This window comes from Orcinus orca, chromosome 13 (genome assembly GCF_937001465.1).
Source record: "Orcinus orca chromosome 13, mOrcOrc1.1, whole genome shotgun sequence".
Lineage (NCBI taxonomy): Eukaryota > Metazoa > Chordata > Mammalia > Artiodactyla > Delphinidae > Orcinus > Orcinus orca.
In genome coordinates, this window is record NC_064571.1 from 67919972 (window position 1) to 68043145 (window position 123174).

General features: G+C 45.2%; 2 protein-coding genes and 1 long non-coding RNA gene across 7 annotated transcripts; all 3 read right to left on the reverse strand.

Moving 5' to 3' along the window:
• Positions 1-8457: 8457 nt before the first annotated feature.
• On the reverse strand, positions 8458-77413 carry LBH (LBH regulator of WNT signaling pathway). Of its 4 annotated transcripts, none has more exons than XM_049696349.1 (4): positions 77276-77413; positions 64980-65118; positions 31650-31752; positions 8458-10232 (listed from the first exon to the last, which is right to left on the reverse strand). In XM_049696349.1, the coding sequence occupies exons 2-4, from the start codon at positions 65039-65041 to the stop codon at positions 10044-10046; spliced, it is 354 nt and encodes a 117-aa protein (XP_049552306.1). In that variant the 5' UTR covers positions 65042-65118; positions 77276-77413; the 3' UTR covers positions 8458-10043. The 4 variants fall into 4 exon arrangements, with proteins under 4 accessions (XP_049552306.1, XP_049552307.1, XP_049552308.1 ...); XM_049696350.1 differs by lacking the exon at positions 77276-77413 and adding an exon at positions 74042-74124; XM_049696351.1 differs by lacking the exon at positions 77276-77413 and adding an exon at positions 69618-69633.
• Positions 77414-77917: 504 nt separating this feature from the next.
• LOC125960894 (uncharacterized) lies at positions 77918-95911 on the reverse strand. The gene is made up of 4 exons (XR_007471027.1): positions 93576-95911; positions 92159-92304; positions 84804-85033; positions 77918-82623 (listed from the first exon to the last, which is right to left on the reverse strand). It is a non-coding gene; the product is annotated as an uncharacterized LOC125960894 (long non-coding RNA).
• A 984-nt stretch (positions 95912-96895) lies between these two features.
• Positions 96896-112293, reverse strand: YPEL5 (yippee like 5). 2 transcript variants are annotated; one of them, XM_004268178.3, is made up of 3 exons: positions 112139-112293; positions 100247-100411; positions 96896-98804 (listed from the first exon to the last, which is right to left on the reverse strand). In XM_004268178.3, exons 2-3 carry the CDS (start codon positions 100385-100387, stop codon positions 98580-98582), a joined length of 366 nt encoding a protein of 121 aa, XP_004268226.1. In that variant the 5' UTR covers positions 100388-100411; positions 112139-112293; the 3' UTR covers positions 96896-98579. The 2 variants fall into 2 exon arrangements, with proteins under 2 accessions (XP_004268226.1, XP_033281108.1); XM_033425217.2 differs by lacking the exon at positions 112139-112293 and adding an exon at positions 110635-110768.
• Positions 112294-123174: the final 10881 nt, after the last annotated feature.

Here is a 123174-nt window from a genome sequence, read left to right on the forward strand (position 1 = left end):
AGGTGGCTGAATTAGTCCTAGGTACAAAGGGTGGGGTTTGGCTTCCAAGTAGGTGACCAACCATACTGGTTTGCCCAGGACTCCTGGTTTTAGCCCTGAAAGTCCTGCATTCTGGGAAACATCACAGGCCAACGCAGCGGAGACAGTTCATCACCCTGTTCCCAGGCCTTGGGCTGAGGCTGGCAGGGAAATGGAGCGGGTCCAGGGAGAAGCTGCCCCACCCAGGGCCCCCGGGACGGTTAGGTAGATGGGCTCTCTCCTCTTCAGCCCGCGGTGGCTGGGACTCCGCAGAGTCTGAAATGCGGCAGCGGCCACCTACTTCGTGGCCGTCCTAGATGTGGCTTCTGTCCAGTCTCTGCCTTCACGGCACCCATCAGGCTAGTTTGCAATTGCTTATTTGCTTATGGGTATTGCTCTTGGCTTTGCGCCCCTGGGGGTTATGGGTGAGGCTTCCTTGCCCTTGCATGCTGTACTCTAGCTCTGCTCAGGGCCCCAGCACCAGGCCCTCAGGGGCTTCCTCGTCTTCTGGGGCCATAGATCCTTTTGGAAAAAGTTTTAATCCTCTTCTCAGAGTAATGCTTTCAATGCATAAAATAAAATGCAAAGTGTTGCAAAGAAAATCAACTATGCTGAGATACAGCTAAGCACTTGTGACAAAGTCATAAGTGTCCTTTATTAATGCTCTAACAAAATGAAGCAGCAGGTGTGATATTCTGAGGTAGCCATGACTACAGATGGTAATTCATGATACCTGCAACAAGTGTGCCGTGAAAATGAAAATACCTGTGATAGCTATGGGTGACAATCACAGGTGCTGCTGACACTACAGCGGTTTGTTGCCTACATCCCCAATAGCAGGACATGCTAAATTTCACTTAGTAGTTAAGGAAAATATAGATGTACTTTCTGTCCCAATCCAAATTCACATGAACCCCTGAATTCTACCCATGTGCCCAGGATAAAAAAGTGCTGCATAAGTGAATGAAAGATCAGAAGTGTGTATTGTAAACTGTAGAGTGCAGTGCCATGTAATATTGTTGTCCTTGGGGGACGCGGGTGCTTCTGGGATGGGCAGGGGAGGATGAGAAGCAGGCTAAAACCAGATTATTAGCCAGCAAACTGCGAGGCCAGAAGCAAACAGGGCCGCCTAGTCTGTGTGTTTCAGAGCTGGCGGCTGATCCTCAGCAGGCTTTGCTCCAGTAAAGTAACACTGGGCCAGACCTCACCCCCTCCCTCCATTCCCCAGCGTGTAGGGAGACTGACCGCTTGCAGAGCTCAAGCACTGAGGGGAACAGGGAACCTCTCTCTTCAGCCTGGAGAGAGGACTTTGGGGGCACAGTGGGAGGTGCTTCGGGGTCAGGCCATGCCCATAGCCAAGACAGAGAGCTGCAGGGAAGGCCTCTGTCCTCACTCCATGCGTATCCCCCCCAACCCCCATCGAGACAGGTTTCAGGTAAGCCCTCCTGGGCTGGGGCCCTCTTTTAAGAAGAAAGTCCACCTGGGAGAGGTGGTGCATTCAGATCTCAAGATCTCAGCATGAACGATTTTGTATATCACCCTGTGTAAGAGTGCAGGGGAGCAGAGACCCCGGGGGCAAGGGGCCCCATTCCTGGCACCAGCCCAAATGACCTCCAGCTGAAAAACTGCCCTCTAATTAGCAATCAGGAAATCAAGGCCTAGCACGGCGCCAAGTAGCATGACCCCAGCTGTAGAGTGGTGAGAATCCAGCCCTCTAGACCGCACGCCCCTGCCCCGCACGGCAGAGCTGCAGAGCACATGGGTTATTTTTATCTAACGGCGCTATTGTTGGTTGCCTGGTAGCTGCTGTGGTGGGTCTAGCAGCACTGAACTTACAGCCAGGATTTCCTGTGCAGCTTCCTCCTCCTCCCTCATGCAAGGGTCCCTCCCTCTAGCGCTCAGGAGGCAATCTGAGGGCTGCCTGGAGCTTAACCCTGGCCTCGGAGGAGGAGGCCAAGGGCATCGTGGCCTTCTTCTCTGGCTGGTCCCCTCAACACAGGCCACCCCGACCCCACCCTTGGGTGCCTCAGCCCCATTTCCTCTGCAGAGAAGGGTATAAAGGTACTTTTTCTAGTTGCCTCTCTCCCACCCTACAACTCTATAAGGTAAAAGCACTCACTGCTTTCTAGAAAGCCAGGTTCACTCAGTGACTCTCAAACTGCTTTGACAGCGGCACAATTTCTCATGACCCAGTACACACATCCATACATAGGTAGGCATGAAACCAAGTTTTCAGGGAATAACAATCTTCCCATGTCTGCTGCACTCTGATATGTTTTTTCCTGTTCTATTCTAGTCTTTTCTGTCATCTTTCTTTTAAAAAATTCTGGTTGCAAACCACAAATACATCGATTTCACAACCCAATAATGATTCATGATTCAGTTGGAAAAATACTGTGCCAGGTACATCTTTTGGAGCGATTTCTCTTTTCTGAATGAAGGGCACTTGAGTTTATAGAGGGCCTCTGAACTAGGCACGGTCCTGGTTTTGGAGTTACATGCATTTTACAGAAAAGGAAGCTGAGACTCAGGCTGAGTAGCTTGTCCACGAAATCAGCCAGAGTGGGAGCATTTATGCCATGGAAATTGGCAAAAGTTTTAAATCAGGTTTTTTGGGTTTTTTTCCCTTGAGCGCCAGCTTTTACACATTTACCAGCACATCATTGATTCTAACCCTGCTTTCGGTATATTTTAAAGCCCTCTGACCTCAGCTTCCTCATCTGTAAAATAACATTAAAAATGCCGTCTTCATGGGAAAAAAATATATTGAGTACATTCTGGTAAGTATGAGGGACAATGGAAGGAAACAAAAATGCAAATAATCCCATCACTTGCCACCATAATGGGATTTGAAAGATGAGGTCCCCAAACTCCACCGTCTTGTATAATTTCCATCATTGCTAATTGTAGTTTGTACAGAAAAAAAACCTCTCTCTATAAAAACCCACACTTTGTAAAACTGTTGTGAGAGTTAGAAGAAATTACGGTAAACCTATAGCCCAGTGCTCTATAAATAGTAGCCAATATTAGAAAAGGGTGAATTCATACTTTTCTGATTGGAAATGGCAACAGAAGTAGTGCAAATTGAATTACATTTCAAAGCAGGACCTTCTATGCAGGTAAATGGGGAGAAGGGAGTGTTCTAGTGAATATTCTGATACATAGGCTATAAGGACAAACATATCACACATCAATCACTAATTTTCAAAATTCTAGAATAAGCTCTTTACAGCCTCAAACTTACCCAGTCCCAGTGCAGCGGTGCCCCCTCCATCTGACAGATACCTCTGCCTGGTGACACCCAGAGAAGACTCAGCCTTAGGACAGCCATGGGCTCTAATTCTGGACAGTGGCCTCGGCCTGCTTGAAACCCCCTCCTGTCCATTGCCACCCTGCTCTCTGAGGCCACACAGGAAAAGTCTATATCATCATCACCATCATCATACGGTAACAGCGGCTGTATTAGTTTCCTATTGTGGCTCTAACAAATTACCACAAAGGTAGTGACTTAAAACAACAGAAATTTATTATCTTACCGTTCTAGAAGTCAGAAATGCGAAATGGGTGTCACTGGGCTACAGTCAATGTGTCGGCAGGGCTGTGTCCCTTCTGGAGGCTTCGGGGAGAACTGTTTCCTGGCCTTTTCCAACTTCTAGAGGTACCTGCATTCCTTGGCTGGTGACCCCTTCCGCCATCTTCAAATCTCTGACTCTGGCACTCACTCTTCTGCCTCCCCCTTGTAAAGACGCTTGTGATTAGATTGGGCTTACCTGGATAATCCAGGCTCTCCCAAGACAAGGGCAGCTGATTAGCAACCTTAACTCCACCTGCAACTTTAACTCCCACTTGCCATGTAACATAACAGAGTAATAGGCTCCGGAGGTTAGCCTGTGGACAACTTTGGGAGTTGGGGGTATTATTCTGCCTACTGCAATGATTAACATTTTGAGCACTCACTGTGTGCCTGCTACAGTTCTAAGCATGTTACTTGTAATAGTGCATTTAAACCTCACCACAACTCTGTGAGGTAGGTACCCGTTTTACAGAGGAGGAAAGTGAGGCCCAGAGAAGAAAAGTAACTCACCTAAGGTCACACAGCTAGTAAGAGGCAGGCCTGAGCTACAGATCCAGGGCCCTGAGCTCAGAGCCCATTCTCTTAGCCATAACCACACTTCAGTAATTGGAAGACAGATGTACAAACTGAATTCTACCTAATTTAATTCTCCTTTGATGATCCAGAAGCCCCTTCAGGCAGTGACATTGCCTCAGGTCCATCAATACTGACTGCCATTTGCCACCCGGTCAGACAACTTTGGGTGGGCTGACCAGTGGATTTCCGGGGGCTGGGATGCCTGACGAGCCTGCTTCCTTCCCCAGTGGGCTTCTCAGAGTGGGCAATAGTGATTCTAAACTCCGCTCTGTGATATCTGGCCTCAGCTACTTCTCTTTTCCTCTACTCTAGCCCTGCTGGCTTCGCAGACATTCCTCAAAAAAGTCAAGTCAATGTCTACCACAGGGCCTTTGCATCTGCGGTCACCCACACCTCTACACAAAACTCAAGCATCATTTCAAACAGGTTTCTGCCCAAGGATCTCCTCTTTAAAAAGGAGCCAGACATCAGGCCTAGCTTGATGGGAGATGTCTCCCCCTTCCCTCTCCAATATTTCGGTGGACAGAAGGCATTAAAGTTCCCTTCTTCTCCCTGTTTTCCCCTCCTTCATGTTGAGAAATAAAAGGGGCAGACTAAGGGAGGTGCATTTGTGAGTAGGGAGCTGTCTTCACCTTGAAGCTCTCCTTGACTCTGGTGTGCACACAGGACTCAGAGCAAAAAACAGGGGAGAGAAGGAAGGGGCCGGTTCCTTAGATGTTTAAGGGGAAGAGAGGTAAAACCCTGACTTGTGGAGTGCCTACTGAGTGTTCAATCCTCACATCCCTGTGCAAGAGATACTAGAAAAGAAACCTGAAGATCCTGGACATTAAGAAACTGGTCCCAGATAACATATGGAGGGGCTGATCAGGACTTGAATACAAGTCGTCCTGAATAACACAGCAAAGGTCACCAGTTGCCACCAATGTTCCTCCTTTAGGGACAGAGGAGGTGACCTGGGGTGGAGTGGGGACAGCATTGAAGCGACTGACCAACCATGAAGATGAATTTTTTCCTAAATGAATAAATATTCTATTTAGAAAGTCACATGGAGACAATGGGAGACAGAAGTAAAGACTCATGTTTCCATCCCCAGGGGATATTTGCATGTGGATGTACAATTGTTCTAACACCAATTGTTGAAAAGACTGTCCCTTCTCCACTGAGTTGCCTTGGCACCTTTGTCAAAAATCAATCATCCATTTACGTTTGGGGCCATTTCTGGATTCTGTTCCGTGGATCTCTTTGTCTATTTGATGCCAGTGCTAAATGTTTTGATTACTGTAACTTTGTAATAAAGTTTGAAATTGAGATTTGGGTTCTCTAACTTTGTTCTTTGTTAAAGTTGTTTTGGCTATTCTAGGTCCTTTGCATTTTCACAGGAATTTTAGAATCAGATTGCCAATTTCTGAAAAAACAAACTTGCTGGGATTTTGATTGTGTTGAATCTATAGCTCAATTTGGAGAGAACTGACATCTTAACAACATGGTGTCTTCAGAGCCATGAAAAAGGTATACCCCTCTGATTACGTAGGTCTTATCTCATATCTCTCAGTAGTGTTTTGTAGTTTTTATTGAATAGGTTTTGTACATCTTTTGTCAGATTTATCCCTAAATAGTTTGTTTTGATGCTAATATAAGTGGAATTTTAAATTTCAATTTCCAATTATTCATTGCTAGTATACAGAAATATAGTCGGTTTTTGTATATTGATCTTAGATCCTGCAACCATGCTGAATTCACATGTCAGCTCTAGTAGATTTTTGGGGTAGGTTTCATAGGATTTTTCTACATAAATGATATCATCTGTGAATAAAGCCAGTTTTCTGTGGGGCTATGTTCAAGGAGGCTGTGTTGTAATAAACTCTATCCTCAGGCTGTTTGGGGGACACAGAGGGCAATTCAAGATGAGGATTATCTTCAGGGCAGCAGATCCATAGATCTAATGGTCTGACAGGCTAATGTTAAAATGGATTGATCTTCCACTAATATCAATTGAGCTCAGCACAGATCACTTGATTACTTATACTGCCCATGGTTAAGAGCCCAGATGTGGGCTGAGTGAAGGCAAAAATAGCCAGCCTCAGGTTCAACAAATGTCCAAAAACCCTTTCCACAAAGCACCACCTTCTCTCACTCTGACCTCCATGAAGCCCCCTTCCTGGTCTCTTAGCCTTCCATCTTGCCCGCTCCAATCCCATCTCCATAAAGCCAGATTGTGTAAAAATGTAAATGATACTGTCCTAGGCCCTGCACTTAGAATAAAACCCAAACTCCTCACCCAGGCCTAAGCATCCCTCCTTGCACTGTTTCCTCCTCCCCTTTCCCTCCAGTCAAGCTCATCCCAAGCCTTTTCTGCCGGAAGTACTCTCTCCATGCACCTCATCCGCTTCCTCTCCTACCCCTTGTCACTTCTTCAGATGCCTCTCCTGACCCTTCCAACAGACACTTACTCTTAGAGCACCTGTTTTTCCTTTAATTTTACACTAAAGCAGTGCAGTAAGAGCTGCGACCACTGCTATTTTGTTCACCCAAACTCTTTAACAATGCCTGATAAGTCCTAGGCACTCAGTCAATGGTTTGAATGATTCCTGGATTTCTCTCGAGCTATATACACACCCATTCATTCACTCCCCGTCTTTGTGAACAACTTTACAATATATTTTGGATGTTTCTCTTCCCTTAGAAGGGCGGTTTAAAACCATGGCTGTGAGACTTCCCTAGTGGCACAGTGGTTAAAAATCCACCTGCCAATGCAGGGGACACGGGTTCGAGCCCTGGTCCAGGAAGATTCCACATGCCGTGGAGCAACTAAGTCCGTGTGCCACAAACTACTGAGCCTGCGCTCTAGAGCCCACAAGCCACAACTACTGAGCCCACATGCCACAACTACCGAAGCCCGCGTGCCTAGAGCCCATGCTCTGCAACAAGAGAAATGACCGCAATGGGAAGCCTGTGCGCTGCAACGAAGAGTAGTCCCCGCTCACCACAACTAGAGAAAGCCCACGTGCAGCAATGAAGACCCAATGCAGCTAAAAATAAATAAATAAAATTTTAAAAAAAACCAACCACCACCATGGTTGTGTGTTAAAATCTAGGTGATTCTAAAAAATGCTAATGCCTGGACCTCACCCCAGACCAACTGAAATGCAAGTCTGTGGGGGTAGGATCCAGGTTATTTGTATTTTTTTAAAGCTCTCTTGGTGACTCTGATGCACATCCAGAGTTAGAACCTCTAGCATAGAAGAAAAAAGCTGCTTTCATTCAACCAGCTGATAAAAACCATGGATGGGCTCACCCCAGAAGGGCCAGAAGGTGAGATATGTAAGGACCCTCACATGGGGCTCCACTGAACTCAGCCTCCTGCAAGAGTATCTCCTGTGCTTTGTCTGTTCCAATGGAGCAGCAAGAAAGAAAGAAACCAGACAAGAGTGGAAAGCATTTTCAAACTTTATTTACAACTGTCACAGTGACAAAAAGTAGTTTGGAAAAAAAAATGCTAGTTTCTCCCTGAGCCTCAAAAAAGAACAGATAGAAGTTATAGGAGGTTCATCTTACAACAGGCATTTTTACTGAAATACTAGGGGGTTTTTTGTTTTGCTTTGTTTTGTTTCAATAGCATCAGTTAGAAATACACACAAGTTACTTAAAAAAAAAAAAGAGGAGGCCAGACAGGAGCTCAGCCACTTGTCCAAGAGCAGCTGGGTCGCCCCAAGAGGCTCGCCGCTGAGGGTCCTGACTTAAGCTGTCAGCCCCTGGCCTGCTCAGACTGCACATGACCGTACAAAGGGGTCTAGTGACCGGCAAAAATAATAAGCCACCCCCATAAACATACATATACACAAAGTAGATTTGTTATGCAGTTTACAAGCACGTTCCCATCAGACGGCAAGACCAGGACAGATGATACAGGGGAGCAGATGAGAGGGGGACACAGAAACATGGGATTTTCCAAGGCAAGACCCCATCCACACAGGGAGGCACGGGATGAGAACTGCAGCTGCGGGGGTGTGAGGGTAACTGGAAAGGCTCCCTGCAGCCAGAAGGAGAGGGAGAGCGAGAGTGAGAAGCCCCCTCGCAGGGCAGGCTGCAGGCCTCTCCCACTTGCTCGAGGAGCTGGAGGAAGTTATTGCCATCAGTGTGTGCAACACAAGCAGACAACACAGAGGTTGGGGGCAGAGGGGTGAGGGGGTGAGCGTTGGCTTCCCAGGACCAAGTCCTGCTGATGTGACAACAGCACACGCTGGTCCTCCTGCACCAGCGTTCTCCAGAGCCACACTAACCTTGAGGTATTAAGTACAACTCTACACGCATGTCCCAGCTGGGATCAAGCTGGACTGACTGGAGCCCCGAGGGGACACGGTGGGTGCCTCCGTTGGCCGAGTACAGCCCCAGGGAGGGTCTTGAGCACACCTCTTGGCTGCACTGTCCTGCTCTGAGATAGAGACGGTCTGAAGGGCTTGTCCTGCAATCTATGCAGCTCCAGATGGTTCCTAACTATGACGAGAAGCTCTAAGTCCAAGCTAGCCTTCTCTTGCAACTTGCCCTTGCAGGGGTCAGGTGGGAGGTGAGGAGGGATGATGCTCCCTCGTCCTGTCCCCTGCATCCAGACACACCGCGGAAGAAGCCCAAGACCTCATGACACCCTTTAGTTTCAAATTCAATCCCCAGGCTGCTGCGTGAGAGCCTGTCACTGCCATCCAATAACTCCCAGGCTCTGCCAGCTCTCAGGACCTGCGTTAAAGCTCACTTCCCCCACAAGAAACAGAAAAAGCATCCTCCATTCGCCATTCAGCTCCCACCGGAAAAAGAGGCCAAGATCCCACGCGGGAATGGGTGCTGTGGCTGGCCAGGCTGGCTGGAATCTGCGGCAGGGCTGGCAGCCACCTGGCCTGACCGCTGTGCCAGGGCTGGGAGGGTGGAGATGAGGAGAAGGAAGGGCCAGCCTGGGGGAGCCCACCACTCTGTGCCTCTGCCCAAAGGGAGAGCAAGTGTGTGGGGGGGCAGGTGGGGATGGACCTTGGTGTCCAAGCATCTACATCGGCCCTCCAACAAGGGTGGGAAGGGCTCTCGCTACTTCCAGAAGGGCTGGGAGGCAAAAAGGATAAATCAGGGGAGCGCTCAACATTGCAGCCTCTTTAAAAACCTCCAGATTACGGGGGCACACGCACCTGCTAGGGCCTGAGGGGAGGATCTGGAGAAGGAAACGGGAGGCGTTCCTGGCATCGGCATCACCTCCAGCTGGCTTTGCAGGTAGCCAGCCTCCACTGCTCTCCTCTGCCTGCCTCCCCATTACAGACCAACACACCTGAAACAAAAACAAAGGCTGGCAGTGGGCAAAACTAGAGAGAGATGAAGACTTTGTTGTCTGATGTCCCAGCAGCCAGAGCGAATGCTTGCTGGGTAGGTACTTCCTGGCTGCACTTCTCTGCTCAATGTTTTCTTTAAAATGTGTATTTTCTCTTTCATCTCCTGTTTGTTTTCTTGCCCCAGACGTTCCTTGCTAGCTTTGCACATCCCCCCATCCCAGCCCGCCCCCAGAGCCCACTGGAATCCCACGGCTGCCCCCAGCCTGCTTGAGTTCAGATAAAGATCTCCAAGACGCCCGCCTCCCCGCACCCCCCAACCCCTGCTCTAAGCAGCTTCCTTTCTCAAAGGTCCGGCGTGTTGTCGCAGAGGGCTACACTGCCCGACATCTCAAAAAAGGAAAAGAAAAGAAAAGAAAACCAACTCAGTGATTTGCAGGTGCAAAACGGAAGCCATCGTCTGACTTTTTCAGAACTATTGTGGCTCATGCTCTCCTTCCATGGTAGCGGGAAAGAACACAGTTCAGGTACAGATGCTGTCTGGTGTGACCCTGTGGGAGCCGGCGTGGACCCTACTGTTCCTTGTCTTCGTTCGGTGTCTCTTCACAGTTGTCCTGTTCATCCTCCTGGACCAAGAACTCCTCGGGGGGCCACCGGAGCTCCCCGCTCTCTACCTCCCCCTCTGTGGGCTCCACCACGATGGAGGGCAGACGGTCCTTCAGTTTGCAGCAGCGGTCGAAGTCTGACGGGTCAGGGAAGATCTGAAATAAAAGCGGAGAACCCCATCAGGTACACGTGCAGGACCGAGCCCCCGCTATACACCAGAGATCGTGCTACGCCCTTGGGATACTGGGGAGCAGCAGGTGGGATACTGCAGAGCATCAGGCAGGAGCCAGGGAACAAACTCTGGGGCAACAAAGGAAACCCAGACTAATCCTGAAGCTGAAAGTTTTCATGGCAGTGCCACCAAATTTGTGTTTGTACTTTTTGGTCTTGTTTTCAGATAAAAGAACTCAAAATCATGTCCACAGTGAGTCACATCTCCATTTGCAGCAAGCATTTTACTCTAGAAGTACAATGCATACAACAGGTACTATAACATTAAATTCCTCCCAGGATAATTATTGGCACCTACCAGGTACTTTACATATATAATTTGGACCCAACACGGTCAGGCAGAAACATAGGTGCTGCTCACGCCACCTGAAAGAATCCCAGGAGATTCCTGGAGAAGGAGGTTGCCCAAACCATTCAGCCTGGAAACGAGCAGTGGTAGAATGGGATCAAACCCAGGTCTGCCTGACTCCCAAGTCCGTGGCCAATATCACGTGCCTCTCAAGGAGACGGGTTCTGATCTCGCTGTAGCTGTAAAGTCAAAGTCAAATCAGGGTTGAAGGCATGGCCCCAGACACAGGCACATGGGAACATAATCCCAGGCTCTTTTTTCACCTGTAAACAACACCTGGCTCCTTGACGGCTCTACACCTGAAAGAGTCTACTTCTCTTTCCACAGTCCTGTCAACGAGGTTCCTTTTTCTGATGCTTACTGTGTGTCCTGACCAGAGCTGGGAGAAACCCCAAACCAGGCTATAAAATCCAGGCTCTGCGGATTCCCTTTGCACACACTGCCCTGTGACTACAGCTGACCCAATTCTTTGCCCAGCAGCTTAAGTACTTAATCCAATGGGCTGCTGGTCTCCTGCCACACACAGCTCTCGGGGACATGCCAGAGAGCCGGAGAGAGGAGACTGTCTGGGACGCTTGGGCTCACAGAATCACACGGCACCTGCAAGGCCATCTCTTCCAACCTCTCCATTTGATAGATAAGGAAACTGAGGCCCAGAGGGGTCACGTGCTCAGGGTCACACAGCTTGTTAATGGCAAAAGAAAGGAAAGCAGACCCTGGAGGGGGTGGAGACACACATTTGAAGAGATCCCGGGGGTTCCCTGTGCCTGGCTCTGTTCCTTGGAGGTAGCAGAAGTGCTCTCCTAGAAACTCAGGCTTTCCCAACTTCTGGGGTGTTATGAGGGTACCCAATCTTATTGCACCTAGCCCCACGCAGTGCTGTCCCCATCAAGTCCCTGACCATGTCAGGGGCCACGTGGGGCTTCCGGGAATCAGGGGCCTCAACACAACCTCCCCAATCCCTGCAGACGAGTGATTATTAACCATTTATCCAATAAAGCCCTATTGCTGGGGGATTAAGTCTTAAGCCAGCTGCACAACCAGGCATCATTAAAGACTTAACGGGCTTATAAACAGGATCGTAATAGCGGCCAGGAGGAAAACAAGGCAGGGAGGGGCCAGGCTAGTGGGGTGAAGGGAGGCGCGGGAAAGATGACGCCCCCCTGCGGGCTTTCTCTTCCTGATGCAGCCAGCCCTGCAGGTCTGCCCCTGGACTGGGCTCTGCGCACAGACCCACATGCTGAGCAGGGAGAAGGTCAAGTGGCTTACTTGGGCCCCTCCTCACTTCTCCTCTGGGGAGCCGGAGCCTCCTGCTGTGGGTGAGGACACAGGTGCCCTTCCGAGCACAAGCCTTGGGCATGAGTGAGGGGAACCCCCACGAGTGGAAAGTATGCTACAGTTTACAAAGCTTTTTCAGATACCTCCGGTAGGCCTCACCTCCCCCCCTCCCCCGCTGCCCAGGAGCAGAGAGACCTGGGGCTCTGAGGGTCACAAGGAAGAGCCAGGATTCAAACCTAGATCTCCTGTCTTCAACACCTGTGCCTCTTGAACAATGAATGGATGCCACTGGGTCAACATGCCCACTTCACAGAAAACTGACCAGGGAGGGTGGGCAAGACGCTAGGCTTTTTTTTTTTTTTTTAAGATTGATTAAGATTAAGTTGGGGGTAGGAGTTTATTAATTAATTTAGGATTGATTAAGATTGATTAAGTTGGGGGTAGGAGTTTATTAATTAATTAATTTATTTTTGCCTGTGTTGTGTCTTCATTTCTGTGCGAGGGCTTTCTCTAGTTGTGGCAAGCGGGGGCCACTCTTCATTGCGGTGCGCGGGCCTCTCACTGTCGTGGCCTCTCGTTGCGGAGCACAGGTTCCAGACGCGCAGGCTCAGTACTTGTGGCTCATGGGCCCAGTTGCTCCGCGGTATGTGGGATCCTCCCAGACCAGGGCTCGAACCTGTGTCCCCTGCATTGGCAGGCGGATTCTCAACCACTGCGCCACCAGGGAAGCCCAAGACCCTAGGCTTTAATGGCCCATTTGGCAGTTCAGGCCCCAGGATGACCATCTGGGCAGCTAGGTCCAGAAGATGAGCTGCCCCGTCCAAACAGTTGTTCTAAATCTTCAAGGACAGAGCTGCGAAATATCAAGAGGGGATGGACACCTGGCCCAAGACAGCCCTGGGCCCCTGCCTCTACCCTCTGACCTAAAGCCCAGGGCTGGGCTTGCGCTGTGACCCCCTGGCTGAGAGAGGTGGCGCCCGGCTCCTAGCTAGGATCGCACCCGCTGAGGAAGAGCCAGAGAGACAGGCAGCGGCAAGGCCAGCAGAAGGAGGAGGACAATGACAAGGGCGGAGAGCATATGATTTTGTTCTAAGCCGGGAATGCATCTTTAACTAAAAGTAGGGGGAAAAGTGTTAAAATAAGGAGGCTGCTGATGATGGAAGATATGCCAGGCACGTTTGCTGAGCAGAATCTCAATCTTCACAATAATCCTCTGAAGTATGCAGTGGTGTGATCACTTTTTATAGATGAGGAAACTGAAGCACAGAGAGGGCAAGTGACTTACTCAAGGCCACAGAGCTAGGAAGCGGCTGAACGGGGACCCAAACTCAGACCCACAGGACTTCGAATGAGGCGCTCATTTGACAACACTTGGGTCAAGCCACATCAACCTTGACATCACTTGTACAACCCTAACCAAGACCTCTCAAACGCCCGGGCCTCAGTTTCTCTTTTTAAGAAGTGAAGAGTGAAGTGGCCTTCTGGTCTCACTAGGTGGGTGCAAAGCCTGGGCAAATACAGAGATGATAAAATGCTTTGAAGACATATGCTAAACTCAAATCGGAATGTCCTCTTTGGAGCAGTTTCAACAGGACTGCGAGAGCAGTCTCCAACAGCAGTTTCAAACTCCAAGCAAGAGGCAGAAATACTAACACAGTAATTAAAATAACTCTAAACAATGCCTTTCATACCAGGAGCCACACAATTAAGTCTTTTAAGTCCTTGGGGGAAGTCTGAGCATTGAACTTCTGATACTGCTTACTTGCCAGAGAACTTTGCTCCCTGAATTGCTCAAAGCAGGCGCCATGGAAAAAAAAACTTTTTTTCTTTTACAAAGCCTGTTAATTACATTTTTAAAAATCACTATAATAATCTAACCCTCCCATCAGAGATTATATTGTATTATCAGATAATACCAATTTATGCCTCTGAAAATTGTAGCTCTCTCCAAAGACAAACAAAACGCACCCAGAACCAACCAGCTTCTCATTTCCTCACATCCAGACAGAAAGCCTTGCAGAGCAAAGCTGAGTATTTTGCCAGTACAATCTTATCTCTGACAGCTGCCTAAGAGGCTGACCCCAAGGAGGTCAAGATTTTTCCACTAAGTCATGCTTTTTAATCATCTAGGCAGCAGAAAAATGAGAGGTTGCGACGGCAGTTTGACGGGGTGGGGAAGGCAGTGGAAAAAAGGACTCAAGTCAGACTTGCCAAGCACATGACAGGTAGAGTTGGGGCAGCAGGCCAGCCCAGCATGCTGTTTGCCTGCAGGAACTGGCCAGGAATAAAGCACTGCCCCTGTTCCAAAAAGAAACTGCTTCTGGTTAAACCTCTTACCCCAAAGCGTCCCTTCTCCTTGGACTGGAGAAGGGGAAAAAAATCCTTTTCGTTTCTCTCTGAAGCAAAAGGCTCCTCTCTAAGGTGTCCAGAAAGGAAGACGGGGAGGCTCTGAGAAGCATTTCCCACCCTCACCCTCCAGGGCAGAACAGATCACAAAGCATCCATCCCAGCTGTGATTCTCTCAGCCTTGCCCCTTCCTCTGTCCACCAACACCGGACTCCACATCCAGCTGTTACACTCGGCAGCCAGGGCTGATGGCTTGGATGAAACTAATAGACACCAAGTTCCCTCCTTTGCAAATGACATCTTGGAGATCACATGCACCAAGAACATCCCGGGCCCTGCATGTCCCACTGTGGGGAACAGCAGGCATTCAAACTTGGTAATGGTCGGGCTTCCCTGGTGGCGCAGTGGTTGAGAGTCTGCCTGCCGATGCAGGGGACACAGGTTCGTGCCCCGGTCCGGGAAGATCCCACATGCCGCAGAGCGGCTAGGCCCATGAGCCATGGCCGCTGAGCCTGCACGTCCGGAGCCTGTGCTCCGCAACGAAGAGAGGCCACAGCTGTGAGAGGCCCGCATACCGCAAAAAACAAACAAACAAACAAACAAACAAACTTGGTAATGGTCGGGCTTCCCTGGTGGCGCAGTGGTTGAGAGTCTGCCTGCCGATGCAGGGGACACGGGTTCGTGCCCCGGTCTGGGAAGATCCCACATGCTGTGGAGCGGCTGGGCCCGTGAGCCATGGCCGCTGAGCCTGCGCGTCCGGAGCCTGTGCTCCGCAACGGGAGAGGCCACAACAGTGACAGGCCCGTGTACTACAAAAACAACAACAAACAAAAAACTTGGTAATGGTCAATTTTATAGCGGACACTTCTTCAAAGGCATCCTTTGCCAGGTGGCCTCCAATCCCAACAGGATCTGACATTTTGGGAACTCAAATGAGTTCACTCAAAAGGTCAAAGGAGGGGCTTCCCTGGTGGCACAGTTGTTTTAAGAATCCGCCTGCCAATGCAGGGGACACAGGTTCGAGCCCTGGTCCGGGAATATCTCACAAGCTGTGGAGCAACTAAGCCCGTGTGCCACAACTACTGAGCCTGTGCTCTAGAGCTCGCGAGCCACAAATACTGAGCCCATGTGCCACAACTACTGAAGTCCGCGTGCCTAGAGCCTGTGTTCCGCAACAAGAGAAGCCACCGCAATGAGAAGCCCACGTACTGCAACAAAGAGTAGCCCCTGCTCGCCGCAACTAAAGAAAGGCCACACGCAGCAAGGAAGACCCAACGCAGCCAACACTAAATAAATAAAATAAATTAAAAAAAAAAAGGTCAAAGGAGCTTTAGGACCTTCTAGGAAGAAATGGTCTGTGAGATGTAGTTTGGATGCCAATATACTGGAATTTCTGCCTGTAGATCAGAGCTGTCCAACAGAACTTTCCGCAATAATGGAAATATTTTCTATCTGCGCTGTCCAACGGCAAACACCAGGCACATGTGTCTCTTAAGCACTTGAGGCTAAAATGTTTAATTCCCTTTCATTTTTATTAATATAAATTTATATGAAATATGTAAAGTTAATATAAATTGAAATAGCTACACAAATAAATAGATAAATATGAGGACAGTGAAAGCGGGACCGTCCAGGAAAGCTCAGGATGCTTGGCTAATAGACCGACATGGGAGGCCTGAGAGCAGAGAAGTCTGGGGTTGAAGGTGAGCCCCTGGAGATGCGGAATTAGTCAGCAGGCTTTTGTTGAAAGTATAAAAGTCACCGGTCAGTCGGCTCCCATTTCACCTACGGAGGGGAACTGAAAGGTAATACCAGGGCTCCAAAGGCCCGAAATTTGGGGGCCTAGCTATCGACTGTCTGCCTCTAAGCCAGGTGACCTAAACCTGGCTGCCTCTGGGGTGGGAGAGGAGAGAGATGCCTGGCACCTAGGATGGAAAATGAGCGACTCTGGTTGGAGCAGCCCTCCCCTGTGTGCGTGCATCCCTCAGCTGTCACCCCTGACAAACAACCCGAGCTGGCCACAAAGAAGGTGGAGGGCTCGGCAAAGAGCTGAGAGATGCTAATAGGGAAAGCGGACACCAGCAGGTAGAGGAGATGAAAGGTGGTTAACTAGATACAAAGGGCTAATTACCAGCTCTGCAAGCTGAGACCCAGGGAGCTCGGCCATCCTGCTCCTCTTTGCTGGGGTGGAACAGAGGAAGGAGGCGTGCTGGGGTGGGGGGGAGAGGGCCGGTGGGACAGAGGGCCTGCGATGAATAACCAGGTGGCTCTCCAAGGCCCCAAGAGGGATCTGCCTCGGCATCCAAAACCACACAGTGTGTCTCTCCCCTCTCTGGTTCCAGAGGAGGGGGTAGAAATGAACCTCAAACCTGTGATGGAAAATCTCCACTCCCACAGGTAGACCAGGAGTCTGAAAGATCTGGCTTTTCCCTTGTCCCCATGCTTTGTTATCTCTATGACTGGGGTCAAGTCGTTTTAACTTCTCTGAGCCTCAGCTGCCTCGTGAGTAAGATGAGGAAGGAATTTCCACTCTACAGTATTGTTGAAAGGATTACACGATGCTTCAGCTTGAGTGCCAGCACGGAAGCCAACAGGCTCAAAGATGTGGAGGCCCATCGCCCCCCTTTCCTCATTTATAAATTGGGATTACTACTAATTCCCATCTTATAGGCTTTGGAGAGAATTAAATACAGGTATGTCTGTATGTTCTATAAACTTTAAATTCCTAATGATGGTTCTTATTAGGTAAAGCTGGGGTGCCCAGGGAGCATTTACAGTAAGGCACTGGAACGTCTGTAGCTGTGGCTTGGGACAGGAGGAAATTAGCAGCACTCCTGGGCTTGTGCTCACAAAGTCTAGGCCAGGTTCTCTGGACTTCTCCTACAGTACCTCTCTTTTCCCAGGGCATTGGTTAGGCCAACTGGAATGGAAGCCACTGCCTTGTCCAGATCTTGGCCTTTCAGTGGAAGCCCCTGCAGCGTAAGTCTCCCCATTACGCACCCTCCCCTCCTTCCCCCAGCCTACTCTAGGGGCCTGCCGCCTGGGTTTCTTATTTTTCCTGGAGAATAACAATGGATTGGCCTTGTGTGTTTATTCGTTCCTAGGAAGGGCTGGTTTCTAACAATGGGCAGATCTCTACCAGCATCCTGCTCTGACAAAGGCTGAGTGAATGAGGGGCAGCTAATTCAAAAGAAAAGTACACCCTGCTTTTTGTCCCCTAACAATACGTGAAGGCAAGAAATATGTTCTTTGAAATCCTCGCCTCCTGCTATTTTATCATCATCATCATTATTTGCATTTTATTGACTTTTCAGAGTGAAACGTGGCTGGCAAGAACAGAAAGAATTATAGCAAAGGGGCACAGTGGCTACTGCCTGGATTCAGAGGATGGGGAAGAACATTCTAACACCTCCACTCAGATGCTAATGACCTCATTCTCCATCCTTGAGACTCACATCACGCAAATCTCCCCTGGACTGGGGTTATAGACTATCCACCTCACCCTCTCCTACACTTCTCTGGTGTCTCTAATCCTACAGGAGACTTGAGCAGAGATTTGGGGCTTTATTAACAACTGTTGGATCTCCTTCCTTTGGATTAAAGATGCTTAAGCCTCCAGCCTTGAAACTTAAAAGAAAAGGAAATCCTCTGGATAAACACCATCTTTCATAAACATCTCTCCAACACACACCCATCCTGCAAGTCAGGAGTTCCAAATTCCAATTAATTAGCACGAATTGCTGCAGATAATTCGGGCCCAGCGAGCTGATGGGGCTTTTGTAATGTTACAGAACATCTCTCAAAATTCTCCAAGGTGGTAAGAAAACACTGCAGCTTTCTGGCATAGGATGATTTCAAATACCCCCATCCAAATATCCCCCCTGACTATCTCATTATTGCCCTTTGAAAAGAAGACATGCTTCCCAGTCATCTCTGGGCCTTGGGGGATGGCCTCTCTCTCTCTCTCTCTCTCTCTCTCTCTCTCTCTCTCTCTCTCTCTCCTGCTGGTGCCACCCAGGTGTCCCACAGCCACACACCCTCTCTCAGAAAGCCCAGACTGACAGGGCTGCCATTTCCAACCATTCCCTCATTCTTTGTTTTGGAGACAAAAATCTTGACTATTTAGCCTGGTCCCATAGCCTCCCATTCTCTTCTTGTCTGGGGTTCCCCTATTACCTGGCTTCCAAAACCATCGCTGGATGGAAACCACTCTCAAGTCTCTGAGGACTTGCTTACAGCCCAGGCCCAGGGCCCTGCTTGGCCTTCAGTCACCACGACCTCTGCAGCACACTACCAGGCCAGTCTGCTTCAAGGCTGCTTCTCTACTGATTCTCATGACTCTGCTCAGGTTCACCTGACCTGTCTAACCTCACCTTCCCTGTGCCCTCCCTGGACTTGGTGTCAGCCTAGGCTTTTCTCTGGACTCAGGCAGCTTCCTGGCTTCCACTGTCCATCTTAGGCTGAGGATTCCCCAATCCACGGCTTCACTGCCCTTTCCACCGTCTGTGAAAGTCTCCACTTGGATGACATCCATCACCCCCAACTCACCTTTTCCCAAAGTGAGGTCATCAGCTAGTTTATATCTTTCTTTAAGTTAAAAACTTTTCTTCCCCTCTCCAACAGGAAGCCTTGCTTAATAGTAGGTCCAGTAAAAGAGGCCTGGAGATTATAGTTGATCGCAACTGCAGTATTGATGTGAAAACATTGAAGCAAACAGGGCTATGTTCCTAGAGGTCCGCTAATCTCATGGAGACCATCTACACCACCTGCACTAACAGGGAGGTGATGCCCAGCTGGCGTCTGATCAGACACATTCTGTTCAGTCTAGAGCGGTGGTTCTCAAAGCTTAATTCCTGAGCTCCTTTCAGGGACAGAGTGTCCATGGAGTTAAAATATTTTCTTAGTAATACTAAGATGTTATTTGCCGTTTTTCCTGTGCTGATACTTGCACTAATGGTATAAAAAGCAACGGTGGGTGAAATTGCTGGCACCTGAGCAAGAATTAATGCTGGCGGCAGCTGCAAACTGTGCTGGTGGTCATTGTATTCGTCACCACCTCCCACTTGCAATTAAAAAAAAACAAAAAACAACAAACAACTTCGGGCTTCCCTGGTGGCGCAGTGGTTGAGAGTCTGCCTGCCGATATAGGGGACGCGGGTTCGTGCCCCGGTCCGGGAGGATCCCACATGCCGCGGAGTGGCTGGGCCCGTGAGCCATGGCCAATGAGCCTGCGCGTCCGGAGCCTGTGCTCCGCAACGGGAGAGGCCACAACAGTGAGAGGCCCGCGTACAGCAAAAAAAAAAAAAAACAAAAAAAAACTTCATGTCCTTGATGAAGCAGTAAAGATTAATTTTTATTAAATATTGACTGTTAAGTACATGTTGTTTAATATACTCTGTGATGAAATGCAAAGTCGGCATACAACACTTCTGGTGCACATCAGAGCACAATGGTTGTCTCGCAGAAAAGCATTTATGGGATTGAGTGGTGAGCCGCTTTTTCCATGGGACGCCATTTTTAGTTGAAAGAATGACAGACCAACAACCATGGTTATTCAGACTTGGGTATTTGGCAGACCTGAGCCTAATATTTCAAAGAACATGAGCCTGATATTTCAAAAAAATGACTGATGGTATTTGTTACCAATGATAAAAACTGAGGTCTCAAGCAAAAATTAGAATTTTGTAAAACTTGTATCAGCCACCATAATCTTGACAGTTTCCTATCACTTGAAGAATTTCTGATGAGACCACATATTAACTAATGTGATTTTTTTTGATATTATGTAACAAAATGTGTTAACTTTGGAAGATCTGCATAACTCAGCAAACCTATATTTTCCAAATGATCAGTACAGCACGTTATGAAAACAAGCATGCGTAAAAGATTCGTTCAAAGTGCAAGATAGGCTAATGAATTTTAATGTAAGAGTACAGAAAGTTCATTGATAAGGTTTCAGATTCCACATTACCACTAACCTTTAAGAAACTACCACTTACTGAGTTTTGCCAAAATATCAAAGAAAAATATATGAAAAGGCTACTAAAATATTTCTCCCTTTTCTAAGTACATATCTGCATAGGCCAGATTTTCTTCATGTACTTCAACCAACACCGATCACAACAGATTGGAAGCAGAAGCAGATGTGAGACTCTAGCTGTCTTCTATTAAGCCAGATATCAAACAGATTTGCAAAAATGTGAAACCTTTCTTTGTGCTGAACTTTTTTTTTGTTTTGGAAAATATATTTATTTTTATTAAAAATCATTACTTATATTAACATGTAATGGTTTTATTGTCATTTTAAAGGAATTAATAAATAATAAAAATTTTAAACTTTTAATATCAAAAGATATAACCCACATAAACAAATATCTCTGGGGGTCCTAAATAATTTTTTAAAAAGTAAAAGGGACTGAGATTTAAAAATTTGAGAGCCAATGGCCTGGAGAAAAAAATACCTTCACAAAGATGACTCCATAAGTCAAGGTTGAAGGATAATATGTTTTAAAACTGGAAAAGATTTGAGGGGAACATAAGAGGTGCCTTCAAATACTTAAAAGGCTGACATGAAGTCTAAGAGAGAGCAGATTTTTTTTAACTCCAGGGGGCCTATCTAAGATCAGAATGGAGGATTTCACCGCATTATACAACTTCTAACAAAAATGATAGAATCAACTCTCTCCATTACAGATGGGGAAGGCAAGGTCCAAAGAGATGCTGGGAGTGGCCTGAAATGACATAGACAGTAGCAAAGCCAAGATTAGAAACCAGTTATCCAGATTCATACTTCATAATCCCGCTGCGCTGAAAGGTTCTGAGCTCCGTATCACTGGCAATGTCCAAAGAACACGTAAGTGACCCAGTGCCACGCTACTGTAGAGTGCATTCTCACATCTGATAGAGACTGGCCCAGTCTCTAAGGTACCCTCCCACTCTGAGATGCTACGGTATCTCAGTTTTGATCCCAAGGAAAATATCTATATCCACGATCTCCAAACTTGGAGATTGAAAGAATCTTGAAAGAATTTTGAAAGAATTGAAAGAATTTTGAAAAACTGTCTCCTTTCACACCTTTTAAAACCGACACCTAAAACTTCTGCTATATTATAAATATTACCATTTTAAAATAAACTTTTATGCCACTCTTTTAAATAAGTACTCAATGGCTTATAAACACCATAGCAATTTGATATCTACCATCACCTATTTTAAAAACTCATAAACAAGCTCGTAAGTCAAATCTTATTCCTTTCTCTACTTGAAAATGTATTTCCATTCTACTGCTCCATAGAATTTTATATTAATGTATTTTCATGTTTGAAAGTTTTTAGTCATTAGCTTTTTTCATACTTCTCTGCAATAAAAAGATGTATTTGTAAATTGGCTTTTAATGTTTTTATGTCCCATGACCCTAAGCCTTGTTAGTTAAAAAAATAAAATTCTGGATTGGCTTATTGCAGCTATTAGTATATAAGTAATCAATAAACATACCACAAATAATTATTAAACGCAAAGGTAATTTTTCACTGGTTTTTTTATAGATAGGTGGGATTTATGAAGCTTCTTAGACAGTAACATTTTTATATGGTCCATTTGTTCGATTCTCCTAAGGTTTCTATACGCTGGGAAGGCACCTTAAAAGATTCACGTAGGTGAGAAGCAGGTCCTCTTACAAAGGGGGTGGAGGGCAATCTTGATAGGAAAGGTAGGAAAAGAAAACTGGTGAAGCCTGTCTTCAGGAAACGCAATTTTAGAAAAGGAACAGAAGGAAGCTAAAGATGTGGAAATTGATTTCTCCAAAATGCTCTCTGCTGTCGTATCCCTTGAAAGTTTCTGTGAACCTCAGGGGCAGCTGAGGTTTTAACACTTTGGTTTTAACACTTCGTTAAAACATGAAGGGGTGTATACATAGAACCTGATTAAGAAGTAATCTGGCATTAAAACCTCCAATATTAGGGTGCCAAGGAAAACAGCCAAGAACGTTTCTGATATGGCTTTAACTGCTATATCCAAGGGGGCAAATGACCAAAGAAATACAGAAATCATAATTTAGTATTAGCTTATCTTTAAGAATGCTTCCGTCCAAGAGGACAGATTCAACTCTTGAAGAAAAAAATTCCTTCATGGTAACAACGGTGACGCCAGTCCCAGGAAGTCAGGCACCACCATGGTTATGCTTTCCCGTCCACATACACACTATGGCTCAATTATATTTTTTCTTTCCTCACTTGTTTAAACATTTAAAAAATAAAATAAAATTCTATCACTACATAAATGGAAAAGTAGTATTACTTGTCATAGGTAATAACCATAAAATACACTAACATTTTCAAAGTTTGTCTGTGTAACACCTAAATTAACTTTGTAAACCGCCAGGCATATTGGACTCTACTGGAACATTGGCCTAGGCTGTTTACCTGTCGCAAAGAACCTGGAGCCTTGCGGTGCTATTGGGTGGAAGGCCCTTGAACACTGGCCCAAGACTTCCATTATGTTCAGATCTACTTCTAAGAGCCCAGTTCATCCTTGATTCCAGGGAAGCAATATTTCTAAACCATGACCATTCCATAAGCCAGACCTGGAACCCCAGGAAAACCAAGATGGTTCAGGGGACTAAACGTGCGTCTGTTCAACCTTCGTGGGTATCCAAGCCAAGGCAACTACCCTGGTCTTCCTCAAGGTCACACGGTGCTCCAATGTCATTAACAGAATAAAGGAGATAAGTAGGGGAATGGCCAACTCATATACATTTGTAATTCACAGAGCATGTCAACATACCCACTATGGGACAAGAATGTCCCTGGCTAATTTGCAATGCTGGCTAAATGGTGCCTAAACATCATTAACTGTTATCATCTCTGCTCAAAATAAGCAGTTAACAAACTAGGGGAAGATGTACAACATCTCCCAAACACTTTAAAGTAACCAAACACCTTTCTGACTCTCTCCACAAAGCTCCTCCATCATCCCATTGGTATAGATTTTACAACCCTGAGATTCTATTTGTAGAGCTTTCAATGCTGGGAGCTTATACTATGATAAACTCTTTTATTTGTCTTCTGTTATTAAGGTAATATATAATCAAGAGGCTTAATGATGTTTAATCTCTTTGATTCAGCAATTCTACTTCCAGGAATTTATTCTGAGGAAACAAATCAGACCTGCGCAGAGATTTGTGTAAAATGATATTCAAAGCAGTGTTCTCTGTAAGAACAAAATATGCCACAACCTAAATATTCAGCAATAAGTGGTACATAACAAAATGAAATGCCATTTTACAAAGAAAACCAAGTGACAGGAACATAGTCACAATATTATACGAAGTGAAAAAAGATTCACTCTGGCACATACAGTTTTACCTCAATTTTATTTTTTTAATAAAAATGCATATAAAATACTGGAAGTAAACATACCAAAATATTTCAGTGATAGGAATATGGGCATTTAAAATTTCGTTTGTACTTCTCTATATTTTCCTAAATTTCTAAAAGGAATTAATATCACCTTTATAATTATAACACACACACACGCGCACACACACACACACACTCTCTTACACCTTTTGACTCAGAAATTCTATTCCTAAGACTCTAAGGAAATAGTATAAACTATGGACAAAGATTTATATATAAAATTATATATATATTATCACATTATTTATAAGAGAAAAATATATACAATTTAAAAATAATTCAACAATTGGAGAATGGTGAAAAAATCATGTTGTAACTTTATAACTTTGTGCAGTTATTAAAATGCTGGCTTTGAAGCATTTTTAAGATAAATTTTGGGCTTCCCTGGTGGTGCAGTGGTTAAGAATCCATCTGCCAATGCAAGGGACACGGGTTCGAGCCCTGGTCCAGGAAGATCCCACATGCCGTGGAGCAACTAAGCCTGTGCGCCACAACTACTGAGACTGCGCTCTACAGCTCATGAGCCAGAACTACTGAGCCCGTGAGCCACAACTACGGAAGCCCGCGTGCCTAGAGCCCGTGCTCCGCAACAAGAGAAGCCACCGCAATGAGAAGCCTACACACCACAATGAAGAGTAGCCCCCGCTCGCCGCACCTAGAGAAAAGCCCGTGCACAGCAACAAAGACCCAACTCAGCCAAAAATAAAAATAAATAGAATAAATTAATTTATTAAAAAAAAGATAAGTTGTGATGATGTGATGCTGATGACTTACATACCATTAAGTAAAAAAGCAGAACGCAACCCTGTGTGATCTTGGCCATATAAAAACAACTTCTGTGGAAAAGATGCTAAAATGTTAACAGTTGTGATTTATGCATGGTGAGATTATGGTGACTGGAAAAAAAAGTTTAAAGAAGAAAATAAAAATTCCATAATGGGCCTATGCTACTTTAAAAATTTGAAAAGTAAGCATAAGAATAATAAAATACATAGTTTGCCAGTGAAAATATGAAATTACTCAAAAAAGGGGAAGGAAAAGAAAATTTTCCTGTAATTACAGCACTCTGATCTAAAACAACTGCTATTGACATTCTGCTGTCTGCCCTTTTGGTTGTGTGTGTGTGTGCGCATGTGTGTGTGAGTTCATGTAAGTGCATGCGAGTGTGTGTGTGTGTGTGTGTGTGTGTGTGTGTGTGAGCCTCTGTAGGCATCTCAGGCTCTGTCCCATGGGGATCAGCAGCTGAGCCTGGGGCTGCCCACACACCTTGGGCTAATGCTCACCTGCAGATAAATTAGAACTGACACATAGGGCTGTGTCTGGAGAAAATGGTTAGGAATTTGGGAAAACCAAGGATGCTCTCAAATCCAGGGTGGACATGTGTTTCAAGCTCTACAAAGTAAAGACAGGAGATGAATTCAAGGTATACTAATTAATTCTGCCTGGCAACCACCTTCAGGTTCAAGTTAGGAGAAAGTCAGACCTAGAGACCAACGCCCCCCGGACTGAGGTTTGTGCCTTCCCTCTTTGCTCAGGGCAGTTCTCCTTTGGATGAGAGATCTGGAACCTTCCTTCCCATTGGCTCCAGTACAATTACTGGCTGAGTTGCAAGTAGCCGATGTCGCTTCAGCTAAATGCTTGGGTGCCTCTTCTATACAGTTTACCTAAAAGGGGCTTCTGACAGTGTAAGGCAATTAATTCTAGCAGTGAGGGGACTGAGGGAGCTCCCAAACTTCCCTTGAGGTCAAAACAGGCTGGAGAAACTTTTGGAAAATATTAATTTTTTTCTAAGATAGGTCTGTGCAATGAGGGGCCCTCCCCCAGTCAAGGAATGGGGAGCAGACACAGGAGCCGATTGACTGATCAAGAATCCTCCTGAGCTGGGCTCCGGGACAAGGGAAGGGCAGGTGGCGAGGCGAGAGACAGCCGAGGGGGGCGCAGGGTCTATGAGACTGAAAAGGAACGAAGCCCCGGCAACTCTGGGCCCCGTGTGAATGAGGGCCTGTCTTCATCCTCCGAGGAGTATTTCAGGACTCGGGCCTGACAGATCATTTCAGGACATTCACTAGACACCCAGGAATAGCTCTTGGCTCCAGTCATAAGATGCGCCACCCAAACTCATCCATTTCCCTAATGGTACAATCCTCCTCTCTATCCGACCCGGGAGACTGGGTCACCATAGAGAAAATGCTGATTCTATAAAAACCCATGCCGTGGGATAGCCAAGGTGGAGGCATAATTCTCAGTTCAGGAAAGGGAGAGAGGAAGTGTCCAATCAATCATACACCATCCATTAAGCAACTACTCGCAGGACACTGTGCCCGGCATTGTGGGAACAAAGCCGTCTAAGACACAGACCCTGGGCCTGGAGAGGGTCCACACCACCGCCTGAGAGGCCTCAGGCCTAACACAGGCCCTTTGAGAGACGGCCAGGTTGTATGGCTCCAGTGTGTGTCACGTTGGCTAGGGAAGCGAAGAAAGCTTGTTCTCTCCCTGGCAGTGCTACAGACTCACTGCTGTGACCACAGTGTGTGTGTGTTGGGGAGGAACCCCATGGGAATAATTCCAGCCCTCTGCAGACCCTCACCCAGGGGCATTGCAAAACACTGAACACCATGTTTGTGTCAAGGCCTTGGGCACTGAAGGAAGGTGCTGGATCCCTCATACAAAGGAGACGTGACCTGAAACTGACGTGACCTGGGCACTGACTCAAAACAAGGCCACGCGGGGCTTCCCTGGTGGCGCAGTCGTTGAGAATCCGCCTGCCGATGCAGGGGACACAGGTTCGTGCCCCAGTCCGGGAAGATCCCACATGCCACGGAGCGGCTGGGCCCGTGAGCCATGGCCGCTGAGCCTGCGCGTCCAGAGCCTGTGCTCCGCAACGGGAGAGGCCACAACAGGGAGAGGCCCAAGTACCGCAAAAAAAAAAAAAAAAAAAAAAAGAGGCAGCACGTTCAGACACAGGCTCAACGCCACCCAAAGACATGAACTCCTTGTGCCTCTGAACCTTGTGGCCCTAACTGCCTGTTTGCCTCATGTTCTTATGAATTGTACCAAGCAGGGAGCAGGGTGGACGGGGTAGGGAGAGGAAAAAGAAAACTCACTGGGATTCCAGGAGCATGTCGTGTCTATGGGGGGACATCTCCTGCCAAGTGCTTTGGAATTTTAGCTTTATGTTTCTTCAGGGACAACTGAGGCTTTTTTAAGTCTGATGTGAAAGATGTTTTCCTGGTGACCATGGGACTTCTGTGCGCCTGCCCAGCTGGGCCTCCAAAACTCTTGAGAACATGTGGGGTACCACAGCTGGGAGTATCCAACGAGACAAGGGCACCAGGAGGAGGAGACAAAGGGAGGTGATGACTTATGCCTGGAGTGGCCTTGTGAGCGGGGGCTTGAGGGAGGCGAACAGAGACAGGTGCAGGAACCCCAGCCCATCATTGATTTCAACACCTGCATTTACATGGGTGGGAGCAAGGAGAGCCAGCCTTGGGGGTCTCATAAAGAAAGGCTCAGCAGAGAGGTGAGTGAAGAGAAAGTGTTTCCGAAGTGCTACCTGACTTTAGAGGTTCAACTGAGACTATTCTTTGAGAGAGGAGTTGCTGCTTCTGATAAAGAGCGAGGAGGGAGAGATAAAGGAGTCGTCTATTGTTGGGCCTTGGAGATGGAAGAAGCAGAGAGCTTCTATCTGGGGAGGAGCTATTCTCAGCCAACACAGTGCATTAGACCCGTCCTAATGCAGAGCTAAAAGCGAGGCTCAGACTGCAAGAAGCTAACGGCAGGGCTGTGGCAGGAGAAGGTCACCCACCACTGTCCCTTCTCCCTATCCTATAAAACGCCAGGATATCCCTCCCTCCTGTCGGGAAATGCAGGGGAAGCTCTTAAGGAAGGCCCAGAACACGGGGCACTGTGGTACATGTAGAATTAGCGCCTCTGGCTTACAGTGCATCCTCCCTGGCTCCCCTCATCTGACTGGTGGGTGGCCGTTAAATGGTAGGAGTATGAGATCAAGAACAGCAAGAGGAATACAAAAGGTGACCAGGGAGGGACGTGTATGCTGATCAGAGAGGAATTTAAAGGGCCTTGGGATGGATAAAAGTTATCAGATCTTGGTCCAGTTGCTTTAGATGGGACAGTCTTAAGTGAAAACTGGGGAGCCATATCTCTGTCTAGAACTTAGCAAGGGGGATAGAACTGCAAAAGCCTCAGCAAACTGTGCTGGGGGAAGCTAGGCAGCACAGCCCTTGGTGGTGGCAGCATCAGTGTCCACAGGCAAATGCCCAGGTCCCTTCTCCAGGCCAACTCAGGCCCAGCACGGAAGGAGACGCAGTCAGAGAGGCATTCTGAATTGCCACATTCTTAGAGTCCCTAGAGCTGGGATGGGGGAGCCTGCAAGGCAGCCACTGACCTGCTCCCCTGAATTAGGGAAAGGAAGAAGGCATTAGGCGCAGACGTTCCCATCCCAGGGGCCAGAGAACAGGAGGCTGACAGATGCAGTGTGGGAAGCGAGCTGCAGCCAGCAGGGGCAGAAATGTCCACATGGAGACCCTCCCACTCAGCCCTGTGAGCTGGCCGCCACTCCCATCCCGCCCAACATGTCCTCTACTTTCTAGTAACCATTCACTCACCCACCCCACGGGGTGTCATAATTCATGCCAAGTGAGAGAGCTGACGTGCATTGCACATACTGAATTGACTCTCCAAATAAATGTTAAAGACAAAACAAGGCACCGGCTCTGTGGATTTTTATACATGCTAACTCCCTAAGCACAAGAGACGGGCTTACCCGAAATCTTTCAGGGGATAAAAAGACATCTATCTGACCCTGAGGAGGCCCTTTAAAAATTCTAAGGCAGAAGTGAAGGTGGGCAGCTTCAGAACCAAGAGACTCAATTTAACTGAAAGCACCACCATCCATTTAGCACCTGCTCTGTGAAAGCCCAGGGCCAGCAGGCACCTTGGGTTGGGGAGGGCTGCAGGAGGGGTGATTGATGGCTGATGGGCACAAAGAGGGAATAAGTCATCCCCTGCCCTCGGACACATGGGCAGGGAGAAGGTCAGGCAGGACCACGGCAGCATCATTTAAGCACAAATGCCACAGGTGCTGGAGAAGAAGGAGATCACATCTGGGGCAGAGAAATCAGGAAAGCTTCCTTCTGGGTAGGTCTGGAAGGTGGGGGAACAACTGACAAATTCCAGTGTGCCTATTTATTTTATGACCTTGTTTCAAGGTCAAACCACAAGTCTGAGATTCTATTTCAACTGCCAAGTTGGGATTGATGTCTCCTTCCCACTTTTAGTTCCTTGGAAAAGCAGGTCGCAGTAAAAGCCATGTACTATTATTACCCTCAGGAGGAATGCCAAGAACAGAGTTCAAAGATCTCCTGCCCCCAGAGCCAAGCCTAGCCTGAGCATGTACAATGGACAGGCTCCAGCCAAGTGCAGCCCCAGCCAATCCCCAGAGCTCTGGTGGGAATGTGTTTAATTGGATGGCACTGGCTTTGAGTGGGCCCAGAAAATACCGGTCTCATGACAATTGGCAGACCAGTTCGCTGCACAGCCCTGCGCCTGGCTGAAACAGGGGCAAGCCAAGGGGTATCTGAAGGTGCAACAAAATTAGAGGTGGAAGTGTCCTCTCAAAGTCTCTTTCAAGGCCCAGCCCCAGTCTGACCTCCTTCTCCCAAGCCTTTAGATTGCCACACATCCCTGGACTGACCGTAGCTTTCATATTGCTCCACCAGATGGCCTGTGTTCCAGTTATGTACATGCTAGTTTCCCACGTGAGCCCTGGACCCTTCCTACAATGCCCAGCATAGCATGTTACGTACAGCAAGTGTCCAATAAATACCGCTTGCTTGACGATAACCACCTCTCTCCCCTTTCTCTTCACGAGGCAACCAGAAGACCTTTCTGAAATCTTGTGACAGAGTGCTTTGAAGTTCTAGGTAAGATATTTTGGAACTGTGCAGTAGTCCCCACTCAGGTAGCAGGGCAGATTTCCTGAGAGGCTGTGAAAACTGGGCCCTAAGTCTAGCACCACAAAGGAAGATTTGAGGGCCCTTTTCTTAGGCAGCATTGAGTTATCTTAGGAACCCAGAGGTGATTTTATTTTCCTCCTGCCGTGGCAGCCCCAATTCAGCTGTCCTCACCCAGCACTGCAGCCCCTTCTAGGGTCATGACCTGTTCTTACCCTCAGATCCAGCGGAATGGGCTGAAGGTCAAGAAAACTGCCCTGTAGGACCTGGTCCTTTATCCTGGAACACGTTCAAAAGGAGAATATCAAAAAGCACACACAGACATACTGATGACTGTGTTTGGAAAGGTTTTGTGATGGAAATCTAAAACCCAGAACTGAAAAAACAAAAAAAACAAAAAACACCTCACCTGTAACCACAAAGAGATTCAGTCTGATTCAGTGGCTTGGAAACTGGTATCCAAAAACACCCCAGCTGGTAGGTCAGGAAACTTCTACCCTCCCACAGGCTGTGGGGCTTTCAATTGTCTCTCTCAGACCCACTCTGAGGGTGGAAGGTACAAAACCAACCAGGAAAGGGTATTTTCCCCCTCCCTCTGAATCCCCTCAGCCTACCTGAATACTTATTTCCAGCCAGCAAAAGGGGCTTGGCCATTTTGACACACAACAAAGGGGCCTTCTCTAACCTCCCAAGTGTGTCTGAGGTGACTCTTGCTGTCACCTGCCAAATTACCTTACCCAACCTTAGCTTTCATCTCAGCTCTCTTTGATCACCCTCCCTCCATCACACCCACCCAGCTTTCTATTTTCTCTTCCTTCACAAAACAAATGCCCCTGGAATGGTTCTAAGGCAGAACAAGTCTAGATTCTAGCCAAGAGCCAACCTCAAGGCACAGACACATGATACATCAGAAGAGCAAGGTTTTGGAGTTCGAGACTCAAGTCATCCACTCAGTCTGAGCCTGTTTCCTCATCTGTGAAACAGAACAAAAATTCCCATCTCAGTGCCCACGGTCAAGAGTGAATGAGTAACATTTGTAAAGTGCATGGCCCATAGCCACATTCAGTTAATATCTGCTGAATGAGCCCATCACACTTCATTCATCTTCCCCGGCCAGCCATCCTACACAATTTCCCTAGCTCCGAGATCTTCCCTTAAGAACAGACTCTTTCCTCCCCTGAAGGTAATAACGTAGGCACTCTTCTTGGAAATCTGAAAACAGTTCACTGCTTCGGCGCTATCTGGAGGTCTCTGCAGCGGGCTGTGGGCAGTGGAAAGTGAACGGCAGGCCAGAATCTGAATGGGCTGAGAATCTGAAGGTGTTACTTAGACCACTTTTTTGGTCCTTATATACTCTGGATCCACCACACAGCATAATCTCTATGCTGGATCCTGGCAATAACATCCCTGAGACAGCTACCCTTCTGGGAAAGGTCTCTTCAACTCTAAGTAGTTTGAACATTAACCCTGTTGGAATCAGTTGGTCAACCATCAACCAGAGGAAGAAAGCAGCATTTGACACAGCAATGCCTCCACCAGACTACCCTTCCCCATAAGCTGCCCCTCACAGCAATGTTGCTACTGCCCAAGACTTGGGTGGGAAGGGAAGTTCTGATCTGAACTGACTGCACATTATCACTTCCCCCTTTGCCACCACGAAGGGGAGAGTCCACAGCAGCCAGGATGACTAATTAATAACATCAGCTCATGCTTCCTGAACGCTTACTGCCTCCCAGGTACTGTGAATGCCTTATCCATGTCATCTCATCATGTTGAATCTTCACCACAATTCTGTGAAGTAAGGACTCTTGTTGCCCCATTTTACAGATTAAGAAACCGAGGCTTACTGGCATTAGGGGACTTTCTCAAGGGCGCATAGCTCTTACAAACAGCACGGGGATACAGAACCAAGTCTGCCTCCAGCCCCAACAAAAGACACTAGGCTCTAAGGAACCAGAAGGAAGCCAGTACTGAACTTACCTGATAGGAAAGGCCATCCTTTCGGGGGCTGAGGCCTATTTCCTCCATGGATGGGGTGTTCATCATCACCTCAGTCATCTCGGCTGATCTCAGATAGTCAGGGCTGCCAAGAAACCCAGAGCAAAAGTCAACAAACACACGCACTTTCACATGCCTACTCTCAGTGCCTTCTGCTGTTAAATTAGAGGACTGCCTGGAAGCAGGATGAGAGGTGTCCAAAACAGAACTCGCTGAAAAACGAGCTCATGCCCCGAGGAAGCACCTTACAAGCCTAGAGCATCAGGGCTCTCAACCTCCACCAACAAAGCTCCTTGTCTGAAAACCGCTCTGGCAAACCTCCTCTTCCCTCCTCTCCTGTACTAGTCCCTACTGGCACAGAGCGACTCTGGATTTTCTTTTAAGTGACAGAACTAGAAAAAAAAAAAAACAGTAAGTAGCTGAGGCCGTCTATCTATATTAAAACCAATTCAACCCGTCTCTAGGGGAACTGAATATTATCATTACATAATGATAACAGGTCAACCTCAGAGAAACCAAGTTCGATAATGCTGCCTTCCTAAATTTCTCTCTGTGTCTCTGGTGTTCCTTTTTGCAAAATGTCCCACTTAAAGCCCCAAAGGGTCAGCTTTCTGAAAGCTTCACATCTGCCATCCAACCTCCTTCTCTAGCCCCAGCCACAGCAGCTGCAAGCTCACAGCTTGAAAAACATCCCCTGGATTAAAAGCCTTAAGGATGCCCGGACTCTGACTGCAAAGGAAATTTCCAGAGGGGCCAAGCTGGCCCACCAATGGCTGACATGTGAAAGTGCTTTGTACTCTGTAAGCAGGATACAAATGTTCCATTATCCTCACACAAGCCATGGGCACGTACAGGGTCCCGAATGTGTAATGCCAAATAGCACATACCAAAGTCAGTGTACTCCCTACCCAACAGGCAATATTTTCACCATCATGCCTTTACACATGGTTAAAAAAAAAAAAAAATGTAGGGTAGGGCTTAGAAAGACTGTATCTAAGGAAACAGGGGTACCAAACTCTTCTTCATTTTACAGCTACTACATAGAGTAGAAATGGCACAGGAGTTGGAAACAGAAGCAATAGGTTCTGGTCCAAGCTATGCCACTCAAGTGCTGTGTGATCTTGAACAGGTCGTATAACCTCTCTGAGCTGCAGATGTGCTGTTAGTCTGTTACCATGATGCTAATAATGCATATCTCACAGCTATGGTAAAGGACTAATCTCTGGGGGGGAAAGCATTGCAAACTATGAAATGCCAATCAACTGTAAAATAATACCAAACCTTAATCTCTCAGGGGACAATAACCCTGATGAGTCTGAACACCATTTTGGCAAGTTTTGAGTGGCCAGGGGCACACAGCCTCCACTGCCTTCCAAGTCTCACCCGTATGGTACCTGGAGGTGGGAGGGAAGGAGAGCTCAGAGGAGAGAGGTACGCAAGCCTCCGGGGTGAGGAAATTTTTACTTTGTTTTGAGAGTTCAGTCTCCTCTCTAAACAGAGACGGGCTGGATTGGGGGAGGGGAGACTAAAAGAAGATGCTAGGCTTCCGGGCAAGTTTAGGGTCAGGAGCTAGGACTCCAAAGTCAGTTTCCCCCTGGGTTACGGAGAGGCTACTGCCCACCCCCAACGTAACGGGCCAGAAGAGCGCCCACCGGGCTCTCGCCAGGCTCTTAGCCAGGTGTCCGGGCGTTCGCTCCTCGCTCCCGGCTGTGGCGCGGGGCCGAAAAGTTGAAGCAAGAAGCATGAACTTTCCGGTATCTGAGCTGAGCAGGACTGCGCGGACATGGAGCCTGCGGGGCCGGGCTCTCCACGCCCGCACCTGGAAGCGAGCTCCAGGCCGCCAGCGCTCGCCCCCCGACAGCTCTTCCTCTTCCCCAGAGCAGGAAGGAAGCAGCAGACGGTGCGCAAGTCCCAGCGGCCGTGGGCCTCGCTCTTCAACGAGGCGGGCGCCCGGGGCGCATCCCTCCCAGCCCCGATACCCGGTCGGGTGCAACCTCCGCCTCCCCCCACCCGGCCCGGGCTCCTTCCCGGCGGGCCCGGTGAGGGCGGCTCCTCCCCAACCCGGGCCCCCATCAAGGCGCGTCGGGTTTAGGGTCTATGGAGAGAAAAGGGATCGAGAGGGTGCAGCGAGGAACTGTGCTGCTGCCTGTGGCTTCAGTCGGGTTACGTGTGGGGAGAGCGTTTTCCCTCACCCCTCGGAGCTCTGCAAAAGCCGCCGCTGCACCAGCTCAGCCCCGCTGCCGCCGGCCTCGACGCCAAGACTTGCATGCAAACAAAAAGGAAAAGGGGAGGGGCCCGGGGAGAGCAGGAGCCCCCTACGCCAGGCAGGGCGCGCGCCTCCCGCAGCCCTCCGCGAAGGGGCTTTTATTAGCCGGGTTCAGCCGTGACCCCTGGTTCTCCCCCGACCCCACTACGGCCGTACGCACACCCTCCCAGCCGTAACTTAAGTGAGAGCTTCGAGTTCACTTCCTTTGTCTGGATGCTCTCAGCGCCACCTCCCCACCCCCACCTTTGCAACCTTGACGTTGACTCCTGCTCCGGCTTGGGCGGCGGATTAGTGCCCGGCGCCCGCGCCACCCACTGCCCTCGCACAGAGCAGGCACGAGCAGGCGCCCGGGCCCCGCAGCCACGGCCGCGAGACGGATGCCCGCCGAGGGCGCAGGATACTCACCAGTGAATGGGGAAATATACAGACATGAAGTCCTAGGGGAGCCTGACCCACGCCCTTGTGATTTAAACACGGTCACTGCGTCTCGGGTAAGGATGTCACGGGCGCAGACAGGCGCGGCAGGCTGCCGAGTGTGGGCACTGGGCGTTCGCCGGTCCGCCTCCCGGAGACAGCCCCACTGCCAGCAGCGTCGGCAAAGCAGACGGAGCTCTCGGCTCTCCACCGAGCTCGCGGCCCCACAAAGAGCCCAGGAAGCCGTATTTATAGGGGCGGGGGCGGGGCTCGGCTCCGGGAGGCCCCGCCCCCCCTCGCCCACTCCTGGAATAACGTCACCAAAATCATGAATGGCTTCGGCGCTCGCAGCTCCCGCTGGCGGCGGCTCGGGGGCGCGCTCGGCTCTGCTACCCGAGGGCAGTGGTTTGCTGCAGCTTCTAGCCCGGCCCCCACCCCACGACTCACACACTCAAACACGCGCGTGGCCACGCGCGCGCGCACACACACGCACGCAAGGGGACCGGAGTTCAATGTCAACGCTACTTCAGACCTACAATCCCGCGGGCGTTGGCGCCCCGCGCCCCTCTCCCTGCACACACCTCTGGGGCCGGGTGGGGGGGTACTTGGGGGCAGAGGACCGTGGTGTGAGGAGGGCGCCGGGGCCCGCTCCGGACGTGACCGCTCGGCGCGGGGGCGGGCGCCATCCCTCAACCAGTGCCCTCTTTTGTACCCACTCGCCGTCCCCGGCCCACACCTCGGGATCCCTCTTCAGCGTACATCCCCCAAACTAGGCCTTCCCCTGACATCCTCGCCCGTGGCACCTGGATTGCTGCGCCCGAGACGCGTCTCTTCTATCCCTGGGAAGATGCGTGCAAATGAGAGCACAGCTAAAAAAAAGGCAGTGGGAAGGTGGGAGGGGACGCGGAGCTGCGGGACCGAGTGCCCGCGGGGGTCACGTTAGCTTGCAAGGGACTGGTCTGCAGCCCTGAGAGCCGTGGAGGGTGCGCGAAAGGATGTGGTGTCGTCGTAGGGTTTTTCCATTGGACACATACACACCCGAGCCGTGGCGGGGGAACGGGGGTGCTGGAGGACGCCGCACAAGCACATCCCACCAGCCTTGGCTCCCAGATCTCCTCCAAGAAGAAGAAACAAAGAGCTTCAGCCGAACCCCTCCCACACTGCCCGGGAATTGCAACGCCGGGAGTCCCTCCGTGCGGTCAGGCTGCGCAGCCCCCAGAGCAGGGATGGGAGTCTGCCCCTCTGTGGCTGGAGTGCGTTGCTTCACACCTCTGCCACAGAGACTCCTGTAAAATGGCTTTATAACCCTGACTTAAGTGTGTACTGGGGACAGAGGAAGTCTATGTGTGTGTGTGTGGAGGGGGGAGGAGGGGTGACAGGGGGAGGACGGTATCCAAAACTAGGCAAAATGAAGTGTGCACTGAAGTCAGCTCTTTGAAAGATAGTGAATGTATTGAATCCATATATATGCGCTTAAAAGTAGAAACATCAGGTTTATCTCAGGTAAAGGAGGATAGGATTAATGGTGAGGGTTTAACAGTGGCAGGGCCATGAGGAGGCACTCATAATTTGATCAGCCCTCTCAAGCCAACCCAAATAAAAATAATCGCTAAGAATTGACAAGAATAATTAAATTAAAACTAACTTTGCTATTTTTAGTCATTCATATATACAACCTGAATAAAAACAGTGAACTTCCAATGAAAATGCAGCTTCAAGATCAGCCCCCTAGGGACTTCCCCGGTGGCTCAGTGGTTAAGAATCCACCTGCCAATGCAGGGGACACAGGTTCGAGCCCTGATCCGGGAGATCCCACATGCCGCGAAGCAGCTAAGCCTGTGTGCCACAACTGCTGAGCCTGAGTTCTAGAGCCCGTGCTCCGCAACAAGAGAAGCTACCGCAATGAGAAGCCCGCGCACCACAACGAAGAGTAGCCCCCGCTCGCCACAGCTAGAAAAAGCCTGAGTGCAGCAACAAAGACCCAACGCAGCCAAAAAATAAAATAAAATAAAATAAAATTAAAAAGATCAGCCCCCTAGTTGCTCCCTCCAACCAGAGAAATTCAGGAGCTTCTCGTCACCCCCATCTCCACTCCCTCCCCACAAGATAAATCAGAAATTGATTTGTGCTTCTAAGTACCACCTCCATTCTGCTCCTCTGGAGGTACTGTCCTGATGGAGGGCGATGATGCTTCTGTGGACAGGTGCCATGGTGGGGTGGGGATTCCAGGTGTGAGGTTACTGCCGCCAGGGGACTCTGTTTGTGCCTTGGGTGTAGGGTGGGGAAGCTTCTCAAAGGGTGGGTGTGACATGTCATCTACTCCACCAAAGGAGAAGCCAGTGCTTGGAGAACTGGTTTCCAGGCTGGACTTTCTGGGGCACTTAGAGGAGAGTGCCTGAGCTAGAGCCTGGGTGAGCAGAACTGATGCCTTCTGCCATCTCTCCCTCCCCAGTAGCAACCCGTGGCAAGGCCTGGCATGAAAGACTGTCTCACCACTATTACACCAACAGCCGTGCATTACATCTTTGTGATTATTGCTTTGTGAAACTTTCAAAACTCAGAAAGCTACCCACACACACACACCCCTTAGTGTCAAAATGGCCTCATTTTTGAGAAGAGGATGGGAAGTAAGGCCTCCATCAGCAGATATCTGGCCTATCGGGCCTCTGGAAAAATTTCCTACGTTGGAGAACACTGAGGTAATTATCTTATGCTCCTCTTGGGGAAAATTTGTATTAATGCCAATTTTAGCTAAATTTCACCTCCGTCAGTAGGATGCAGTTGAAAGTAAGCCTTGAGTTGGGACCCCAAATCTATAGTTTCTGTTTCCCCTCTGGGTCCCCATGACACATTCATTCATTTGAAAACATGGGAAGCATAGGGCTAAACTTTTATACAACTATAACAAATATAACATTTCTCAATCCGAATACTCTCTATAGCACCTGGCAGGTTTTCAAAACATTTCCATGATCTCAACTTTCAAAAGAATGTAGAAAGATTACCATAGCACAACTTTACAAATATGCCAACAGAAGCTGAAATAAATGAAGGGGGTTTCCAAGGATCATACCGCCACTCTACTACATTGCTGTGGGGCACTGTGTTTCCTTCATCTCTCTAAAGACACAGGTTATTTTAACCTGCAGACTGACCATTTCTTCCCGATACCCCATGAGATAGGTTTCTATCTCTGCTTTCTTTGAATAAATGAAGAAACAGAAACACAAACGAATGAAGTTGCACTGAGCTGCAGAAACTTAGAGCTGAAAGAGACTTTCCAAATCACCGAGTCCAGTCTCCTCATTTTACAGGTGAGAAGACATCGAAGATTAAGTGGCATGTCCAAGGTCGCCAGGCTATTAAGTGGTATTGATGGAACCTGAACGCAGGCCTTCAAACTGCTGGTCAAATGTTCTTTCCACGACAACCCCACGCCTTGCATTGCACTTGCCAGGAAGTCAGCAACAGAAGTCAAACACACGACCCGGTCTCTTGAAACCCCCTGAGTCCACCACCACCATTTATTGAGCATTTACTATGTGCAGACCAGGGAACTAAATACGTTTCCGTAGTCCCTTCTCCTACCTTTGTCCCCAGGAACTAGAAAGTTGAATTGCAATTCTGCTTCGATAAAAATCCAAGTGTAATGAGAACTTTACAACTTGAAAAATCCAAGTTGTAATGCTTTCCAACATTACATAAATCCAGTTTCCCAGCTCCTTCTCACTCTCACCTAAAATAAGAGTTAAAAAAAAGAATAAAGGTACTGAGCTTTATATCTCAGACACCACTATGCCATGTATGCAGGACACGTCTCTAATTACTCATTGAGTAAAAAAGTCTCCATCCACATTCATTTAGCAACATATTCCCACACTTTATGTCCCTTCTGCCTTTGCAAAAAGGCAGTATTGCTCGCAATTTGCCTAGTAGTGGTGAAGCTGGTTCTTGGGTTAGCTAGAAGGGACTTCACAAAGTAAGTTTGTTGAGATACATTCACATCTGTTAGAACACTTATGCCTCACAAACAACTTTAAGACAGAGGCACTATTGCCCCATTTTAGAGCTGAAAAAAGAGGTTCTGAGAGGTTAAGTAACGTGACTCTCAAATGGCTCAACTAAAATTTGACTCTGGGGCTTGTTGGTTCTAAAGCCTATATTTTCCCCACAATGCGACATTTATCCTCCCCTCTGTGGCTTTGTTTGTTTTAACAGCTAATCTATAAACTGAATACACAGGTGTTGATTCCAATAGCAAAGATCAGGACTACTTTGTGACCATCCAGTGGGGTAGTAGGGCTGGCAGAATAAAATTTCCCACCCTGGGAATCTAGGAATTTCTCAAACTATCAGTCAAAGGCTTGGGGTTAAAAAAAAAAAAAAAAAAAGTGAGTGGGAGAAAGGGAGTTTCTAGCCAATTTTTCAGTGAAATTCATTTGAGTATATAAGAAATCTGAAAGGCAAGAATGTGTGTGGGTTGATGTGAGGATGAAATGAGATAATGTTATGAAAACACTTGGTAAGTTGGAAAGCACTGAGCAGATGCACGGCTTGTTTTTAAGATGTGGAGGGGGAGGAAAGAAGGGGTTCGGCAGACATGATTGCATCTGCTTCAGTTTTTCACTTATTTCAACCACAGACTGCCCCATTTTCCCCTGGAGCCCCTTGACTGAAGTTTCCAGCTTTTGTGGGGCAGACATCAGAGGCAAGCAGTGAAGCTCTGCCTGGTGGGCACTGCTGTGGTGCCAGAGTCCTAGCAGCTCCCCTCACACCCCATGGAGTTTTCGGTGCCTCCCAGCAAGCGTTCAGCTGGGTTCTGGGCACACGATGAATGAGCGGGCCTGAGAGTGTGGGCACGCTCTCCCACCTCGGCCGTTAAGGAATTAGCAGTCCATGACACAGAGCAACCCAAACCCACCAGACAGAATCCTCTAGCCTTCCACTGACTTTGCTCTAAGTCCTCAGCAAGTTGTGTAAACTCTCTGTCTCAGACTCCTAAAGCAATAAGGCAGGCAATAGCGTCTCTTTTTAGCTCTCAGGGCACTAATAAGGCTGAGAGAAGTTGCTTTAATAAATGCTCAAGGGCGAAGTGCTCTGCATCCTATCATCAGAGCCCTGCAGCCCAGTATGAAGCCCGTGGATGCTCTTGCCCTGTGCATCTCACGAGGAGCCTCCACCGTTCTGCCCAGAACGTTCTCACCCCCAAAAGAAGCCTGGGATCTGGCAGCCCATGAACTCTTGCCTTCCCAAATATCAAAGAGATTTCAGCCCTGGCTTATTCTTTATTTCTATCAAGGGGGCTTTGAACCAAAGGGATTTTTTCAGAGAAAGAAAACTCTATGGAATCTTTAGGGTCCAGGCTCTTAAAAGAAAACACTAAAACTGGAACCAGTTCAAGGCTCTCGTGTCCAATTAAGGAAATACTCACATTCCTGTCCTGGCTCTGGCCCTAGCGTGCTTTCTCTCTTTCCACATCTACACAGGAATGTACTTTAACAGCCAGAAAAGAGGTTACTATCACCAGGACACAGATCATATAGCAGAGGGCTCCTCGGGGTGGACTCCAGCAGGCTGATACCTTCCTCGAATTAGACAAAGAGCACAGACCACAGAACAATCCAAATTCCCTTCATATCACCCTATCCCCCGCCATTTCACCCACACCTCTGGACCAGAGAAACTCCATGGCTCCTGGGGGGTTAGGAAAAAAGAGAAAAACACTTACAATAGTTTCTTGTGAAGAAAAGCACTTTCAGTTTTCTTTTCAAATATACAGGATGTCAGCTAGCTTCCTCCAGGGCCAGCTGTGTCCCTCTTGATTTCACACCCACTGTTCCTCCTTGGAGGAACAAGCAGTGAATTATGCACGCTGAGCAGCTCCTTCTGAAGGCCTCTGCCAACTCTGTAACCCAAGCTAACACCAGCTCACTGGAGTCCCCCGTGTACTTCACACCCACATGGTGCCCAGCCTTGGGATCAGATAGCTGGGTCCATATTACACCTTCCTGACCTTTCAACAACAATTCTACCAACAGGTAGAATTAAGGAGGTATTGAGCACCTACTACATGCCAGATGGTGGAGTTCCAAGGAATTATTTTAGGAGGTCTTTAGTTCTCTCCCATCTCCATCACCCCCAAAACCATCTCAAATAGACACACACACTATGTGATAATAGGGGGTCTGATGGGCCAACACAGCTCTAAGACGAATCACTAAATTGTTTTAGCGATCCCCTAAATAATTGTAAAGCCGAATAAAAACAGCACGTGTGCTATGTAAGTACCGTTTGCATATAAAAACCCGAGCCTCTGTGATTTGATTGAAATAAAACTAAATGTGTTGTCCTCCTCCAAAAAACAAAAAACAAAACAAAAACAAAAAAGCCCTAGCCTCTACCCTTCCTACCAGATTTTCCATCCCTGAGTTCCCTTTATAAAGAAATCAGGGGTTGCCTCTGGTGCTTGGCATGGTGTCCGTCACTGGGGAGATTGGGAGATGCCAGCCCCTCTAGGACCATCTGACAGCTGTTGTGATAGAGATGTGAGCATGGGGGGTGTCGTGATTACTCTTGTCCTGGGGAGAAGGGTGCTGACTACCAGAATATAAATTCTGCAAGGGCAAGGATTGAGTCTGTTTTGTTTACTGCTGTACCTTTACCACCTGGAAGGGTGCCTGGCACATGGTAGGCACTCAAGAAATAGTTGTTGAATAAATGAATGGTATCAGGAGAAGCGAAAGGGAAAGGATGCTACTGAGCTGGCCTCAAAGGATGGGTAAAAGCCAGAGAAAGGCGATGCTAGCAACAAGAACAGCATAAGCAAAGACCCAGGGGTGAGAAAGTGCCAGGGTGTGTTGGGAACCAGGAGTGAGCAAAAGAATCTAGAGCTTGGCGGGGGGGGGGACACTGGAGGCCCCTAGGCTCCAAGTCTGCATGTGAAATGCAATACTTATTTGTTAGGAAAGGGCCTTGTGCTCAGCCGCATGGGCTGTGCACCAAATTTCTGGCAGGAAAAATGTCTGGAACTTCTGTTAGCCAAACCAGTCCAGTTTTCCTCACCTCTACATTATTTGAGTTAACATCAGCATTTCTCCTCCAGTTGGGTGGGGCCTAAGCAGAAGTGTTAAGTAGGTCAGATTGAATTTATGTGAATCGTGTCTTCTGAGACTTCCCCTTTCCATCTCCTCTTGTTTCACACCTTTTTTCTGACCCGCCTCAGGCACCCACTGATCTCAAGAAACCCATGCTCCCTCCTACATATTGGCCTTCCAAACTCCAAAGCCATCTTTTTTTCTTTTCCAAAGAAAAGTCCAGTCTTCAACGCCCTAATGTCAGGCAGCTGCCAAGCAAGTGAACTTGATCTGCCAAATTCACACTATTGTGAGAACGACATGCTCACAGTACCTCCAGGGTCTCCAACTAATAGTGCCATTTCAGGCAGGCTGAGTGGGTGAGAGGGAAGATCTCTGTGGTCCCGGAGCCTGGAGTATGGTTGATGGTCGGAGGCTGAGGGGAAACCATGCCCTGAGAGGACAGAGAAGGAAGTGAACCTCTCAGAAGGGCTCGTGGGTGCAACCATGGGCACAATAGAAAATGACTTTCCTAGTCGGTCACAGCCCTTCTGGAGGGATCTGATGGGAATCTTTGACCCCAGCTCGAATCTGACGACAGCATTGGAGCAGATTAACGCCAGTGATCAATGGGGAGGGGTATAAAAAGTCTGGGCAGATCATTTTCTTCCTTCCTTTGTACTAAGAAGGGACGGAGTTTTAGACCAAAGGATACTTCTCCAAGTGGACCCCAGGCACCCAGCACCCTTGCCCAGGCCAGGCCAAGCAGCCCACGTGTGCACCAGGAGAGGTGGCCTTGACATCACTGCTGAAGTCCTGCACCAGTGTGAGCAAAGCTGATGACAGGTCGTGATGGCGAGGAAGGCCAAATGCCCTTTCACATGCTTGATGAGGCCCTGGGGCGTCAGAGGCTTCCATGAAGGGTTTCTAAGCCTTGCGAGTGGACGGCGTGGCACATGGGCTCGGGCAGAGCCGGGGACAGTACTGCTCACCAGCTACTGAGGACAGTGGGGCAGCTGGCCCCCACGTCCTCCACCCCCGACCCTGACATCAAAGCCTGAACTGCAGGACCCTTGCCTTGCATCTCCACCTGCCTTCTGAGAGAGCACCTGGCTGTCTCCTTCCTCATCACCCTGGCATACTCTTTTTTTTTTTTTTTTTTTTGCGGTACGCGGGCCTCTCACTGTTGTGGCCTCTCCCGTTGCAGAGCACAGGCTCCGGACGCGCAGGCTCAGCGGCCACGGCTCACGGGCCCAGCCGCTCCGCGGCATGTGGGATCTTCCCGGACCGGGGCACGAACCCGCGTCCCCTGCATCGGCAGGCGGACTCTCAACCACTGCGCCACCAGGGAAGCCCTGGCATCCTCTTAAGAAAGGAAAATCAGGGCTTCCCTGGTGGCGCAATGGTTAAGAATCCACCTGCCAATGCAGGAGACACGGGTTTGAGCCCTGGTTCAGGAACATCCCACATGCTGCGGAGCAACTAAGCCCGTGCGCCACAACTACTGAGCCTGCGCTCTAGACCCGCAAGCCACAACTACTGAGCCCGCGTGCCACAGCTACTGAAGCCCGCGCACCTAGACCCTGTGCTCCATAACAAAAGAAGCCACCACAATGAGAAGCCCGCGCACCGCAACAAAGAGTAGACTCTACTCGCCACAACTAGAGAAAGCCTGCACACAGCAACCAGGACCCAGTGTAGCCAAAAATAAATAAATTAAATAAATAAATTTAAAAAAAAGAAAGAAAAAGAAAGGAAAACCAGAAATAGGGAAGGAGACCCTCCTGAGGCTGTTTTCTAACTTCACTCTTTAATGCCCTGATGTTACTATTGAAAAAAGCTAGAGCATTCCAGTCTTTCAGGAGGCTGGGGGCGGGCGGCCCCCGCCCCTAGCCACAGGCTTTTTTTTATTTAGGGGTAGTTGGAGAACCCAACTGAAAGCCCTGACCCACTTCACTTCCTGTTCCTCACTGGAGGAGGTCTCCTCCACACATGTTCCCCAGGGTTATTCTCCTGTTATTGCGTCCACCTCCAGGACCCTAATGTTCCCCAGTTCTTACTAATTTCCTCACTTAAAAAGAAGAATATATAAAGACTAATGAATTACACACCATATATGATGTTGTCTGACATTCTTAATAAGAGAATGAACAGGTCTCTTTACTTGTCTGGCCTCAGTTTGCTCCTCTGTAAAATGGACCTTATATTCCCTGCCCTCAGCTCGTCACACAAAAGGGTGCAGTCGGGGCAGACACTCGGCTTCCTTGGCAGAAAGGTACAGTGTTAAATTATTCTCTACTGGATCTGCTTGAAGATGAACAGTAAAAAGAAGGGATAGTGAAACCCACATCAATTATTTCATTTTGTTGCTTAACAGGAAAACATAGCAAAGGTAGCAACCCTTTCTTGTTTTCTGAGAGAGGCCAAGCCAGTTCTCTTAGAAGAGGATGATGCCAAATATAATGGTTGATAACCCATCTCTCCCTCTTCCCAGCACATTTCTCAGAGTATTTGCACTAGTCTTGCACTTGCCAATGCCTTGGCTAGAAGCACACGGTGTGTGAACTGCTGCATTTCCATCAAAGCCCAGGGAGGTTCCACCAGCCTTAATTGGCAGGCAGACGGCATCCCGCCTTCACAGCCTGCCCTTCTGCACATGGGGACACGAGCAGATGAAAGCTATTTGTTCAACAAGGAACATTAAGAAATACCCTGGTATTGAATGCCAGCAAGTCACCCAGCTCTTTTTTTGTTCTTGGGACCTCCACATGTCCACACAGGCACATACACTTACATGCCAGGGGCACCTCCGCAGTTGAACAAGTGCTCTGTTTTCTGGGTCTAAGGTAGGGAAATCACACTGACCTCAATCCAAATAGAAACAGAAACTTATCCAATTCATGTTGTTTTACCACTTTGTGTATAAGTGTTTGTCACAAGCAGCAACAAATACCTCCCAGTGACTACAGGGGAAACAGGTGTGAAGGACTGGTGTGATTCCAGTATCTCTGACATTCTCTTCCTTCCATAGAGCGATGACGGGGGGCAGTGGGGGCCATCACCGTGACAGGAGCCCGCACAGGTATAACCATCTGACGGTAAGTAAGGAGGGGCGAGCTGGAGCAAGGGAGGTCAGAAGGGGACCTGCTGTGATGGCCCAAGAGAGAGGTTGTGTCCATGGGAGGTGCAGATGACAAGGTGAGAGGCCATGCAGAGGTGGAGGCTTTAGAACTCGGTAATTGTTTGGATGTGAGAGCAGACGGGAGAAGGAATTGGAAAAGTCTTGAGCTTGGGTGACTGGAAAACTGCCACCATCCGCTGGGAAAACAAAGCCCAGAAGGGACTGATTTGGGGAGAAGAGGATCATGTCAGTTTTAGATGGGTGGGGCGTCCACGTGATGACTGCCTGTTGAGTTGCGGCTGTGGCTATAAGTGTTGTCACACCATCCACACTAGTTGTTTCTCTCACTCTGGGATCCCTGGTGGCTAAGGCTTCTGTTCTGAAGGTCAGGTCTGGCAAGTCTCTGTGCCGTGGGTGCTTTGAAGCTGTTGCAGACTAGGTTCTTCAGAGGCAGCTGTGGAGACAGGGTTTGGGGCCAACACTGATGAAAGGAAGGGGAAGAAGCAGGCTTGGGCCGAGAAGGAAGTCTAATGCAGGCTCAACAAATCTCAGCCAATCCTATGGGGAGCTGTGGGGGAAATATTACCTGTCAGAGTGTCCCGCATTGGGACAAAATGCCTGGGCCTTTGTTCTCCTGCATCTGCAGTGTGGGCTGTCCTGGGGAAGGCCTGATCTTGGCAGAGGAGGCCCTCTTCAGCCGAGGCTGACCTTGAAGGAGCTGGGAGCTGGATGCAGTCTGCTGACCCCACTCCCAGCAGCTGGGCAGCAGGTGCTCCCCTGAAGCGGATCCAGGTGGCACATTTCCATTTCTATCACAGACCCCAAAGCTTGCAACTCTGCTTTCTTGCCTCTCTTCCATTTGCCGTGCATCACGGAGGACCACAGCTTGGGGAATCCTCCTGGAACGGACAGATTAGATGCCAGCCCATCTTCTCCCTTTTGCAGGCAACAGAAGTAAGGCCCAGAGAGAGGAGTTGACTTTCCTCAGTTGTGACAGTCAGTGAGCGTGAACTCAGGACCAGCACTGGTCCTCTGGCTCCTCAGCCTGTGCTTTCCCAGGAAAAGAGACTGCTCTGTGCCCAGCAAGTCATGGCGGGCAGACCGTTGCTCCCAGCTCGGGGATGGGCTACAGGTTGTGCCCCGTCTTCACCTTCATTGTCTGCAGATTTGCTGGGAGTGCTCAGGACGCACACCCCAAAATTAAGTGAGGTGGGCACAAGGCCTGGAGAGCAGACTAAATTCAGATTCGCAGAGAGGCAGGCGTGAGGCGTGCTTAGGAATCAGACTGTCAGATTACCAGAGCAGTTCCTTGCCTCTGATTTTTATCCTGGGACGGAGCCAGCTCCGCAGGGGTCATTCTGGAATCTTTCACAATTGCTCTCGATGGACTAGGCATCGGCATGGCCGTCAGCCTGCACTGGGCGCATTAGAGGAAACATCCCCATGAAACAACCCGTGGGACTTCCCACAGAGCTGGTGTTGAGGACACTCTTGATGACATTCCACTGTGTCTTCTGGTTCTCCCTCATGAAGCCCCATGGGGAACCTCAGCACCAGGAATAGCTGTGCTTCTCTGAAGCAGCTGCTTCATTTTTATAGCATAGGTGTAGTGAATGCTGTCCATGCTTTTCTTTTTTGCTTTGTAGGTTAGGAAGTCAGAGCTCGATTTAAGATAACTTAGTCCAAGTGCGTGGGACGTTAAAATATTTGATAAGGTATTGACCACACCAGGCTTAATCCTCTTCTTTTATTTTCCCTTCCTCCCATATTCCCTCTCCTTATTTTTTTTTAAAGTTTGCTCTCTTTTATGTGGTTTCCGTAAACTCCCTCAAATACTTTGTAGGATGATGTAATATGTAAATAACAAAATTAAATGTGACTTTTTGGAGGCCTTCAATTTGTCTTGGGACTTGCTGCTCTGAGTATTTTCTTCTGTGTAACAAGGATGGAGTTGTAATGGCTTCCAGGAGGACCTGAACCTGGCCTTCCCCACCCTGCAGTACAAATCATGGTCACATCTTGGAACCACTATGGATGAGGTTCAAATGCTAATGGAGTCCTAGAGCAGTCCGACTTCCTAAGTGGTCACCAGAATTCAGGTCTTCCAAGGGTCTGGGGGAGAGTATCATATTTTTCCCACTTTGCCCTGTGTGTGGCCAGGACCAGCTAGCTGGATTGCCTTGCTGGTTGAGATGCAGATGTGATGCAAGTTCATACCCGGAAGTTGTCTGGGTTTTGCAAGGGCACATCACAGTTCTTGGAGGTATTTAAATATCTCCAGGTGGGTCAGTCAATTACAACTGCCTTCACGCTGGTGTTTACACAAGCTGGGGCATTTTTTTTCCCTCCTGCAGTCCTAAATGGCCCTTAAGAGGCATTCTTTCCAAGCTGACACATCAAAGCATCTCCTCCTGGTATTTAGAATCTTAAACCGCATTTCCTAGGGGTGAACACATCAGTACAATAGGGATTTGAAAACCAGACGTGTCCACCTTTCTGAGTGACTATCTCTACTGTGGCCAGGGCTTACTGGGCCAAACATTCACTCCAGGATTCCTGAAGTCCTGTGCTTGGCCCTGATGATTCTGTACAAAAGGAATTATTCATTCTCGGATGTCAAGTGGGCCGATCACCACAAGCAGACAACGCCCAGCCCTACACAGGGTGTGTATTATCCTTTGTCTTTGGGTTATTTCAGATCGCGGGGAAGGGGAAGGAAGATAGCAATGAAAGCTTTTGGAAATGACACTTACAGAGCAGGAATTAACCTCTCTTAGCCTCAAGTTCCTTGTCTGCCAAGGAAGGGGCAGGGATAATAATGCCTACCTTGCAGAGCTGGTATGAAGAGTAAAAGAGCTCAGTGACAGAAGACACCTGGTACAGCACCTGTCACAGAGTCAGACGGGGCTCCTTAAATGGTAACTATTTCGACCGTGTAAAATGCACACGGCCATCTCAACATTGAGGCTTTGCCAGCTCACAGTGTGCTCCATAGACCAGCACCATCAGTATCACCCGGCAGCTTGTTAGAAATGCAATTTCTCAGCCCTGCCCCAACCTGCTGAATCAGAAGCTGCATTTTAAGGAGATCCCCAGGTGACCATATGCACATTACAGTTTGAGAAACATCGAATTAAGGGACGTCTGTTTTACCTTTGAATCTGGTGGATTTGATGGCATTTCTCTTGGCAGGCACAGTCAGTAAATGAGTCTGTCAGTCAAATCTAGGCAATATTTACCTAACACAGCCTGCTTGGGGCCAGGCTGGCTCTGCGGTAGCTCTGGCCAGCCCGTGGCTTGCCCTGCTCACCTGCCTGCCGCGGTCACCTGCTCAGTGGCCAAGGCTCCGGGGAGATGGAGGGCCCCTTGTTTACAGGGCAAGCACAGATAAGGTTTCTCACAGCCCCACCTGAGCTCCTGAGCCAAGGTAAACTTGCTCTCCAGAATCGCTCCCTGACTGGAAAATGTGTCAGTCTATTTATTTCTCACTCCCACTGGAAAAAAGGTGGGGTGGGGGGGAGTGGTTGGTCATGATGTCATTCTTTCCACGGAACTTCTCAAAGGCATCAAATTTCACGGTGACTTCCAGGCACTGCTTGTGTTTCGCTCCACAGTACAGAACAGAACTGGCCAGAAGCACAAGTTTCTCTTCCTTCTCCCAGCTCTCTGCCCCCTTCCTCCTTCTCTTTCTGGGGTTTTCACTCCCTGAGGGTTCTGCAGGCAGCCCTGCAAAAGGAACCTGGGAGCCACAAGGTGTGGAAAGTTTTCTTAGCATTTCTCTCACAGGTGACCTGCGTCTGGGGAAACAGTTGCTGGTTGGTGGGGATGGAGGGCAGGTGCTGGCTCTAAGTGGGTAGGGAAGGAACTCTCTGGGGGCAAGGTTAGCACTTTCCAACACATCAGAGAATTAGGAACAAAGGGTGAAATGATTTTTCTAAAACCATACAAAGAGTCAGCAACAATTGGGACCATTGCATTCATCACAATTCGTGTTTACATTTCTCTGGAGAAGAGCTGAGACTTTCTAATTGGAAAGTCTGGCTCCCACAATCTGACCAGAGAGCACTGGAGGAAATCTGGACTCGTGCTAGGAGTGCGAGCCCATCATTCATTCCCTTTGTCAATACATCAAGATGTCCTGTCATTCAACATTGCTTCCATCCCAAGTCTGAGGACTTACTAAGAAAATGAGAATTAATAGAATAAGAGAAGGGCATTATGCAGACCAATAAAGACAATGTGCCGTGAACTAAGAAATATGATTAATCCAGTCCAATTTAAAAACTTTAAAAAATGTATTTGTAATATTTCAACATGTAGATAAAATCAGAGACTAACACAGTGAACACGTATGGACACACTTCACAGCTATATCAGTCAGGACAGAGTTGGTTGTGCTGTGGTAACAAACATCCCCAAATTTCAGTGGCCAAGAGCAATAAAGGTTCATCTCTCACTCATCCACCTGTACTCCACAGGTTATCTGGAAATATCATGTCTGCTTAGGGCCTGGGGAGGAGAGAAACTTTATCTCTGGGCTGCCATGTTGGCCAACACTTTTGTGCACTGACACCAGAAATGTAAGTCACTTCCACTTCAGTTCATTGGCCAAAGTCTCCAGGCTACCCCTAACTTCAAAGTGAATGGAAAATGCAATCTTACCATGGGCCTGGAAAGCAGAGAGCCAGAAATATTTGGTGGACAGCATTAATGATGGCCACATCAGCTTTCGAAAATATTAGCATATTGTCTTATTTGCTTCAGGTCTTTTTACTTCAAAGAAAGTAAATATTAGAGACACAGCTGAGTTTCCCTCTGTCCTCTTCCCCACTCCATTCTCCTCTCTCATTTCCCAGAGTGAAGCACTGTTTTGAATTCAACATCCTCGTGCATGTTTTTATATTTTTTATTATATTTATTGCATTTTTATGTATCCATAAACATTATAAAGTATTATTATGCTGTGCCAGCTTTTAAACTATATATGTATATGTGTGTGTATACATAATCATAATCTTCTGCAATGTGCATTTCTCCCCTGCATTACAATTATGAGATTTTCATCTATGCTGACACACACTGTACTGTATTCCATTGTATAACTATAATACAATTTAGTCATCCAGTCTCATGGACTTTTAGGTTGTTTCCATGTGGCAGCATACATCTTAATACATGTCTCCTTGTGCATATATACAAGACTGTACGCCTAGGAGTGGGATTTCTGGACACGACCACCTACAGCTTTACTAGTAACAGCCAAATTGCTCTCCAGAGTACTTGTATCAATTTACAATCCCACCAGCAGTGAATGAGGCTCCATGACATAACAGACCTTTGCCAGCACTTGGCATTGTCTAACATAAATTTTTGCTGAGCTGGTGGGTGTGTATGGTATAACATTACTGTTTTAATTGGTATTTCTTTGATTAATAGTGAAAGCAAGCATCTCTCTGTATTTTTATTGACCTTCTGGGGTTCCTCTTCTGCAAATCGATAGTTTATATTCTTTGCCCATTTCCCCCCATGTGTTGTTTATCTTTTTCTAATTAATTTTAGAGATTTCTTTACATGTTATAGTCACTGAAAATATCTTCTCCCAGGCTATGGCTTGTTTTTCACTTTGTTATAGTGGCCTTTTGTTGTGTAGAAGTTAATTTTAATGTAGTCAAAATTATCCATTTTTTCTGGTTTCTATTTGTGTGTGTGCATTTCTTAGAGAAATCCTTCTTTATCTTAAAGTCATGAAGAATTTTTCTATAGTTTCATCTTGTATCTTAAACTTTTGCTTTTCGTTTTTATTGAAGAATTCTTTAATCTACCTGGGGTTGATTTAGGGTAGAAATCTAATTTTGTATTTTCCATATGAAAACAGTTGCTCCTTAGACTCGTTTACTAAATAGATCCACACTGATTTGTGACATCTCTGCCTTATATTCTTTCTAAGTACAGGTGGGCCAGTGGCTGGGCTCTCTATTCTGCTCCATTGGTCTATCCTTTTGCCCAAATGATATTGTCTTCATTACTAAATATTTTGATGATAAGTCTTGATATCTGGTAGGGTAAGCTCTTCTACCTTGTACTTTTTCAAAATTGCTTCTCAGCTATTCTTGGCCCTTTCCTCTTCCAAATCACTTTTGGGATCAGATTGTCTAGTTCCAAACAAAACAAAACACCCTGTTGGACTTTGATTAAAATTCCATAGATGAATTTGACATCTTTATGATTTTGAATGTTCCTATTTATTCATTTCATTTTGTATGACATGTGATTATGATTTCCAAACCCTCCATAAGACTCCTCATTTCCTCCTCTGCTCCCCTCTCCAACCCTTCTCATTTTTACTCAAGCATTGCTTACTTCCTATTTCTTATTGCAGCTTCAGTATTTTTACTTGTATTTCTTTTTTTAAAAATTTATTTATTTATTTTAATTTTTGGCTGTGTTGGGTCTTCGTTGTTGCACGCGGGATTTCTCTAGTTGCAGTGAGCGGGGGCTACTCTTGGTTGCGGTGCATGGGCTTCTCATTGCGGTGGCTTCTCTTGTGGAGCACGGGCTCTAGGCACACAGGCTCAGCAGTTGTGGCTCTCAGGCTCTAGAGCACAGGCTCAGTAGTTGTGGCACACAGGTTTAGTTGCTCCGCAGCATGTGGGACATTCCCGGACCAGGGCTCAAACCTGTGTCCCCTGCATTGGCAGGCGATTCTTAACCACTGCGCCACCACGGAAGCCCTTTACTTGTATTTCTTATCTGCTTCAAAGATCTCCTAATTCTTCCAACTTTTCCCAGTGTGCAAAAGGTAAAACCTAGACACATATCATAACGACAAAGGGTAAAGAAAAGGGTTCCAATAGTCTCCTATGAGGAGATATGACAGCATAATTACATATAGGGGGGTGCACAATAATCTTTTCTGATCTTCAGGAGGTAGTATGGGAAAGAGGCCATTCTGCTGAGTTTGAATCCCAGCTCTATCATTTACCAACTCCAATTTTGGGCAAATTACTTAACCTTACTCTGCCTCAGTTTTCCCTTCTGTAATGTAGGGATGAAAATATTAATTATCTCACAGCATTAGTATGAGAAATAAATAAGTTAATGTATGTAAAGTGCCTGGTATATTGTGTGTTATCTATTATTGTCATTACTAAGATAGGATTACCATGGCACACCAGGAATGTGGCTAGTTTGAATGTTCAAACTAGATAATGTCAGAGTAACTCACTAATCTTAACACCAGACAGAGAACTTACTGGTTAGTGTTGTATCCTCTCATTAGGTAGTAGGGCACCAGCCACATTATTGCAGGTTTAATCATTAGTGGTCCTCAGTGGTGCTAGTTTAGTGTTAACCATGTTGCAAATTTCACAGAATCTTTGAGTTCAGGGTTGGATGGTGCCCAAGAAAATCAAATCTAATTTCTTACCTCATGCTTGAAACCTCTTAAAATAAAGCTATAGAAAAGGAAGACTTTTATGAAAGAAGATCAGAAAAGCAAGAATATTGAAAGGGTATCAGATCTACTTAAAAAATAAAACTGAGGAGATGGTAGAAAATAGTATGAATCAATAAAGTTTCAAAGATTGCTGGGAGTGGCCATTAAGAGAAGCTGAGGGCTTCCCTGGTGGCGCAGTGGTTGAGAGTCCGCCTGCCGATGCAGGGGACACGGGTTTGTGCCCTGGTCCGGGAAGATCCCACATGCCGCGGAGCGGCTGGGCCCATGAACCATGGCCGCTGAGCCTGCGCGTCCGGAGTCTGTGCTCCACAACGGGAGAGGCCACAACAGTGAGAGGCCGGCGTACTGCAAAAAAAAAAAAAAAAAAGAGAGAGAAGCTGAAAATAAGGGGGGTGGTTCTAAAGAGCTGATAGCCTGGGTCCAAAAGAGAGAATTTCATTCAGGAAAATGTCTGTGCCTTGGAAACCAAGGGCATATTCTCAAGAGTCCACATCACTGCCTAAATGGGTTATTTGAAGGTCTTGGAACAACTCCTCCCCTCTTCCTGCCACCAGGCTCCCAAGAGACCTGGTACTTCTACTTTTGTGTTAAGACTTTGGGTGCCCTACTGAAAGAATATATATATATATATGTATATATGTATATATATATATAAAATTTATGAGGAGTAAGCCCATATCATCCAAGGAACACTTAGATTGAATTCCTCAGCTTAGGCCTAGCTAAGAGCAGGACATAAGTTATATACATAGCAAAAGAAGTTCTGCTGGGCAGAGGGGAAGGGAAATGCTCTGGGCGTTGGGACCCTCTTACAAGCAGGGAAGGTCAGAATGGAGCCTCAATGAAACCAGAGCAGGGAATGGTGGGGGGATGGAGTGAGGTAATACAGTATAGGATTGTGAGTGAGGGTGTGGGAGGGGAGGGTGAAGGGTGGATGGAATCACCCAACTGGAGTTGGCTCTAGCTCCCAGAGGTTTCTTTCAAATGATCTGAAGAGCCACAGACCTGTGGGGAGTCTTGACCCCCTCCAAGGAAGCAGGGTTAGATCAAGGCCCACATGTCCCCATGTGGGATCTCCCTTCTGAACGCAGACTCCAGGGTCAGAGAGTTTTACATGCACTGTGGTTTGTCCCTGATGAGAGCAGCACCCTGTTTACAAGCACTTAAATAATTTTTTGCTGCCCCTTACACCCCTGCAAGCTGGAAAGGACAGTAACATTCTCCCCAAGATATGGAAGAGAACACTGAGGGTCAAAGAGGAGGGCAACTTGCCATTGGTTCCACAGCTGGACAGGAAGGAGTCAGACCGGCCTCACATCGGGAGCCCCACAGCTGCCAGAAGGGAGCTTTGAGCCAAATGGAGAGCTGGTCAAAGCTATGGCAGGCACTCACCCCAGGTCATTATCTTAGAACATGACTGGGCTGGGCTGGCTGCCCTAGGTGTTTCCTCCCACAGGGAGGGGTCTGCTAAGGAGCTGCCACCCTGTAGAGGTCATACACCTGGGTGTGGGCACACAGTACTGTCATGAGGCTTGGTTGCTGCCCCGGCTGCAACAGCACCTCCTGCTCTAGCCCTGTGGTCACCGCCACTCCTCCATTCTCTTCATTCATTCATTCAACACACAGTGAGCACTGACACACTAAGAATACAGAGGCAAAATAGGCCCCTATCATGGCCTTTTAGCGTGGGGGAAGGAGGCAGTGCCTAAGCAGACGAGGGCAACAAAATCTTGACTCTCTTTTCAAGAGCGGGAGGATAGTGAAGTGGTTAGTATCACAGACTTTGGAGCCAGAATGGGAAAATGAATTAAGGCAGGAGGCTATATTTGAAGGTATCGTAATTGAGAATGTTGTAGAAATAAAGAAAATATAAAACTTCTGTTGAAAGGATTCAGTGTTAAACAAGATAGATAAAAAAAGGAACTCACACCTAGAAATATTGTAGTAAAAGTTAAGAACATTAACAACAAGGAAAATTCTCCAAATATTTATAAAGAAAAAGTAGATCAATGAAAAAGGAAAAAGAATCAGAATGATATGAAACCTCAATAACAAAAATGCATACAAGAAAGCAATGAAGTAATATTTTTAGTGTTGGTGGAAAAGGACTTCAAACCTAGAATTTTATATCCAGCCAAAACATCATTTAAATGCAAGTAAAATAAAAGTAGTATCAAGTATATAAGCCTTCAGAGGGCTTACTCCAAACCCCTTTTGAAACATTCTTAGAGCCAATTTTTCAATGCAGGAAATTAGAAAAAAGCTCCAGAATAAACCTAGAAGGAGGAAGAGGAGAAGGAGGAGGGAGGAGGAGGAGGAGGAGGAGGAGGAGCAGAAGGAGGGGAGGAAAGGAAAACATAACATAATGTCAGAAATCAGAGAGACAGAGTGCAGAAACAACAAGACATTAAGCTGGTTTCTTGAAAAGGTTGTAAAATATACAAATAGTATATGACAAAGTTAGAAGAAGAAAAAACATATGTAAACATGCAATTAATATTGAAAGAAGCACCAGCACAAAAAGTTTTAGACTAACAATATTATGAAAAATTGAAATTTGGAGACATTAAAATTGAGACAATTCTGGAAAAATATGAAATTCCAAAGTTGCAACAGTAATAAACAGCAAACTGAATTGTCAAGTATTCAATAAAGAATTACAGTGTAATCAAAGACCTCCCCTCTTCCTGAAAAGCCCTAGGCTCAGATGGTTTTACAGATAAGTTCCACCTAATCATAAGGATGAGATAATACCCTGACATATACAAACTGTTCCAGAAAATAGAAATCAGTTTCGCCTTTGTTATAAGACTGGTCTAACCTTCATTACAAAGTCAGATAAGGATGGTTAAAAAAAAAAGAAACAAAAAACTATAAGGCTATTTCATGTTTGAATATTGATATGAAATTCTACATAAAATATTACCTAACTGTATCCAACAGTGTATTTAAAAAGTTATGACCAAGTAAGGTTTATTTTTAGAATACACAAAAGTTTAATGTGAGAAAAAACTATTAATGTAATTTTTACCATTAATGAACAGAAGAAGAAAAATTTCATGATTATCTCAAGAAATGTTTTAAAAAACATTTGAACTTTTATTGTGAAAACCATTTGTATCAAATAAACACTTTTGAATTTTTTTAAAAAGTCTCCAAAAAAACTAGAATAAATGTTTATTTTCTCAACTTGATGAAGGCTATATATTAAGTGTCTACAACATATATATTACATGGAGAAAGTTTAGATTCATCCCCACAATCAAGGGTGCCTGTTATCACTGCTATGGCTCAGCATAGTACTAGAGACTTAGCTAAAGCAATAAAAATCAGAAAAATAAATAAGAGCTATAGGAAGGAAAGAGAGAGATCTCTGACCGACCACACTGACAACTCAAGATAATAAAAAAATTATTAGCACTAATAAGAAAGCTCAGCGTTTGCTCAATGAAGATATCACAAATATCTTTCTTCTATTGATATATCACCTATAAAAAGTATATTAAAATAGAAAATATATGAAAAACATACAGTTTTTTTCAAAATAGCAAAAACAAAACAAGCCATGATGTATTTGAGTATCATTCTTACAAAAGAAGCATAATACCTTTAAAGAGAAAAAAATTAAACAAAAAAATCAAACCTACAGAATGGGAGGAAATATTTGCAAATCATATATCTGATAAGGGGTTAAAATCCAAAAAATATAAAGAGCTCATATAACTCAATAGCAAACAAACAAATGCTCTGATTTTTTTTTAAAGAGACATCTTTCTAGAGAAGACATACAAATGGCCAACAGGTAAAAAGGCACTCAGCATCACTAATCATCAGGGAAATTCAAATCGAAAGCACAATGATATATTACCTCACACCTGTTAGAATGACTGTCCTCCAAAAGGCAAGAGATAACAAATGCTGGCAAGGATGTAAAGAAAAGGGAACCCTTCTGCACTGTGGGTGGGAATGTTAACTGGTGCAGCCACTATGGAAAACAGTATGGAAGTTCCTCAAAAAAATTAAAAATAGAACTACCATATGGTCCAGCAACCCCACTTCTAGATATATATCCAGAGGAAATGGAAACAGGATTTCTAAAAGAAATCTGGACTCCCATGTTCTTTGCAGCATTTTATTCAGGATAGCCAAGATTGAAAACAACCTAAGTGTCTGCCAATGGATGAATGGGTAAAGAAGATGTGAGATACAGATATAGATATAGACATAATCTCACATCTTCTCTATCCATTCATATGTTTTATATATATATGAATGTTATTCAGTCATGAGAAAGAGGGACATCCTGCCATTTGTGACAACATGGATGGACCTTGAGGGCATTATGCTAAGTGAAACAAGTCAGACAGAGAGAGACACATACTGTGTGATCTCACTTATACGTGAAATCTAAAAAGCTGAACTCATGGAAATAGACTATAATGGTGATTGCCAGGGGCTGGGGGTGGGGGAAATGGGGAAATATTTATCAAAGGGTACAGAATTCCAGTTATAAGATGAAATAGTTCTGGGAATCTAATATACAGTATGGTGATTATAGTTAATAATACTGTATTTATACTTGAAAGTTGCCGAGAGTAGAACTTAAATGTTCTCACCACAGAAAAAGAGATGGTAATTATGTGATGTGATGCAGGTGTTAGCTAGCACTATGGTGGTAATCATTTCACAACATACAAGTATATCAAATCAACATCATTGTACACCTTAAACTTACACGATTATATGTCAATTATATCTCAGTAAATCTGGGGAGGAGGGCAGAAACTTCAGTGTGCATAGAAATCATGTGGGGAATCTTGTTAAAATGCAGATCTAATTCAGTAGAAGTTGGTGTACCTGAAATTCTGCATCTCTAACAAGCTCCCAGCTTCCAGATGGCAATGCTGCTGGTCTAGGGACTACATTTTGAGTAGTAATGCAATAGATCTGTGCTTTCCAATAGGTAGCCATATGAAGCTATTTAAATTTTAATTTAAATTAATTAAAATTAAATTTTAGCTCCTCAGTCACACAAGCCACATTGCAGCTGCTCAAATAGCCACACGTCGCTAGCGGCTACCATACTGGACAGTACAAAAGTATAGAACATTTCCATTATCGTGGTAAGTTCTATGGGACACCACTGCTTCAGCATCCAACTATTAAAGAGTACGTAAAACTTGTAAAAGATCAAAGCAAGAGTTCAGTGATTTACTGTCAGCCTCATAAGGAGCTTACTCGGACTTTAGGTGACGGTGAGGACTGACTAATGTGTTGATTGTGTACATCACTGTCACCAACCTGGATGAAGGACTCAGAAGCATGTACAGTAAATAAACAAATAATACAAAACGAGGAGGGAAACACGTCCAAGATGATAAAAAGTCTAGAATAATATAAAACAAATCAGAAGCCAATAAGAATAAAACAAATTAAGTAGGCACAAGTAGCAGGTAATATACTTAGGGATGCAGGAGTAGGGGATGAGTAAAGCATATAAATATAAATGGGAAATGACTAGAAGTGTAGGAAAAAAGGAATCAAAATTAGGGTCCATGAGTTGTGAACGACAATAACAAAAAAATGCTTGTTAATAGCATCATAAACACATTATTGGTCAGAAATGTATCTGGCTCAAGCCTACAAATGAATGAATCAATCAATCAATCAATCAGTGAAAGAACCAACCAACCAAACCAGAGGGGGTGCCCATTTAGGGGGTAAGAAGAGGTGTTGAGTGGGAACACAAATTGGGGATGATAGGAAAAGGAAATAAAATTAAATCAAACAAAACAAAAGAAGGTCTTCGCTTAGCTTGACGATGATAATGTACATAAGTTGAGAATGATGACCTTATATGTCTATACCGGGAGTTTAAAAAGAGAGAAAGCAGATGGAGAGAGATAGAAGATCTCTCTTGATAGAAAAATTAGTACAAGGTGGTGTCTTTAAGGCCATAAGACCAGGTTCTGAATTGGTTGGGGTTTTGTCATTGTTGTTCTTGTTGTTGTTCTTTAACTACTGCTTGACTTTGGACAAATTGTTAAGCTGGCTGAGAGTCTCTTTCTCTTAAAAAATTGGAGTTAAAACTGTATCTGTCCTACCTCCCTCTCAGGACTGTTGGCCTGGTGAACAAAATCACAAATGAGATGGGAAGTTGTGCTCCTGGGAAGAACTGTAAAGTGTTGTTACTGTGACGAGTGCCGGGTTGGGGGTGAGCAGCAACGGGGTCCTTGGTCTCTCGCACTTAGCCTCACCAGCAGCATTTCAGTTCTGAGCTGTCTGGCTGGGAAGGGACTCTGCCCACCATCCCTGGGGCTGAGGGAGCTGGGCCACATCACTGAAAATCAGGCCTCTCAGGTGCTGCCGGGGAGGTTTGGGGCTCTCCTCTGAGGACACAGGACCCCGGAGGACAGGCAGCCCATGTGAAGCATGTCAACTGGAGTGGAGTGTCCTGAGGTCAGAGTGACCCTGATCAGAGAATGGGGGCAGTGGCATCCCCTCCTCTGCCTACCACCTCCACATCCCCAGCTCCACACCCCCTCCCCTGGCCTCCCAGCACAGGTGTCAACCTGGCCTCCTTGTCAACAGCTCACGTGCTAGTGAGAGACACTAGAGCAGCCTTCATTCAAACCCAGCTCCACTAACCTGCCAGCACATTTTATAATTTGCAAAGTACTTTAGCTGATCATCCTACGAGGCAGTTGTTATTACCTTCTTTTCATGGATGCAGACGCAGGCACAAACAGGGAAAGTGACAGAAGATAGACACTGGGGGATTCAGGACCCAAACCTTGGATTGTTTGTATTCGAATCCGTGCATGTTTCAGTGTCTTGTGCTGCTGTAGGCCTCTTGCCTTCGGGGTGCAGGGGACCCAGAAGAGGAGAATGCTTTTCTTTCCATACCCCTGGCTCCCAGATGCATGCCACCTGAAACCACAGCGGTCCACACCGGCGCTTTCCTACTCTTTCTTTGGGTTCCCTCTCGGTGAAAAATTCTTACTCCCAGACCTCCGTGGGCTTTAAAGGATGTAAGCACCTATACAGAATGGCAGCCTTCTGCCCTCTGCTGGCAACTCACGAGATTGCCCTGAGCTAACCCATCCATTCAATTCCACCAAATCCATTTCTTCTTCTTTGAGATCACTTTCTTTCTTGAATAAATACTCTGGGATTTTTCCAGCTCTTACTGTGTCTGAACAGAATACAAATCATAATATCATACAATGAGCATCAGACTAAAAGTTAGGAAACCTCGGCTCGAAACTGCTTGTTTTTTGTGGGATATTGGGCAAATCTTTCAGCTTCTTTGAGCCTCAGTTTCCTTATTTGTAAAATGGGTATAATATCTACCCCTTGGAATGACCGTGAGGATTGAGTGATAGGAAATACTTGAGGGTCACAGAGTGGGGTCTGAGGAGAGTCCCAGTTAATATTTGTTCGTACTCATGGCTTTGCAGGATTTCCAGGACTCCTCCACTTGCAGGAGACCTCCTAAATTCAGTTCAAATAGTTCAAAGATTCATAGAGCTGGAAGGCAGCTAAAGGCAGGTCACAAAGTGGTTTTTAGAGGCTCCCTGTAAAGCACATTAAAAGTAGCCAACACCCTATTCATTGTTCAAATAGTCCTGCCCCCAAACCTCACCCCATATCCTCACAAAATGCGGAAGCTGAGCGTCTTGAGAAGCAGCCCATTTCCCCTTTGGCCAACTTGGCCTGGGAGCAAGTTCTCTCTCCCTTGTGGGAGAGCATCCCACTTGACCCAGAAGTGAGGCCCAGAAGTAAGGTCAAGGGGAATGCTTGGGGCATATGGTACTTTCTGCCAAAATCCATTTGCTCTGCTCTTCGGTGTATTAGTATAAGCTGGGGGCTGCCTGGTTCTGCCTTTATTAAAACATCTCATTCTTGAATTCTCCCACGTTGGAGTGACATTTGGAAGAACAGAGTCCCTACCTTACAATGCAAGTGTTTTTGAGTGGGTCTTTTGGCCATTCGTAGCTCCATGTGGAAGCCAGCCCCACTCACTGATGCCTGCAGCACAGGGGTCAGAACTACCATTGGTGAGAGGTTATTTGGGGACAGGTAAGCCTGGATGGGGTGAGGGACCTAGAGCAGTGAGGGGACCAGGGAAGGCCATCTGGGGAGAAGAGCACCCAAACCGGGAGGCTGGGGACATGTTCGGAAAAGGAGGTGGAGAAGGCAACTTGAATTTCTTGACAGTTTTGGCAGAGGAGCTGCTGAGAATCATCTCATACTCTTTGCCACTTGTGGGCAGGTTTTGCATTCCTGCATTAAGAAATCACCCAGTCTGGGGACTTCCCTGGTTGCGCAGTGGTTAAGAATCCACCTGCCAATGCAGGGGACATGGGTTCGAGCCCTGGTCCGGGAAGATCCCACATGCCTCAGAGCAACCAAGCCTGTGCGCCACAACTACTGAGCCTGCGCTCTAGAGCCCGCGAGCCACAACTACTGAGCCGCATGCCACAACTACTGAAGCCAGTGTGCCTAGAGCCCGTGCTCCTCAACAAGAGAAGCCACCGCAATGAGAAGCCCACGCACCACAACAAAGAGTAGCCCCTGCTCGCCGCAACTAGAGAAAGCCCACGCGCAGCAATGAACACCCATGCAGCCAAAAAATTAAAAAAAAAAAAAAAAGAAAAGAAATCACTCAGTCTGGATGGCTACACACCTCAGCCTCCCAGAGCCCTCCCATTCTCCCCAGAACCCAAATCTGATTGCCAAGCGTCTGCCCTGCAGCTCATTGTTCTCCTACTTAATCCATCTTCTATTCCCTTTGGAGGGAAGGGAGAGGGATAGTGATGATGTGGAGGAGATACAGGCAGGTTTGCCCATTCCTTCCTTGCCTTTTATTTGTACAATACAGACACCGTTTCCCTGACTCACTATTTGTGGGGTCTCCAGAAAAAATTAATTCTGAATGCTTTATCTCCCCTGCTAGTCTGTGGGAGCCTTGAATGTAGGAACCAGGACTTCATGTGTCTGAAGCCTCACATAGTGCCTGGCACATGACAGGTGTACAAAAATGTGTGTTGAATTTAAATGAACAGCAAGTCATCTGAACAGTTTAAAGTTGGAAGCTTGACATCATTTAGTCTAGTAGCTCTCAAACCTGGATGTGCATTAGAATCACCCTAGGAGCTTTAAAAAAAAAATTAGAGCCCTAGTCCCTCCTTAGACCAGTTAAATCAGAATCTCTGAGAGCAAGATTTTCATAGTTAAATGACCAGAAAAGAGCTCATCACCTGAAGGCATGCTGCAGTGAATCCTTTTATGAAACTGAGGTCACTTTCTAATGCACCCTAATTATCCACTGCATTATGTTTCAGTCATATAATACATTTTCTTAAAGTTGAGCCTATGTGCTCTAAATACATAGAACATGAATTTTTAAATAAGTAACTAGCAAATATAGAAGAAAAAAGGTAATTTTCACTGGGTATTCAGAGACTTGCCCATTTGTGGAGTGGCAAAAGGTTCAGCATGATATCATAATGGTTGAGCTGAATTTCATTTGAAAAAATGACAAATAACCCAAAGGATGGAAAGGAGTGAGAGAAGGAAGACCCCCACCCCCAATAAGAGTCTTTGTGTGACCTATTGGGACAGATTCTGGTTCAAAGACACCTTCTTTGGGGACTTCCCTGGCGGTCCAGTGGTTAGGACTCCGCACTTCCACTGCAGGGGGCAAAGGTTTGATCCCTGGTCGGGGAACTAAGATTCCATATGTCTCACGGTGTGGCAAAAAAAAAAAAAAACCCAAAAAACAAAGACACCTCTGGAAATGTGTATATATCTGAATATCCTCCGTTTAAACAGAACAGAAGTGATAAGAATCTAGTGTGGGTTTTAATTATATTAAAGTGTCTGCTGAGAGAAGCTTGGCCAGCACTACCTACACAGCCCCAGCTGCATGGAGATGGCAGGGAGGGTTTTATAGATCACAGCACTTCAGGACTGGAGCAGGATAGAGACAGGCAGAACCTCAACGTCTTTCTCTGAGTGTGGTCCGGAACCAGCAGTGTGGACCTCCCTCATCCAGGAGCTCGTTAGACCTACTGAATCTGAATCTGCACCATAACAAGATCCCTGGATGGTGTACAAATACACGGAAGGTTAAAAACATTGCCTTTAAAGGTGCCCCACTCAGCCCCCTTCTAATGATTGCCACTGGCTTTACATGGAGAGGGCTAGATCTTTTCTTTCTCACCCCAGTAGCCAGTGTGTAATAAACTCTTACAATATTTTAACAGCCTTTCTGAGCCCTCATGACATTTTCTCTTTATGGGGAAAAGAAAAAAAAATTAAAAAGAAATGAAATAGTTGTCATTACTGATTTGAGGCCCAGAGGGAGAGAGGAAGAGATCAAAAGTCAACATCTGTGATTCTGCAAATAGAAAATGAAATGTTTCCCAGGCGGGCTGGGAAGCAGCCATCGAGTGCTCGGCTGGTCCTTCGTGGTCCTGTCGGAGGTGGCTGAGTTCAGCCCAGAGCCTTTAAAGGGCTGAGGTGGGAGCGCTTAGCCAAACCCCCAGGAAAACTTGAGGTGGGTCTGCAAAGGCCTAGGCACCAAGAGCGCAGGCCACTAACAGTCCTCTGCTCACTGGAGACCCTCACAAGGAGCAGAATAAAATATCACCTGGACGTTGGACACTTCGTACAGGTAATGCTCCAGTTACCTCCTCCCCACCCCCACCCCCAGCTCTGAGCCTTGTCCTTCCTCTGTCTGGGGACCAGGTCTATCTGGGGAGCATGAAAGTGATGTAGAGTCCGGAGCCTTCTTTCTGCTCTGAGAGAAAAGCCAGAGTGTTGCAAAGTAATCAAGCTGCCAGCGTTCTGCGCTGGGGTCGAACATGATGGGGGCCGGTGGGGTGGTCAGGGAGTGAGGGGATTCGTTCCAGAGACTTAAGTCTCCCAGAAATCCCTGTGATCCATCCATACCTGGATGGGCTTCCCCATCAGGGCTCCCAGAAGAGGTGGGACAGAAGCAAAAGTAGTGAATGTTACAACTGGCTTTAGTGAGCTCCTCCTGTGGGCCAAGCATGATACCAGGTCCTTTTCAAGCATCATCCCTGTTACTCTGAACAGGAACCCTACAAAGCAAGCAGTCCCCCATTTTACAGAAGAGGAAAGCTGAAGCTCAGAAGGCATGAGTACCATCCCTAGGTTCAAAGAATTAATACACAACAGAGCTTGGATGAGCACCCAAGCCCAGTGGTCTTCTCCCTACTGTACCTGCCTCTGTACCCAGGGATTGAGAAGCACCCAGTTCTGGCCCTAGCCCTTAATTAATTGGCCCCGTAACCTTAAGCAAGTCCTTTTGTTTCTCTTGGCCTTGGTGTGCTCATTTGTAACAATGGGGATTAATGGGCCTCCCTTGTGTTTTAAAGTGCCTGGCACTCAGCAAATCCCCAGTGGGTACTAGTTTTCTTCCTTCTTCCTTTTAAAATGAAGGGATGGCCTTGGCACTAAGATGTAAGTCGTGGAGGTTTAAGACTGTGTGGCTGACCACCACAGGGAGGGCTACTATCTCAGATGGAAGGGCTCCTCCGGCGGGGTTCCTGTGTGAACCAGCATCTTTGCTCTCCTTCATTGCCACACGTGGCTCAATGCTCTGATCACTCTTGTCCTCTGTGTAGCCTTGGGACCTCCAACCAGACAGGCTCACCTTGACCCAGATGCAGTTTTCTTTTCCCTACTCTGAATTCTGGCCAAGAGCAAACCTCAGATACACTGACCTCAGGACCATCGATTCTTGGGCCTCCTGCCGGCACTCCCAGCCTGCAGGGCTCCAGTGAGGGAGGGTGCTGGGGGTCCAGGGCTAGAATGGTTCCTCTGCTCCGCATACCCTCTCCACCCTGTGTCCCCTCTCCACCCTGCATCTCCTCTCCACGGTGGGGAGAACACATGTCAGTCCAGCGATTCAGTGCTGAGGGGCCCCGAGCCAGAGTCCCCTGGCACCCTAAACAGGGTGCTCATTGCTGCCTGGGCTCATGCCTTAATCACTCAAGAATCAGAGCTGGGTATCACTGAACCACTCTTCATTCCTGACTGAGTACTAGGCAAATGGTCAAAATTGGATGCATTCCTGGCTTGAGGGTTGAGAGTAGGAAGAAACACCTTCTTTGTATATTTTTTCTATATGTTTGGGTTATGGTTTCTTTGGGGGGTAAAGCATTAAATGTTGGTGCTCTTTAACCAGTAATTCCATCTTCCTGAGGACATATTCTGGGATAGGAACTAAGGTTTATATAGATGTTCATGACATTGCCACTAAAGATACAGAAAATAGCATAAATGTTCAACAATAGGGAAATTGTTGAACAATTATGCTACAGCTTTATGATGGACAATGATATCCATTAAAAGTGATGTTTTCAGGGGACTTCCCTGGCGGTCCAGTGGTTAAGACTTCGCCTTCCAATGCAGGGAGTGCAGGTTCGATCCCTGGTCGGGGAGCTAAAATCCCACATGCCTCGTGGCCAAAAAACCAAAACATAAAGCAGAAGCAATATTGTAACAAATTCAATAAAAGTTTAAAAATGGTCCACATCAAAAAAAAAAAATCTTAAAAAAAAATAAATAAAAGTGATGTTCTCCAAGAACTTTAATCACTGGGCAAATACAAGAATCATGTTAAGAGAAAAAAGTGGGATTCAGAACTGTATACACAAATTAATTATAATTGTGAAACTATATGTAATACAGATGTGTGTGTGTATATAATATATAATAGAAAAATATGTAAAAGACAAAACCCTAAATGTTAACAGTAGCTGTGGATTATTTAATTATGGGTTTATTTATTTATTTCCTTGTTTAATCCTTTCTATATTTTCAGGTTTTCTTGTCAAATTTTAAAAATATATTTTAGGAGAGGGAAATCTGTTTGTATAAAGGGCACTCCTTAAACCCCATCCAACCAGTACCCGCCACGCAGGCTGATGCTGGGCTCCTGGCTCACCTCGTTGGTGTGTGGCAGCTGTGAGTCCACTGTCCCTCTTGCTCCAGCCCAGTCTTCTCCATCTGCTTCTCCAAATCCTGGGCCAGCTGTGTGTGTGGCTCTGTGGGTCACCAACTAACCCTGCAAGTCACCTGCGTCACTGAAAGGAAGCAAGACAAATGCAAGTTGCAGTTTCTCCCTGAGGGGCCCAGTTCATTTTTGTGGGTTCCAGTTTGTCCTTTTCTCCCCTACTTCACATCTATCTTTCCTTCCCAACTGCTGGCCCAGGGGACTTCAGGCCCAACACTGGATGCAGAAACAACGACTTTATGTAGACTGCTTAACCAGATCCGCAACTGTGTGATGCCTAATTCTCCCCCAAATGTCTTTACTTGGTATCACTCATCGTGGCTCTGCCTCTGTGATCAAACTCCAGTGGATAAAGTGAGGGGTGCAGGGACACAAAGATAAACCCCAGAGCTGGGCTTTGATCCCAAGACTCTCCAAAGCCCACCTTCTTCCATGACAGTATACAAATGCAGATTCCAGGGCCCACCCCAGACCTACTGAGTCAGAGTCTCTCATGTGTGAGGTTGGGAATCTGAATTTTAAATACTCAGTCCAAGTGTTTCCTCTGCACTCTACAGTTTGAGAAGTCCGAGGGAGTAGAGTCGGTCTTCCTTTCCCCACCCTATGTGTTCAAATCTGTACTATATCTCTGACATCGATGCCCTTTGGAGGGGGTGATTTTCTCTTGCTTTTTTCCCATCACCTGTGCTCCTCCCCCTGGAATGGGCTGACATCTGAAGGCTGGACTGCCAGGCCAGCTGCCTGCCTTCAAGCTATCGTCCCCCTTGGTCTCTGGCCAAGTGGCTGCCAGTTGGCTGCCAGGGGCAAAGGGCAGCTGACTCTCAGGCTGGGGCAAAAGGTCAAGGGTACACCCTGCTTGAGTAGACAGTTACCAGCCCATCAGGGAAGCTCACACAGGGCACCCACATTGGGGCAGCAGTGGCCTCTGCTGGACACACAGCCAGGAAAGGCCACCTCTAGGCTGACCCAGGCTTTGCACTATGATGGCCTCAGCCCACTGGGAGCAGCTGGATGGACATGAGATGGATCTGAAAGCCTGAAGCCACACCAGGTCACATGCCTGAAGAGATCCCTTTGCAGGAGAGTCCGAAAGGCCTGCTGTGCCTTGCTGCCTGAGTGTTTTACAGACTTTCACAATCCAGTTCAATGCACGTTTGTCAGGTGTTTGCGATGTGCTGAGCACAGGGGTGGGAACTGAGGCACAGACAAGGGGAAGGGTAGGTCTCATTCTGCACGTTGCTCACACTCCTGCTGGGGGTCGAGACCCACACGTGTGGAATCACGGACTGGAAGGCAGAGCTGGAAGGGGCCTCCAAGAGCTCGCCAACCCTCCCTCCCCCATTATAAAGAGGAAACTGAGGTCCAAAGAGGTCAAGGGTACAAGGCCTAGAGCCAGAGTTGATGGCAGAGGCTGCACTGGGTGCCACAGGCAGAGAAAGGAAAGCGACACCAACGAGGGCTGGGAATGGCGGGGCGGGGGTCCCACCGAGATGGCATCTAAACTGAGTTCTGAAAGAACGGGCGGAAACAGGTGAAGGACAGTGGGGAGGAGGAATCCAGGAGGCAGGAAAAGAATGAAACAAGACCTGGGACCTTGGTGCCCACTGAAGTACTGGAAGAGAGACCCCCGAGGAAGGGTCAGCTGCATAATTTGGGGACCCCATGCAAAATAATAGTTCAGGGTCCCTGCTGGGTTAGGAAAGTCATTCTCCCCTCCCACAGCTGAAGGGCTACCACCTCAAGCCACAGAGGCCAGGTGACCCCAAGGGATTGCAATCCTCACACCCAAATGCACTTGTACCTCCATCAGGGGTCGGCAGGAGGTTCTAGCCAGGCCACCTATGCCAGCTCTGAAGGAGGACGGCTGCTGGCAACCCCACCCTGAGATGTGGGGGGGTGGGAGCAGGGCATGTGCCTGACCATGACCTTCCCCATACCTGTAATCAGGTCCATGGGTCTGTCCCTCCAGTGAGACCTGGTCACCCCCTGGGCAGAGAATGGCAGTGGCTGCAGGAGAGGGGTGGGGAGGGGCAGGCAGGCAGGGCCTGGAGCCCCAGGGGGCAGGGAAGAGGGTCCCCGGGAGGCGGCAAGGGGAGGGACCATGAATGAGACCAGGCTCCACTGTCCCATCAGACTTCACTCAAAAACACAAATTCAAAGACAGAATTATTAAGAATTTCAAGACAGCAACTGCAGAGCATTAAACCAAGAGTGGAGGGACCCTTTAGGAGTGCGGGGCCTTGTGTGACTGCACTGGCCACATGTCTATAAAGCTGGCCCTGCCCAGGGGACCTCGCCTGCAGCCCTCGTGTCCATCCTAGGGAGCTCCGTCCGCAGCACAACTAGTCACTAACAGCAGTTAACACCCAGTGAAGAAAGAACAGAAGAAATGAAACCAAGAGCCAGCGCAGAAGCTCAGAGGAGGCAAAGTTGAGGGAATGCAGTACAGACAGAGAGAGAGGAAGGGAGAGAGAGAAAGACTGTATGTGACAGCCACCAGGGAAAAAAAGTGTATTTTAAAATTTTTTATTGAGTATCTTCCACTTGGGCTAAATGATGTCCTATTTTTTTTTTTTAACAAAAATCCCTATTTTGATTTTCCATCCCAGCAGACTGTCATTTGACATTCCAAACTACATCAGTACCATAAAAACAAACCTGTGGATGCTTGTTAGTAAACAGTTTGGGGGAGCTGTAAAAATATTTTCAGTTGGTGAACACTTTTTGCAATATTAGTCTAAATAAGACTATCCACAAGAATATAACATTTGTGATGTTCTCCAAGTTTTAAATGTCAAGTTAAAAAATAGAAGTACTTTTTTGTTTTAAGCTGCCTATATTTACAAAGCACTGTTTTCATTGCGTTGTTTACAAATGCCTTGTTATTTGATTCCTACGTCAGCCCTGTGAGCTAAGGGTCAGTGCCTGCTGTACAGACACTTATCTTAGAAAGTGCACCCCAGGCCTGGCTTTAGGTCCGAGCTCTGAGACCTAACCTCTCTGCCCTCGGTGTCCTCATCTGTGAAATGGGAACAGCTTAATCTCTCATATGCTATCATCAGGTGTCATGCTAAATGAGTGTGTGTTGGAGCCCTGGTGTAATGGCTGGTACAGGGCAGACATTAAAGTGGTAGGTTTTCATTAAGTCCCTTAAATTCTCCCCTAAATCCTATGCAGGGGGTATGATCATCTCTGTTTGTTAGTGCAAGGAGAAGAAGGGACCTGGTGAGCAGAACTACAGGAACTGCCCCTGGGCCGCCTGACTCAAAGCCTGGGTTGTCTCCACTACCCCACACCCTCAGTAACCCCCCGCAGGTGCTAATGTCCCCACTTCAAGCATGGGAACTGAGCTTCAGAGAGTTAAGTGATAGGCTCAGGGGCCCACAGCTCATAAAAGGAGAGGGGTCACCTTTAGACACTAAATCAGAGACAAAGAAATGCATGTGAAGCAGAAATAGAGAACAGACTGGAGATTGCCAAGGAGGAGGGGGGTGGGGGAGGGATGGATTGGGAGTTTGGGATTAGCAAATGCAAACTATTATATACAGAATGGATTAAAAAACAACGTCCTACTGTATAGCACAGGGAACTATATTCAGTATCCTGTGATAAACCATAATGGGAAAGAATATGAAAAAGAATGCATACATATATATATCAATACATAAATGTATATGTGTAACTGACTTTGCTGTACAGTAGAAATTAACATAGAATTGTAAATCAACTATACTTCAATAAAATAAATTTTAAAGAAAGAAAATAGCAAGACAAAAAAAAAAGAGAAAGAAATAAAGAAATGCATGTGAAGTGCTTAGCACAGCTCCAAAATGATAAGGAGGAGGGATAGGAGGAGGGAGGCAACCCCCTCTCTGCCACAGCTGCCTCCCTCCTCCTGGTTTCACCACCTTCAAGACACAGGCTATTGTTGGGGGGATGGAAGGCACTGTGACATTTCCCCTCCCTCAACTCTGGGTCATACTTTGTCATCCAGTCCCACAGCCACAGCCCTGGAACTACTGACCCCTTAGTCCCCAGCATGATGTCCTGCCACCATCCAGGCACTTTCATTTCAGGGTGACATTGACACACAGATCTGCTAAAAATAAGATCACGCTCCTATTTCAACGGGAGCATTGCAGTGGTGTATGAGCCTGCTAAGGAGCGCCCCCTCCTGGCCCCTGGTCAAACAAGGAGGGAAAGCTCTTTGTTTGCAAGCTAACAAGTGCTGAAGGCAGCCAGCATGTTTCTTTTCCTACACCTGGCCTCACTGTAATCCCACCCACTGGCCACTGCTACCAGGAAACGGTGGTGACCAGAGGCAGGAGATCTGTGAGAGGCATTTTTCAATCTATCAAGAGATGAGCACTGGTGTCTCTTTTTTTTTTTCTTAAATAGACAATACGTTTTAGAGCAGTTTTAGGTTCACTATACGTTTTAGAGCAGTTTTAGCAAAATTGAGTGGAAAGTACAGTGGGTTCCTGTATACCCTATGGCTCCCCACATACACAAAATTCCCCCATATCAACGTACCCCACCAGTGTGATATATTTGTTACAATCAATGAACCTGCACTGACACCTCATGTTCACCCAGAGTCCATAGTTTACATTAGGGTTCACTCTTGGTGTTGTACACTCTGTGTTTTTTTGTTTTTTGGGGGGTCTTTTTGGCTGCACCATGCAGCATGCAGGATCTTAGTTCCCCGACCAGGGATCGAACCCGCACTCCCTGCAGTAGAAGAACAGAGTCTTAATCACTGGACCACCAGGGAAGTCCCAGTGTTGTACACTCTGTGGGTTCGGAAAAACTGTATAGACATGTAACCGTCATATGATATCACACAGAGTATTTTCACTGCCCTAAAATCCTCTGTGCTCTGATTATTCATCCCTCCCCTCTAACCCCTGGCAACCACTGATCTTTTCACTGTCTTCATCATTTTGCCTTTTCCAGAATCTCATACAGTATGTAGGCTTTCCAGATTGACTTCTTTCACTCTGTAATAGGTATTTAAACTTCCTTTATGTCTTTTCCCTCTACTTATAAGGATACCAGTCACTTTGGACTTAGGGACCACCCTAATCCTGTATGACCTCATCAGATGTAACTTGATTACATCTGAAGACCCTATTTCCAAATAAGGTCATGTTCGTAGGTTTCAGAGGTTAAGACTTGAACATATCTCTTGGGGGGACAGAATTCAACCTATAGCACAATGTTTTCCCCATTATATCAGCTGCCTCATCTGAAACATGACTAAAATGTCAAATGCTTCATTCAGGCATTATTTGTTCTCAGTTCTGCTTGAAGACTTCACACTATGGCAGAAAGAAATAAGAGTGGTCCTTGAGCTGTGGGTTGACATCCCAGCTCTGCTGTACATTACAAGTGACGATTCTCATCTATTTGGCTCGGTTTCCACATATGTAATTATAAGGAAGTCAGACTGGATAGGTAGTAAGGTCCCTTTAGATCTTGATTTGACTATAATGACAAAAATCTTATATAGCACCTATGTCCAAATTATAGCTATTTTAACCCAATGCAATGAATATTTACTCAGCGCCTCTATGTATCCATCTCTAATTATATTGCATTTTCCACAACTAGATATGTTCCCTAGGGCAGTGACCATGACTAGCGCCTAGTGTGGGCTCCAGAAATGCTTGTTAAATAAACAAGAACACAGGAGACAGAGATTAGAGTGTCAGATTATGTTGACACCAAGTGTTGCAAGTGTTTATGCCTTGTTTCCCCAAAGGGAGTGTAAGCGTCTAGTGGACAGAGCCTTCCTCTGTTATTTACAATGCCCAGGGCAGGGCTAGAGGCAGTAGAGATGCACCACACAGTTTAACACCCTCCCCCTTATTCATTTTTACATAAACACATAAATGTGATCACATCAGACTCGTTGGCTCTTTTTTGTTATGGTTCCCTTTTGTTTGGTTCCAACTTTCCTCTCTCCCCCACCCTCTTCAGCACCTACCACAAACCCAAATCCTGCCAGGGGTAACTGATATTAACAATCTTGTATGTTTCTTTCCATATTTTTCTCCATATATGTAGACTCATATAGAGGCACATATTCATGTACATAAGTACTCATGTCATAAATGGGGAGGTTGTTTGTCATGGTTTTATATGATAGGATCATATTTTAGATGCTTTAAAAGCTAAAATATTTTGCTTTTCTCATTTAATAATAATACCTGGTGGAACTCTATCCAAGTCCATTGGTATAACTCCAATTTGAAATTTTAAGTGAACGCACATTATTTCATGGTACAGGTGTACTGTAATTCATTCAGCAGATGGCAGATGGGCCATATTTGATTTGTTGATCACTTGTTCTTGAGGAAGAGAGTTGCCGAGAATTCTCTGCTCTTACTGACAAATTATGTTATCCTCATTTCCCACCCTCCTCCCTCTGCCCCAGAGGTGTCCACACGGGCCTGCCGGTACTTGGAGTTCTGACTTCTCCCATCGAATCGGAATCCACACGGTTCTCAATATTTCATCTTAATGGGATCCAACGCTTTTAAAAATGGAATCCAGACTTCCTGGGCTGTTTCCAAAGGAGATGACTTTTTACTTAATGCCATCAACCTTGCTAATCCTGTATGAAATCTAATCAACACATCAGACATGGGAAGAAAATGCTGTTTCTTAAGTGAAACCGAACAAATTTTCCACAATGAGATGTGTCTCCTCTTGATCAGGAGCCCTGAAATGCGGGAGGGGCAATTTCCAGGAGCCCTAAATGGGCTGAGAGGCAGGTGAAGGAGGTGGTCCTTGCAGGGAGAGGCAGCAGAGCCTGACCTGGGAGCTGGCCCTACAAGCTGAAGCACTCTGCCTGGTGGGCGGGGGGAGTCCTTCCCAGCATCTCCAGTCTTCAGTTGCATCAAGAGAGCAAGAACTGGGGCTTCCCTGGTGGTGCAATGTTTAAGAATCTGCCTGCCAATGCAGGGGGCACGGGTTCAAGCCCTGGTCCGGGAAGATCCCACACGCCGCGGAGCAACTAAGCCCGTGCGCCACAACTGCTGAGCCGCGCTCTGGAGCGTGCAAGCCACAACTACTGAGCCCACATGCCACAACTACTGAAGCCTACGTGCCTAGAGCCCGTGCTCTGCAACAAGAGAAGCCACCGCAATGAGAAGCCCGCGCAATGCAACGAAGAGCAGCCCCCGCTCGCTGCAACTAGAGAAAGCCCGTGCGCAGCAACGAAGACCCAACGCAGCCAAAAATAAATAAATAAATAAAATAAATAAATAAAAGAGAGCAACAACTAAGTTGATTGTTGAAAACTTTTTTAAAGTTGTAAAACATAGCCATGTACATAAGAGTATATGAAACAAAAATGTTATGAAGACTTTCATGAATAAATGACCATCTGTGTGACCACCTCCAGGTCAAGAAACAATATTACCTGCACTTCAGAATATTACCCCCTCCTGTCCTTTCTGGTAACAATTCTTCACTCCTTCCTAAAGGCAGCAGTGTCCCAACTCTCGTGAGAATCACCTCCTTGCTTTTGTTAAAAAAAAAAGTGACATTTTGTAGTGTGTTATCACTACTCAACTTAATATAAACATATCATCCATTTGGTTGACATTTTGTAGTGTGTTATCACTACTCAACTTAATATAAACATATCATCCAATTGGTTGAAGGCCTCAAGTGCAAAGACTGAGGTTTCCAGAAGAAATTATCCCCAAAACTGCAATATAGAAACCCTGCCTGAGTTTCCAGCCTGCTGCCCTGCTGAATTCAGACTCAAGATTGCAGCATGAGCTCTTACCCACGCTGACAGCCTGCTGGCCTGCCCTATGGACTTTGGACTTGCCAGCCCCACAATCATGTGAGCCAAAAATTCTCTCTCTCTGGCTCTCTCTCTCTATATATATATGCATATACGTGTGTGTGTGTGTGTGTGTGTGTGTGTGTGTGTGTATCTCCTAACTAAAACATTCACTTCATCTTTCAAGCTTTAATTTTCTCATCTATAAAACAGGAAATAATGGAATCAATCTTGTAAAGTTGTTATGAAGATCAGATATAACACATATAAAATTTCTAACACAGATATTTAATGGGTATTTAATAAATGGCTATTTATAAAAACAAACACCTAATTTGTGTCAAGTAGATCCAGAAAGTGATATCTGCCCATGTTAAAGAAAAAGTTAGTAGAACAAAAGAGTACAAAATAAGTAATAGTCTCTCTCTCAGCCCAAAGAAAACTACTGTTAATGGTGGCTTGTATTTCTTCCAGAAGTTTTCTATGCAAAAGCATACACAAGTAGAGTCAAGCTATATCTATAGTTCTGAGCCTTAGTTTTAGTTCAAAATGTGTAACAAACACCTACAAAACTGTCTCCACATGGTCTAGATTCTGAGCAATGTCCTGATCAAAGAAATAGCCACGACAACCAAAAGGTAATTAAAAACGAACTCAAGTTCATATTCATATTTTTTGAACCACATGAAGGATCTGCCTTAGAAAACCCTGTTTTTTTTTCTCTCTCCTATTCTCTTGGCTCACACCCCTGAACTATCCTGCATTTCATTCTTCAAAATTCCATGAAAAACTTGTCCCTCAGCATTGAGTCCCGGTTCCTCTTCCCTTCCTCATGGTCCTTCCCTCCTCTCACATAGGAAAAGCTCACAGAAACTTCCCTGGCAAGACAAGACCCCTCAGCTTCAGAAAGAGGAAGAAACTGAGTCTTCTTTAGAGGTGGGAGGGGAAAGGCTGGAGACAGGACAACAACAACATGACAGTGATGTGCCAGGTGCCAGGCACTGTAGGTTACCTGTATTTAATTCTCACGCAAACCCTACGAGATGGGTGCTGCTCTCATTCACATTTTACAGCTGAGGAAACCAAAGCTCATACAAGCTAAGTAGCTAGGTTAAGGCAGTTGTAATTTAAATAGCTAGCGTGTTGCAGAGGCCAGGGTCAAACCCACGACATTAGAGAGATTCCTACTCACATGCTAATAGGTTTTGTCCAGTTCCCCTTCCCCTCTGTTGATTTCTTTTGTGGACCTTCCCAAGGGGATGTCCAATGTCTAATAATGCCTCCTATTAACGCCCCCTGTTTACAGGCTAGAACCTCCCTTTCTTACATCATAATCTTCTTAGGACCATATTGAATTCCTCTCTGGGGATTCTTTGGGCACTGCTGGCTAGAGCTGAATGAGTCCATTTTACCTCCTTCTCACATACTAGGCTGGGGTTGGAATGGCACCATGGCAGTAAAAATCTTTTTTTTTTTAACATCTTTATTGGAGTATAATTGCTTTACAAGGGTGTGTTAGTTTCTGCTTTATAACAGAGTGAATCAGCTATACACGTACATATATCCCCACATCTCCTCCCTCTTGCGTCTCCCTCCCACCCTCCCTATCCCATCCCTCTAGGCGGTCACAAAGCACCGAGCTGATCTCCCTGTGCTATGTGGCTGCTTCCCACTAGCTATTTTACATTTGGTAGTGTGTATATGTCAATGCTACTCTCTCACTTCATCCCAGCATACCCTTCCCCCTCCCCGTGTCCTCAAGTCCATTCTATACATCGGCATGTTTATTCCCGTCCTGCCCCTAGGTTTTTCAGAAACTTTTTTTTTTTTTTAGATTCCATATATATATGTCAGCATACGGTATTTGTTTTTCTCTTTCTGACTTACTTCACTCTGTATGACAGACTCTAGGTCCATCCACCTCACTGCAAATAACTCAATTTCATTTCTTTTTATGGCTGAGTAATATTCCATTGTATATATGTGCCACATCTTCTTTATCCATTCACCTGTCGATGGATGCTTAGGTTGCTTCCATGTCTTGGCTATTGTAAATAGAGCTACAGTGAATATTGTGGTACATGATTCTTTTTGAATTATGGTTTTCTCAGGGTATATGCCCAGTAGTGAGATTGGACAGCAAAAGTCTTAATGATACCTTCCAATTCCTAGTCCCCTCAAGCTTCAACACCTTAGTTATGGTAAGGAAGAGGAACTGTGGGGAGCAAGCAGCCTTTCAATCCCTATTTGTCATAATCTATGTAACTACGAGGCCTATGTGGGTTTTTAAATAGGTCCACAAATTCTTTGAAACTCCTCTCTCCAAAAGAGGGAATCTAAACCTCCCCTTAAGTACAGGTTAGACTTAGTGACTCAATTGTAACAACAACAACAAAATCTAACAACAACAACAACAAATGTGACAGAAGTGATACTATGTGATTTCCAAGGTTAGGGCATAAAGAGGATACAGCATCTGCCTGGCTCTCTTGGAACGCTTGTTCTTGGACCCAGACACCATATCCTGAGGAAGCCCAAAGTACATGACGAGGCTACATGTTGGTTTTCTGGCCAACAGCCCAGCTAGGCCTTCAGCCTGTGGTCAGCCTCAACAGTCAACTGTGTGAGTGGATGAGCCTTCCCATCATTCCAGCCCCAGCCTTCGCTCCTTCCAGCTAAAGCCCCAGAGTTGGTGGAGCAGAGACAAGCCCTCCTCACAGTGCTTGGCCTGAATATCTGAGCCCTGGTACCCACAAGAGATAATAAATCATTATTGTCTTAAGCTACTAAGTATTGGGCCACATTGTTACACAGTGACAGACAACTAATGCAAAGCCATTTCCAATCTCATGGTGAAATATCTGAAGGTGAATGATGGGAGTACATTGTTCTCACTCCTTATCTTGCCACGTGGAAAGCAAATTAGAGACTTATACTCAGTACTTGAGAGCCCTGGGCAGGGGAACCTGCTTATCCACACCCGCTGAGACCTGGAACATCAGGGATCTGTCCTCAAAGGGTGGAGCCACGCCAGCCTGGACATCAGACCTGAGCGCCACTTTTCAGTCCTGCTTCTTGCTGGCTGCTGGAGTGTCTTTTCTTTCTTCCTCAGCTCACGGGCACTCACATTCAGTGGTACCTCAGAGTAACATTGAGGGCCAATACCCTGTGGTTTACTCGTTTTTGGCTGCATATCATTGGCCCAGGAACTCAGGGAGGGCGTGCATGAATCCTTGTGCCTTGCTCTTTGGGTCCCAGACAGAAAGCACACTGCAATCATTTGGGGAGATGTCAATGCTCCCCAAGTCCCAGCTGTAAGGTTATGAATTTGATGTACCCATCCCAGTTGCTATCTACCCTGCCATATGCTTATTTCAGAGAAGTGAAGGTGACCCGTCCGCCCAGAAATGCTCTCTTGCCAACACTGCTCTGGGTGGGGCCTTGGAAACGCTCACTTGGGTGGGTGGTGGCATCTCCCTGCTCTGGTGTCTGTTTATCCTCGTCCTCTTTCTGTAGCACGTTCCAACCCCTTCTTAAACATTTCCTCTTCCCCCCAGCATAGGGCTCCCTGTGCATCTTCCCAGTGGAAAGCAGTTCAACCCTGTGCTTCCCAGATATTTGGTCCCCAAGGCAGTGGCTGGTGGGCAAGCAGGTTGCTGGCCCTGAACTAGCCTGACCAGCCAATTCCGATTCCGCAAGGGAGTCTCAGAGATTTCCTCCATTTAGTGACTCACACAATCGTTCTCCACTTGGAACAGCCAGTTCTGAACCATGCTGTCTCCCAGAAATTGTAATTCCAGTCTCATCCTCATCTTTACAACGTCCCTTTTGCTTTCCAGTGGTGTTCCAGGAAACTTGTTCATGCCGGGTTCTTCTCTCTCTCCCCCTTTCAGGAGGCCAGGATACAAATGCAATTTCGGCTCACATCCAGGGATCTGATTTTAATTTAAGATGCAGCTGGCCTGCTCCTTAATTCCAAAATTCTTAACAGCAATCTCTACCCGCAAGTTGTAACACTCACAAAGCCACCCACATGGTACAGTTTTAGAGCTGTGTAACCATTAATGAAATACAGTGTATTGTTCTACTTCATTTAATTTAATGGCTGCATCATGTACCATGGATGTACCATAATTTGTTTAACTAATCCCCTATTGAAGAACATTAAGGTAATTATTATTGTTATTAAACGAGCAGCTGAACCTTGGAAACACACTCTTAAATGCTTTCTCTCTGAGGAAAATGAAGAAACTGACTGTTTCTTATCAAGCTATCAAGCCCTTGGAGATTATTATACCCCAGCCTGAGATTCACTGGCAGCCTTAGAGGTTGTTACCGATAGGAGTGGGCCACTCGGTGTTGGAGCCAGAAAAGGTTGACAACCAGCACAGCCTTTGAAGACTAAATATTCAAATCAAGGACAAACCTCTGAAAGATCCACTGATGAAAAAGTAACCAAACTTCCTTGTATTTTCTTCTGATTATAATCCTCAGGACCTTCTTTTACCCAGCCACAGAATACGTCTTCTTGAATATGCTTATGGGTGATGTCTCTTCCTCTTAGATGTTCAGAAAGGCCTGCTTGCTGTATAGGAGAGAAGCCAAGAGACTCAGGGTGTCTGCACAGCCACAGCCCCCCTCAGATGACGGGAGGCTCCTCACCAGCAATGTGCCCTGTTTTGTGTCTTGTGAAAGTGCTTCATAGCCAATGGCAGCCACATTTAGGCAGACAAGAGAGAAGGCCTGTGAGAGCTCTCCATCCATGAGAAACACTACACTGGACTGTGGCAAAGAGACCTAATCAGAGCCCAGGCTTGATGGGGAGACCACAGGTAGATGGTGTAGAAGCAGGAAGTCTGTCAGCAAGGACTGATGCGCCAGACACTCCTCTAAATGCTTTACATGTTCTGACTCTTTCAATGTCATACTAGCCCTATGAGGCAGGCGCTATGATCGCCATTCTGCAGATGAAGATGAAACTGTGCAACTCAGATTGGGAATTGAACCCATGCGCCGGGACTCGAACCCAGCCAAAACCCAGATTGGGACTTGAACCCATGGTCTTTACACAGGCCTCTCACTGCTGTGGCCTCTCCCGTTGCAGAGCACAGGCTCCGGACGCGCAGGCTCAGCGGCCATGGCTCACGGGCCCAGCCGCTCCGCGGCATGTGGGATCCTCCCAGACCAGGGCACGAACCCGTGTCCCCTGCATCGGCAGGCGGACTCCCAACCCCTGTGCCACCAGGAACCCATGGTCTTTTAATTTAGATCAGACACATAGTCTCAGGACTTAATGAAGCTCGGGTTCTTGATTGTTTGTCACAGAAAGAATTCAGTGAAAGACAAAGTGATAGGTAAGAAGTAGATTTATTTAGAGAGAAACACACTCCACAGACAGACTGTGGGCCATCTCAGAAGGTGAGAGTGGCACCAGGGTATGGGGTTGTCAGTTTTTATAGGGGTGGGTAATTTCATAGGCTAATGAGTGGGAGGAGTATTCTAGCTATTTTGCGAAGGGACGGGACTTCCAGGAATTGGGCCACTGCCTAATTTTTGACCTTTATGGTCAGCCTTGGAACTGTCATGGCACCTGTGGGTGTGTCATTTAGCTTGCTGATGTGTTACAGTGAGTGTATACTTCTAGTAGAAGTCAACCGTCTGCCATCTTGGGCCTAATCAGCTTATGTCATGTCCTCAGGCTATGTCATTCTTTTAAAAGTTGTGCCCTGCCCCCTTCCCTCCTGTTTCAAAGAGAATGAAGCTCAGAAATGTTACACAACCAGCTCAACGGAAGCCCCCAGTGACACTGAGATCTGGGCCCCGCAGCCTGACTCATGCTCCTACCATGACACTCACTGTTTTTCATTGTAGTTGAAGTAGAAGCGGCCACAGTGAGGGGCCATAAAGAGTAGATAAAACAGAGAGAGAGGTTTTTAAAAAAATATTATTTTATAAATTTATTTATTTATTTTTGGCTGCATTGGGTCTTCGTTGTTGCCCACGGGCTTTCTCTACTTGGGGCAAGCGGGGGCTACTCTTCGTTGCAGTGCACAGGATTCTCATTGTGGTGGCTTCTCTTGTTGTGGAGCACGGGCTCTTAGGCGTGCAGGCTTCAGTAGTTGTGGCCTGTGGGCTCTAGAGCGCAGGCTTAGTAGCTGTGGTGCACTGGCTTAGCTGCTCTGTGTCATGTGGGATCTTCGCAGACCAGGGCTCGAACCCGTGTCCCCCGCATTGGCAGGCGGATTCTTAACCACTGCGCCACCAGGAAAGTCCGAGAGAGTTTCTTGACTGTCAGGGGGACTAGAGTCGGGAACTAAGGGGAAAACAAGGTGATCAGGTCACCAGGACAGCCATTGGTCCTGAAGGACAAGGAACCCTTGTTCCTGAGCTCCAAGGGTGGGTGGGGCACGCTTTGCCGTTTCTCAATCTCCTTCTCAGATCACATTAGGCCTCAAGAAACTGGAGCCAGTTTTTGTTCCCTAGGGCTTGAAAGAGCCTATCTAACTTGCTTTATTATGTTAATTGTGCAGATAACCATTATAAGCTAAACGGTCAGAGAGAAGGAAAAAAAGAAAGATTAAGGTAAATAAACCAGGAGCTGGAGTGCCCAGCTGAGCAGCAGATCAAAAGACAAAGGAATTGCCGGTCTTGGGACCTTAAAATCAGACAAAGCTCCCTCTGTAATTACAGGAGTCTGTGCATCAACACTACTGCCAATTTACTCTCCACTGTTTCACAGGTTCAATAGTTTTTCATGTCCTTTATTTATTTCATTGTCACATCCACCCTATGAGGCATGCCAGATAGGTACTACTACAGATGAAGAAGCTGAGGCCCAGGGATGGTGGGAATTGCCCAGGGTCATGCAATTTGATTGCTGCAGAGCCAGAACTGGAACCCATGGTTTCCCAGTGGGCGTGGAACCAGGTCACAGCAGTTCTTGAGAAGTGAGTGCATGCATCCCTTCCCAACTCCACGTTCAGCAGCAACGCTTTGGTAGCTTGATGGAGTATTTACACCATGGAAACAGGAAGCACTAGAAATCCGGGCTCCCTGACTCTCCCTGCCACCTACCAACACACCACTGATTTATCCCACTAATGTTTCAAGTTATTGCTGTAGAAATTGTTATGGCCCTTAAGATTTCAGTTGATGCAAAATAACTGAGGTAGGAAAGGGCTGTATTCCCAAACCCTTCAATCCCCCCTTTGTGGCAGCAGAAATCATAAGAACTAGCATTTATTTTAGGGCTTGCTGAGTGCTTTGTGCTCTGTGCTTTATGCATTATCTAATTTATTCCTCATTACAACCCTTTTCTATAGATGAAGACATTTGAGAACTTATGTAAATTGTTCAAGGTCACACAGTTAGAAAGTGGTGAAACTGGGATTCAAATCTAGGTTTGTCTGAACTTCTTAATCATGGTGCCACTGTCTTAGTTCCTATTATTTCATAAGTAGAACAGACTTTTCTTCTCAGTTCTACAGCACCCCTCCTTCTCCCATGCTGTAAACATATAATTGAATTATAACTAAAATCAATCAAGACAACTAATTTCTAACACATAATGAATATTTTAAGGACCATCTCAAACCTCAATAAAACTCCATAACCTATTAGACCATTCTAGCAATTTATAACAATGGCCTATAGAGAATGTCAGAATTGATATTCTGCTCTCATATTATTTCAACCAACAGAGATATTTTACATGATAATTGGCTCTTAGAAACCACAATCCAATTTAATTTATTTATGAATACCTTGTATTTATATTTCATGGATATTGTTTTAATTATTAAATCACTACATCTTGGAAAGAAATGTAATTTTGTTATAGAGCAAGTGTTCTTCATGTTGACATCTGTAATGCCATTTTAAAAGTGTATGAGGGTAGGGCTTCCCTGGTGGCGCAGTGGTTGAGAGTCCGCCTGCCGATGCAGGGGACATGGGTTCGTGCCCCGGTCTGGGAAGATCCCACATGCCGTGGAGCGGCTGGGCCCGTGAGCCATGGCCGCTGAGCCTGCGCGTCCGGAGCCTGCGCTCCGCAATGGGAGAGGCCACAAGAGTGAGAGGCCCATGTACCGCAAAAACAAAAACAAAACAAAACAAAACAAAACAAAAAAGTGTATGAGGATAAAAAGATTGCCTAGGTTTCAAAAACAAAATCTGGCAGATTTAGCTGGAAAACATTTTGTCGGAAAATAAATACTACACATTCAGAACTATTTAGAGTTCTAAAGTAATTATCTTGATAATTAAGGGGAAAAACCCACCTGCTAATGCACTTTAACCTGTAGTGTCCAGAATTAATATCCTAATTCAGAGAGATGGGCTGACTTGAATTAGACAACCAAGTCAGGAGGGCAGCACCACTGAATCAACAGAGCATGGATTTGGGGTTGGCAGCAGGGACCTGGCTTCAAATCCCAGCTCTGCCATTTTCCATCTGTATGAACTTGGGTGAGGTTCTGAACCCACTCTGAACATTGGTTTCCCTAGGATCAACAATACCTACCAAACAACAGAGTTATGGTGAGGATAGAACTGGTTATATAATTTGCAGGGTACAGTGCAAAACGAAAATTCCTTGCTCAGAAGACATTAAGAATCTCAAGATGACAACAACAGCAGAGCAGTAAGCCAAGTGCAGGGGCCCTCCTAAGAGTGGGCCCCTGTGAACTACATGGGTCATGTACCCATGCAGCTGGCCGAGGGTAGGATTATATTAAATGCCGCATGTAAACTGCATCCCACTTGGGAGGTGCCTGAAGAATGTCAGCTATTTGTGTTTTGGCTCAGTTCGTCACTTTATTTTTATACAGCGTGGAAAAGAAATCTAATAGTCCCTCTTTTTTTTTTTTTGAAGATAGGTGCCAGTCAAGCTTCACAGAATAGGCTGATAGATATCTAGCCCTGAAAGGGCTCAAAGCATAGCAGTTCAGGGTGCAGGGGGCACAGAACTCAGGAGAGCTGTGCCGACTCCCAGCCCACTCCACCGCCCTGCCCCACCTTTCCGTCAATTTTTGGAAGAGGAATAGAGATCGCAGGATTCTGTTTCTTAGCAGAGGTCTTGAAACCATAAAGCCAATCTCATGGGCTTTATACTACATTGAATTAAACTCCTAACTCTAATTTCACCAAATAGGGTTACTGGGAGACCAGGAAGTAAAGCTTGATAACTGAGTTCCACTGTCCAGAAGGAGTCAGGAGAGAACAGAAAATCAATTTCCTGACTGCGCAGAAGCTCATGAAGCTATTAAGATACGTTGGGACTAGTCTGATTCTTTGTAAGGAGGCAGACATTTCTGACAGACTGTTCACATAGAGGGGGCCCATATGGTTTTCTAAACATTTTTCTTTGGGGGTCCTCTTCATCGTGGGCTGATGGAGCCTCCGCTGATTGCCTTTGCTCTTACCTACTGCAGGTAAGAGCACCCTGACGAGACTAGGGATTGGAAAGGTGAGTGTCCCTGGGGTGGAGGCATTCATCAACCTCACGTGGATAATCTTGGGGGCTCCTTTTTGGGTCATTTTCCTAAAAACATGTGTCCAGCTTCTCCTCAAAGCCTACGACTCTGATTCTCACAGCTCCCCACTTTCTTCCATAGGACAGAAGGAAGCACCCCAATGTCTCCATGGTTTCAGAACACTCTCCATTTTGCATGCTGCTGTGCATTTCTACCTGAATAACAACCTAGAATTGTATTGAGCTTCAGTTTCTATATGCCTCGTCCAGCTGGTCGATGCAGGTCTCTACTTCATTCTGTGTGCCTTGAAAGTGGAGATAAAGACAAGGGTTGTTTTATAAAGTACTTTACATTTGGTACTCGGGGAGGGTATCTGTTGCTCACTTACTTTAGGATCTTCCACAGCACTCAGCACAATACCTTACATGTAGCAGGTGCTCAGTCATTATTTGTTGAATGAATATATTCCTATAGCACCATTTGTTTTTATCTATTTAGTTTTATCATGCCACCAAGACCATAACACCCTTGAAGCATTCATTTATAAAAATATTCACATTAGGGCTTCCCTGGTGGCACAGTAGTTAAGAACCTGCCTGCCAACGCAGGGGACATGGGTTCGAGCCCTGGTCCGGGAAGATCCCACATGCCGCGGAGCAACTAAACCTGTGCACCACAACTACTGAGCCTGCGCTCTAGACCCCGCGAGCCACAACTACTGAAGCCCGCGTGCCTAGAGCCCGTGCTCTGCAACAAGAGAAGCCACCTCAATGAGAAGCCTGCGCACAAAAACGAAGAGTAGCCCCTGCTCACCGCAATTAGAGAAAGCCCGCACGCAGCAATGAAGACCCAATGCAGCCAAAAATAAATAAATTGAAAAAATATATATTCACATGAAAAGATGCTCAACATCGCTAATTATTAGAGAAATGCAAATCAAAACTACAATGAGGGACTTCCTTGGTGGCGCAGTGGTTAAGAATCCGCCTGCCAATGCAGGGGACACGGGTTCAAGCCCTGATCCAAGAAGATCCCACATGCCGCGGAGCAACTAAGCCCGTGTGCCACAACTACTGAGCCTGTGCTCTAGAGCCCACAAGCCACAACTACTGAGCCCAAGTGCCACAACTACTGAAGCCCGCATGCCTAGAACCCGTGTTCCGCAACAAGAGAAGCCACTGCAATGAGAAACCCTCGCACTGCAACGAAGAGTAGCCTTCACTCGCCGCAACTAGAGAAAGCCTGTGCACAGCAATGAAGACCCAACACAGCCAAAAATAAATAAATATATATATATATTTATTAAAAAAAAAAACTACAATGAGTTATCACCTCACACTGGTCAGAATGGCCATCAACAAAAAGTCTATAAACAGGGCTTCCCTGGTGGCACAGTGGTTGAGATGCCGATGAAGGGGACGTGGGTTTGTGCCCCGGTCCAGGAGGATCCCACATGCCGCGGAGCGGCTGGGCCCGTGAGCCATGGCCACTGAGCCTGCACGTCCGGAGCCTGTGCTCTGCGACAGGAGAGGCCGCAGCGGTGAGAGACCCGTGTACCGCAAAAAAAAAGGGGGAAAAAAAAGTCTATAAACAATAAACGCTGGAGAGTGTGTGGAGAAAAGGGAACCCTTCTACACTGTTGGTGGGAATGTAAACTGGTACAGCCACTATGGAGAACAGTATGGAGGTTCCTTAAAAAAGTGAAAATAGAACTACCATATGATCCAGCAATCCCACTCCTGGGCATATATCCAGAGAAGACCATAATTCGAAAAGAGACATGCACCCCTATGCTCACTGTAGCACTATTTACAATGGCCAAGACATGGAAGCAACCTAAATGTCCACTGACAGAAGATGTGCTACATATATACAATGGAATATTACTCAGCTATAAAAAAGGAATGAAATAGTACCATTTGCAGCAACATGGATGGGCCTAGAGATTATCATACTAAGTGAAGTCAGAGGAAGACAAATATCATATGATATTGCTTATATATGGAATCTAAAAAGTGTTACAAATGAACTTACTTACAAAACAGAAACACACTCACAGACTTAGAAAACAAACTTATGGTTATCAAAGGGGAAAGGTGCGGGGGAGGGATAAATTAGGAGGTTGGGATTAACATATACACACTACTATATATAAAATAGATAACTAATAAGGACCTACTATATAGCACAGGGAATTCTTCTCAATACTCTGTAATAACCTACAGAGGAAAATAATCTGAAAAAGAATAGGTATACAATATGTATATGTGTAACTGAATCACTTTGCTGTACACTTGAAATTAACACATTGTAAATCAACTATACTTAAATATAAAATAATTTTTTTGATTTATTGAGTGCCTGCTGTGCAACAGGAAAATTCTGAAAACGAAAGGAATGAACATGATTAACTCTATCAAATATTACAACATATGCTCTTGTACAATAACAATGTGGCATATCTAGAGAGGGAAAGCAACTCACTGGGCGAGAGCAGGTTCAGTCATCTAACCACAGATCTTCGCAGGGACTGGAGTTTCTCTCACTGCTGGGACTGAGATCTGGCGAGGGTGAGGGTCCCAGTGCAACATCCAGGATGGAGAAGATCAGCTTTGGGATGGTTTGTGACAATAACTACGGAACCACACTTCTTGTCAACTGGGGGCTTCCCCAAACAAGTTGGAACCTGGTGTCTTCTTAGTCCATTTGGGCTCCTATAACAAGAATACCACAGAGTGGGTAGCTTAAACAATAAAATTTTATTTCTCACACTTCTGGAAGCTGGAAAGTCCAAGATCAAGGGGCCGGCAGGCCTGGGGTCTGGCGAGAGCCTGCTTCTGGCTCATAGATGGCTGTCTTCTTGCTGTGTCCTCACAAGGTGGAAGGGGCAAAGGAGCTCTCTGGGATCTCTTTTATAAGGCACTAATCCCATTCACGTGGACTCCACCCTCATGACCTATGCTCATCCCAAAGGCCTTACCTCCTAATACCATCATATTGGGAATTAGGTTTCATATACGAATTTTGGAGGGGTACAAATATGCAACCTATAGCACCTGTCAAGTGCAAGTTTGTTCTCAGAAGCACCAGGGCTTGGTGTGATAAACACAGCCTTCAGATCAAGCAGGATGATCTCCTCCATTACTTGCTAGCTGAGCTTCCTAGGGCAAGTTGTTTCACCTCTCTGAGCTGTAGCTATTTCACCTGCAGAATGAAGGCACCTAAACCTATTAGACACCTAATAAGGAATAGCTATCACAGTGTCTTGACAATGGGGCTGATACAAGGATAGGCTCAAAATGTGTATCTGGCTAAAGGTTAAAGTACTATCTCTACCTTTTCTAATCAGAGCTGCATAAGGCTAATTGATAGCATAATTCTGGAGCCTAAGAAATGAGTGCCTCTTATAGAACTGAATTGTCAAGGGACGAGCTGAGGCAATAATCAATCCCTCTACAGCAGTGCTTCTCAACACAATCAAACCCAATGCCTCTCTTTTATAACCATTTTAATGCTTTGTATTAGTCAAGGTTCTCCAGAGAAACAGAATCAATAGGATATATGTAGATATACAAGAGGAGATTTGTTATGGGAATTGGATCATGTGATTATGGAGGCTGAGATATGCCATCTGCAAGCTGGAGAGCCAGGGCAGCTGGTGGTATCATTCAGTCCAAGTCTAAAGGCCTGAGAACCAGGAGCTCTGATGTCTGAGGACAGAAGATGGATGTCCCAGCTCAAGGAGAGAAAGGGAATTGCCCTTCCTTCGCCTTTTTTGTTCTATTCAGGCCCGCAAAGGATTGGATGATGCCCACCCACACCGGCGAAGGATCTTCTTTACTCAGTCTACTACTGGTCTACTGATTCAAATGCTAATCTCTTCCAGAAACACCCTCACGGACACAACCAGAAACCAGCTATCTAGGCATCCCTTAGCCCTGTCAAGTTGACACGTAAAACTAACCATCATGTGCCCCTTTACAGTGTTGAAGCTCATAATTATTAACACCTATCTATGTGCATAATTTCAAAGAAAAATAACACCCTGCAATAAAAAGGAGAAATAAAAGCAATGTATAATATTACTTATATGTATGTAGCTCAATGTGTAAATGCTTAAGCACACTACATCAGAAGAAAAAAGGTGCCTTCCTGACATTTTCACAAGCCCTCTGGAGCCCACGTGGTTCTGCCTCCTACCCAGTTCTAAGGGCAGGGGGAGTAGGTATCAGGCATCAGTCAACTCCTGGTACATTAATCTTCACCCTCTCACCCCCAGCCCCTACCTTGACCCCATCACCAACAAGGAATGAGGCAAAGCATCCAGGATATGTTCTAGCCCTTTCTACCCTCCCCCACAAAGCTCTGCCTCTCCAGGGCGAGGAAGATGTAGCAGAAGAACCAGGAAGGCCTTTGATACCCCGAGTCTCAGCCTCAGAGGAGATGAGGGCCATCAGGGCTCTCTGTTCTTTCTGAAGGATGAGGAGAGCAAGGAGGGGTGCTTAGCTGTCCGACCCATCTCTCACCTCCCAGCAGGAACTAGGGTGCTGCACTCTGACCCCAGCTGTCTTCAGCTTGCGGGCCCTCTCTCAGGCTGGCTGGCTGGCTAGCTGATCCCTGGTTTCCAACTCTTCTACGGCTGGGGCAGACCCAGCTGACAGGCCTGCACTCCTTGAGGCTGGGCCTGGGTCTGCAAATATGTGATGAGGGGTCCCAAAACCTTGGGCACAAGAAGGACAGTGTCAACTGCCCTCCTGCAGCAGGACTTTCTCATAGGCTGACCATGAGGTGTGCTCACTGGCAGGGTGGGGGGCTCCGGTGCACCAGCACAGCAGAGGGAGCAAGGCCTGTCACTCAGGCTAGGCTCTCTTTGGCCCTTTCTTCTCAGGGGCGAATGAGTCATTTGGACAAGACATACAAACCCTCCCCCAGTGGTGCCTCATGGCCACAGCACCCGTGATCAGGGTCTTTGCTCAAGCCCAAGAATGGGAGCTTCTCTGGCCACTGGGGAGTTGTATTCAAGCCTGCCCAGAACTTGCTTTAAAGCTGTGAAGCGGGAGAAGCAGGGTTCTGAGCCGTTCTCTGGGCTTCCTAGCTACACGGGCAAGGGATCTACTCTGAGCCGATTCTTGGGCCTGGTTGTTCCCCAGGGACTGCCATCATCTCTGTCCACGGGGAGCAGGGGCCTGAAGTGGCTGGCCTATTTCCTGGGAGGTCTGGCATTTCCTCTTGCCAGACCCAGGTGCGCCCACTGCTTGAGGGAAAAAAAATGCCAGCTAAGAAAATGGTCCAATGGCGCTCCCTGCTGGTCATATGCTAGACTGCGTGGCTTTGCAGACGGACATGCCAACCTGTTGTTTCTCACTTGGGAGAGGAGACTGACTTATTTTTAAAAGCACTATATTAGGTAACTATTGCTGCAGAAAAAATGAGTGGCTTAAAAAAACAATACTGTTTGTATGGGTCAGGAATTTGGTGTGGCTGGGCAGTTCTGGCTCCAGGTCTCCCATCACGTGGCCATGAGACATCAGCCAGGCCTGCAGCCATCTCAGGGACTCACTTCAGAGGTGGTGCATTAAAATGGCTGGCAAGTTTGTGCTGGCTGTTCGCAAGGGGCCTCAGGGCCTTTCCATGGGGGCCTCTCCACAGCTGCTTGCCCGATCTCATGGCATTGGAGACTGACATCCCCTGGAGCAAGTGATTCAAGACGGTGAAGTGGAAGCTCAGATGGTTTTTACCACTTGGCCCTGGAAGTCACACACTGTCACTTGCACGATATTCACACAAACTAGCTGTGATTCAGTGTGGGAGTAAACTACACGAGGATATGAATTCCAGAAGGTGAGGATCCCTGGTGCCATCTTGGAGGCTGGCTACAGCAAGCACCTACCATGTGCTAGGTAGTGTGTGAATAATATATAACATCAAACAGAGCATACAATTTGCAATTATTGCATGTTGACTATGTGTCCAGGTGCTCAGTACTTTCCCTGAGTTATCTCGTTTATCTTCACAACCCTACCAGTTTGGTCCTGTTATCACCCATGGAAGAGGTTAGGAAATTGGGACTTAGGGAGGTTAGATAGTGAGGTCACATGGCTGATAAGTGGTTGAGTCAACATTCAAGACTTTGTTCTGTGTTCACTATGCTGAATGCCTTTCTAGGCATTTAGAGCTAACAACCAAGGAGGTGGGCACAGATGAGGAAACTGAAGCTCAGAGAGGTCAAATAACATAGTCAAGTTTACAGAACCAGTCAACGGCAGAGCCAGGATTTGAACAGAGGTGACACCAGAGCCCATGCTCTGTCCACCCCACTGCATTGCTCCAGAACAGAGGAGAAAGATACAGAAAGAATACAAAGAACTTTGAGGTAGCCAGCCCATCCAGTGCCTTTGTATCTATCAGAAGACACACCCTCTGGGAGGCTGTAGTTCTGCAGGCGCTGGGCTTAGCAAGCTCAGTCCTTACTTTCCTCCTGGGCTAGGTGCTCCTGCCCAGGGCAAAATCTGAGTGTGGTATCCCTCGGGTAGGAAGCTAACAGGTAGACAAATGGGAGAGAAGTGGTCATAAGCTTAAGAGGGTGGTGGCAGGGGAAAAGGAAAGGGGATGGGAGGAATAATAAACAAAAAAGGAGAAGGGAGAGAGAAAATTTTATGAGGAGGGGAAGAACAGGGAAAAACGATAAAAAACAGACCAGGTGCATGGGGCCTGATTAGTCCTCCCAGGTGAATGCTTGGGACCTTCTCGACGTGTGGCGGGGAAAGCAGAAGACCAAGTGTGTGAAGTCCTTCGACTCCAGTTCACACATTCCTCCCCACCTCCATCACTAGTCTGGGGAATGGGGAGAAGGAACGACACTGGCCAGAGGACAACCTGGTTTCAGGTAAAATGGGGTACAGCAGGGTGGGCAGCCTCCTGGGGACCCAGGGAAACCCAATGCAGAGGATAACCACTAGAGTATCAGAGAGCTGATGGATGGATCGATTAACTAGAAGATAAAACTGGAGAGTATAATTGATGGCTTCATCATTGCTTTTCTTTGCAGTTTGATCTCCAGAGCTAATTGTTTAACTGGCAGGTTCAGCTTTATTAGTGGCCGCTGATGATCTAATGTCTGCTTGCTTTTGCATTTGAGTTTGTCAAGTTTTACTTTCACAGCAGGTTATGGAGTCAGAAGCCACCTGGAGGGGCTGATAATTTGAAGTATAAAGAGTTATGAGACTCAGAGGCAGAAAAACCTGGATTTGAGTCCTAGTTTCACAGCAGCTGGAGATGACAAGCTGCCACCCCCGCCCCAGTAGCCACGAGTGCTCCCACAATCAAGCTTCACTTGGGCTGCCTCTCTGGAAAGTTCAGTAGCCTCCCAGAGGCCAGTCTCTAGAAGGAGGGTGAAGCAGAAAACTCACTTTTTTCCTGCCTCCTCTACTCCAATAAGATCTCACAGTTGCCAACTGGCCTAAAAAACATATCTGTTTGTTTCACTCTTCCACTCATAATCTTGCAATGATTTCCATCTACCTATGGCATAAAATTCAAATTCCTGAACTTTTGCTTATGCTGTTACTTTTTATTGAAAATCTTCTACCTCTCTCTGCCTGGTACTCTCCTATTCAAACTTCAACTTGATTATCCACCCATTCATCCATCCATCCATCCATCCATCCTGCATCCTGAAACTCTACTTCAGTGCTTCCTAAGCTTGTCTGCACATTGGAATCACCTGGGGAGAGTTGAAAAAAATGCTGATATCCTATCTCATCTTCAGAGACTGTGATTTAATTGGCCTGGAGTGTGGCCTGGGCTTCAGAAGTTTAAAAAGATCCTCAGGTGATTCTAATGTGTAGCTAAGTTTTGGGACCACTGCCCCACCACTCTGTACCATATACTGTAATAGCCCCTGAGGACTTAGAGATAAAAGTTGGTTTAGACTAGAAATTTAGTGTAGAAGGAGAAATAGATTGGTAAATATATAATTACCCAACAATGTACACAAGTGCTATGAAAGAGGTAAGCCAGGTATTCTCGGGAAGGTACAGGAGGAGCACATAACCCACAGTGGTGGGACTGAGGGATGGTGGTCAGGGCTGCCAAGTCTTCCAGGACAAGAAGGGGGTAGGCATCCCAGTCGGATGGAAACCTGAACACAGCACAGCAAGCTGGAGAAAGCATGTCACTTTTGGGGGTGGACAAGAACTTAAGGTGACTGAAGCTTTGCGGGCAGTGAGCTTGTGGAGGCTGATGGGGCCTTACAGGGAGCACGAACTGGAGAGCTAATGAAGGCAGTGTCAGTGGCAGGGCAGGTAGGGCACTTGGTGAACTTCTCCAGGGAAGTCTCCCTCACATCTTCTCCACCTGCACACTCCAGCCCACGACAGAGCCCTAACCTTCCTTATGCCTCTGGCCCGTAGCTCTGTGCCTGGCAGAGAATAACTGCCCACACCTCATGTCACATGGTGAGGTAGAGAAAACATAGGCTTCGGTGTCAGACCAACTTGATTCAAGACCCAGCTCCAGCGGTATGATATTGGGTGAGTCAGCCATGTTCTCTGATCTTGGTTTTCTCCACTATAAAATGGAGAAAATGCCAAGCTCATGAGATGACACTGAGGATCAGAAGAAATTCAACAGTGTTTTTCACAGTATGGTCCTTGGACCATCAGCCTCAGCACTGCCTGGGAATTTGTTAGAAATGCAAATTCTTGGGCCCCATCCCAGACCTGCTGACTCAGAAACCCTGTGCAAGATGCCAGCACTCTGTGTTTTCACACACCCTGCAGTTAGTTCTAATACATGCTGAAGTTTGAGAAACACTGATGTAACTGCCTCATCCCTGTGCTTGCTTTTCTGGAAACCTACATTACTCCTAAAAAGTAGAACAATCGAACCAGCCACAGAGCTCCAGCCTCTGCTCTGGCCCCCCCTTTCCTTCTTATTGGTCACTGCAGATGTGAGGCTCAGGAGGTCAGGCTTTGAAGTCAGTATGTCTGAGAGGGAGTTCCATGCCAGCTGTGTGTGTGTGTGTGTGTGTGTGTGTGTGTGTGTGTGTGTGTGTGTGTGCCTATGCAGATTTTTGACCTCTAGTAAAGCTGTGTGACCTTGACCTCTAAGTATGTGTTTCCTCATCTGGAAACGGAATTGCTAATACCTATGGGCCAGTCACAGGTCTAAGTACTTTCCACATATTGATGCATTTTATCCTCACCACAGCCCTATGGAGTTAGTACAATTATTATCCCCATTTTAGAGACAAGGAAGCCAAGGCACAGAAAGGTTAAGAAACTTGCTCGAGGGCACACAGTTCTTAAGTGTTACAGCTGAGATTCAGGCACAGGCCCTCTGGCCACGGAGTCCATGCTCTTAGGCAGTCTGCCTCCAAAGTCTCCTCTGAAATATGAATAACGCATCCGACCTCTAGCATACTCTGTGGTTGTGTTGAAATGCCTCACCTAAAACAGTCTTCTCTCTGCTACTTACAGAGAACATGCCTTAGTCACTTCACCTCTCCTGGTCTTAGTTTCCAAATGTTTAAAATGAGAGGTTGGACTAGGTGAGGGATGTAAGCAGGAGCCCCTAAGGTGTAAAGAATAAGCTGTTTTGTTTATTTGACTTAAACCAAGCGTCTGTCTTTAATTGGTATATGCTCCCCCTCTTCACTCTATAACCACCCCTTTCAGTAGTCTTACACCAGGCCCACTTTCCTTATTTTAATGAACTGTCTGGCATCCAAAGGCATCTGAGTTTGAGATCACTAATCCGACAATGCCTAAATCTACAAGTTTACAATTCTTTCACCTTCGCCTTTCTTCTCCCCCAATCCAACTTAAAGAACACTTTACCTGGGCTGTTTCTTGTGCAAAGGCTCTGAGCCTTGGCCCCTGCCTTTCACTGTTACGGAAGTCCTCTACTTGGCATGTCTGTTGGAGGTGAGCTGGTGTTCCTTCTTTTCTCCATGTGCCCTGAAAATGCTGATTTACATTTGCTTCTGGAAGGGAGACAGAGGAAGCTCATTTTAGAATGTAAGGTTAATCCAATTTCAGAGTCCATTGCACATGGAAAGATGATTTCTGTTATTTCCATTTAAACTGGTAGGTTTCCTCTTTTCAAACTTAGAACTTAATTGCTGGAAAAACAAAGGCCTTTTATTCTGCTTTATGAGCTTGTGTACCCCTATGTTGAATGTCTTCATTTCCTGTAGCAGGAATACAGTCAGTATTGATACAGTGGCTTTGAGGATTTGTACTGGGCTTTGCAAACATCCTTCGTAAGGCTGCTGGGAAGTAGGTGCCAGGTGTTGCTGACTAATGACTAGCATATTGCCTGACACACGTAATAGGCACTCAGATATTGCTGAATATGGATAAATGAACGAGCAAATACTTTCTAGCAACTGGAGCCTAAGCTAATTAAATAACTCATTGAACCTCACTCAATTTATAGAAATGTTTTGTTTTTAGAATACTGTAGGGCTTATAGTTTTCACACATGTTCTCTAGAAATTAGTTTCCATATTTTTTTAAAGTTGAGGAAATGAGGCTTCAAGAGGTTAACTAACTTCAGAGTCACACTGTGATGTTCCTGTGACCTCAGGCTGTCATTGTCAAAAGACAATATCAAAAAATAGTTGTTGAAAAAAAATTTTGAAGTTGTGCAAGCTAAAGCTTTAGATACTAAAACAAACATGGCGGAAAAAAATCACTTACCATAAAAATCTGTAAATAGTACTATTACTTGTATAGTAATTCATAGTTTCTAGGGCATTTTCTCACGGACGATTTCATCTGACCCCCTGCAATTCTACTCCAGTGGGGTGAAATCGCCTCTCGCTTCAGGTTAGCTGACCATTAACAACAGTAACAGACTGCCCCAGATATTAACTCTTTTCCAAGGCAGGCCAGACTGGCACTTAAGAACTGAATATCCTGCATACTCCTGCCACCTACTGGTGCTGTTCTGGTAGCATGGGTTTCAGCTAATTTTATATTAACAAACGTTTTTTCTTCAGTGGGACCACTCGACTCTTTTACTCCTTATCACTCAAGTCCTTAAAAAGACCCCGCTGCCCCCATCTTTGAAACTCAATTTCTAAGGAGGCCACTCTGAAACAGGACCTAAGACTTTCTTAGGAAAGGGGTGGAAATACTTCTGACTCCTTTTGGCATACTGGCAGGTTTCAGAAATGTCTATGAGCACCTTCCAGTTGGCTTAGAGGCTGGAGGAAGGGAGGTGGCTTAGCCAGGGACAGAGAATACTCACGGATTTCACGCTTTCGTAGTATTGCCTCCACTTTGCCCAGTATTTTCTGGGAGGGCTACAGGTAGATAGCGGGTCAGCTGAGAAGGTAGTGTGCCAGATGCTGACAGCTTACTCCATGGCACCCCAACAGTTAGTGGAAGAGGAATGAAATTCTGGGGGACAACTGAAGCCAACGTCCTGACTCAGGGGCACACCAGTGAAGTTTCTCAAACTGCACCAATCCCTGAAAACCTCTGGTCAATACCTTTTTTCAAAGCTGGGCTTTGCTCTGGATACAAGTTTTTAAAATTATTACACAAAATCTGTCTATGTACTTTACTAGAAATCCAGGGCTGAGAGATGACTTGTTCATCTTTAGGGCAAATTACCAGAGTAGGATTAAAATGAGATGATCTGGTATATAAATAGTTTCTCATAATTTTAGGGTTCTTTAAAAATTGAACTAACACTATTATAGCAGTAGTGTGAAATAGGCTGAGGCAAACACGGGAGAAAGAAAATTGGATGTGAAAAGTAACTAGTGGAATTTTAGTGGAAATTCTTGCAGGATTCTTTTCAAAAAGTAAATTTGTCTGACTGGGGAGAAAACTTGTATGCTTTTTTCTTTATCACTGAGGTTGTATTTAATGAACTTTTAACCTTCCCTTCCTTCTGCTCCATGTTAGGACAAAAATAGAAGCTCTGACAATTTCTGAAAGCAAAGTAAAATGTCTATTGTAGCAGATGATGAAAGCTTTCTTATGGTCAAAGGTCAAGACAGTAACATTTGATAAACAGCAGATTTCATGCCCTAATTCCCTTAAAGATTTAGCAGTATATATCAAGACCAGGAAGGATTTATAAAACTTTGAAAGCATTCTGGTCATTCTTTAATTTAGAGCAAAATTAAGTTGTGAAGTGTTGTTCAGGATTATTGAAAAAAAACAGTAGTTATTTCAAACATTTGCATGATACTTAACAGGTTTTTAGGCCATATATTTCACTATATTCTAACCAGAATCATTTAAGATAGGGCTTGTTTTCATAATTCATACTTGAGAAAACTAAGGTTCAGAGGTTAAGTCACATACTTCCCAGTCACGCAGCTGATAAATCACAGCATTGAAGACAGGTCTTTATAAAGTCTAGTGATCTTTCTAGAAACTCTTCCCGAAACTTCTCCTCTCTTTAAACATCAGTTTATCTGACTATTGTACTTAACTGTTTAAAAGAGCCACTGTTTTTAAAAAGCAGGTGGAAATTAATCTGCTTTTTCTTAGTCATACTTCTAAGCCTGTGGGCCTCCTGTGATAAACACCTGCGTTTACCAGGTGGTAGCACACCAAAACTATACATTATTTTGTTTGAACAACCCTTTGAATAGTGATTCTCACATCTTAGCAATAGGTTATCTTTGCAGTTTTGTAAAAAATCTGATTTCTTGGCTCCACCTCAGGGACCAATCCAGTATAGTGGGAGGGAATGGAGACATAATTCACTGTTAACAAGCCTCCCAAAATGGTCAAATTGCAGATGATTTTAAAGAACATAAATATGGGCCTTCCCTGGTGGCACAGTGGTTAAGAATCCGCCTGCCAATGCTGGGGACAGGGGTTCGAGCCCTGGTCCAGGAAGATCCCACATGCCGCAGAGCAATTAAACCCGTGCGCCACAACTACTGAGCCTGCGCTCTAGAGCCTGCGAGTCACAATACTGAACCCGTGTGCCAGAACTACTGAAGCCTGCATGCCTAGAGCCCGTGCTCCACAACAGAAGCCACCGCAATGAGAAGCCCGTGCACCACGATGAAGAGCAGCCCCCGCTCGTCCCAACTAGAGAAAGCCCGCGTGCAGCAACGAAGACGCAACGCAGCCAAAAATAAATTAATTAATTAAAATAAATAAGTAAAGCAATGCCCAGGATCACAAAACCCTTAATGGTGCTTTGAAATGTATATTTTTTTGCCTTAATGTAGAAAAGTTTCAATTTGGGAAGTACCAATATTTTAAAATAAAGAAGCCATACAATTCATATCCAATTTAGGATGAGTATCCATGCTAATTTCTCCTCTTAGTTGTGCTTTATTTCTATAACAGATATCTTCTTATCATTGCAATGTGCTACCTTAAAAGGAGTTTTTCAGTTTAATCTTGCTCTATTCCCAATTCACACCTTTCCTAGATTAAGTTTTGGTTTTATATGGCTCCTCGTGGGAAACCAGTGTTAAAAAGTGACATGCAATTAATTAGTGGATCTGTTTGAACTGTGAGGTATTTTTAACTGTTGTAAAAATGAAATCCATAAACCTGTCTCTGAATATTGTACAGTTGGTAGTTTCCAAATCCTGCCTGATCAAAAATTACCTGTGGGGCTTCCCTGGTGGCGCAGAGGTTGAGGGTCCGCCTGCCGATGCAGGGGTCACGGGTTCAAGCCCCGGTCCGGGAAGATCCCACATGCCGCGGAGCGGCTAGGCCCGTGAGCCATGGCTGCTGAGCCTGCGCGTCTGGAGCCTGTACTCCGCAACGGGAGAGGCCACAACAGTGAGAGGCCCGCGTACCGCAAAAAAAAAAAAAAAAAAAAAAAAAAAATTACCTGTGGACTGATTTAGGCCTGGGCTAGGGCCCAGACTCTACATTTAAACACCCCATATATGACTTTTATGAATAGGTATTGAAAACTGAAAATAGAAAACAGTTATGGTATTGCTATTTTTCTCCTCCAATCCCAAAGTAGCCACTCACAATTGTAACTTAAATCATTACATAATTACTAACAGATATTTAACTCAGAATATTCACTTTAGGACAGTCTCTGTACACATTTCAGTAAGCCACTCATTATACAGTATATTCACCTGTATTTGGTTAACTTTTCCTTCCCACAGCAAAATCATTCCCACTAGTGGTTTCCCATCTCAAGTGCACAGTGTGTTTGCTTTTCTGTAAACAATCCAATCTGACTGGATCCTCCATATTGCTATTTGTTTTTGTTTTTTTGCAAATGGAAGTTTTTAAAAGGAAGGGTGTAGAGGAACTTGCTGCTATGGTACCTGGTGCAGCCACCTAAAAGTTAACCTAGTGCTATGACATTTTATTTGTTCATATATACTGAATTATAGGTGTCAGTGTCTGAGGCAAAAGTCATCTCAGAGAAGTTAATATTTGTAAATTCAGTATCTCCATGTGGAAATTAGGTAGAGTTACCTAAACCAGAATGTCACTTTATCACTGCCAACTGAAAAAGCTATAGCTACTCAAAGGTAAGATGTATGTGTTCATAGATAAAAACTAAGATGATTACTAGACAAGGATAGTGGAAAATAAGTAGCAGTTTTGCACCAATGCAAGACAAAATATACTTTATTGTGACAGCAAATGCACATAGTGCTATAGGTAAGGCATGCTACTAGGAATCTGCATATAATCAAAGGCTGGTATGGAAATGAATGGGAATCAGTGTTGTGTCTTAATGCATGAAGATTTAGTCCATGGTGAAGGAAAGAGAAGAATTTGTGTCCACATATCTCAAATGCAATATTATACACCTACCAAATCAGAGGCCTATGCCTCTAACCAAGAGCCCAAAGGCAAATAAGAGAAACTTAATCCTAACTGTACTCAGAAATCACATCTAGTATCAATAACAGAAAGATTTTGCTAACTAATTTGAGGCAAATTTCATCTCTAGACAAAGACCTAGAAATTGAGCAAACATCCATTTATTCATTTAGCCAATTTTAACGCCATTTATTCCACCAGAAATACTCGAATATCTAGAAATAGTTTGGATAGAGAAACATTTACATTTTAATACTTCATAATGTTGTAAATTTTGGGCTAAAATAACCCCCTGAGTCAAATTTGATCCCTTTCTATTTGAAGGGGCCAAGTAGAATTTCAATTTCAACAGCTAAACTTCTGAGGGAAGATCTGAGAAAATAATGCTAGAAGATCTAGTCCTTTGATGTAACTATCAGGCTCCACAGACTTGTCAAAATCAATGCAAAACTGAGGAGGATAGGTTGAAACACTTTGCAAAGCAGTAGTTTTAGATAGGCTGCTTCACTTCCCTCCTTTTAAAACAGATGCAGATGAAATGCTTTCTGCATGAATGCACACTGACATTCTGTTCAACTGTTTTCTAAATGCAATACTGTGGATTTAAACAGTATGCTTTAATTTAAACAAAGTAGAATCTTATACACAATTTAGCTTAAGAGATGAAAAGAAACACTACTATGAAAATTACTTAACAAATACTCTGCTCTTTTAAAAGGTGATTTTAAAAGCAACACAGGACCAAAAACATCCAACTATTACTTTATTTATATTACTATGCTTAAGTTACATGGAAAAGACAACCAAGCAGTTCTGCCCCATATCAGGAAAAGTTTCCAATCAACACCAATTATGTGGTGACAAGTAACTAGGAATGGTGACATCTTTGGGTCAAGACTGACAAGGAAGAATGGGCTCTGATGCTACGGTTCATCTCCAACAAGAATATGGCACAATGGCCAGCACAAGCCATACTAACACTGAACCTTTAGCGCTGGTCACAAATTCGGATCTCTTCTCTGAAGCTAGCAAATCAAGTGAAATAACTGGGTTTAAAAAAAAGTTTTAAAATGAAGCCCAAATAAATTTAAGAACCATGCTCTTGACACATTTTCCTTTCAAAATTTACATAAAACACTTTTTCACTCTAATGGTCCAGATATTTTTCCTCACATAGCCCACCATGTAGCTGCAGATAGACTATTCTGCCTCAAGATGTAAACATAGGGGGGAAAAAAATTAACGGCATCCGCATAATATTCTCTCTACACACTGCTGTTGGATGGAAAATAGAAAATTTAAAAAAAAAAAAAGAAAGAAGGAAAGAAAGGTTCCATCATAGATTCTCACAACCTCTTGTTCCACAGTTCATGAATCCGACTCTGATGCTAAGGTGACAGTGTATGTAAGTAGATTTTTGTTTTCAGTGAAGAAGACCTGGGAAAAAGATGGATTTATCTCTTTTTCTTCAAGAGTTATCAGATGGTACATGCTCCTCAAAGCCCTCACTTTCTCGAACTAGCGCACGTTCTAGGATCACACGGCCTTCCTTATAACGCTGGCTGTCTTCAGTGGCAAACTCATAGATCCATCCCAGTTTGCTATTGCAGTTTTTGCAGCTCACATCTCGAACCATGTGGCGGCCAGTGAGCATGACCCGGTCTTGAACTTCACTGTACTGCAGGTTAACTACCTAAGAAACATGTGAAAACAAAATTGCAAAGCCATGTAAGTTATCTGCCAAAAATGGTACACAATATTTTTGTTGGTGCAAGAACAGCAACTTCAGAAAAATGAATAGCAGTTGTTACTTTAGTCATACCTACAATACATTTCCCAAGAGCTATTTTTACAAACTGCTGGGACAGGTAAGCATCTGTACTCAACTGGACATCTAATGTAATCATGCATTATTGTATTAGTCTAAGTCACACTATTATACACGTTAGTTACACTTCTGTGTTATAGTGAAGAGTCCTTAACTTGGAGTCATAAAACGTAGGTCTGGGTCCAACTGTTATAATTCACCACTCAGTGATGAGTACAACTATGGCTACCAATGCAAAAGAACCTAGTATGCAACAGGTACCCCATAAAAAGAAATTTGGCAGATTTGTTTCTGAAATTACATTTTATCTATAAAGAGACTGGGGTAGATTGCAATACATAGTTTTCAAGTGGGTTCAGAGAATCTGTGAAGAATTTCCAATGATTCTTAACACCCAATAATCTTCTACACTTTACTTTTCTGTAAAGAACCAGATAGTAAATATTTTTGGCTTTGACGGCTATATGGCCTTTGTTATAGCTATTTAGCTCTGCTGCTGTAGCACAAAAGCAACCATAGATAACACATAGAAGAATAAATATGGTTGTGCTTCATTAAACTGTACTTACAGAAACAGGCAGCTGGCCTGCCACGGTGTGCCAACCCCTGCTCTATACCGAAATAAAGAGCAAGGGGTATATACGCTATCAATTCTTTGAGAGAAAAAACTTATTTCTAAGTGGAACAGGGGAGTGTCCACTGGAGAGGTTTAACTTGAACTTCTAAGAACAGGACCTTGGACTAGTTCTGTTCCTTAGCGTAAAGTATTTGGAAATTCAAGTTTGCTGGTACACATTAGATTCCAGGAGGCAGAATCACATCAACCAATTTCAAAGCCAGCCAGAAATTAGAGAAGGAGGCAGACTATACACTAATGTGTATGTCAGGAAGCGCTCTTCCTGTTAGCAAACCTCTTAGCCAAATCATAATCAGAAGGATGACTGGTAGGCATAAGTTAAAGCAAGGGAAGTTGGTTAGATGATCCTTATTCACTTGCACTGTCAAACCATGACAGCTTAATGCAGCTACCTCTCTATAAGGATAAATCCGTGATATGGGGGTATCTTGGCCCCTTCAATAGTCTGTGAAGTAACTACCAAATTCTTACACTGAATGTCTTCTGAAGCAACAGAGACCACCCTTCTTATTATAATACAATCTTTAAACTCTCAACAATCAGTTCTATAGAGCACAGCTCTCATTCTGACTCTTCCTGGCATCTCCATGCTCTGAGGGGTATTCTGGTACTGCTATCAAATATATCCACTGAACCCACTTAGGAAATGAAACTGGTTTTCCCCACCAACCTTGTTAAAAAGAAATGCTCTGCCAGTGGCGCCTGTGAATCGAGTGGAGATGAGTTCTGAGCGGTTGGTCAGGATCGTATCGCAGTTTGCACAGGAAAACAGACGGGTACCACCAATATGATCAAGGAAAATCCTGCCCATTTTTATAGCTGAAGTTCTAAAAACCTAGGAGCAAATGGAAAAGGACAAGAAACACATTATGATTTTTTGAAAAAATTTGTTAGTACCTACTTGGTGGTGTCACAGAGAACCATTTATATACACATATGTGATCTCTTTATAGTACTTAATACGTGAAATAGCTGACTCTGAACAAAAGGATCCAAAGTTCACACACTGAGGAAACAAATAGGCATACCCAAACTAAGAACATTTTAGAATCAGTAAGTCAAGGAAGTAAACATGCTTAGGAAGGCCAAAGAATGGTATCACTTCTCTTTTGATGGGTATGAAAAAAACAGGAAGACAGTGGAATATCAAACTGAATGATGAGAAGCACAAGCAGAGAGGTGAGAAAAGAGGTTTAGCACAGGGTTAAGTATACATTCTGAGTATGTGTAATTTGAGAAAAGACTTGTGGGATGAGAGTGGGATGATCAGATAAGAGTAGAAAAAGGGGCGATCAGAAAACAAGAGGGTAGTCTGGTTCGAGAGCATGGGGGGCCTGGCTCTCTGGTCATCAGGTGCGTCAACAACCACGAAGGGGTGATGGCACTAACAGTAGTTAAGTTTGAGTCTGTGGAGCACTGTACTAGGATGCTTTACTTATTTCAAAATCATCACGACAACTCTGTGAAGTTATCGCCCCCATTTCAAAGATTACCCAAGGTTACTAACTGGTCAAAGGTTACACAGCTTTCAAGTACAGAAAATCGTGACGGGAATACGGCTCACCCAAGTCAAAGCCAAAATTTTTCCATTACTCTAACACAAGAAGAGGACACACAAGATGGTCTAGGCTGGCATAAGGCTAGTAAAACAAGAACAGAGAAGAAGGGAAAGATGAGCCGTCGTTATATAGCTTACTATTTTTAAGAAATCCTTCCAATTCAACAAATCACAAGTTCTGAAACATTGCAAAAAATCTCTGAATCCAACTTCTGAAACAAGGATAATCACACTCCAATATTTTAAAACTTAGGAGAGTTAATATATGCAACTCCTTAAATTCACTGCAATTAATCGCCTAAAACAGTATTTTTAAGATCTAGACATAGTCAAGAATACACTATAGCTTTTCATTTTAAAAAGCATTTATTCCTGCGTGTAGTGATCAGCTCCTATGTTTTAAATATTTAACATTATATGTCTTTAAAATGGCACGCAGAGCTAACACAGCTACCACTATGGAAAAGAAAAATCTAGAAGCCATGTGTAATCCACTGTCATCTTAAACTTGGGGAAATTCCATTACAAATTAAAAATTCCATTCCTTCTAACATCTGTCAACTTCCTCAGCCATTAGGCAGTTCTAATGTCATCAGAAATGTCATTATCACAAAGATAATTATGACTCCCATTACACATTATGATATGGGAGTTTAATAAAGAATGAAAAACAAATAGTGACTATAATTACAATGTATAGCTTGTAAAAGGAAAGCCAGTGCACTAACAAAAGTGTCAATGAGTAAACCCTGGGTAAAAACACAAGACTTATGAAATGACATTTAGCTTTCTGATTGTATTTCTGCAAAACGACAACAGAAGGTAAGACTTGCTGTCTATTGTTTCAGTCTCTAGGATAGCATTACTTTTCCCAGATGCCTAAGAACACATTATTTGTTATGCAAAGGTCAAAGGCTGCAAATCTGAGGCCTGCTGGCTGAATTCATTTGGTGGCAGAGGCATACAGCAGTGAACAAAACAACCGTTCCCTCACAAAACACTAGTGGACATGTTTAATCTGGAGCACAGTTTTTTACTTTTAATAAAAAACCGCTGAGAATCACTTAAAATTTGAGAGATTTTATTAAGAGCCTGTATTGGGCCTTTAAAAAAAACAAAAAACAATGGGGAGAGCTGGCAACACAGGGCATATATTCTCATAGGGCAACAACTGGCTAGAGGTGAGTGGTGGCTGCGACTCCCCAAGCTAGGCCATTTCATTTGCTTTGTGTCCATTCTGTGCCACAAAATTACTTCACCTGTTAAGACATTTGAGTTTATGACTCTTGATATAAATTAAGCATTCAACAACCCTGTGAGTAGTTGATTTTGGTCATCTTTCTTAATACCGGTCATTTAGAGAAAGGAATCAACAGCAGGGTTTTATAGTCTCACCTCTGAAGACATAGTCCTCAGAATCTATATTTCTCTGAAAACTAGTATTTGTGCAGTAATTTAGCCTCCAGCTTGGGCTTCTGGGAACTGTTACTTTCAAGCCAATTTTCCTTCAAACTTTTAAATACAATATTCATCTTGTAAGTTATTTCAACCATAATGCAAGAATAACTATATATTTTTGAATTGACTGTGACAGATACAATACTATTGAGGAAAATGTTCAGAACTTCAAAATGAACTCTCCTGATACCTTCTACCTACATCTCTATCTTTGGTTCAGTATTACAACATAGCTGTGGCCATCTGCTTGCTACTGGATACATGCAAACTATTTCTAAATGGGGTAAATAGATTTAACATGCCTTCTCTTCCCTGCTTCAAATTCAGACTATTTTTAACTTTTACCCAGCTATTTTTTACTGGATTCAGTTACATGATTCATTACCAAGACTAAAAATATCTGTACAGAATCACTATTCCCAGTTGCAGTTGCCATTTGGAGAGTTCTATATATGTATATAAAACTGTAAAATGTAGTTCTAATTTGCCAAAAGAGAGAAGCCTGAATGCCATGGAATCCAGCAGAAGCAAGCAAAACACCACTTGCTGTTGAAGGTCTCTGGGACATAGAAAAACCTTCGCAGGCCATTGGGTCCCAGGTGTTAGGCTTTAGCTTCGCTGGGCTAGGAGTGCAACCTAGTGCTCACTTCCCCTGTGCACATTCGGGAGGACTGACGTCAAGCAGACTGCCACTTCATTACAGAAGGGGGAAGGTTATTAAAAAGCTAACACATAACACCTGAATCAGGTTTCTCTGGACCTGGACAATATATTGAACTCTGTCTTAGACTTAATAATATGGGACACTGCATTTGGTACTTTACATATCACATTTAATCTTGACAATTTCTAAAGTAGATATTATCCTAATTTTGTAGAGGAAGAAATAAAGACTGTGACTTTATGAAACCATCCAAACTGGGATGTGAACTAAATTCTGCTCCAGTTCTTTTCACCCCACTTACTCTCTAGTGACCAGAAGAGACAGCCAGATTCAGTCCTTCTCCCTCAGATTTATCATGCACCCCTCCTGTCTCCATGCTGAACCTGCTATATTCCCTAACTTTGTTGATGGCAACTCCAATCACTCTCCTAAACTAGAAACCCTGGCAACTTCTTTAAGAAACTGCAAAATTGACAATACCTCCACGATCGCTTTTCGAGGTCTTTCCTCCCCCTCCCTCATCAATGTCTTAGTTCAAATTCTCATCACTTCTAGATAAACCTCTTGTGGTCAGGGAGTGTGCATTAGTAAATGCAATATACATTCACAGGTGCCACTACATTTATGCTAAATTAGATGGTGCTACAAAAGGTACTTCAGCCTTACTTACAAAAGACATGGACTTCAGCCACCCCTTTCTAAGAGCTTATACAGACCACTCCTCTACAAACTTTGAAACTTTTTATCTGACAGGATAGAATATAGCTGATTCTTTAAAAACAATTTTCTTAAAGGAATAATTTACATAACATAAAATTTGGCCATTGTAAGTGTACAAATGAATGACTTTTAGTAAATTTACAAAGTTGTGCTACCATCACCACAAACCCTTTAGCTTTAGAATATTTCCATCACCTCCCCCAAATCCCCACAAACCCTTCTTCAGTCAATCTCCAGCCACAGGCAACCAATGATCTACCTTCTGACTGTTTTTACATCTAAATTATTTCCCAGATATGCTAATCACCTTGCTTGGATTTAGAAGAGTACCAAATATCTTCAGTCACATATCTCTAAAATATCTTAAGAATGAATTGCTTTCACAGATGACTAATGTTCTCTGTATTGATTCTGGGGGCACTTACTGTGTCCCTAAGTAATAAAATGTGTGTTATGGTATCAGTGTTGAAGTTCAAGTTTATAACCAAAATTAGCCCCAAACTCATCATTAATTAAAGCTTTAAGACGCTCTCTTCCTTTTTAGCATTTCAAGCAAAAAAGAATCTAATAATCTTAATTTTTATAAGTGCCATTCCCCAAATAATTTAATAAATAAGGTCTCTTGGGTACTAGATTTTCTTTGCTGTAGGTTATTGAAACCTTAAAAGGTGGAAGTAAGAAAATTATCAAATTTGAGTGTTTAACTGGAAGCCTAACATCAGTTCATTTGAAATTACTGGAAACAGTAAGGTGTCAGGTTGAAAATATAAGTGAAATTCACACATGATATGTTGATATTTCAGTAATTGATTTCAATTTCCTCCCTCTTCAATAAATAGAATTTAGCTACCTAGAATTTTCAATTTCTATTTTAATAGGAGACTCCAGTGAAGCAATACATTAAGACCTTTACCTTTTTACAGTTTTTTAAATTTATAGGATTTATAGAATCTAAGAGAAAAAATAGTTTTTCTCTTTCAGAAATCCATGAAAGACAGTCTCCAGGAATGTATTATTTTAAAAATTAAGACATTATGGACTATATAATTTCCAGGTCAATAAAACAATTTTCTAAAAAAAGGTTTTTTGATTTAGTTTTTTAGAGCAGTTTTAGGTCCACAGCAGCAAAATAAGGCAGAGATTTTCCACATGCTCCCTGCCCCAACAAATGCATACCCTCCCTCATTATCAACATCCTTCACCAGAGTGGTACATTTGTGACAACTAATGAACCTATAATGACACATCATAACCACCCAAAGTCCATAGTTTTTTAGGGATCACTCTCAGTGTTGTACATCTTATGGGTTTAAACAAATGTATAATGACATATATCCATCATTATGTTATCACTGTTTTAAAACTTCTCTGGGCTCTATTCATCCCTCCCTCTACCACCAACCCCTGATCTTCTTACTCTCTCCATAGTTCTTCCTCTTCCAGAATGTCATACAGTTGGAATCATACAGTATATAGTCTTTCCAGATTGGCTTCTTTTTCTTACCAATATGTACTTAAGGTTCCTCCAAGTCTTTCCATGGCTTCATGGCTCATTTCTTTTCAGTGTTGAATACTATTCAACTGTCTGGATGTACCAGTGTATTTATCCATTCACCTACTGAAGGACACTATGGTTGCTTCAAAGTTTTGACAATTATGACTAAAGCTGCTATATATATCCCCATGCAGGTTTTTGTGTGGACATAAGTTTTCCATTGGGTAAACGTCGAAGAGTGTCACTGCTGGATTATATGGTATGTTTAGTTTTTTAAGAAACCACCGCACTGTCTTCCAAAGTGGCTGTACCATTTTGCATTCCCACTAGGAATGAATGAGCTCTACAACCTCACCAGCATTTTGTGGCGTCAGTATTCTGGATTTTGGCCATTCTAATAGGTGTGTAGTGGCATCCCACTGTTTTAACTTACATTTCCCTGATGACATATGATGTGGAGCATCTTTTCATGTGCTATTTGCCATCTGTGTATGTTCTTTGGTGAAGCATCTGTTAAGGTCCTTGGCGCAGTTTTTTTTTTTTTTTTTTTTTTTGCTGTACACAGGCCTCTCACTGTTGTGGCCTCTCCCGTTGCGGAGCACAGGCTCCAGACACGCAGGCTCAGCAGCCATGGCTCACGGGCCCAGCCGCTCCGCGGCATGTGGGATCTTCCCGGACCGGGGCACAAACCCGTGTCCCCTGCATCGGCAGGTGGACTCTCAACCACTGCGCCACCAGGGAAGCCCTTGGCCCAGTTTTTAATTGGGTTGTTTTGTTACTGTTGAGTTTTAAGAGTCCTTTGTATATTTTGGGTAACAGTCCTTTATCAGATATGTCTTTTGCAAATATTTCTTTCAGTCTGTGGCTTGTCTTTTCATTCTCTTAACATTGCCTTCCACAGAGCAGACTTTTTCATAGTAATGAAGTCCAGCTTGTCAATTATCTATTTTCATGGGTCATGCCTTTGGTGTTGTATTTAAAAAGTCATTGCCATTCTCAAGGTCATCTAGGTTTTCTCCTATATTATCTTCTAAGAGTTCTATAGTTTTGCATTTTACATTTAGGTCTGTGATCCACTTTTGAGTTAATTTTTGTGAGTGGGGGTGTAAGGTCTGTGTCTACATTCACTTTTTTGCATGTGAATGTCCAGTTGTTCCAGCACATTTAAGGTTATCTTTGCTCCACTGTACTGCCTTTGGTCCTCTGTTAAAGATCAGTTGACCACATTTATGTGGACCTATTTCTGGGCTCTCTATTCTATTCCATTGATCTATTTGTCTGTTCTTTCACCAATACCATACTGTCTTGATTACTGTAGATATATATTAAGTCTTGAAGTTGGGTAGTGTCAGTCTTCTGACTTTATTCTCCTCCTTCAATACTGTGTTGGCTATTCTGGGTCTTTTGCCTCTTTATAGAAACTTTAGAAAAAATTTGTTAATATTCACAAAGTAACTAAAGTTCGAATTTTGACTGAGACTGCATTGAATCTACAGAACAAGTTGAGAAGAAATGACATCTTGACAACATTGAGTATTCCTATCCATGAACACGGAATCTCTCTCCATTCATTTGGTTCTTGTTGATTTCATTCATCAGAGTTTTGTATTTTTCCTCATATAGATCGTATACACATTGTTAGATTTGTACCTAAGTATTTCTTTGGGGGGGGCGGGCGTGCTAATGTAAATGGTACTGTGTTAATTTCAAATTCCACTTGTTCACCACTGGTACTGATTTATACACACCACACACACATACACACTAACAAATATCCTGTTCATTAGTCTGGTTCATTGCTGAATATATTCTTTAAAAGCAGGGGTCAGCAAACGAAGATCTACAGACAAAATTCAGCTCACCACCTATTTTCATATGACCCAAAAGCTAAGAATGCTTTTTACACTTTAAAATGGTTGGGAAAAAAACACTGAAAGAATATTTTGTGACATGAAAATTACATGAAATTCAAATCTCAGTGACCATAAATAAAGTTTTATTGGGACAGAGCCATACCCATTTGTTTATACTTAGCTGCTCTCTCACTACAATGGCAGAATTCGAGTATTTGCTACTTAAACCTTATGGGCTGCAAAATTCACAATATTCACTATCTGGCCCTTGACAGAAAGTGTGCTGACCCTTGCTGAAAAAATTGTTTGGAGAGCAGAAGAGCTTTTCATTTAAAAAGCAGACAGTCTTTCTCAGAAAAAAAGGAAACTTGATTGGCATTCAGGTTTAAGGATGAACAGGAGTATCCAACAAAATCAATTTAATCCCACTCCCCTCTTCTTCATGGATTTTCTAACTAAAGTCCTTAACTTTCTGTAGTAAATTCAGCATGTTGAAGATCAACAATACAAAGATTATAAAAATAGATAGTATACCCAGCTGCTGCCTCCTTCTCTCTCCACCCCTAGGATTTAAACAATGTAGCTCAAATACTTGAACTCAGGGTTCAAATCTCAGCTCTGCCGCTTAAAAGTTGCATAAACTTTGGGTAAGGTATCCTCACCTCAGTTTCTTCATCTATAAAACGGTGACAGCAGTACCCATCTCTGAGTTGTGAAAATTAAATGGCGATAATACATTTTGAGAACAGTGCCTGGCACACAATAAATGCTAAATAAAGATAAATCTAGTAAAATTAGATTATCTTCTTCAACATTCTCCACCTGAACTTCCCCCTCCAATTACAGATGAAGAAAGCAAGGCTCAGAAAGGATATGAAACAAACCATATTAACTGGCTTCATTTCCTGTTAATCACTGCAAAGCTAAGTGACCAGGTGACAGAAATTACATGCAGGAGGAAAGTTAGAAACCTTGTGAAGCATCTCAAATTCTCAGTATCATAATTCTAGGTCTTAAAATAGGCACTTGCCCTCCCTGTAACTAATAATCCAGTTGGGACTCAACCCTGGCAAGTAGAATTCACAGGAGGAGGAATCACACTTCCCAGCCCTAAAAATACCAGGGAGGCATCTCTAAGAACCCTCTGGTGGGAAAACACCCAATCCACAGATAGACTTTTCCTTTGTAAAAGAATTATTTCCTCAGGGCATTTCCACAGACCACAAAACACACACTCTACCCAACTCTAGCTATCATTGGACAGGTAAGAGGAGTTTTTCCACTGCACTAGGAGGTGGTGGGCAAATACAAGACACAAAAACTCTCTCCTGCAGGGAACTGAGTGTGCAGGAGCCTAGTGCAGAAAGGGTTAAAGGAATCTGCCCTTCCAGGAAAGGCTGTGTTTTGCAATGGTTTGGCTAAAATGGAAACATGCGGGAGCAAGCTTGTATATCTGGTTTTCAGTCTCTTCCCTCTCCAAAAAGGGAAGGAACAAAACTCAAAGGACTTTTAACAGTGCTGGGCTGATTACTATAATTAGCATCTAACTCTACTGTTATCTCATCAACTATTTCATACCAATTTGTGATGAAGTTCTATTGAAAACCTACAAGAGAAAATAATAAATTTAGTTTGATCCACAAAACCAATTTTCCAATTTTTTTTTTTTTTTTACAAAATGTTCACCAAGCCAAGGTTTCGGTGACACAAGAAAGCTATGCTTTCCTCTTGTTCTCTTGCAATACCTGACCAGTTTACTTTGCTGTTTCAAATGATGTTCTGGTTGTGGAATCAGGTCTTCATTTTTTTTTTTTTTTTTTTTTTTTGCAGTAAGCGGGCCTCTCACTGTTGCGGCCTCTCCCGTTGCGGAGCACAGGCTCTGGACGCGCAGGCTCAGCAGCCATGGCTCACGGGCCCAGCCGCTCTGCAGCATGTGGGATCTTCCCGGACCGGGGCACGAACCTGTGTCCCCTGCATCGGCAGGTGGACTCTCAACCACTGCGCGCCACCAGGGAAGCCCTCAGATCTTCGTTTGACAGTAACTTTTATATTTTTGTTCTTGCCTGCTAATAATGCCTTTGTTGTTGTTAAATGTTTTCCAAGTTCACTGTTTCTATAATTCTTATTGTTCAGTTATCTCCAGAAAATAAGACTAGTCATGTAACTCAGTGAGTCAGCTAAACAATCTGAGTTGGTAATCGCCCCAAAACAGCTTTTGGCAAGACAAATTCAAGATCTCTCATTTGCTGTGATGCAATACCATGAGTCAAAAAAGCCTCTAATTGGATGGACTGGAGTACAATTTAACTCTCTGGTTTCCTGATTCAGGTGTCAAGTAGCAAGTTTCATGTCACACCTAAGGTTCAGTTCCTACACCATCAAGACATTACTACACAGGATTATCAGAGAAACTGATATTGGTTTATATAGCCATTTAGGCACTATGAAACCTAAAGTGATAATCTGGGCAGGATTATACTTGGTAGGACTATCTTCACATCTTAATATTTAGGATTAGCCTCATGTCTCATGGACTTTTTTTGGAGGGTAGTAGCTAATTTAATCTCATTTTTAGACTTAATTTTGGCCTTATTTCCCTTCCTTTTTAATTTTCTAAACCTTTTTTTCTTTCCTACCACTTAAATAGAGCAAAAGAAAAGGCAACTAAGTCTAGGGAAAGGTCCTCAATGATCCAGCCAGATTATTTTAGAAGCAGCAACATGTATTTTACATGTTAAAATCCAATTTAGTGTCCCTGTATAGAGTTAAATAACTTACTTAAGCACATTTCATCAACACCCTCTCCTATAGATAAGATGGCTGCCAGAAATAAACTTAAAAAAGAAACAAAAAAAGCCAAACAGTAAGCCTGTATTGGGCACTGAGCTGGGTGAGAATGTGATAAAGGCAGACATTGGTTCTTTCCAAGGAGTGTGACATTTTACCTGGTATTCCAGTACAAAGCCAGAAAGATAATGGCATATGTGGAAAATACTTTGTGTGCCAAATTCCACAAGCTCTACCTTCTCACTATCTATAAAGGCTCTGGGCCTCTTTTTTTCCTCCTAGGCCTCTGTTTGCCCAATAGCATCCCAAAGCCTCTTCATTTTCTAGGTCTAATTAATATCAATCCACTCTAGGATGCTTCACTCTTCTCACTGCCCCATTTTTGAACTTCTACAACATCATTTCATAACTTACTAATATTTAACTCCGTACTGTTACCCAATTTCATTTGCCTATGCCTTTTTACTAAAAACTGTGCGTTTCTAGAGAAAAGATCGTAAATTATTTGCAATTTCCTTCTTACCTAACATAGCGCGAGTATGCAATAAACTTTTAGGGAAAGATTCCACCAAGACGCTTCACATCTGGCACAAATATGTACCCTGGACACACTTCATGCATTTTGGTTCGTCTTTTGTTGGAACACAGCTGCAACACTGCATATGCAACTGTGCAAGATTAGCTAATACCCTATTACCCCCAGTTACTTCAGCAGCAAGTCTAATTTCCCCAAAACACAAGGTTAGCCTGAGGTTACTTCAGGTTTTCCATCTGTCAAGGAGATCTGAAATAAAAATCCTCAGATTACCAACAGGGCTCTGTAAACAGAAAAAATTTAAAAATAAATGAGCTGTACACCTTCCCAGACTCTCCGCGCAAGGGGAGATTAATCGGTGTCGGGATTAAACAGATCTTTGTAGTATTCCAATTTTCCAACTCCCGCTGTCCGGAATACTGATTGTCCTACCTACGAGTGCAGAATAAAGGGGTGACTAGGGTGCGCATACGCCCCACCGACAAGGAAAGCAAGGATGCTGCTCGCGTGGGGCAGCAGGCGGCCGCGCGACACCCCGCGCCGGTGAGCACCGCCGCAGCCACCCACGCCCCGCGGCCCAGGCTAGCCCCAGCTGATTGCGGGCACGTGACGCCGCGGGCCAATCGGGAGGGGCCGGGGCCCGAGCGCGGCGCGGCCGGGCCTCCTCCGGCACAACAAACACGGGCCGGAAACAGCTGAGCGGGCGGCCCCGCGGCCCCGGCCGCCCAGCAGTTGCGCCACGCCCTCCGTCAAGCGTACCCCTCCCTCGGCCCGGGGATCTCCTGGGGTGCAAGAAGGCAGGGTGGCGGGCATCCAGCCTTTGGGGGGCAGCAAACAAAAGACAACGCCGACCCCCGCTCATGGCCAGTGCCAACCGAAAGGGGATGTGGCCCCTTTGAAGGACAGGCCACGCCGTGGCGTTATTAACGCCGCACATCTCGGAGTCGAGTTCGGACTTCACCTCGGGGCCGTGGGCACAGGCCCCGGCGGAGACCGCGGCGGCGCGGAGTCCGGGGCGCGCCCCCGACACTGCGGCGGGGACGCGGCCCGTGGGGGCGGGGCAGCCCAGGCGACGGGGTCGCTGGCCAAACTGCCCGCGGAAGGGCGCCGGAAGCCCCGGCCGCGACGTGCAGGGCCTTAGAGGCTGCGCCGGGGCGGGAGGGCGCGGGCGCCGAGATGGAGGTCGCGTCCGTTGCGGTTGCGCCGGTTGCCCCGGTTGCGCGGCGGGGGCGGGCTGACGGCGGCCGCCGCGCCTGGGCCTCACAAAGAGGAAACAGGCCAGCTCGTCAGCCCGCAGCCCCGGCACCGGAGCCCGCCCAGAGGGGCGGGGGTCGGCCGCGCTGGGACCCCGGAGGGAGCGCGGGGAGGAAAAGGCACTTCCTGCCTGGGCCTCCCGCCCCGGGCCGATCCCGAGTGTTTCGAAGCCGCTGACCCGGAGGGGCGCCTCAGCCCCCCTCAGGCCCCGAATCCAGCCCCCGACCGCCGCACTCACCCCGAGCGGCTGTAAGATCCACGGCCGCCAGCGGCTCTTCGGTCCTCAGCTGAAATGAAGCCCCCTCAGCCAGCGGAGTCTCCAGGTTTAGTCAGGCCCTGGCCTTGGCCCCGCCTCTCCCTGGTTGGGCCTCAGCGTCAATCACCCGGCGTAGCCCCGCCCCTCGAACAGTCGGCTCTCCCGGTTGGCCCAGAACGCCCATCATTTCTAGACCCCGCCCTCTCCCCGGCACCCTGCCCTTTCCGCTGGGCCCCGCCCCTTCTCTGGCTCACCCTCCCCCACTCCCGCTCCCCTTTGCGTCGCGGCCCGCCCCTCCCAGAAGCCGCAGACCCAGGGCAATCTCCCTGCAGCTCGCCCCGCCCCTGACCCAACGCCCGGGACTCGGACAGCCAATCAAAGAGGCTAACTCTGCCCCCTCTCCAGACGCAGCCAATGTGGAGAGACCTGAGATCCACCCCCTTCCCAGCTGAGAGCACACAACACAGCGTCCACGTGAGTCAGCTTCTTAAAGGAGACTGCCCGGCCTTTCTAATTGCTGCAGCTGAGAGACATTGCGCGTTATCAGCGTCACCAGGTGGTGGCTAGGGCCTAGTTTCCTGAGGCCCAGTGATGAAAACAACAGGCAGTTTTTCTAGGTAAAGCAGGTGCCTGGATAGTTTAAATGCACCGTGTAATTAATTTCTTTGAGATTGTTTACTCTTGCCCTTCCTTACAGTAGGCCACCTTTTATTTACAAACCCCAAACCCTTTGAGTCTGGGCATATAGGAACAACTGGAGAAAGCATTTTTCAGGTGTGGCCGAACTTTATTTACAACTGCCTGAGTTCTTTCTTGGTAGTGGAAGTGTTTATCAAAAAGATGAGAAAATTCAGAGTCTTCTACATGAAGATTTTTTTGCCTCAGAGAGTCTGAGATTTGTTTGTTGAAAAGGGTAGCTATTCCCTTAATCCTCATCAACGCTTAAAATGGAAGATTTTGCATCTCATTAAATTAGAATTTCCCAGGTAATTACATTAATGGTCTTTGGATTAATGGATAAAGTAGAAATGTTTGACGATAAAGTAGAAATGTTTGACGATGCCTCTTTCTCAGGTAAAAAATAAAGACTAACATTTGAGACTAACCTGCAAGGTGCTTAAAGCTGTCTTTAGTGGGATAGAGGTTTCGGAGCAAATCGTAGCATTTGACTCCTCACCAACCCCAAACTCACCAGTATTTTCATTCAGGGCAGATAAAAACCTGGATTATCTTTTGATAAGCGAGTTTTCCAAGAGATGAGGAAATTTAAAACTTTTTAAAAGTTTTTTTTCTCATTATTCATTTGTTTTTACTTAGGTTTAATTACAAACTCAATACATGTTCATTGTAGGAAGGTCATACAGTCTCATTTAATAACAGAGACTGTCCTCTGCTTACAGCTTCATGTGTTTTTTCCTATTCTTCCTGAAAGGAACGTGCATCTCTTATTCCTCAATTTGCTTTTTTCACTCAATATGTTATGGCCATCCTTCCATGTCAAATATATCTTTTATCTACAAATTTACCTTTGTCTCCATAGTTTTTTATAATAGGACTTCATCTTTTATTAAGCATTACTTTTTCTACTAACAGACATGAGGTTGCCTTCAATCTTTTGCTATTAAAAATATATTTTTTAGAAACTTGTATTCGTTGATAAAATATTGCTCAAATATTTCTGAATATAATCGTTTGAAAAGGGCATACAATGCCTAAACCCCAAGGAATGAGTTTTTCTCAAAGTGAACACTTTAAGTACCGGCAAAAAACAATGGGAAAGATATTTATTCATTTAACAAATACATATAAAGCACTTACTGTTCCAAGTGCTTTAAAATTATTAACTCACTTTTCATAATAACCCAGTGAGGTAAGTACTGCTATCATTCCCATTTTACAGCTAAATAAACAGAGGCATATTGATTAACTAACTTGTCCAAGATCACCCAATAGAGGTATTGAATACAACATTTGTAAACTTGTAAAAGAATGATTAAAACCATATTTTAGAAAGATAAATCTAGGTGTTGGTGTTGTGCAGAGTTAGGATCCACATATGAGGAAAGGTGGGCAGATAGGAATGGAATGGAAGGGGTAGGTTTAACATTAACAAGAATGGCTATACAGAACTGACTGATTGTATGTAGGTGGGCTAAGAAGAGAGAATTTTCAAAGATAAACCAGAGGTTTTATCCTAGGTGATTGGTAGGGTGATGACTTCCTATTGCTAGGTATAGGGTGGTTGAGAAAGTTGATTTGGGGTGAAAGCTGATGGGTCTGGGATGATGGTGGCATGCCCATTAGAAATAAAGAATTTACTGTTGAAGATAACAAATATGGAAGAGAAATAAAAAGAAAGTTTGAGAGATTTGATATTTTATCTTGTTTGATTTGTGTTATACCTATTAATTTAATTTGGAATAAATTTACACTTTATAATATTGAGACTTTCCCACCAAGAATATGGTATGTTTCTCCATTTATTCAAGTGTTCTTTTATGTCTTCCAGTGAAATGTCATGATATATCTGTCTTCCTTTAGGTTGCTTCTATCTTCTTAGAGTTATATTTAGGTATTGTATATTTTCTGGGGATATTATGGACTGAGTTATGCCCCCTTGATTCGTATGTTGCAGTCCTAAGTCCCAGTACCTCAGAATGTGGCTGTATATTGAGATAAGGCTTTTAAAGAGGTGATTAAATTGAAATGAGGTTCTTAGGGTTGAGCCCTAGAACAATCTGACTGGCATCCTTGTAAAAAGAGGAGACTGGGATATACAAGGGATGTGTGTGCACAGAGAGAAGATGGCCACCTGCAAACCAAGGAGAGAGGCCTCGCTAGAAACCAAACCTGCTGACTGCTTGATCTTGGAATTCCAGCCTCCAGAACTGTGAGAAATCACTTTCTGTTACTTAAGCCACACAGTCTGTGGTATTTCATTGTGGCAGCCCTAGCAAACTAATACAGGGGATTACTGTGAATAGAAACTTCTCCTATCATATAACTCTAACTGGTTGGTTGTTATTTTGTAGGAAAGATAACGATTTTATAGTTTACTTTCCTGAATTTTCTGGATAGAAAATTCCTCTGCCTGCAAATGATCATAATTTTGCCTACGTCTTTCTAGTCATTTTGCCTTTTATTTCTGTTTAAATATCCTTGTACATGTATCTTTGAGTACATGTGTGAATATTTCTGTCAAACAAATTCCTAGAAGTTATCGATAGTTTGTAAGGTTTCTTTTTTTAAAATGGGTATGCAATTTTATCAAATACCTTTTTAGTGTCTTTTGAGATAAACATTTCCCCCTTTATTCCTTTATGCCATGTATTACAATAACCCATCTCCAACATTAAACCAGATTTACATTTCTTGAATAAAAGTTCCTTCATCACTTGACATATGCTAACTCTGACATTCTTCAAGTCCATAAAATAAGAAACAGGAATATACCAACATACACCAACATACCATGGTGTTTTATCCTGGTTGCTGATTATACTTTCTGGCCTAAACTGTCTGATATCCCCCCAGATGGGTGATTCAATATAACTACAAACCCTGGGTCAGGCTTTCAGAATGCCCTTCTGTTGCTGTTTCCTTGGACCCCTCCTCTGTGTGCCTTCTCTTGCTTTAAAGGACTCACACTGGCGCTGCTGCTTTAGAGGTAAGACCACCTTTCAAGTGTGTGCTTCATGAGCAATTAGCTATGAGCCTCCCCACACTTCCCATGGCCTATGAAACCTCCTTGCTTCCCAAACTTGAAACATGTGGGCCTCCACCCACCTGTCTCACTCTGCAGATACTCATGTCTCATAATTTAAAGTCAGATGAAGACTGTTGGAAATGAGCTACTTCAAAGTTTCTCTACTTGATGTTTTTTCCTACATCACCTATTTTCTTGGCACTTTCTCCTGTGTTGGATGAAAAACAACCTTTCTTCTTTTCCAGGGTCTGATGGACACCTATACCTGGATAAAACTCTGAATCTTGAAGCTCAGTTTGTTCTAAACAGAACCCACATTTCCTCTCTCAACAGCAGAGACAAACAACAATTTCCTTAGGCCTAGGATTGTCACTCCCTTCTCGTGTCTGTTAATGGACCCCAATCCCCCAATCCCCCATGACTTCGTCAATTGCTGCAAGTATTCTTTGGACTCTACATACAAGTGACCTGTCCTCACACCTAACACTATAGTTTAGACCCATGTCACTTCTTACAATAACCCCTTTATCTTTTCCCTTGCTTTATATTGACATGACATGCATTTGCTGCCCACCCCGCCCCCGCCATCCTGCTTCCTGCAAAGTTGCCTGGACCACAAGGACCAGGATTCCATCCTAGGGAAAGGAACCTGGATCCTGAATGCTGTGTAGCGTAGAGTTGACATACTAGCCTAGGACTGTATGGTTTTCACTTTAACCTAAACTTATAAGAACTCTGGGTAATTTAAACAAAATAGCTCCTTTGGGAAGAAACAGATATATGTAAATACAATTTCAGATTAGTAGTTAACATAAAAAATATATAACTTATTCTGAGTTACAGTCCTGCCACTTTACTAAAAGCTGTCTCAAATGTCACTGATCGTAAAATACTTCTTTTTTGTATTTGAAATCATCAGCCAAACATCCATTCTTCAGAATTTTTATCCTTTTGGCTTTGGCAGTAAAGTAGTCACCTGTGGTAGACAGAATAATGACACCTTTTGCCCCACGGAGTTATCTGTGTTCTAATGTGTGGAACCTGTGTATGTTACCTTACGTAGCAAAAGGGACGTTGCAGATGGGATTAAGTTAAGATCTTAAAATGGGGAGATTATTCTGGATTTTTCAGGTGGGCCCAATATAATGACAAGGGTCTTTATAAAAGGGAGATAGGATGGCCAACAATCATATGAAAAGATGCTCAATATCACTAATCATTAGATAAATGTAAATCAAAACCACAATGAGATATCACTTCATACCCATCAGGATTGCTACTCCTAAAAAAACAAAAACCAAACAAAACAGAAAACAAAAAGTGTTGGCAAGAATGTGGAGAAATTGGAAGCCTGGTGCTCTGTTTCGGGGAATATAAAATGGTACAGCTTCTATGGAAAACAGTATGGAGTTTCCTCAAAAAGTAAAAAATAGAACAATTCCACTTCTGGGTATATACCCCAAATAACTGAAAGTATGGTCTTGAAGAGATGTTTGTATACCCACGTTCATAGCAGCATTATTCACAATAGCCAAAAGGTGGAAGTAACGTGAGTGTCCAACAATTTAATGTTTAAACAAAATGTGTCTACCCATACAGTGGAAATAATTCAGTTTTAAAAAGGAAATAAATTCTGACACATGCTATGACATGGATGAACCTTCAAGACATTAAGCTAAGTGAAATAAACCAAACACAGAAGGACAAACATTGTATGATTCCATTTATATGAGGTATCTAGTGTAGTCGATTCATAGAAACAGAATGTAGCATTGTGGTTGCCAGAGGTTAGGGGGAAGAGGATATGAGAAGTTGTTTAAGGAGTGTAGAGTTTCAGTTTTGCAGGTTGAAAAAGTTCTGGAAATTGGTTGCACAACAATATGAATGTATTTAATAATACTGAACTTTACCTTTAAAAATGGTTAAGATGATAAATGTTATGTGCATTTTACCACCACTAAAAAAATAAACTAGGTTTTCTAACAACAAAGAAAGAAAGAAAGGAAGAAGGGAAGGAAGGAAGGAAGGGAAAGAAGAGAAAGAAAACAAAGGAAAGAAAGAAAAGGGCGGTAGGAGAGTCAGAGTCAGAGAAGTAGATGTAAAGATGGAAGCAGAGATGGGAGTGATGTTGGGCCATGAGCCAGGAATGCAGGCACCCTCTAGAAACAAGCAAAGGCAAGGAAACAGATTCTCCCCTAGAGCCTCCCAAAGGACCACCACTCTACTGATACCTTGACTTTAGCCGCATAAGACCCATTTTGGACTTGTGTCTTTCAAAATATAAGATGATACATTTGTGTTGTTTTAAGCCTCTAGGTTTGTGATAATTTGTTACATTAGCAATAGGAAACTAATACTTCACCTGTTTCCTAAAGTCGTATTGTATACTGAGTTTCCTTATGAATTACTTGGTGCTATTTATAATTAGTTTTAATTTTGTTACTGCACATAACTATATTTCTTCTAATGTATATTATTTCCATAAGTCTGACCTAGCAAATGTTGAAGTGGTCAGGGAGCAGAACCTCAGTCAATAAACCTCCAACCCTTACTTGCATCAGGTTGTGTCAACCAAAAGGATATTGTAATATCCTCCTCTAAATTTATTTTAAAACCAACAACAAAAGCATTAGTAAAATTTCCACAAACTTTCCCAACAATAAAAATGTTTACATCTCAAAATCTGAGTTTTGAGGTAAGGACAGATAAATGTCCCAAGTCGGTGGTGGCAGGGGAAGGGGCTGGGGAACTGGAGAATAGAACAGGATAAATGGTGGTGAGGAACACAGGCTTTAGAGCTATTTAGCTCGAGTTCAAATACCAGCACTGCCACTTTCTACCTGTCTGACCATAGGCAAGAGCTTCAATTTAATTACTGAAAATAGTGATAATTTTTGAGTTACTGTGAGCATTAAATAATGCATCTGTTGTCAAATGCTTAGCCAATGTCCCTGGTACCTATCAGTAAAAGTTGCTGTTGTGTTAGTTCTTGTCATTATTTCCATGACTCTTGATTATGAAGCTGAGTCCAGAGTGAGAAGGTTTTGCTGTTTTCCCTGTACTGTCCACATTATAAGGTCACCTTGCATATTGCCCGGCAAATACCTGATAGCTCTCTCCCATGGTTCAACCCTGATTCAAAGAGTACTTGAAATACTGCCAATAGCCTGACATGGAGGTAAGAAATGAGCCATTCAGGGACTTCCCTGGTGGCACAGTAGTTAAGAATCCAGCTGCCAATGCAGGGGACACGGGTTCGTGCCCTGGTTTGGGAAGATCCCACATGCCATGAAGCAGCTAAGCCTGTGCGCCACAACTACTGAGCTTGTGCTCTAGAGCCCATGAGCCACAACTACTGAGCCTGTGTGCCACCACTACTAAAGCCCACGCACCTAGAACCCGTGCTCCGGAACAAGAGAAGCCACTGCAATGAGAAGCCCGTGCACTGCAACGAAGAGTAGCCCCCACTCGGCACAGCTAGAGAAAGCCCGTGCACAGCAATGATGACCCAACACAGCCAAAAAATAAAAGGAAAGAAAGAAATGAGCCATTCAACTTTTTGCAAAACCTGTCTGCACACAAAAAGGCAATTGCACAGGTCTCCTGGCTCTAAGCTAGAATTCCATCATTGAGATAACACACACTCTTACTGACCACTATTACCAGTGGTAGTCATTTAGGAGGACACACTTTGACCATAAACATTTAAAACACCACCAAGCACCAAGCAGATCTATATGAATTGATATATCATGATATCCAAAATACATTATTAAGTGAAAGATGTAAGCTATAGGATTGATTAAATGCATAGTCTGATCCAATTTTTTACAAAAATACCATTATATGTATTTATATACATACAGACAAAATTCTGAAATATTCACTTTATACACTGTCCTAGTTTTCATAAACATATTTTAAATGTGTATGTTTAACTTTAGCAACCAGAAAACTGATAAAGATAAATTTTATTGCCACAAGCACTTTTAAGTTTAGTGTGCCCTCAACTTTTATTGAGGAATGATACAAAAAAATGATCATGTGAAGAATCTGCATCTTCTGCAAAACTGCCTGTATCAGTCCATACCAGTAATCCAGCAATCCAGCCTGAAGTAACTAAGCATAAGAAGGAAATGTATTGGCACACATCACCGAAGAACAGGAAGGGTGGTCTGATCTGGCCCGAGAGAACTTAGATGTGGCCAAGAATGGCTGATTCTGTCTCCACTTCTGTTTCGCCTTGCACTTCCCTGCCATGGCCTCATGCAGCTCCATGCTTACATTATCACAGCTTCCTGACAAGAGAGGAAAGTCTTTTCCCTGCAATCTCCAGTTAGGAAAGTTCTAGAGAAGGATTCTGATTGGCCTGGCTGGATCAGGGACCAGTCACCATGGCCAGATGTGTGAGGTCTTGTGATTGGCATCCCCTATACCTTCCCAGTTCCATGGGGTTGGAGTTGGGGAAATGGCTGCTATAGTACATAACAAAGTCCCATAGACTGGATGGCTTATAAACAACAGATATTTGTTCCTCACAGTCCTGGAGGCTGCAAGTCCCATACCAGGGTGTCAGCATGGTCGAGGTTCTGGTGACAGACCTCTTCCAGGTTGTGGACTGCCAACATCTTGTATCCTCACACGGCGGAAAGAGAGTGAACTAGCTCTCTGGCCTCTTCTTTTTTTTTTTTTTTTTTTTGCAGTACGCGGACCTCTCACTGTTGTGGCCTCTCCCATTTCGGAGCACAGGCTCCAGACGCGCAGGCTCAGCGGCCATGGCTCACGGGCCCAGCCGCTCCGCTGCATGTGGGATCTTCCCGGACCGGGGCACGAACCTGTGTCCCCTGCATCGGCAGGCGGACTCTCAACCACTGCGCCACCAGGGAAGCCCTGGCCTCTTCTTTTAAGGACAGTAATCCCATTCATAAGGGCCCACACTCATGACCTAATTACCACCCAAAGGCCTCATATCCAAATACCATCACATTAGGGGTTAGGGCTTCAACATATGAATTTTGATAGGAGAACACAAGCATTCAGCCCATAACAATGGCATTTCTCAAAAGAAGGGTGGTCCTGTTCCAGGCAGATGGAGCCATATATTTTTATTGCTGAAGACATTGCCAGGATGCATTCTAGCATCTGTTGTAAAAGTTCCTTGGTGATCAATTTGCCCTTAAACTAAGGCTCAGAGACAGGAAGCGTCAGCATGCTTGGGGAAGATGGAAGACTGAGGGACTCTGTTTAACAGAATAACGTCTGTAATGAGCAATAGCCAGGGACAAGGTTAGAAACCGAGGCTGACAATAGATGGTAAAGAGACCATAAGGGCTAGTCTAAGAAATTTGGCTGGACCAATACATTTCTTTTAAAGTATAATTACAGGTAAGTTTGTTTTTAATCCCAAAGTCTTTAAGGTCTTGAGAGCCTCAATTTTAAAAGTTTCAAAACCTAGGTTTTTAGGAACAGAGCCTCACTATTGGAAAGGGAATGCTTATATGCAAATTTAAAAATGAGTCTGTTAGACATATTGGTGACAGGACTGATGAATTTAGGTGTTCTATCAAGAAGTATGTATTAGTTAGGGTTCTCCAGAGAAACAGAACCAATAGAATATATATGTATAGATAGATAGATTTATTATAAGGTACTGGCTCACACAATTATGGAGGCTGAGAAGTACCACATTTACCATCTGCAAGCTAGAGATCCAGGAAAGCCAGTGGTGTAGTTCAAAGTCCTGAAAGCCAGATTGCTGATGGTATAGATTCCAGTCTGAGTCTGAAGCCCTGAGAACCAGCAGTGCCAAGGGCAGAAGATTATTGATGTCCCAGCTCAAAGGTTGAATCCTTCCTCTGCCTTTTTGTTCTATTCAGGCCCTCAGTGAATTGGATGAGGCCCACCCACATTGGGAAGGACCATCTGCTTTACTCAGTCTATGGATTCAAATGCTAATCTCTTCCAGAAACACCTTCTCAGACACATCCAGAAATAATGTTTAACCAGATATCTGGGCATCCCATGATCTAGTCAAGTTGACACGTAATGAACTATCACAATACCTTTACATCCTTACTGTAATTCTGAATTTTAACCAGTGTCAGCTGAATAAGCTTCGATCTGAAAAGATTTCATCCTATGGAGTTCATAGAAATCCCTTTGTTTTGACAAAGGTTGTAATTATATCAGTAATCTTGGAGGCGGCTTATGGCTAGCAAACTTTTGACTTCTGCAGATGTGTTCCCTGGCTCCAAAATGGACTTTGGAGAATGGGCAAACTGATCACTTCTTGGAAAAAGAAAAGGAAAGAAAAGAGAGGCACACAGAGAGATAAAGGATTCAAAGATACAAATATAATGACCACACAGTAGATAGAAACATAAATCAGTGCTTATTTATCAGATTATAAATAGCCTTGTCTTTCCCCAATGCCATGGCCATTGTGTTCCTGGGAAACTGTAACAGGGAAGAACTAAATCGGACTCCACGTTGGATCTGTTTCTTTGACTTTAACCTTTGCTTTTCGTTGCCTTTGTTATTCTAATCGTGCATAATGGCCTGCCTCAGGGAACCCTGCCCCTCTGATGTTCAGCTCACTGGGAGACAATCTGACCCCGTCCACCTGCGAACGGCTGCAAGAAAGAAGAAACTAACACATCCCCTCACAGAGACTGCTCATTCCAGATGTTTTGCAAGAATGATGGCCCTTTTACTTCCTCACCGCCTCTCCCTCTCTGATTCTATAAAGGAAACTGGCATCCAGAGCCCGATAAGATGGTTTTTCAGAGACGCTCTTCTTGGTCTGCCGGCTTTCTGAATAAAGTCGTCTTCCTTGCCTCAACACCTCGTCTCCGATTCATTGGCCTGTGTGGCGAGCAGTACGAGCTTGGACTTGGTAACAAAACCTCATGTCACTTAACCTGTACCAGGCAAATAGGGTTAACTGTACCCACTGTGACAGCTCTGTTTCACTAGCACTGTTTAGCTCAGTGGGAATTCTGCAGAAAGACTTCAAGCAGGGCTGAGCTTTGTCTTTCGTGGATGTGCCATCCGAATTTCAAGAAGAACACACCATGAATAATAACCAGCGCCTTTTGGTGATGGTACGTGACAGTAAAATACACTGCCATGTACCATCACCAGATGGTGAGTTTTTAATTTTCTCCAAGCAGCACTATGTCACTGTGGTTTTTTCCCTTAGAAATCATTGGGAAGTATTACAGTTTTCCTTTCTTTTTTAAATCCAGTTTTTGAATGACATATGTAGAATGCAGAGTAGGTCATATGTAGTATTCTGTGTGACACGTGAACA

Coding starts and splice junctions, on each gene's coding strand:
- LBH (XM_049696349.1), bottom strand. CDS start 65,041: ATGGAGAAGACTGGGCTGGAGCAAGAGGGACAGTGGACTCACAGCTGC. Junction 31,753..64,979: donor AGCTGCCACACACCAACGAG/GTGAGCCAGGAG, acceptor GTTTCTTGGCAG/CCCTGACTATCTGAGATCAG. Junction 10,233..31,649: donor AGGATGGCCTTTCCTATCAG/GTAAGTTCAGTA, acceptor CTTTTATTTCAG/ATCTTCCCTGACCCGTCAGA.
- YPEL5 (XM_004268178.3), bottom strand. CDS start 100,387: ATGGGCAGGATTTTCCTTGATCATATTGGTGGTACCCGTCTGTTTTCC. Junction 98,805..100,246: donor GAGCATTTCTTTTTAACAAG/GTTGGTGGGGAA, acceptor CATGTTTCTTAG/GTAGTTAACCTGCAGTACAG.